The sequence below is a fragment of the Salvia splendens genome, chromosome 3, assembly GCF_004379255.2.
Source record: "Salvia splendens isolate huo1 chromosome 3, SspV2, whole genome shotgun sequence".
NCBI lineage: Eukaryota > Viridiplantae > Streptophyta > Magnoliopsida > Lamiales > Lamiaceae > Salvia > Salvia splendens.
Genome location: NC_056034.1, coordinates 42,351,030 through 42,491,955, shown reverse-complemented (window position 1 = coordinate 42,491,955; position 140,926 = coordinate 42,351,030). Strand labels below are relative to the sequence as shown.

At 37.1% G+C, this 140,926-nt stretch overlaps 17 protein-coding genes and 1 long non-coding RNA gene across 22 annotated transcripts; 11 read left to right on the top strand and 7 right to left on the bottom strand.

The window, feature by feature from the left end:
- Positions 1-2,967: 2,967 nt before the first annotated feature.
- LOC121794425 (ethylene-responsive transcription factor 1A-like) lies at positions 2,968-4,023 on the bottom strand. The gene has a single exon (XM_042192582.1). The coding sequence runs from the start codon at positions 3,981-3,983 to the stop codon at positions 3,405-3,407; it is 579 nt and encodes a 192-aa protein (XP_042048516.1). The 5' UTR covers positions 3,984-4,023; the 3' UTR covers positions 2,968-3,404.
- A 26,521-nt stretch (positions 4,024-30,544) lies between these two features.
- Positions 30,545-31,269, top strand: LOC121796154 (ethylene-responsive transcription factor 5-like). The gene has a single exon (XM_042194908.1). The coding sequence runs from the start codon at positions 30,628-30,630 to the stop codon at positions 31,150-31,152; it is 525 nt and encodes a 174-aa protein (XP_042050842.1). The 5' UTR covers positions 30,545-30,627; the 3' UTR covers positions 31,153-31,269.
- Positions 31,270-33,564: 2,295 nt separating this feature from the next.
- LOC121796148 (nudix hydrolase 8-like) lies at positions 33,565-36,183 on the top strand. The gene is made up of 8 exons (XM_042194901.1): positions 33,565-33,954; positions 34,431-34,693; positions 34,783-34,986; positions 35,120-35,197; positions 35,305-35,355; positions 35,449-35,483; positions 35,574-35,682; positions 35,776-36,183. Exons 1-8 carry the CDS (start codon positions 33,858-33,860, stop codon positions 35,980-35,982), a joined length of 1,044 nt encoding a protein of 347 aa, XP_042050835.1. The 5' UTR covers positions 33,565-33,857; the 3' UTR covers positions 35,983-36,183.
- Positions 36,184-36,781: 598 nt separating this feature from the next.
- LOC121796153 (deSI-like protein At4g17486) lies at positions 36,782-39,820 on the top strand. The gene is made up of 6 exons (XM_042194907.1): positions 36,782-36,873; positions 37,091-37,170; positions 37,659-37,874; positions 38,325-38,612; positions 38,888-38,974; positions 39,497-39,820. The coding sequence occupies exons 3-6, from the start codon at positions 37,712-37,714 to the stop codon at positions 39,634-39,636; spliced, it is 678 nt and encodes a 225-aa protein (XP_042050841.1). The 5' UTR covers positions 36,782-36,873; positions 37,091-37,170; positions 37,659-37,711; the 3' UTR covers positions 39,637-39,820.
- A 2,682-nt stretch (positions 39,821-42,502) lies between these two features.
- LOC121796150 (RING-H2 finger protein ATL22-like) lies at positions 42,503-44,195 on the top strand. Its single transcript, XM_042194903.1, has 2 exons — positions 42,503-43,251; positions 43,919-44,195. The coding sequence occupies exons 1-2, from the start codon at positions 42,654-42,656 to the stop codon at positions 44,059-44,061; spliced, it is 741 nt and encodes a 246-aa protein (XP_042050837.1). The 5' UTR covers positions 42,503-42,653; the 3' UTR covers positions 44,062-44,195.
- A 714-nt stretch (positions 44,196-44,909) lies between these two features.
- On the top strand, positions 44,910-47,878 carry LOC121796151 (palmitoyl-protein thioesterase 1-like). The gene is made up of 12 exons (XM_042194904.1): positions 44,910-45,154; positions 45,252-45,336; positions 45,677-45,728; positions 45,823-45,843; positions 45,932-45,985; positions 46,160-46,210; positions 46,340-46,402; positions 46,602-46,667; positions 46,738-46,776; positions 46,869-46,991; positions 47,090-47,182; positions 47,523-47,878. Exons 1-12 carry the CDS (start codon positions 45,070-45,072, stop codon positions 47,670-47,672), a joined length of 882 nt encoding a protein of 293 aa, XP_042050838.1. The 5' UTR covers positions 44,910-45,069; the 3' UTR covers positions 47,673-47,878.
- A 938-nt stretch (positions 47,879-48,816) lies between these two features.
- LOC121797056 lies at positions 48,817-49,905 on the top strand. Its single transcript, XM_042195791.1, has one exon. The coding sequence runs from the start codon at positions 48,817-48,819 to the stop codon at positions 49,903-49,905; it is 1,089 nt and encodes a 362-aa protein (XP_042051725.1).
- A 4,266-nt stretch (positions 49,906-54,171) lies between these two features.
- Positions 54,172-55,598, bottom strand: LOC121796152 (homeobox-leucine zipper protein HAT4-like). Its single transcript, XM_042194905.1, has 4 exons — positions 55,318-55,598; positions 54,890-55,179; positions 54,715-54,794; positions 54,172-54,632 (listed from the first exon to the last, which is right to left on the bottom strand). Exons 1-4 carry the CDS (start codon positions 55,493-55,495, stop codon positions 54,329-54,331), a joined length of 852 nt encoding a protein of 283 aa, XP_042050839.1. The 5' UTR covers positions 55,496-55,598; the 3' UTR covers positions 54,172-54,328.
- Positions 55,599-65,489: 9,891 nt separating this feature from the next.
- Positions 65,490-75,045, bottom strand: LOC121796147 (E3 ubiquitin-protein ligase HOS1-like). Of its 2 annotated transcripts, none has more exons than XM_042194899.1 (9): positions 74,669-75,045; positions 74,161-74,551; positions 73,393-73,527; positions 73,133-73,308; positions 72,311-72,718; positions 72,004-72,162; positions 69,877-70,359; positions 67,766-67,900; positions 65,490-65,906 (listed from the first exon to the last, which is right to left on the bottom strand). In XM_042194899.1, exons 1-9 carry the CDS (start codon positions 74,711-74,713, stop codon positions 65,703-65,705), a joined length of 2,136 nt encoding a protein of 711 aa, XP_042050833.1. In that variant the 5' UTR covers positions 74,714-75,045; the 3' UTR covers positions 65,490-65,702. The 2 variants fall into 2 exon arrangements, with proteins under 2 accessions (XP_042050833.1, XP_042050834.1); XM_042194900.1 differs by having other exon boundaries at positions 74,161-74,548.
- Positions 75,046-76,766: 1,721 nt separating this feature from the next.
- On the top strand, positions 76,767-77,458 carry LOC121796155. The gene is made up of 2 exons (XR_006049706.1): positions 76,767-76,880; positions 77,168-77,458. It is a non-coding gene; the product is annotated as an uncharacterized LOC121796155 (long non-coding RNA).
- Positions 77,459-78,831: 1,373 nt separating this feature from the next.
- On the bottom strand, positions 78,832-82,041 carry LOC121796149 (transcription factor KUA1-like). The gene is made up of 3 exons (XM_042194902.1): positions 81,476-82,041; positions 79,886-80,094; positions 78,832-79,558 (listed from the first exon to the last, which is right to left on the bottom strand). Exons 1-3 carry the CDS (start codon positions 81,789-81,791, stop codon positions 79,046-79,048), a joined length of 1,038 nt encoding a protein of 345 aa, XP_042050836.1. The 5' UTR covers positions 81,792-82,041; the 3' UTR covers positions 78,832-79,045.
- A 6,991-nt stretch (positions 82,042-89,032) lies between these two features.
- Positions 89,033-97,708, top strand: LOC121796146 (peroxisomal acyl-coenzyme A oxidase 1-like). Its single transcript, XM_042194897.1, has 14 exons — positions 89,033-89,341; positions 90,876-90,984; positions 91,081-91,142; positions 91,293-91,502; positions 91,706-91,793; positions 91,870-92,032; positions 93,227-93,425; positions 94,239-94,436; positions 94,626-94,757; positions 94,929-95,049; positions 95,355-95,465; positions 96,210-96,279; positions 97,010-97,193; positions 97,284-97,708. Exons 1-14 carry the CDS (start codon positions 89,204-89,206, stop codon positions 97,491-97,493), a joined length of 1,995 nt encoding a protein of 664 aa, XP_042050831.1. The 5' UTR covers positions 89,033-89,203; the 3' UTR covers positions 97,494-97,708.
- Positions 97,709-99,610: 1,902 nt separating this feature from the next.
- Positions 99,611-100,427, top strand: LOC121796145 (ethylene-responsive transcription factor ERF039-like). The gene has a single exon (XM_042194896.1). It carries the CDS (start codon positions 99,669-99,671, stop codon positions 100,290-100,292), a length of 624 nt encoding a protein of 207 aa, XP_042050830.1. The 5' UTR covers positions 99,611-99,668; the 3' UTR covers positions 100,293-100,427.
- A 4,928-nt stretch (positions 100,428-105,355) lies between these two features.
- On the bottom strand, positions 105,356-109,865 carry LOC121796144 (probable trehalase). The gene is made up of 10 exons (XM_042194895.1): positions 109,085-109,865; positions 107,673-107,792; positions 107,491-107,606; positions 107,318-107,418; positions 107,134-107,243; positions 106,907-106,979; positions 106,556-106,808; positions 106,107-106,206; positions 105,810-106,023; positions 105,356-105,558 (listed from the first exon to the last, which is right to left on the bottom strand). The coding sequence occupies exons 1-10, from the start codon at positions 109,675-109,677 to the stop codon at positions 105,472-105,474; spliced, it is 1,767 nt and encodes a 588-aa protein (XP_042050829.1). The 5' UTR covers positions 109,678-109,865; the 3' UTR covers positions 105,356-105,471.
- A 3,575-nt stretch (positions 109,866-113,440) lies between these two features.
- LOC121793358 lies at positions 113,441-116,230 on the bottom strand. The gene is made up of 5 exons (XM_042191357.1): positions 115,983-116,230; positions 115,795-115,898; positions 114,081-114,724; positions 113,738-113,849; positions 113,441-113,624 (listed from the first exon to the last, which is right to left on the bottom strand). The coding sequence occupies exons 1-5, from the start codon at positions 116,055-116,057 to the stop codon at positions 113,573-113,575; spliced, it is 987 nt and encodes a 328-aa protein (XP_042047291.1). The 5' UTR covers positions 116,058-116,230; the 3' UTR covers positions 113,441-113,572.
- Positions 116,231-119,075: 2,845 nt separating this feature from the next.
- Positions 119,076-122,135, top strand: LOC121796142 (probable inactive shikimate kinase like 2, chloroplastic). Its single transcript, XM_042194894.1, is given in 9 exon segments — positions 119,076-119,314; positions 119,636-119,823; positions 119,903-120,097; positions 120,308-120,369; positions 121,203-121,269; positions 121,383-121,501; positions 121,734-121,760; positions 121,763-121,888; positions 121,998-122,135. Coding segments are annotated over 9 exon segments (1,068 nt in total). The 5' UTR covers positions 119,076-119,119; the 3' UTR covers positions 122,087-122,135.
- A 27-nt stretch (positions 122,136-122,162) lies between these two features.
- Positions 122,163-130,421, bottom strand: LOC121796141 (inactive poly [ADP-ribose] polymerase RCD1-like). Of its 3 annotated transcripts, XM_042194892.1 has the most exons (8): positions 130,270-130,418; positions 130,063-130,141; positions 128,157-129,505; positions 127,043-127,284; positions 126,466-126,539; positions 122,731-122,865; positions 122,555-122,650; positions 122,163-122,393 (listed from the first exon to the last, which is right to left on the bottom strand). In XM_042194892.1, the coding sequence occupies exons 3-8, from the start codon at positions 129,287-129,289 to the stop codon at positions 122,355-122,357; spliced, it is 1,719 nt and encodes a 572-aa protein (XP_042050826.1). In that variant the 5' UTR covers positions 129,290-129,505; positions 130,063-130,141; positions 130,270-130,418; the 3' UTR covers positions 122,163-122,354. The 3 variants fall into 3 exon arrangements, 2 of the variants coding, with proteins under 2 accessions (XP_042050826.1, XP_042050827.1); XM_042194893.1 differs by lacking the exon at positions 130,063-130,141 and having other exon boundaries at positions 130,270-130,420; XR_006049705.1 differs by lacking the exons at positions 122,163-122,393; positions 122,555-122,650 and adding an exon at positions 124,563-124,918 and having other exon boundaries at positions 122,733-122,865; positions 130,270-130,421.
- A 1,324-nt stretch (positions 130,422-131,745) lies between these two features.
- Positions 131,746-136,107, top strand: LOC121796140 (syntaxin-22-like). 2 transcript variants are annotated; one of them, XM_042194891.1, is made up of 8 exons: positions 131,746-132,179; positions 133,550-133,643; positions 133,894-134,033; positions 134,375-134,449; positions 135,273-135,430; positions 135,502-135,602; positions 135,687-135,779; positions 135,901-136,107. In XM_042194891.1, exons 1-7 carry the CDS (start codon positions 131,995-131,997, stop codon positions 135,750-135,752), a joined length of 819 nt encoding a protein of 272 aa, XP_042050825.1. In that variant the 5' UTR covers positions 131,746-131,994; the 3' UTR covers positions 135,753-135,779; positions 135,901-136,107. The 2 variants fall into 2 exon arrangements, with proteins under 2 accessions (XP_042050825.1, XP_042050824.1); XM_042194890.1 differs by lacking the exon at positions 135,901-136,107 and having other exon boundaries at positions 135,687-135,899.
- Positions 136,108-140,926: the final 4,819 nt, after the last annotated feature.

The window sequence follows — 140,926 nt, the reverse complement described above, 5'->3', positions numbered from 1 at the left end:
TTTGTAACTAGTATAGTTATAGATGAACAATTTATTTTTAAATGAGTAATGGCTTAGGATGCTAAAATAAATGACACAACTCTCATTTCAAATAAAGTCTCGTGAAGCATGTATATACAAGTTGGCTGCGTATGTTCCCATTATCACAAGTTGAGGAAATAAGAAGAGAAGTTAATAAAGAAAAAAAACAAATTAAATACAACATTAATACCCATTATTTATGTAAACCGGCTTCAATTCTTCCCTTTTCACTCCGCCACCACAACCCGCGAAGATCCAGTGTCGGAAGACGACGTCGAAGACCGATCAGACGAAGCCGTCGATGAAAACCTCAGCGGGCGCAGTTACACTCAACGGCGTTTAATATAGAGTCAATTTCAAACAATCTGCATGATTACAACGTCAGCACTTGTCTCTTTGAATTCAACCTCCCCGCACGTATTAATGAAATTTTAGCTGGTAGTAGTATTTTTTTTATTAAGTTACATTCAAATGCATTTTTTTCTTACATTTTTTTTATTGTATATTAGGAACAATTGACTAGTAGTACTGTATATTTTAATAATGTTCATATTCTTTGACGATTTTTTTTGTTTAATATTTTTCATTTGTTTTGCCTACTTTAGAAAACAGTAGAAGGTGACTACTCGCCAATAAATGCCAATTATAACTACCCAATTATTGCAATTGAGTGAAAAATTAAATTAATAGTATAGGAGTTAATACATTATTCTTCTATCAACTAATAATAGTTTTGATAGAATAGTTTACCGAGTTTAATTACAACATAAAGATTTTAAAAAATAATTGTTGAAGTATTATTAATGGTAAATTAAGGCTCACCTCGAACTAGGTACAGAAATTTTTTATCAATAATATAAGGTGATTAATTTTCATCAGAAACCCAAAATTAAAAATTGACAATTGATTGTGAATGATTGAGCATATGTTTTTTAGAACTTGCGGAACGAGATGAGAGTTGATCGTATGCCTCATGATTCGGAAACGAAGATACTATTTGTATATATTTTCTTTTTCATTTCTCATGGCACTCAAGGAGGAAATGAATTTTTCAAGCATGCTTACCTTACTCATAATTTGTTGCATATTGTATTGGTGTAATACTTTTCTCATACAACTTTAACTGTAAAATCCCGTAAAATGTGTCGACAAGTTTATTACGCAGGTCCCAATTTCCACTTACATTTTAAATCATAAGGCCATCCACAACGCTGTCTCTATACCGTCTCTTAAACCGTCTCTTAACTACTATTTGAGCACTATTTGAGGGCCCCACTGTCCTTTTTTCCTCCATCTCTTAACTAAGAGACGGAGGCTGCAACGCTCCGTCTCTTAACCGTCTCTATACCGTCTCTTAATTACTATTCATTCAATTTAATTTATAATTTTTTTTAAAACCCAATTCAATTTAAACAAACACACTTTATTAAAATTAAAACAAAATTAAAAAACACACAAAATAAAAAAACACACAAATAAAAAAACACACAAAATAAAAAAACACACAAAATAAAAAAACACACAAAATAAAAAAAAATTAATCGGAAGGGCTAATCATCCTCCGGAGGCGGTCGAGGTTGAGGGGGAGTCGGAAGGCCAAGTTGTGCTGCCATATGCACAATTCCGTTCCACCAGGCCGCGTATTGGGAGTGCGAGAAGCGGGAAGTGTCCGCCATTGTGGCGGTCATGTACGCCACCATAAGTGTGTCCGAGCCTCCTCGCGAGCCCGATCCTGAGGCCGGCTGGCTTGATTCGCCTCGGCCCTTCCTTGCTCTAGCCGCTTTCGCCGCCTTCGTCCCTTGCGGCCGACGGCGCCTACTCGCTGATCCTCCTGCATCGCCGACCGTACCCGCAAACTCCTGGGATTCAGCATCATGTTGGCTGATGCCTTCAGCAGTGTCACCACCAGACGCACCAGAACTAGACGAGTATTGGCCACTCGCCGTATGCTTCGTGCGCTTCGAGTTTGAGCCCGAGCTGGAGCGGAAACCGCCAGCCCATCGTTCCTCGTCTTTGACGGCGCGCCAAACATCAACAAATCTGAATTGATGTCCCTCGTCCTGGTAGTAGGCGCGCAAAGCGGACGTCAAAATGTCGGTGGCCGTGGCGCCGCTTTGGTAGCGCGCCTCTTCCGCCGAGTAGATGCCGCAGAATTTTTTGACCTGTCGGTCGACTCGGTCAAAGTGACAGCGGATCATTTTAACTGTGCGCTTGCGGGAGCGGTTCGGCTTTATTTGGTGGTAGACCTCGACAACCTTTTCCCAGAAACACTTCCGGGTTTGTTGATTCCCGACGATGGGATCGTACGAGACCGTGATCCAGGCGTTGTACACCGCCATCGTTTCGAGGTTGTTGTACGGATGTCGGCCAAGATCCTCTTCCTCTTCCTCTTCTTCCTCCTCGTCCTCGCCCGTCTGGGGTTGTACACTACCTCGGCCACCTCCACCGCCTCGGCCACCTCCACCGCCTCGGCCTACTCCCGGCGTGGGATCAAATGGAAAATCCTCCCGGATCTGGGATAATCCCTGCGAAAACCGCGGGACGTTGGGACGAACATATGCATCAAGGTCAAAATTGGGTGGTTGGTACCCCCCCGGCGTCGCCGAACCCTGGGTCCCCGGCGTTGACGAACCTCCACCGCCCAATGTGTTGATCATGTTCTCCCAATCGCCGAATGAGTTGAGATCCCACCCGCCGGAGCCGGAGCCGCCATAGTTGCCCTCGCCGTCGCCGGACATCTTGAGTTGGGTTATGAAAATTTCAGCGAAAATTTGAGAGAAAATTTAGATGATATGAAGAATAGATGTGTAGTTGTGTGTAAATGAGGATGGGTTTAGGAGTATTTATAGAGTAAAAAATTTAATAAAAAACAAAAAAATATAAAAAAAAAACAAAAAAACGGTAATAATACCGTTACAAAAAAATTTTTTTATTTAAATTCGAATTTTTTTTAAAAAAAAATATTTATTGCGTCAGCACGTGACGACGCCCACTCGCGGGCCGGCGAGTGGGCGTCACGCACGACGCCGGGCTGCGCCACGTCGCCGAGGCGCGTGGCGAGCCAGCTCGTCTCCTGGCTCGGCGAGTCGAGTCGCGCGACGAGACGCGCGACGAGACGGGACGAGATGGAGGCTGCAACGCGTCTCGCCGGGGTCTCGTCTCGCTGAGACGAGACGCGAGACGCCGGCGAGTCCCGTTGTGGATGGTCTAAATCATCAATCTCGTAAGCATGAAGCATCTATACAAGTTGGTTGCGTTTTCATATCACAAAGTGTTCACCATGTTTCTACAAGAATAATACTTTTCATTAACACAAGCAAGTTGAAGAAATACGACAACAAAAGTAGTAAAGAAAAATAAACAAATAGACCACATTCCCGCCGTTATTGTAAACCGGCTTCAACTCGCCCCTTTTTCACACCACCACCCGCCGCCGTCTTCCGCTTCCGCGAAGATCCAGTGTCGGAAGACGACTTCGAAGACCGATCAGGCGAAGCAGCCGATCTCTTCGACACAATCCTCACCGGCGCCGGCTCCCCGGAGTTAATCCTCAGCGGGAAGTTGAGCAGCGCCCTCGATCCCCGCATCGAGTACGCGGCTTGATCGTACGCCAACGCCGCATCCTCGGCCGTCTCGTACGTCCCGAGCCACACGCGGGCCCCATTCTTGGACGGGTCTCTTATCTCCGCTGCGAACTTCCCCCACGGCCGCTGCCGCACCCCTCTGTATTGGCTCCCCCTCGCCGCCACTCTCTCCGTTTGCTGCGCCGTTACTTCCGGGATAGGCTCGGTTTTCACAACAACTGCTGGAACGGCGCCGGTTAACATTAGCAAGTCATGGAGGCCGCCGTCGTCGGCGGCGGTGAACATTAGAGGGTTCTGAAATTCATCGAGCAAATGCTTGCTGATTGAATCAAGAAATTCCATGTCATCCATGTAATTGTAGTAGTTTCCGTACGACATTTTGGGGGGAAAATTGTTAGGGTTTATCTGATTTTTTGAAGTTTTGATTTGGTGATTGAAATTTGGAATATGGGGTAATATATAGGTTTTCAAGTACATGCATCTTAAATCAACTGGAGGTATTTTATTTAAATATTCAAACACGGGCGCTTTCAACGAAGTTGCATCAAAGGCAAAGTATTGAATTTTGTGATTTACAATTTCATTTATCTGATTGGATACACAATATTATGTGGACAGGGAGCCGTCGAAAAGTTGTCGTATGCGAAATTGATTTACTTTAAACTTATATTTTACATATTTATTCATTTCAAAATGAAGCTTTTCTGTCAAGTGGTAATACAAAAGTATACACATTTTATATAAAGGAAATATTTAGCCACCTTACTAAAAAGGAAGTGTTTAGCCACACCAGAATTCAGTTAGCTAGGCCAAAGGTTTGTTTCGTGGAGGGCACATTAAGATGGGCGGAATATAATACTATATCGGAGAGTTAAAGAAGAAAAAAAAAATGAAAACGATAACACGAATAAATATACATTAATTTTCTTAGAGCATCCACAACCGTGGACTAGCGATCGGCGAGCCGCTCGTCCGTCGCGCTAGTCCACTACTGCGACCGGCTAGCGAGTGACGGACGAGTCCGACGGACAACCTTTTGTCCATCGGATAACGCGCTAGTCCGTGCGCTAGTTCGCTATTTTAGGCTCCCGACGGACGAGCGGACCGACTAGCGGTTTTTTTTTATTTTTTTATTATGTATGTTTTTTTTAATTTATATAAAATGGTTGTATTTTCCCCGTATTTGTGTCGAAATTTTAGTTTCGTATTTGTGATTTTGTTTGTTGGGCTGTCCTAGTGCTTGTCCACTATTGTACAGTGGGATGTCCTAATGATATGGCAGTGCAGTGGCTAATCCTAGTGACGTGACAGGAGATGTTTTTGGCTAGTCCTAATGCTAATCCATCGGGATATCCTCCCTATCGTGGATGCTTATTTCACAAACTCATTTTCACTAAATTTACTTTTTCAATTTATGATTGTACAGAAATTTCAGAGAAAAAGGCTTGAGTCAACATGCGGCAAGCGGAGATCCGAAACAAGCTATCAAAAGCAAAACAGCAAAAGTAAAAAACTGGAAAAAAATAAATAAATCCCAACCAAATAACAAAAGACAAATCACTTTACCAATCTTCATTTCAATATTGCACCGCTGGGTGGAGTTGGACACTCGCTCACTTTATTCCACAACGTAAGTTGCCAAACAAGCCTTCTCTTTTCCGACTCCCAGTTCAGACTCTACTTAGCACCTCTGAGTTTGGTGGTTTGGGCGTTGACACTGTCGCAGTAAGACATCTCTAATGGTATATTAAAACCTAAAATGAGATAGATAATTAGTTCAAATGGTACTCAAAAACCAATTCCATTTTTTATTTTTGAGTAAAAATACCTATCTTTAGGTTTGCAATAAACCAAAACCAAAATCTTTTTCAAATTTTATGAGTAAAAATGGCATAATATTGAGAATATTATTTTAAATTTGAATTTAGTGTAAATAGTTGGAGTAAAATTATATTTGATGTGACATTTACACGAAATGAGTTTGAGTTTAGTGTAGATGGTTGGAGATGCTCTAAGGAGCAAAGCTTAATAACATTGAGCTCAATGTATTTCTAGAGTTAAATAAAAAACATAATCTCTCTATCCTGAAAATTTATCATTTATTTCCATTTTCTTTCATCCCTAAAAATTTGTCACCTTTTACTTTTACCATTCAGCAACGGATAAGTTCCATATTGATTTCATACAAATTATCATTAAAGCAAAGACACGCAACAAATATTTAAAGCAAATAAGTTTGAGAGAAGATAAAGAAATGGATTTGTATGAGGAAATAGAGAGGAAGAACAAAAGAGAGATGCGTTGGTCAATCGTGTCTGTGGTGTGATTGAGACTAGAATAAAGAGAATTTAAGCAATTGACATTACATGCCCCACCCAATGGATGGCATAAATTGAACAGTGATGGTGATGTGAAGTACATGCCGGACGGACCTTGCGAGTTGCAGTGAAACCCGGTTGGGGAAGGCGACACGGGGCAAGTGGGACGGACAATGCTCGCTCGGTGGTGCTATGACCACCTAAAGCTATGGCCGAATGAGCCCGGTGTAAGAATTGAGTTTGAACCTTAGGGCATTGAGGAGTGTAAATTGAATTGCATGAATATGAATATTTTGCAACTCCTATACTATATAGTAGAAGAATATTTTTAAATATTGAGTAATGGCATAGAGGGTGCTAAACTAAAGTGACACATCTAAAGATGTTTATGCCAAAAAAAATAGTAAGTATTTCACAGCTGACACAACAATGAGTGTTAAAATGCCAAAATATCAGATGAAATATCAACGCCCAGAAATGACGCCCAATATTAATTACTTGGGCTCCTATTTATTACTCAGCCTTGAGCTGAAGGCCCAATGAAGTATACTTCATTTTTCAATGTACATTCAGTTAATATGGCCCACAAGTTATAATACTAAAACTGATATATTTTTCTAAATATTCGTATAGTATAAGCTATGTAATTATCATCCATATTTGGTCTATGCTACAATTAGGTCAAGATTTAGGTTTTGGGCTTGGTATATATAAAGCCTAGCAATTTTTTTACGTTTAAGGGCAATTTGCAAAATAAACAAAATGTAAACTTTGTGATATTTAAGATTAATTTTAAAATTTGTGGGAAAATCCAAAATTTGGCCAAAGTTTATGGTTTAAAGGACCATTATCCTTTTAAAAAAATGTATTATAAATCCCTAAGTTTGTAATTTTACAATTATTTCATCAGTCTTGTTTCCCACGTAGTACACGAAGTTGTGACAATCGATTTTAAACAAGTGGAAATGTTAACGACTATATTAAGAATCTTAACTATCTTACATGTTTATGTGGTGGTGGCGTGTTCAAAATCAACTACTAGATCATCATGTATTTCGGCGAAAAAGAAGACAAATGAGATAAAATGCAAAAAACTGCAAAGTTTCATGATTTATAATTTAATTTTTGATAAATGTGAAACATACTAAAATTTGAACTATCTTTCGTTATGTATTTTTTAATTTCCCTTTAAATAAATGCGGACATAAACAATTGTTCTCATAGATATATAGTATGTGCATGGTTTTTAGATTAGAAAATGCTCGAGCAAAAAAGTAACGACCACTTAATTATATTCTCTCATTCCTAAAAGAGTATGCACTTTTAGTTGAGCACGAGTTTTAATGTACAGTTGATAAAGTAAGAAAAGTAGAAAGAAAAAACAATTAAAGTATTGGTAGGGTGTTCACAATAGTTAGCTCATGCCCATGCCCAAGCCAGAAAAACTTGTCCAGGGCCACAAAAAAACTTGTCCACTCTAATAGTGGACAAGACCAAGCCACAAATCTAATTATGTTTTTCAATTCTTGGTATATTTTAATTTAATTAGAATAAAAATTCTCCCTATGGATACTTTTAGAGGAAAATGGATCATACCTTATTAGAGAGAGAAAAGTTTCCAAAATTAAAAAATGCATATTTTTGTGTGATTAGTCTATAAAGAAAAGAGTATTATATAGCTACAAATCTAATTATTTCAGTAATTAGCTACAAATCTAATTATTTAATAAAATATAGTAGTATTATGTGCAGAAATTTAATTATTTTTTCAATTATTTAATTATTTCAGTAATATAATATAGTAGTATTATATAGCTACAAATCTAATTATTTTTTCAATTCTTGGTATATTTTAATTTAATTAGAATAAAAATTATCGGACTATAATAATTAGAAAAAAAATGCAAAATTTAATAAAAAAATTTAAAATCAAATCTTCGTTGCATTATAGATAGGGGAAAATTATACAACGAAAATTTTTTTAAATTTTTTTTGAAACCTGGCCAGGCGCTGCCGCCCTCGGCCAGGCCGACCGCTCGGCGCGCCCATGGTCCCCCCCCCTCCCCGGGGCTATGCTTGTCCTCCACTATAGGAGCCGCGGCCCGGCCAAGTCTCATGCCCGAGAGCCACGGCTCCCTATTGTGGATACTAGGAAAATGGATCACACCTCATTAGGGAGAGAAAAGTTTCCAAAATTAGAAAATGCATATTTTTGTGTGATTGACTATAAAGAAAAGAGTGCATACTTTTGCTCGACGGAGGGAGTAATATAATATAGTAGTATTGTATAAAAAATTCTAAACGGAAACCACAAAAATGATAAAATTGCAGTAATAGACAAAAAAAATATTATATGCATCTTGTTTAAAAAATAAAAAACAAATTTGAAATTTGTTCACGTGTCATGTAAACTATGTATATATGGAAAGAAACGCTTTGTTCAGTGTTTGTCGGTTTTGATTTTTCTACAATTATATGTGTAAACTATATCATGTGAATCTCGTTAATTAGAAATTTATCCAGCAACAGTTTCACATAAAAATCTTCACAGGAAGAATCGCTTAATTCATATAACTGATTGGGACTGCTGGAACTTTTTTACATGATTTCTCATTGTCTTTTTTCAAGTCAAAAGAAAAATGTCACCAACTAATTTGGTTACTTTATAATCAGTTGACTAGAAAACCAGCATTTCTCTTCATTTTTATGTGGTGGAGGTTCGTAGTTTGGTATAGGTATTTCCAATTTTAAGTCCTGATTTACATGTTTCGTTGAGCTTTCTATAATTTTAATTGATCCCCAGTTATTTCAATTTCGTCATCAAAAAATTTAAATTCAAAAAAAAATATTAGTATGGGGGGCCGCCCCTAGGTGTGCACAAGGGTCACGAACCGGCGGTTCCGGTTCAGGTTCAACAAACCGGCGGTTTTCGGCTTGAACCGCCGGTTCCTGTCCGGTTCGTCGACTTTTTTTTTTTTTTTTTTGCATTTTTCAACTATTCAATTTTTAATCAAATTACATTACACTTTCAAAGTTGTTTATGTATGAAATGCGAGTAAATAAAATTGAAAAAAATACAACTAAAGTTGTAATTTTATTGAAATTGCATGTTTACAAGTTACAACAATTACAAATCGAAAACATATGCCGGTCTTGAAGTCTTAAACAAAATTTAAATACAAATGAGACTACTAGTCAACAACTAATTACAAATGATAAGAACGACGTTGAAGTTCTTAAACGTATAAGTGTATTATATATATACTCTTAACCGGCGAAGAAGATCTTTCTACATAACTAAATTAAGGACACCTTTAGCAATTCAACTTTAAATGTTGAGTTTCGTCTAACAATCAACAATTATAGTAGAATTGTCAAAAGTTTCCCTCATTTAGCCGTATAGAGAAATATACTTCATCGACTAGAGTATATACAAATACAATTATGTAATTGTATTTGCATATTTTTAAAGTAGGAATTAATGGGGAAAAAAAGAAATAAAAGAAAAAGGACTTGAGCTCAACTTAAATTTAAAATTTAAGTTGAGGTGCCTACGTATCCCAATTGCTCATTTGCATTAGGGAATTAAAGTCCACGTAGTTCTCTTACCTTACTTACCTATTTGGCTTGGCCGGCGGCGGTTGACGGTTGGCCTAAGCTTCATCTCCGGTGAATTCATCTTGTGATTCCTCTTGACGATCATCCCAATCATTTTCTTGTTCTCGGACGTCAGCTTTGGCTCAATCATCAAGTAACATCACGGCTTCCATATTTTTCGTCGAGAGCTTACTTCTTGATTCATCCAACACGCGCGAGCCAATACTAAAAGCGGACTCGACGACTACGGTGGAAGCCGGAACAGAAAAAATCTCCTTGGCCATTGAAGCAAGGATGGGAAAATCTTTCTCGTGGGTTCCCCACCAATCGAGGTCATCGATTTGGGCGGGAGGAGTAGGACCTTCATCACCAAAGGAAAAGAGTGAATCAAAATATAAATCTAATTCACTGACCATACCTGAGGACCTTCCGCCGGTGCTGTAGTTGTATAGGTCGGCTAGTTGGGATTGCGCATCGGGGTCATCATAATCGGCTTGAAATGCAAAGCCATAGTTATGTTGTGGAGGAGGGGGTCTTCTGACTTGGTGAGTGGTGTTATACTTGGTTTCATATTCGGCGTAGAGAGAGCGCAAGTTAAACTCGAGGTTTTGTTGCACAACTGACCGGTCCGGGAGGTTTATTTGAAAGGTTTCTGAGAGGTCGACTCCAAATTCGTCACTGGTATCGGATTGGATTGCTTGAAGGGGACCAAGATCAATTGAACTCAAATTGTTATAATAAAAATCTAAAATTCTAGAGGTACCTGCTAATTTCCATTTTGGATCCAATACCTTTGCAATCAAAAACACGTTAGGAATCTCACTGAAATACTTGAGCCATTTTTCAATCATATAATACAAAACGCACATTAACTCAGGAGAAGATGAAGCATTTTTCATTGCAGTTTTAAAACCAAGGGATATGTACATGCAATGCTCCAAAACACGAACAACAGTGCAATAATAAACACCCGACAATTCAACAGTAGCATTTTTAAAATATTTGAACAATTTAAATAAAGCCAAACTGTTATCCCAACAACTATGCGAAAGATATAAATCACGGTAGGGATTAGTTCTATAAAAATCACATAAAGCATCTTTATGTGTCAAAGTAGAATTCAGACAATCATATGTCGAATTCCATCTATGAGACACATCCATAGTAAAATTCGTGTACCTGACATTCTTTTGATGGCAATATTTCTTCCATGCTTTGCCAATAGGTGGCTTTTGATGGATTAATCTAACTGCATTTCTAATAGGAGAAACATGCTTTTGTCATAATTCAAGCGCATCCTGTACACATAAATTTAAAATATGGCAAATGCATCTTTGATGAAAATACTTACCTCCAATTACCGGTGTACAAGCCGCAATCAAATCGGCGATACTTGCGGTGTTGGCAGTTGCATTATCAAAACCAATAGAAAATATCTTGTTGCATAACTGAAACTCATTCAACACTTGTATAATCAAAGAAGCAATTTCGGGTGCATTGTGTGGAGTTTCAAATTCTCTAAAACCAATTAAACGCTTGTTCAAAGTCCAACTATTGTCCACAAAGTGAACCGTAATACCCATGTATGAATGACGGTTAAAACAATCCGTCCAAACATCTGAGCAAATGTTCACCCTGTGGCCCAAGTTAACTAAATAACGTGATAATTCTACCTTTTTCTCCAAGAATTGCCGAACGGTAGATCGTTGCACGGTCATTCTACCTATTCTTTTGATTGCTACATTCAAACCACTTTGCATAGTAACCTCAAAACTTTTGTCATCAAAAACATTAAAGGGAAAATGCTTCATAGCCGCCCATCTAGTCATTGTATCATCAAAATTCTTTTTCTCATATTTAAATAGAGGCGTACCTGACGAACCCGAGCCGGCGGGTTGGAAGTTTAGTTGGCTTTGGGTAGAGGTAGTGCCGCATTCTACCGGATGCTTTGTCACCAAATGGCGACGGAGGGTGCCATATCCACCACCGGCGGACCATTTGTACACTTTATCGCAATAGTTGCAGTAAACATGAAACTCCGAAGTCTCTTCTTGAGAGTTCGGATCGTGGGGATTTGGAATCACCACCGGGATCCTCTTGTAGTGTTTGACAAAAATGTCTGATTTCAAAGCTTTTGCCGGGTTAGTAGCAGGTGGAGGAGGGGGAGGCATCTCCTCATTTCCGCCGGTGCTAGAAGGAATACGAGAATGCGATCTATCATCGTTGTTGTCCGAGTCCGGCGATATAGTAACGTCGAACTCCTCATCTTGTTGGTAACGACCTCCCCTACCCCCACCTTGTTGCATTTCAGCAAGTAGCATGGCGGTCCTATGATCTTCTTCCATTTACAAATATTATGTACGTAGAAGTTAAAAGTATGAACGCAAAAAAAAAAATTAATGAAATTTTAAAATATGAATTGGAAAACAAATTTTTCATTACTTACTTGCATGCGTTCGGCTGCCAATCGGGAAACCTCTTCCATAACATCTCGACGACTAGGTCGTTGAGATTTTGAGGGACGCGTAGTACTTTGATCTTGGGCTATTCCCTTGCCCCGATCACCACGTCCCGATCCACCACGAGAAGAAGACATATTGATAAATGAAAGTAGTATGGACTTGGAATGAAATATGTATGAAGTATAAAAGAAGTGGTAAATTATGAGCACAACAACAAATATAGTAGATTAGTAGTGAGTAGAAACCGGCTCTGGAAAAGTCACTGGAACCGGCGGAAACCGGCTGCCAAACCTGCGGTTTCTGACCGAAAACCGGCGGTTTCTGACGAAAACCGCCGGTTCCCACCGAAAACCGCCGGTTTACCTAAACCCTACCTGAACCCCTACGAACCCCTAGCCTACTTTACACTGTGCGACCCTTTGAACCGGCGGTTCGAACCGCCGAACCGCCGGTTTTGAACCGCCGGTTTACGGTTCAAGATATTGCCGAACCTGAACCGGCCCTTACGACCCGCCGACCTTTCTGCCGGTTCAACCCGCCGGTTCCGGTTCATGAACCGGCGGTTCCGAACCGCCGGTTAACCGGACGGCCGGGCCCGTTTGTGCCCGGGCTACACATATCCTGATTTTTAGCTTTCTTTAAGTTCTATTGGTCCCAGTATTATTTTATGTTGAATTCAATCGTAATTCAGATAAATTAGTATAGCCACTCATGTCCTGAGACATGTGTTGATGAGATTTCTTTGAGTTGTCCCCTCTATTATTGCGTATAGGTTGAATTTCATTTATAATTGAACAAAAAAAAAATAATAAATATTTGTAAGGGGTCAATCAAGTGGATAGATAAATAAATAAATAAATAAAATCATGAAGACGACAAAAAGTCAAAATGTAATGATTAATGTGATTTTTAGATGTTGGGTTCATCAAGATTATCAGGTATAAATCTAGGTTCAAACCGTTTAAGGGCAAAAATTTACAATATTTTTAAGTATGGTAAGTCCACAATGAATACATTTGTATAATAAGTATTTTGACTAGGCTGGGTAAAAATACCGAATTATCGAAATACCGCACTTACCATATCAAAAAAATACTGAAAATACCGGATTTTCGGTATACCACAATTTTCGGTAAGGTATCATACCTTACCGATTTATTTCGGTACGGTAACGGTATCAATTTTCATATACGGAGGTATACCGGGGTATACCGAAAATACGGTATATACCCTAATTTTAGGTATATACCGAAAATATGGTATATACCATAATTTTCGGTATATACTGATATCAATATATGCCAAATTATATCAAGCAAATTCATACTTTTACCAAACAAATAAATATTTACATGTAGAAATCAAAGCTTGTCTCAATATAGTTGTTGGGTAATCATGTAAATATAAAATCAAATAAACTCAATTAGGAAAACTTGATATTGTTGAATCAATTAGTTTCAAACAAATATAAGATTTTAGTTAAATTAGTTCCAAACAAATATCGTTGAACGTTATGTGATTGCGTGGAGTTTAATTGTTGCCGTTTTTTTATTGAATATGTTTGAGTTTGATTAAATTTCATGTTTTCTAAGTATTTTTGAAATTTTATTTTCATTTGTGTTTGTATTTAGAATTATTTACAAAATAATGATATTTTGGTATGTCGTATTATAGTCCGATATACCGTAAAACTCTGGTATACCGCAAAAGTACGGTATACCGAATTTAGATATGACATACTGAAAATAAGGTATGGTATCGATATTGAAATTTGTCATACCGAAAATTTTGGTAAGGTAAAGGTATGATTTTTTTCTCATATCGAATTTTTGGTAAGATATACGGTATGATAGTTTCGGTAAGATATACCGTACTCACTCCTAATTTTAACCATCTTATACATAAATGAGTACTAACTACTAACTAACTAATATGGGAATCGATGGTGTTTAATTAGTTCGCCATTCTTAGCTAGCAAATGTTTATTTATTCAATTTTTAAAAATTTCTTGAAAATCAAATTTCTTGTAAAAAGGAGTAGAATATTATTGTATTTTTAAGTTGATTATCATATTTATTCATTGTAGCACTGACTGCGCAATATTTTTCTCGTGATATTGTCATGTGCAAAAGTTTGTTGGGGATAGATCCCCTACTGTGCCAAAAAACACAGCACAAGATGCTATGCATAATACGCAAGATTTTGTGAACAAAACGCAGCCATCTCTTTTTCTCTCTTCTTTCAATATTTTCATTCTTTCACTACTTTTAGTATTTTCATTCATTCTTTATTTTTATATTAGAAAATACTAAAAATTATTGTAAATTTTAAAATACCCAAGATTTTGTGTAGAATACGCAGCCATCTTTTTCTCTCTTTTTGTGATATTTTCATTCTTTGTTTTTCTATATACTGAGGAGTACTTGCTCCGTCCATATTTAGAAAAAGTTACCTCTGAAAATAATATAAATATTATATTTTTTCTCTTTCCCCTAACGCACAAAATAAAACATTCTAAAATCTTGTGCCATTCCACAAGTGTGACATTTTTTGTGGGGCGGAGGGAGTATATAATACTCAAAAATATTATAAAATCTGAGAGTATTAATTACAGTTACCATGAAATAGAATAATTAGCTCAAAATATGTAGCCGTTAATTATTTTATACGTCTGATGATTTGAAGAGTTGGTGTCATTTAAAATCCTTATACAATAGTTTTTAGTATTTTATATATAAACATAGAAAGAGATTTGAAGAGTTGGTGTCATTTAAAATCCTTATACAATAGTTTTTAGTATTTTATATATAAACATAGAAAGAATGAATGAAAATACTAAAAGCAGTGAAAGAAAGAGAATATTGAAAGAAGAGAGAGAAAGAGATGGCTGTGTTTTGTTTACACAATCTTGTGTATTATGCATGGCATCTTGTGCTATGTTTTTTGGCACAGTAGGGGATCCATCCCCAAGTTTGTATATGAATTTATGCTCATACTTAATTAAATTATGTATCCATTAATTCTTATATTGATTTATTTAATAACATAAAGAATCAGTCACCTATACATTCATGGGCGCTCCAATGTGAATTGATCCTTCGGCGCCGAGATCCGAATATTAATATGTTTATTATAATGTAAAAATAACTTTTTTAAGAGTATGAAATTTTATGTTAAGGTACTAGTGATACAAAGTAAAAGATCAAACTTTTATTGCAGAATCTAAACCAATATTTATATATGAGACGTGGTGGAAGAGCTCGTCCATCCTGACTAGAAGTCTCAATACTGAGTTTTTAAAAATGTAAAAAAATATTCTCTCTGTCTATAATACAATAATTCATTTTGCTATTTTAAAATGTCTACAATTTAACTACTTATTTTTTTCATTTTATATAAATAGGCCCAAGACTCCGCTTAATTATTATATTCACATAAAGAGATAGAGAAAATATAAAGGAATTAATGTAAATGGATCATGGGATCCACATTATTAATAAATAATACTGTAGTATTTATTTATATAGTGTTAGTGAATAGTGAGATCCATAAAATATTAAATTATTTATTAATAGTATAAGGTGTAAAAAAATGATATATATGGATAATTTGTTGTTTAAAATTCTCTTCCCCTTCCCAAAGTACGAGTAACTTGCTCATAAAAATCAGAATTAGGAAACTAATTTGATTTGTTAAAGTCCAAATCCTCACATCTTAGGATATTTTACTTAGAGTTGTATGATCTATTACTATGGTAAGACTTTCAAGTTTCAACCAACTTCTTCTTATAGGCCTCTCCTTCTATAAAACTTCTAAACTCAAGTACTATTTTATCAATCACCTATTCCCTCTATGGTTTCTTGGTTGTGTAGAAATCAAGAAAAGATTGGGGAAGAGATTCATGAGGCTATTATCCAAAATTCACTTATCAAGCCAAAACTTTGTACATGTTCCATTGTCCACTTTTATTTGGATTTCTTTCTATGCAACTTTCGAAACGTTCTTTGCTAAAATTAGACAAGTGTGTGATCTGACTTCAAATGTGAAGAATTCCTCTCATTCATTTTCGGATGTCGTCAATGCGATTAATGTTATGGTTGAAGCTTTTGAAATTTTCTCATAAAAGTTGGTCTTTATCTGTGAATTTTCACCACTATTTGAGTAGTAATGAATTAGCCTCCAACCCCGTGAACCCCCCTTGGTCAACCAATTTCTAGATAACTTCCACAAAATAAAGCTACCTCCCCTTTGATCCAAATTTTTAATCCTAAAATTATACTCTCTCCGTTCATTATAATATACTCATTTCATTCCATAAAAATATATGCATTTGAAAAAACATGATAACTAATGTGCAACTGGTAAAATAGAAAAGGGAAAAAAAGGGTAGTTAGAGACATCGGCAGTGGGCGGACTATAGCTCGGGCTAAAGCATAGTCCGGACTATGGTTCGCCATTACAGATGGCCGCCCTAAGCCTCGCCCATACACCCGCCCTATGTATGTATAGTCCGCCCGCTGCGGGCACCCAGACTATAGTCCGGACTATGGTTTTCTATTTTTTTTTATCATATTTCCCACTTTATAAATACACGACATTTTATCTTCATTTCTCACGTCTTCCAATCTCTTTCTCCAACTCACTTCCCATCGAAGAAATTTGGTCACGTAACCATTGAAATTTTAGTTTTTTTAGTATTTTGCATTGTACTTTTCTGGCTTTTCAATAAAACGAAGATATTCATATTGTGGTCTTAAAATTTATGTATATTTCATTATTTTATTATATTAAAGAAAATTAAAAAATTAAAAATAAATAAATAAATAATGGTTGTTAAAAGATAGAGCAGGTTATAGGGCTAGTCCGCCCAGTGCAGATGAAGAGGTAGGACTATAAAAAGGTTGACGTGGAGGACTATAAATTGGTATAGAGCGGGTTATGGGGCGGACATTGTGGATGCTCTTAAACTAGTGTTAGTGGACTCATATTATTATTAGTGTTTAATGAATTGTAATGGTCGGCCATAGTAGTATAAGTTGTAAATAAAGTAATGTATTTGGATAATGAGTTAGTGACAACTTTCTATAAATGGTAATGTTCATATTTATATGGTACAAACGAAAATGCAAAGTGCACTTATTTTATTATGACAGATGGAGTCTCACCTCATAGAAAAAGAAGTTTCCTAAAATGAATAATTTCTATTTTAAAAAATGGACCAAATGAAAATAGTTTCTATTTTAGGAAATTAATATACTCTCTCTGTCCCATAATAATTGTCACTCTTTTCCATTTCGGTCCGTCTCACAATAATTGTCACAATTCATTTTTACCATAAATGGTAACTAGGTCTCACATTCCACTAACTCACTTCACTCACATTTTATTATAAAATCAATATAAAAAGTGGATCTCACATTCCACTAACTTTTGCAACCAACTTTTCTTTAAATTTCTTAAAACTCGTGCCCATAATAAGAGCAACAATTATTGTGGGACTGGGGGAGTAGTACTTATTTTTCTGTAGTTTAAAAAGAATTGAGAAATAACGAGGACTGCTTTCTTTTATTAGGATAAACCTCTCTAATTTGGATAATAGTTTTGGTTAACCATAAAATAATTTAAGGGTTACTTTTCAAATTTTGTCCCATTGGTGACTTTCCAATTTGTATTTTGATGGATCCGCGAATTTCTGATGTGAGTAAATGCTGGTAGAGAATAAAGACTACGACACAGAGAATTTACGTGGTTCGATTTACTGAAGTAAATCTACGTCCACGGGAAGAAGGGAGGGCAAGATTGTATTGCTTGATCTGGGATTACAGCTTACAACACAGACTTGCTATATGATTTTATCTCTAGAGAGCTTAACCCTTTTCTATCTGATCTAAGTTCTATTTATACATTGAACTAAGGTCGTGGTTTGCAGCCCCACTAACAAGATCGTGGGTGAGCAATAACTGCTCAATAACTGCTTCGTACCACTAAATAGATCGTGGGTATAGCGGAGGTCGTGGAGGCCTTTCATGAGTCCACTAACTCCTAGTTCGGTCGAATGCTGAGACCGAACTGCTGGACTTTACCGATCAGCTCTTGCCGATCTGAGAGGAGAGCTTGACTGGTCGGCTTTTACCGAGCTGTAGGCTGAGTCCGAACTCTTTGGTCGTGCCGAACTCTTTGGTGCCGAACAGATACTCTTTCTTGGGCTCTGGGCTGATGGGCCGTCACTGTTATTGGGCTTGCCATTAGGGTTTAGTTCGTACCCCATCACTACCCCCCCCCGAAAAGCGAAGTGAATCACTTCGGCGAGGTGAGTCACTTCGGCATTCTGGATAATGGTAAGGGGGAGGCTGACGTCAGGGGACGTGCCTTGCGCGTGCCTGCATTAAATGCGACAGTAAAATCCGGCCGTTGAATCCTGAAAAGGTGGGATTCGAAACGGCGCAACGATTTCGAAATCTTTCCCGAATCTGATAAATATGCTCTTTCTTCCTCATTTGAACACTTTTGCTGTTGCGTCTTCTATACTCTCTCTTTCTCGAGAAATTTTCTTCCGCTTTCAAGAGCTTCTTCAGACTTTCTTCACCTTCAAAAAGTAAGAAAAATGGCTTCTATTTCTTCTTCGGAGTCGGGTAGCGGTAGGAAAGGGGGCAAGGGGTCTTCTAGCCGGAAAGAGTCCGGGGAGAAGACCGTAGAGTATTTCCATAGTATTTTGAGTAAGGATACTGTGATATCCCTACCCGAAAAATACTTTTTTCCTGGGGGGAGGGCGGTGGTACCTGACGGTGATCATAGAGCTGACTCCCCGCCGGAGGGTTACGCCACCGTGTACGAGGCCTGCTTAGAATGCGGGCTTCGTTTCCCCCTCCCTTCTGCCTTTATAGATTTACTAGATTTTTTTCAGCTTCCTTTAGGCCAGGTGACTCCGAACTCTTGGAGGCACTTGTCGGCCTTCGCTGCCGAACTCCGTAGGTTAGGAAGGGATTTGTCTTTGAAGGCGATCCTTAAATTCTTTCAATTTAAGAGGAAGGGGTCTTGGTTTTACTTGATCCCCGTACAGCCCTTTAGGGCCTTTTGTAAAACGAAGTGGCCGAAGTGGCAAAACCGCTTCTTCTATTATGATAGGACCGCGGCTCCTAGTTTTCCCTGGAGAGGGCCGAAGTCCGTTATCCGTCATCCTCGGCCTGAACCGTTGGACGAGCTCGATGGCGAGCTCAACAAGATTCCCATAGTTAGGAAACAATACACGGAGTCTGAGCTCGTCAAGGGCGACGTCGTGTTCGACATCTCGTCTTCGGACGAAGAGGCCGAGGGTGAGGATTTCTCTTTATCTTTATGCTCTACTGCTTTAACGAAGAAAACTAACCTTGCTTTCTTGCTTTTTGGCAGTGTACATGCTGAACAAGGCTAGCCGCAAATCTTCGGAGTCCAAGGAGCCGGAGAGGCCGAAAACCACCAGCTCGGCGTCTGATGCCGAGAGGACTCCGAAAAGGCAAAAAACCTCTTCGGATCCGAAGAAGCCGGAGTCGACTTCGGCAAAGGGGAAGGGGAAGGCCCAGAAGCCCCCGAGAGCGCCAGAGAAAGACGTGGTCTTGGCGCCTCCTTCGGAACATATCTGTGAGCCGTTTTTATGGCCCACGGACTTCGCCGAGGTGAATTCTCTTCTTGATTTTCTGGCCTTGCTTTTTTCTTGTATTTTTTGTGGCCCCTTTGTTGACTTTTTTCTTTATTCATTTTCAGAGGAACGATATGCTCTCCAAGCTTGTCGCCGTCGAACTCTCCAAAGCGTCCAATGACTATGCTGAGATGCAGAGGAAGTTGGCGGCTGCTTGTCATCGGGCCGAACAGGCTGAGGCTAACTTTGAGAAGGCCAGAGCTGCTAGGATTTCGGCCTAGGATGAAGCTCAGTTTGCCAAAAACCAGCTCGTCATCCAGCGGGAGCAGACGAAACGGAGGGATGCTGCTGCCGTGGTTGCCCAAGGGGAGGCTCTCCGTGTTTACACGGAGAAACTCTTTTTGAGCAGCCAGTTCTCGGCCTTTGTCGGTAGTCTGGTAAGGCTAATTGCCGATAAGGGCGAGCAGGGGGCCGACGTCGTGCTGCCTCTGTACAGCCGAGAGATAGCAGCTCGGCTTCAGAATCTGCCGCTCCTTGAGGAGCTCGCTTCATCCTCGGTCCTGCTTTCTGCAGACCGAGTCCGGAGTTGTCGAGCTGATCGGGACGAGAACCTGGAGGCTATCTTTGCCTCCGTGGGACCCGTTTCACCCGCTTCGACTTACAACGGAGAGGGTGAGGCCGAGCCGCTGGAGCTGGAGGCCGAAGTCGAGCGGGCCGGGCATCCGGAGAAGGAAGCCGATCAGGAGGCGGAGGCGAGGCCGGCAGGATGCGAGGCCGAGGCTGAGGTAGCTCAGGAGAAAGAAGCTGAACCAGACCAAGGAGCCGGAGACGAAGCTGGTGGAGTATGATTTCGTCTCCCTTCTCTTAGTCTAGTTTCTTCCTTGTAAAATGGCCTTGAAGCCCTCCTAGTGTAAAAAATTTTCCTTGTGAATGAAAAATTCTCTACACTTGTCTTCGTATAGCTTTTCGTACTCGCCTTTATTCCTGTTGTATTTTACTATCTGCTCGGTACAGCTGCCGAACTAATATAGCTGCTTTGTACTCAAGGAGATGGAGATACTTCACTGGAAACGGCTGTACTCTTCGGCTTTAGACGAAGCTGAGAAAAGAGCTATAGCCGATCAGACGAAGAATGACGAGCTTCTGGCTCGTTTAGTGAAGCTGGAGGCCGATAATAAGGACTTAGAGTCCGATAAGAAGGATCTGGAGGCCGAGCTGAATACGACCATTGCTGAGAGGACTGCGTACGAGGATTACATCCGTGTGCGCGGGGGAGTGACCATATCAGATGTTCAGAGTCGAGTTGACGAACTGTGGGAGGAATATCATGTACTCCGGAGGAACAATGCGCTGGAGAGCTCGGCTTGCCAACAAGTTGTGAAATCATTGCGGCGCTGGGCTTCTCGGTACAACATTGTTCTTTCTCGGCGCCCCTCCATAGAAAGATTCCTTCGGCATATCGTGCCAACAGAGGCTCGCACTCCAGATCAAACCTCTGGTTCCCTTGTTCAAAATCCTACTCCCAGTCAACAACGAACTCCGGAACAGCCGGAAACGTCAAGACGAGAACGGGCTCAGGAGCAACCGGAATCGTCAAGACAGGGACGGACTGAAATTCGCCGAGGAGTTGTGACTATGAGCGAGCAAGATCAGCAGATGCTTATTGCAGAGACTCTTCATCGCCGAGGTGTTAGGACTTCTCGGGCTCGGGGAAGAGGCGTTGGGTCGAGGATAGCATCTCGTCGACCTGCTTATTCTTCATCTGCTCGGAACAACCGAACTCGGCTTCCAGAGGATTTTGCAGATAGGTGGCTTAACTTCAGCAACCCTGGACAGTAGAATAGTCCTTTGTAATAGCGTAACGCCATTTTGTAGGGTAGCGGAGTTGTATGCCGAACAAGATTTGAAAAATGAAATTTTGTTTTCGCTTCTAACACTGTATTTACAGCTTAGCGAAAAAATTTCATCGTACTTGTCCTTGGTCTTATGAAGTAAACTTCTTTGACCGGACTTGGTCCTTGGTCTTATGAAGTAAACTTCTTTGACCGGACTCGTCTTTGGTCTGATGAAATAAACATCTTTGACCGGACTCGTCTTTGGTCTGATGAAATAAACATCTTTGACCGGACTCGTCTTTGGTCTGATGAAATAAACATCTTTGACCGAACTCGTCTTTGGTCTGATGAAATAAACATCTTTGACCGGACTCGTCTTTGGTCTGATGAAATAAACATCTTTGACCGGACTCGTCTTTGGTCTGATGAAATAAACATCTTTGACCGGACTTGGTTTGTGTTCTAATTTGGCAATTTTTGTCGCCGGGATCGAACTTTCCCTTGTCCTAATTCGGCGAGTTTTATCGCGTGGATCGGACTTTCCCAGTTAACCGAAGTGGTCTTATGCAGTAAACCTCTTTGACTAGACATGGTCGTCCCCGGTCTTATGAGGTAAACTTCTTTGACCGAACTTGGTCGTCCTAATTCGGCGAGGTTTATCGCGTGGATCGGACTTTCCCAGTTAACCGAAGTGGTCTTATGCAGTAAACCTCTTTGACTAGACATGGTCGTCCCCGGTCTTATGAGGTAAACTTCTTTGACCGAACTTGGTCGTCCTAATTCGGCGAGGTTTATCGCGTGGATCGGACTTTCCCTTATTGCAGTTCGTTTCAGACGAAGTGCTTATTTCTTAAGCCGAATTGTGGTCTTGTATCTTCCTGAGAAGCTTGGACTCACAATCGTTGGCTTATTGCAGTTCGTTTCAGACGGACTGCTTGTTAAGCTGAATTGTGGTCTTGTATCCTCCTTGGAAGCTTGGACTCACAATAGTCTTTAATAATCGATCTAAAAAGGGGATCAGTCTTTAAAGAACGATATACCTTGGTACCATTTGTAAGAGACGACAAGCACATAGAGACAAAACACATAGAGAAAAAATGAAAAAGATGAAAGAAAAAAACTTTAAACCTTTTATAAAACGACAAGTAAAAGGTACAAGTAAAAAACAAACAAATAAAAACATGTACCCCTATGACCGAACTAGACACAAGACAGACTGACCGGACCTTGTCTCTTACAAGTGGAACTTCTTGAGGTTGGAGACGTGCCATGTTCGGGGTACTTGTTCTCCTGACATGTGAGTCAATTTATAAGACCCTTTGCCGAGGACTTCTGACACCCGATACGGACCCTCCCATGTGGGCTCGAGTTTGCCCAGCTTTTCTGCTCGGCTTACTTCGTTGTTTCTCAAGACGAGATCTCCCACTTGAAATTGAAGCTTTTTCACCCTTTGGTTATAATACCGGGCTACTTGCTCCTTATACTTGGCTGCTTTTATGCACGCCAATTCTCTTCTTTCTTCGGCGAGATCTAGTTCTGCTCTCAGTCCGTCGTCATTCATTTCTGAGGAGAAATTTAGAGTTCGGGGACTGGGTACGCCGATCTCCACCGGAATTACGGCTTCAGTGCCGTACACCAGACTATACGGAGTTTCACCGTTGGAGGTTTTGGGCGTAGTTCGGTAGGACCATAGGACTTGAGGGAGATTTTCTACCCATTGTCCTTTGGCTTGTTCTAACCGAGCTTTTAACCCTTTCACCAGAATCCGGTTCGTTACTTCCGTTTGTCCGTTTGCTTGGGGATGGGAGACCGAAGTGAACCGCTGTTGAATGTTCAGCTCTTGGCACCAATTCTTGAACGTCTTGTCGGTGAACTGAGTCCCATTATCCGAGATGAGGATGTGGGGTATGCCAAATCGGCACACTATGTTCTTCCAGACGAAGTCCAATGCCTTTGAGCTCGTTATCGTAGCTAATGGTTCAGCCTCCACCCACTTCGTGAAGTAGTCCACGGCAACGATAAGGAATTTCATTTGCCGAGGAGCTTGAGGAAGTGGTCCCACTATGTCTATGCCCCATTGCATGAAAGGCCAAGGGCTTTGCATAGTGTATAGATCGGTCTGCGGCATCCTTGGGACATTTGCATGAATTTGGCACTTCGTACACTTCTTGACGAGCTGCACTGCCTCTTGTACCATGGTTGGCCAATAATATCCCCATCTCAGAACTTTTTTAGCTAAAGCTCTGGCTCCGATGTAGCTACCGCACGATCCTTCATGAACTTCTCTGAGGATGTAGTCCGTCTCTTCTGGTCCTACGCACCGCAATAACGGCTGGAGGTAAGACTTTCTAAAGAGGACTCCTTCATGAAGTTCGTACCGAAGTGCTCGGCACGTGATCTTCCGAGCTTCTCTCTTATCCTCGGGCAATTGTCCTTGATCCAGATACTGCAAGATCGGCGTCATCCAGTTCGGCGAGCTAGATACTGAATGTACCTCGGCTTCATCAATGCTTCGATGCATTAATTCTTCCGCCTTTGAGCTCGGATCTGAGGCCAACTTACTTAAGGTATCTGCTCGGCTATTTTCCGCTCTGGGAATGCGGATTATCCGAAAATAGGAGAAACTTCGGCTGATGCTTTGCGCTTTGTCCAAATACTTCTTCATTCTCTCGTCACGAGCTTCACTTGTACCCAACATGTGATTTACTATGACTTGTGAATCACAATGGACTTTGAGAGATTTGACGAGCAGACTTTGCGCTAACTGGAGTCCGGCCAGGAGGGCTTCGTACTCGGCTTCATTATTAGTAGTGGGGAATAGGAACCGAAGTGAGTAGGTTACCTCGTGTCCGTCGGGAGCGACAAGTAAAATACCAGCTCCACTTCCCATCTTGTTTGAAGCTCCATCTACGAATCCGCTCCAGCAGTCCGGCGGCTCTACTTCGGATTCCAAGGGCTGTGCTAGTTCGGCATTGGCAGAATTCTTCTGTTCGGCAATAACAGGAATTGCTTGATCGAACTTTGCTTCTGCAAGAAAATCTGCCAAGGCTTGTCCCTTGATGGCTTTCCGAGGTAGATATTCAATTGTGTGCTCTCCCAACTCTATAGCCCACTTGGCGATTCTGCCTGATGCTTCTGGTTTGGTCAACACTTGCCGAAGTGGCAGATCAGTTAAGACGCATACCTTGTGAGCATAGAAGTATGGCCGCAGTCTCCTTGCTGCATTTACTAATGCCAGAGCAATTTTTTCCAGAGGTTGATACCTTGTTTCTGGACCTCTTAATGCTCGGCTTGTAAAGTAGATGGGAAGCTGCTTTAGGCCTTCTTCTCGTACAAGCACCGCGCTGATGGTTTGATCCGATGCCGCTAAGTATAAGAATATTACTTCGGCTTCGGTTGGAGCAGAGAGAATAGGAAGCTCGGCTAGATAACTTTTGAGTTCGTCAAAGGCCTTTTTCTGCTCGGCTCCCCACTCGAACTTTGGTGCCTTTTTCAACACCTTGAAGAACGGCAGTTGCTTTTCGGCTGCTTGGGAAAGGAATCGATTCAGTGCGGCTAGACATCCGGTTAGCCTTTGCACGTCATGTATGGACTTCGGCATTGCCATGTTCTGAACGACTTGAACTTTTGAGGGGTTTGCCTTGAGTCCGTCCTTTGAAACCCAACAACCCAGAAACTTTCCCGAATCTACCAAAAAGGTACACTTTTGGGGATTAAGTTTGAGGTTGGCTTTCTTGAGCACGTCGAGAGTGGACTTGAGGTTGTGCTCGTACTCCGAAGTGCTTTTGCTTTTGACGACTATATCGTCAACATACACTTCGACCTCCTTTCCAATCAGGTGCCGAAAAAGCTTGTCTACCATCCTTTGATAAGTGGCTCCGGCATTCTTTAAACCGAATGGCATCTTTTTATAAGCGAAAATGCCGAAATCAGTAATGAAGGCCGTTTTTGAAGCGTCAATCTCATCCATTAAAACTTGATGGTATCCTTTGTACAGATCAAGAAAACAAAAAATTTCAAAGCCTATCAAAGCTTCTACTTTTTTATCTATGTTCGGAAGGGGATAGCAATCTTTGGGACAGTGCTTATTTAGATCGGTGAAATCTATGCACATCCGCCATCCTCCTTCCTTTTTCTTGATCATGACAGGATTGGCCACCCACGAAGGATACTTCACTTCGAATAACACATCCGCCTTCAATAATTGACGGACTTCGTCATGGATGACTTGACTTCGTTCTGCCGCAAAGAGTCTTTGCTTCTGTTTTATCGGCCGGACTGAAGGATCAATATTTAACCGATGAGTGATTACCTCGGGGGGCACTCCGGTCATGTCCAACGGAGACCATGCAAAGACGTCTTTATACTCCTTGAGGAGCTGGATGGTTTTTTCCCGAAGTAGGGGCGTTCCCGCGAAGCCGATCTTAACCGTTCTGGATGGATCGTCTTCGTACAGCTGAACTGTCATCGAGTTCGGCTCCGGTATGACTTCGGTCATCGCCTCTGACTCCGGCTGCTGTGATTGCTATGCTTGGTGGTGCCGATCTGACTGCTCGGCACTTCTAAGCGCAATTTGCAGACATTCCTTTGCTCTCTTTTGGTCACCTCGGATGACCGCTATCCCTCCTTTAGTAGGGATCTTGATGGTGAGGTGATAGGTGGAGCAAACGGCCCGAACTGTGTTGAGCCAGTCTCTTCCCAGGATGACGTTGTACGGGGACCGAGCTTTCACCACGAAAAACTCAATCATCGTACTGGAGCTAGTAGGCGCTTTCCCCACCGTGATCGGAAGGCTGATAATACCTTCAGGGCGGGTGTCCTCCTGGGTGAAGCTCTTCAGGGGAAGCGGAGCCGGACTGAGCCGAGCTGGGTCCACTTCTAGTTTGTCGAAGCACTCTTTAAAAAGAATGCTAACCGACGCTCCTGTATCCACAAACACCCTGTGGATCAGTTTGTTTGCCACTCCGGCTTGGATGACAATGGCGTCTTGGTGAGGAGAGATGGCCGGGACGGGATCAGCAGCCGAGAACGTAATCACTTCGTCCTGCTTCAGCCTTTTATGCGTTGGCTCCTCTCGATTGGAGCCTCTGCGTTCTGACTTTAGGGACGACTTGGTCTTCCCGGCAGGGAGCGCGTCAATAGTCTGGATTACTCCATCATATTGCGGCTCGTCATCGTCTTCGGGATCCGGCTGCCTTTTCGGATCCTGAGGAGCGCAGTTCGCACCACTCTGCTTTTTATTCTTCTTTGGCTGCTTGCTTCGGTATTTTTTCAATGTCCCTGCCTTCACAAGAACATCGATACCTGCAGCCAAGTTTCTGCACTCCTCAGTATCGTGACCGTGGTCTTGATGGTAGGAGCAGTAGCTATCCTGTGGTCGGCGCGCGGCTGATTTCGTCATCCGCTTTGGCTTTTCGAATAGGTCAGAGTGCAGTTCGAAAATTTCCGCTCTCGGCTTGTTCAGCGGTACGAACTGAGCGGGCGACTTCTCGGGATTGAGACGAGGTCCCAATCTGTCTTGCACCGGAGCCCTTTGAATTCTTTCAAATGGAGTCCGGCGAGGATGCCCCTGATCGCTATGATCGGGCTTCCTTCTGTCTCCTCGGGACGATGAGCTGTCTAACGACCGTTTGCGACGGTCTGCCTCATCGGCCCGGGAGTACTGGTCCGCAATGTCCCACATTTCCTGAGCTGTCTGCGGACCGCACTCAACGAGCTTCCTGTAGAGAGCTCCGGGCAGGATTCCATTTTGGAATGCCGAGATGACAAGCAGATCGTTGAGATCGTCTACTTGCAGGCATTCCTTGTGGAATCTTGTCATAAAGTCGCTGATTTTTTCGTCGCGACCTTGACGAATGGAAAGCAGCTGAGCCGAAGTGATTCGGGCTTCCGCTTTCTGAAAGAACCTCCTGTGGAAGGCATCCATTAGATCTCGGTAAGATCTGATGCTGCCCTGGGGGAGGCTATCGAACCACCTTCTCGCGTTCCCGATGAGCAGCTCGGGAAACAGCTTGCACATGTGGACCTCGTTGAGACCCTGGTTCGCCATGTTATATTGATAGCGCCCCAAGAAATCGTGAGGGTCCACGAGCCCGTCGTAAGTCATCGACGGAGTTCGGTAGTTCTGTGGTAGGGGAGTTCGGGTGATGTCGTCCGAGAACGGAGTCTTCAGTGCTCCGTACACGGCGAATCCGATATCTCGTCGGTATGGAGGAGATTGAGTTCTCCTGTGATTCCGGTACCGAGGAGGAACTGGAACATGTTGGGGACGGGGATTCTTTCTCCTGGGAGATGCGACACTACTGCGGTAGTGACTTTCTTGTGCGGAGGGAGAAGGAGAATCCGTCGTTTTCGTCTCCGGCTGCTTTTGGCTTTTTCGCAGGAAGGTTAAGAATTCCTCCTGCTTCGCCGCCAAAAACTGCTTGACAGCCTCATTCAAATCGGGCTGCTGGGAAGACTCAGTGGGACGATTTTTGGAGCGGCTTGTTCCTTCGCCATGAGAACTGGTGGTGGATTTATCCCTAGGCTGTTTTCCAGACCTATGGGATGGATTGGCTTCCTCCTGGTTCTCACGGGCAGGAATACGGGTACTCTGCGATCTGGTATGCATTTTTTGGGTGGAAAAAATGGATCAAAAATTCGCTTTATCACAAATTTTGTTCTCTGCTTCCCACAGACGGCGCCAGTGATGGATCCGCGAATTTCTGATGTGAGTAAATGCTGGTAGAGAATAAAGACTACGACACAGAGAATTTACGTGGTTCGATTTACTGAAGTAAATCTACGTCCACGGGAAGAAGGGAGGGCAAGATTGTATTGCTTGATCTGGGATTACAGCTTACAACACAGACTTGCTATATGATTTTATCTCTAGAGAGCTTAACCCTTTTCTATCTGATCTAAGTTCTATTTATACATTGAACTAAGGTCGTGGTTTGCAGCCCCACTAACAAGATCGTGGGTGAGCAATAACTGCTCAATAACTGCTTCGTACCACTAAATAGATCGTGGGTATAGCGGAGGTCGTGGAGGCCTTTCATGAGTCCACTAACTCCTAGTTCGGTCGAATGCTGAGACCGAACTGCTGGACTTTACCGATCAGCTCTTGCCGATCTGAGAGGAGAGCTTGACTGGTCGGCTTTTACCGAGCTGTAGGCTGAGTCCGAACTCTTTGGTCGTGCCGAACTCTTTGGTGCCGAACAGATACTCTTTCTTGGGCTCTGGGCTGATGGGCCGTCACTGTTATTGGGCTTGCCATTAGGGTTTAGTTCGTACCCCATCATATTTATAAACATGTAGTATCATGTATGTACCTTTGTCTTCATTTTATAGTCCAAGTTAAAAATTTTGACAAAATGATGCAAATAAAATGTCTACGTTTTGTCGTTTCTTATTCAAGAATTATTCAAACATTATTATATTTAAAACGTCAAATAAACTTTTTTAAGCAGTATGCATCAACCTCAATTGTGTGATAATTTCACCCAAACAATAAATGAACAATACAACATGTATATTTGTAATTATTGTAAATTCAAACCAAAATGTTATCATAAAACTACATTTGAATTAAGAACAACCCATACACTAATATTAGTAATTAAATTAAATATTGTACTAGATAACTACCGCTAACTTTATTAGGTTGATATGTTCCACGCATTTAGACCGTGGAAATAGTCAAAACCATTATAGCAACGTTGGAAGACTTCAATCTTTCTTATTTATTGCTATATTGTTACATATTTGTTCGTGTCCCTATTTTCTTACTGTCCCGTGAAGCTCTTTTGTTGTTTATTTCTGAAATCTATTTGAAATCGGATAAATTTAGCCTCTAAAGGTCAATATTATAATAATATATACAACATTTCATGTTTGTAAGTGTTTTATCTTTACTATCAAAGTGTGTTTACATTCGATTATGTCAATTTCAACCAACATAAAGTTCAATGGACCCCAAAAATGTGAACTAAAAAACAAGGTAAAAGTATATTTTGGAGGAACTTAGGGGACGGCCACGATTAACAATTAAAGGACAATTTAATATTATTAATTATGGAATATTGGGGTTCATTAATATACATCTATGATAGTTTATTAATTTTAATTAAATACGGTAGAGTAAATATATCATACATCTTGATACACAATAGTGAATAAAGGGAGTTTACTTTTATTAAAATGATAGATTAATATGTTACATTTGGATGATAAGATGTCCAATATATTAAAATTACATATTTTTGAGTTTAGTTCATTTGTTGAGAACGAATTCTTGTTCTAGAAGATATATACATGACATCTAATTGGCTATCAACCTTGACCTCTTTAAAGAAAATGTCCAAGTTCTATTACTCTAATTTTATCTTCTTTATAAAAGTATGCAATGTCAACTTGTGCTTTAGAAAAAAGAAAGAAAAATCATATAAAAAACAAAAAATTAAAACGGAAACATCGAACAAGCAAAAACTGTACTCCTTCCGTTCCACAGTAATATAGACATTTCATTTTCTGCACTCGTTTTGAAAAAATGATATTAAATAGTTAAAGTGGAGAAAGTGGGTAAAGTAAGAGAGAGAATAATGTAGAAAATAGTCTTATCTACAATATTTTCTCTTATTTTACTTTTTCTCCACTTTAATTATTTATAATTATTTTTTCAAAATGAGTGCGCAAAATGAAATGTCTCCACGTGAATTTATTAAGATATTGAATGCCTCCACACTACGTGAATTTATATTAACTATTTCAATCAAATTACATTTAAACTGCAAATTTCTTCTTAAATAGTGAATTGTATTAATATAATTCCCCTCACAAATTTAAAACTCGTAAAATCACGTATTCGAATATATTGAAATGAAATATTCCTTCAGCATATAAATATAAAAATATAGTACTAATATATGATGACATGACCTGTCAACTCACATCTACCGTCTATCAGTCACCGGGTCAACAAAATAATCTGAATCAACGGCTGAGATCTCTTCATGACTAGCTCAAAATTTTCGCGAAGAATTGACTAGTCAGAAATAGATTCCTTTCGCTTACTATATAAATGCACACAACTCCACACTCTCTCCACACTCAAAATTCAATAATCATACTATATCTCATCTCTCTCTCTCTCTCACTAAAAAACACTTAAATTAAACTAACTAATCTTGATTTGATACATAATATTTCGTTTCCATGGAGATGGAGTTTGCCGATGAATTTTCCGCAATCGAAAGAATCAGAATGCATCTCTTAGGAGAATTCGAGAGTGATCGCACACCGTCGGTTTCCGCCTCGGAATCGTCGTGCGATTCAGAGCTGTCCTTCTTTGATTTTGATCGGCCGCCGGTGATCGACCTCTCGCTGCCGGAATCGCGGCCGGCGGCGAAGAAGCTGGAGTGGATCGTGTTCGGGGGTGGTGATGATGATGATGATGATGATCATGAGCGGGTGGTGGAGGAGGAGCAGCACTACAGAGGGGTGAGGCGGCGGCCGTGGGGGAAGTATGCGGCGGAGATACGTGACCCGAAGCGGCGGGGGTCGAGGGTGTGGCTGGGGACGTTCGAGACGGCGGCGGAGGCGGCTTGGGCTTATGATAGGGCGGCCTTCAGGATGAGGGGTAGGAAGGCGATCCTCAACTTCCCGCTCGAGATTCAGCGGGAAGCGGCGGAGAGAGGAGGTGGAGCCAGAGAGAGGAAGACGGTGAAGTGTGAGAAATGAACACTTGCTGCTCCACCGTAAAATGTTCTGCTATGATCTCACTTTTCTAGCTAATGTTTGAATGTTAATTGAGTTTTTTTTTTCAAGAATTTATTTTCATTTTCAACTTCCTTTTAACCTTCCCTTTTCAAAATATGAACTGCATAGTCTGCATTCCATTAATTATTCAAAGAAAGAGTAATTCAAATCTGGTCTACATTGACTCTAAATGAATGATAAATTTTCAAATAAAAAACGCTAATTAAGACATTGAGATAGTAGTAAGTATAACGAGCACTTTTGGGGGAAAAAAGAATAAAACTTCTTGTAGTAAAAGAAACATCACCGATATATCAACACAAAAAAAGTAGAGACACAAAACACCAATTCAAAAAAAAGTTATTCCGCGTCTAATTTATTCAAATCAAAATATTTCTTTTTTTTTTTTTATCATGAGATTTTATTTTGTATTGTGTAATGCGTTAAATACAGAAATAATAACATAAGAGAGAATAGTATTACTCTATCCTCCATTTTCAATTTTCATCAATCGATCTTGAGCTTCAATTAGAGTCTACTTAGAGGTGTAGTGGAGAATTTTATTAATAAGGCAACAACAATGCATGTTCTTGCACATTTTATTCGTATTACATTATTTTTGCTTTCATTTGGTGGTTGGAAATAATGCAATCATCAGGTTTGATTGGGATTGTGTATTAAAATATTACTCCATGTTTTTAGATAGTAGTAAATGGGAGAAACGAGCATATATACCTGCCATCAAACCTGATTGAGTTATAATGAATACATAGATAGTTAGTTTTATCGGGCCATGAGACTATTTTCAAGGCTACCAAACAATAGATGCAAAATGCTACTTCAGCCTATTTCAGAGGTCCTCCTCTAAGAGTATTAGTATTATTTAATTTCCTTTATATAGTCCAAAATAAAATAACATAACTAATACAAATGGATATGTAGACATATCTTTTAATATCTTTGGACGGGGGATAATTGCTCTGAGGTGTGGCGCTTAAGCCAATTATTAAATTAGAATTGTAGTAGATTTTTATAATATAGTACTACTGTATTTGTTTAGGAGTTAAGCGGTGAGTGTACAAGAATTTTGGACTTGTTTTACTGAGTTTCACATCGTCAAATGTGTATGGTGTGTATATATCTAGTAGAAGTAGTGATTAATTATCCATCAAGTTTTGAATACTTTTATAAACAGAATAATAACAATCTTATTCTTATTGTGGTAGTTATATTAGTATAATTTAACCTCAGATAATAAATACATTACTTTTCTAGGCTAAGTCTCCCAGAAGGCCAAAACTGAGTGATTTTATCTAAATCGTTGTGTCGCTTTTATGCTTTTTGTATATATTTATCAGAACCTTCTTACCGACACATACGGACATACCATACTTTGCAATAGGCGTCTCACCACATGTTCCACGAATTAGCCAATTCTTTTAATAGAATATAAGTATATCTGTAGATATTAACATTATGTATAATTTCCAATTATTTATTAGAATATATATCTGTTGAGATATTTATATGGAGTAGTATAATTTGTATATATATATACTCCTTATTAGCTATTTCTATTAACAATTCGGTTTTAAATATAACATTACTAGTAGAATTTTGGTTTGTTACCCTTCACATATTAGGAACAATGCTATGTTTCAGTGAATGAGATCTTTTGGCATAACAGACGCATTAAAATACTAACTCATCAACGTAGTGTATTAAAAATGTCAACACAATCATATTAAAATATAAACATAAATAGCACGATCACATTAAAATGTCAACACAAATATGTGTTGACATTTTAATAAACTGTGCTGACATCTAAATATCAATGTCAATACAATATATTAAAATATTAACCCAAGTTTATGTTAACATTTCAGAATCATCGTGTTGACATTTTTAATACAATGCGTTGATGAATTAGCAAGTTAGCAACTTAAGAAAAGTTAACAACGGATCACAACCCACATGCACTTTAATAGATTTCAATAAATAAGACCATCTCTAGATTTATAAAATCCAACAATACCATGGTTAAACATGTTTATTATGTGAAAATAATCAACCCATATTATAATATTTGCATCTGCCCCACAATACATCACTTGGCAATTACAATATTTCCATTGATCATGTACACCAATCAAAACATTATTCGGTTCGGTGCAATTATCCACTTATCGAATCAAATTAAAGTTTAACAAATCAAACAAGGAGAATTTGCTGAGTCATATCCACAATTTCAGACACATTTCCCTTATCCAATGTGGACTCCACTGCAACTCCTCGTTGTCCGTACCCTTTCCCTCACTTTCATAATCCACCTCATTTTCCACATGCTAACTCAGATATTTTTACCTTCTTTATTGGAAATCAGATTATATACACACACCTGGCCCCAACATCTCTCTCACACTACTTGGATTGATTGCACTAATATCTGCTCTCATTTCTGGTAGAGCATCCACTAAATCATGTTCATATCCTAATTATCTACCACATTTCTTAGTTATTCCCGAAAGGTGAAGAATCCCAAGAAGATTTCTTGTTTTCAAGCAAGTCCCGAGGGATTCTCTGAATATTTCTAAATATGATAGGATAAAGCCTTCCATTATTTATTCTGCACACCTGTCTCCATACATTTGTTGTCTTGAAAAAGGTTTTTGTAGTGATCAACAATGGAGTTGGCTCTGTTGGGTTCCAAGTCATTTTCCTCAACTTCAGAGATGATGCTTTCACGCCCTTGTTTTGTTCCCCAGCTCTCTTCTTGCAGAGGTATGCAATGTCTGTTCAAGAAAACCATAGGTGGTATTTCTGAGTAATTTATGGTTTTTTGTCTTTGTTTTCTTTTTGGGGATTTTGTCTGTTTTAAGGAGGTTCCTGTCTGTAGTAATTTCTCAACATTTTGTTGTAAAATTAGGGATCTTTTGGTCTGTGGTAGTTATTCTTGATTCTGGCAGCTTCTCTTTTGAGGTTTTGAGCTTGAAATTTGATTTATTTGGATTATTTGTGAGTTTAGACTTGAAGTACGTAAAAATAAAAAATGAGTCAAGGGTTTAATTTTGATGATATCAGTACTTAATGTGGTTGAATTGTTGCATTTGGGGGAAATCTATGGTGTTATTAACTACAAATATGAGATGGGAGTGATGAATCTGGTTTTGTTGGATGAAGTTAGTTGCAATAGGCAGGGTGGGATTTCATTTTGGACAAGGAAATGTTTGATGGTTCACAGTTTGTGGTGTTTGTAGGTTTTTCACTGAGGGGCTCCTACTCGAGCACTTCGCCTAATGAGACCACTTCGGCTAGCCCACACCGCGTTCTAGACTCTTATTCGCGAAGAATCAACGGAACAAGCGCGCCAATTAGTAGCCTATTCCTCAAGAAAGACAGAGTTCTTGATGCTTTTGATGATGAGTATGAGGGAGTTGTAGTAAATCCGGAGCTACTCCCATCCAATCCTCATGTATTCGCCTCTGCACTGCGTTCGTCTTTACACCATTGGAAACTAAAGGTAGTTTGCTTTCACTATAAACAGTCTTGATCATGCTTGTTTGCATTTTCTGGCAAAGAGGTGATTGTTTTCTGGTTGAGTATCTTCAGGGGAAGAAGGGAGTTTGGCTTAAACTACCAGTCGAAAGGTCTGAACTCGTGCCTCTAGCCGTGCAGGAAGGATTCGAGTACCATCATGCTGAGAAAGGCTATCTGATGATGACATACTGGATTCCTGAGGGGCCTTGCTTGCTTCCTTCTAATGCTACTCATCATGTTGGAGTTGGTTCCTTTGTTATCAATGACAAAGATGAGGTAAATAATACATTGGCCTAATGTTTGACACTACATAACTCAAATATTATTTGTCACGCTCCAAGAATGATCAGTCCCCTATTATTTAGTAACTTGTGCTTATTTTCATCTTAATCCAAAATTGACCAAACAGGTGCTAGTGGTACAAGAAAAGCATTCTACTCTAGACCTTCTTAATCTATGGAAAATACCCACTGGTTTTATTCTTGAGGTACATTTTTTTAAAATTCTATAATCTTGATCATGCTAAATGCCTGTATATTGTTTGAACATGTATAGTAATATATGTATCTTACATTGTACTAATATTTTGATCAGTCCGAAGAGATCTACACAGGAGCTGTAAGAGAAGTAAAGGAGGAAACAGGGGTAAGATACTTGATTAATGTTGTCAAACTCAAGATTTCTGTTACTATTGTATTTGAATTCTTGATGATGAAATTCTTGTTTTCCGTTTTCCAGATCGACACTGAGTTTGTCGAAGTTGTAGCTTTCAGGTACGAGGATATCGTCCGTGTACCATCTTAATTAAAGAGGACTTAATCTACATTGAATTTTAATTTAGACTACTTGTGCACTTCATGCAGGCATGCCCAAAAAGTTTCTTTTGAGAAATCAGACCTATTTTTCGTGTGCATGTTAAAACCGACGTCGACAGAAATCGTTGTTGATGATCTTGAAATTCAAGCAGCCAAGGTAAGCAAGATTTGATATGAATATGAAAATTAGAAGCTGATATTAGAAGTATAATTTTAATTTTCTCTTTATTTGCTATATATGTGGACACAGTGGATGCCTTTGGAGGAATTTGTGGCGCAACCATTGATACGAAGCGACAGTATGTTCAAGAAAATAATAAATATTTGCATTGCGCGACATGGGATGCGTTACTGTGGATTATCTGTGCATCAATTGGTGTCTAGGTTTGATGGCAAAGAGTCCTCATTGTATTTCAACATGGTTGAAGATGATGACTCCGACTGCAGAGTTGAATGAACCACAAGATCAATAATGATTTCTCATCTATCTTTTGATACTGACGATCCGAACTCATGACCTATTATTGGGACGTGAATAGTCTTACCAATATCTACGTTGTATCATGTAATTATATGGACTTGCTAGTATAGTGACATACATATGTTTGTACATAAGAGTATTGACCGTTCTCTTATATGCATTTCAACTTTTGGAAAATCTCAAACTATACTCCAATTTACCATTTTTACTTTTAAGTTCAAACTTGTAAACTCCAAGCTCAAATTTTCATTATGTTAGTGGGTTATTTGAATTTTTGCCCTTTGTATCTTTATCATGGTATTACTATAGTTAGTTTTTTCATTGCCTTCGCTGCCACGACCATCACTACTACCAGTCTACCATGCCGTCGTCATCAAGTCATATCTCATTCACAGTATTATTGAATCATTTTGCGTCGTTATCATCCGGTTGTTGTGTCGGATTTGGCTCACTATTGTGTCATTATTGTATCGTGTCGAACTTATGTTGTTATTATATTGTTATCGTGTCACATCAACATGAATATAATTGTGTCAGTAGTAGTTTCGTGCCATATGTAGGTTGTGTTCGAGTGAAGGTAGCAGGTCGGGTTCGTGCTTCAGTCAAAAGACAATATAAGAATCATGCATAAAATTAGGTTATAACATAAAATAAATAAATTATTTATAGGTTAAAAAATAAAATAAAAATAAAATAAGATTTTTAGGTTGCTAATGAAATTTACCATTACAAATGGTGATGCGTTTAACGTTCCCCATGTAAAATCATCTCATTTCCCTATCAACTCACCTCGCCGATTCCACCCGGTCGCCGCCGTGACCTTCCGCTACGCTAGGACTGTTGCTGCGGCCTTTTATTCTCTCCACGGTTAGCATCATATTCCATCTCTTAAGGCTTCTGACATGATGCTATTCTACATAATGTAATGCGCTGGTTGGTTGTTTCATCAATCTGAATTGATCATTATTTGATGAATAATCTTCTCTATTTGTTTAATTCAATTGCCGCTGTGATCGTCTCCCCACATTGTGTTTCCCACGTCCTCTGTTTTTCAATAATGCGCTTCATATTTATTTGATTAAAGGTTCGGACGATTACACATTACAGAGAAAAAGATTTTCTAGGTTCGAGAGGGTTCCTCACTTCAATGCTGGTGCGCTAAAAGTATGTTCTTTTTTCTCTATTTCTTAGTATTTTTCATCATCCTTATTATTTGTGTATATCTGTTAATGGAGTGCATTTAATCTCCAACTACACTGGTTTTGTATCCTATAGAAAGGTTTGAGGATCTCCTTCAATTATGAGAAAGACTAGAATATTCGTATAGAGGTTCACGACATACTTATCTAGATAATTCTGTAATTCTTCATGTTTAGGTCCTTTATTCATTTGCTTCCTCCTCTAAAGAAATCTTGAAAAGATGTGTTTGGAATTCCCGCCTGGTTTTCATGTCTTTCACAATGGCGTTATCCTATTTGATTACACTTTTTCTGATCAATCTCCGCGTATAATCACTTTTTCCTTACTAGATCATGCTTGGATGGATACAATACTAATGGGTATTATATGGGCTAATTGGGGATTTTTTTTCTATTTTTCGCTCAATATCGAGAAAGTCTAAGAAGAATTTATGAACTTTCTTTTTTCCTCAGTTTTGGGGGGGTTTTCAGGTTGTTTTGTGCTGGATGAGCTGAAGATACAGGAAATGCGATTGTTTCCATTTTCTTCCTGCTTAGATGAATCATGTGCAGGAAAGACTGATGTAGAGAAAAATCAAGTGATGCTGTTCCTAAATGTATATGACCTCACTCCTGCTAACAAATATCTTTATTGGTTTGGACTTGGATTCTACCACTCGGGTATAGAAGGTACAATTTGCTGACTTAGTGAACCTTCTTTGTTGAGCTAAGACTCTCAATAGTCATTGCTGGCCTCCATAACCAGTAGGTTCTACTTTTGTGTAATTTGGCCTAACCATTCTTCTTTATTGGAAAATTTTGTAGTTAAAATGCTGTCTGTGTCTGAGATTGAAAATGCATTTGAGGTATAACTAGGATATACTGGTTGATATAACAGTTCTGTGAAATGTAAATTGCTGTTGGCAATACTCTTCTTGACAATTATTCAAGGCATTGTTATGTAGTACATAATAGAATGGTTACTTGTATTATTTTGTGGTTTAAGAATGCAGCCTTTCTTTCTGACTGTGTTGTGTGGGATTGTTGGTTTTTTGGTATATCTGTGATGATATTTAGTTTAGATGTGCTTGTTTAATATTTATATATATGGTTGTTAAACTTGTAATTTTTTTGAAATAGTACACGACTTGGAGTATGCCTATGGAGCTGATGTGGAACCAACAAGTGGAGTGTTCGAGGTTGAACCAAAACATTGCCCTGAGTATGTCTTTAGGCGCTCAATTCTTCTGGGCAGTACTGATATGTCCCGTTCAGAAATTTGCTCCTTCATGGAACTTATAGCAGACCAATATCAAGGGAATACATACAATTTAATATATAAGAATTGCAACCATTTCACTGATGAAGTTTCTCATTGTCTAACTGGAAATCGTATACCTGGTTGGGTCAACAGATTGGCTCGAATAGGTAACGGAAATCTTTTTTTTGTTATATATGTTTGGATGATGCATGTCCCGGAAAAGTTATTATTTGTAAGAATCTAATTCTTGCATTTTATAAGCATGTGCCGAATAAGTTATTATTTGTACGCATATGATTTTTGCATTTTTTTAAAGTATTGTGCTTATTCAAGACATTTTTTGTACTTCCGATCCATCCTCTTTCTTTATTTGTCAATGTCATTGAGTTGTGTAATGGTATAAATTATGACCAATATTTCCCTCTCTCATCTGTAAATTCAGGTAGTGTTTTTGAGTCCGTGCTTCCTGAAAGTGCCCAGACCACACCGTTGAGACAATTAACTGAAAGCCAAAGCCAAACCTACTCAGGCAAGTAATCAATTGAGTTTTTTTCAATGTTGATGTGTGATTCTAAAGTTTACAATTCTTACCGTGTTTGGCTCTTGATAATGTCTATCATTTTGCTAGTGTTAACTAATAAGCTAGAACCTTTTAGGGTGTTTTTTCTTTTATTTATTGGTTTGTTCCTTTTAGCATCTTGATTTTTTCTTGGATGACTATAAACAACAGAGCCAAAAACTGTGTTTTGATGTAACCAGCAATGTTATTCAGTGTCACACAGTTTATCAGAAGATATGCAACATGGATCTGGTAATGTTATGACATTAATGAGTTGATCACAGATAATAATTTTGCAAACACTTGAGTTTGATTAACTTATCAAGAAACAAAACGGAGAAGTTTCCTTGCATCATATTAAAGTGGTCATTCATAACTGTAATATTTATTTGTGTTTAGCATAGTAACAGTAAGATATCATCCTACATTTTACTCCATATTCATACAGAGACTCACTTAGCTTATTAAACTTTTCATTTTCACCAAAAATAGATTGGAGTGATTCGGATGCATCATATACAACAGATGAGAGTGAGACGGAGGATGTTGATCATCATGTGCTTATCACAGCACATGGTAATGTGGGACTTTCAGATCGACCGCCACTGTGGCAAACAAAAAATCGTCTTTAATTGTATGCATGTTGTTTGTTTTTTATCTTTGTACAAGTAATATGTAGATCTCTGATGTAACCAGTAGGCATATATAGTATATACATCTGAAAGTTGTTTAGCGCCGTCATTTTTGTTAGTCAAATACAGTGTTACCATTCTTGTATATTCTCAGCCATGGTTCCATAGAGGCCATTGTTCTAAAGTTTATGAATCAGTTTAGTTGTTCATGGCATCTCATTCTCAACGAGTTCGTAGTGAGTTTCTTTGATTCAGTATGCAGAAATCTTACGTCCGCCTTCTGTAAACCGTATGAAAATTGGTTTCCTGTCGTATCTTGGCTCTGGTATATGTCTTAATTTTCTACAGCAGCAGGGTTGTTTTGGTTAATGAGAGCAGCTGTGGATGTGAAAGTTTGGCTCATACAATTTATAGTATGTAGATATAAGGCCTTAACTGTTGTAAATAGGAGTTGAATATCATCTGATTATATTGTTAAACAGTGCTTTTATTGAACTTATTTATTTTATGAAAGAATGAGTCCACTAACTTCTGTTTTAGGATTTATTTTGAGTCTTAATATTTATGAAGTGTTCTTTTTAGTTAAGAAACTAAACTTCAATGACTCATTCCAAGACTTTACATTTTTTTTAACCCAGTTTGACATCTATTCAAGGTAAAAATTTGGTGATGTCAATTGTTAAATTTAAGCTCGACTCATTTGTCTGAGTCCATATCTGAATAATTTGACAGAGTATATATGTTTATTTACAACACTAAGTCTTTTTCACTGTTGGTTTTGGAGAGTAAAGTTAATAATTAAATACTCCTTAGTGAATTAGTTCAACCCCCAATCTGCCGGCGGCCTCTTAATCTTATCATGTAAGAAATGAATCTTTGGTAAACTCTAACTTCCAAAAAAGGGACCTCATTGCAAATATGTCACAATCTAAGTATATGACAATTCAACTTTTCATGTCAATAAATCAATGCTTTTCTAAATACTACTATAATTCTTTACTTCGAAGAAACTTCCTCACTAATAATGGAATAGCCTCCCTCTATCTTTACTTTTGGTTCACCATTATTTAATTGAGTATAACTTTCATCAAAGCACTTGGCAAGGACAAGTAACCCAACTCCAATTATTGCATCCAGTGTTACACTAAACTAAAGTAAGGAACGGATAATATTATCAGAAATATTTTATTTATATTTTAACCATCACATGCATATTAAACGATAAATATTCAAATAGTGAATTATGACAAACTGCTGAAAAAGAGAGAGAATAAAGTTTTGAAATATAGTTTTTATGGAGATAATTTATACCAATAAAACATACACAGATGACAGCTACACATAATTCAATCTGTTGTCAATATTATTTAAATAATTACAATTTAATGTGTATATATTAACAGAATTCACAAAATGTTGTTTTAATAAAATGACAAAAAAATATTTAAGCTTGACACTTGGTTCAAACCAATAGAGTTAGAAATACTTTAAGTTAGATATTCATTCATCCAAACCACTATTATAAATACGTTCGGTAGACTATGTATGTTTTCAGCTGGTTATGGCATTAATAACTCTGTTATAGTATATCATAGTTTAGGTTAATTATCTAATTAATGTGTTTGGTAATTTAGTTAAAAATTTATTTCATGTTTAATTCATACTTCAGTATAAATAATTCTCAAATTTTATAGTATGAACTAAAATATATACTACATTAAAAAATACCTCAACAATATATTTGCACAATAGAAAATAAGAAAGGTTAAGATAGTAAGTTAATTTGTAGACCAAAAGATGGATTTTAAAATAGGTAGGCTTCACCGAACCATAAAATAAGTCGGATCATTCACCAAAACTAACATGCCTCCTATCACACAGACGAATAAGGTCAGCTGAAAAACTTTGTTTCAACATTTATAAAGAGCCTAAGAGGACGGTTCTGCCGCGGGACGCGTTGCAACGTTCGTCCCGTCCCGTAGCCCGTCCCCAGCCCGTCCCGTAGCCAGTGTTCGCGAGACAAGGGATGCGCCGTCCCGACACACGCCCGGGCGAGGTGTCGCGCCCCCGATGCATGCGTGACGCCCTCTCGCTGGCCAGCGAGTGGGCGTCGTCACGGATGACGCAATAATTCATTTTTTTAAAATTCGAATTTTAATAAAAAAAAATTTATTTTTCAAACTGTAATGTTACCGTTAATTTTTTATTTTCTTTTTTATTTTTTTTATTTATTTACTCTATAAATAATCATATTTCATACGCATTTCACACACAAACACACATCTATTCCTCTCAAATCCTCTCTATAACCACTCCAATTTCATCTTAAATCAACTCAAACAAATGGATCCTTTTGAGCAAATGCGTCAACTAATGGAACAATCACTTGAAGAAGATCGACGCCGAGAGGCGGAGGAAGCCGCGCCGCCTCCACGACGCTCCCGGACATACATCCATCGCAACAGGGAGGAAGCCGCTGCAAGGTTAGTACGTGATTATATTTTTATTTTTTTAGGATTTTAATTATGTCCATTTTCTTTTTTTTTTGAATTTTAATGTTGTTTTAATTTTAATAAAGTGTGTTTGTTTTAATTGAATTGAGTTGGAAAAAAAATAAAAAATGAAATTTAATGAATAGTAATTTAAGAGACGGAATAAGGGACGGAGCGTTGCAGGTTCCGTCCCTTAGTTAAGGGATGGAGAAATAAAGTACAGTGGAGCTCTCAAATAGTAGTTTAAGGGACGGTGGGGGAACAGTGAGGGACAGCGTTGTGGATGCTCTAATCAAAAAACTGTATAGATCGAACCTATCCAATTTTTAGAATACGATGACTGACTGTTCATGTCCTTTTCCGAGGTCAATGGTCACTAATACATCCAACCCCCATAAACTAAGCTTTTCGTCTTTGGGAAAGAAACAACTACACAAACCTCCCAAAGTCGTTAACAAATTGCAAATTTCCCAGTCAGCAGTTACGTTACCACTTCTCTTTCATTCTCTCCTCTCTCTCTCATCAATGGATGGTTTGATCTTGCACAAACTCTTTATCTTCTTCTTCTTCTTGTTCACCACAGCTTCAAACGCCAGCACCTGCAAATCAGCGAAATGCAGCCCTCTCTCTCCACAAATCCAACCCCCATTTCGAATCCATCCGCAACAATGCGGCCTCTCCCAATTCACTCTCTTCTGCGACCATCACAACCAGACCACCATCCGCTTCAACGCCACAAGAGATTTGATCGTCAAATCCATCTCATACGACGCCCGCCGTCTCAGCCTCATCGACCCCCAACGCTGCGTTCATGGAGTTTTCTTGAATTTGAACCTCTCTCACACCCCTTTCAGTTACTACCACACTCTCCGCCGCTATAAGTATCTGAATTGCTCCTCCGAAGTGGCGGGGATGGAGGCGGTTCCCTGCCTCAGCGGCGAGGCGCATCGTGTCTATGTTGTGGAGCCGTCGCTTCCGCCGCCGATTTCTTGTTGGACCGTGAAAACCGCCTCGATACCGTTTTCTTACAGCCGTTATTTGTCTTCTGACGGCAGTTTTGGACTTGGGCTGACGTGGACTCCCGCTCCAGTGGAGGAAACAGAGTATAATTACACCTACAAAGGTATGTTATGTATGAGTCACGGTTTGAAACATTTAATATTGATTTAGTAAATTTAGACAGGGGCGGAACCAGGAATTAATTTTGGAAGAAAAGACGTCACGGACGTCTTTGGGGGCGATGGAGGCAAGAGACTCGAATTAGCGTCTTGCGACTCTTCCCTATGAGATGCAAATCATGTTTACGTCTTCACTTGAACAGTGAAGACGTATTTCAGATTTGCATCATACTCATTTCCAATTTCTAAGATAAAGTTTCTTATTTTGGTTATCTTTATCTTAGAATAACTTTTTGAGAAAAAAAAGACATTCATTTAGGTGGGTGCTTAGTACTTCCCTAAACATCTCTCGTATGTTATTGGTTTAGGGTGCAATTTCTCTTTGATTGCAAATTTATTGTGAGAAGATAATAGTTAAAAAATAGAAATTTTTATCACATTTCAATGGTCTCTATTTAATTTCTTTTTAAGGTAGAGAAAAAGGGAAAATATCACTAGAATTATATTGTCCAGAATTGGAATTAAAAAAGAGTACAAATGAGGTAGAATGCTGAACCTTTTTTTCACTTAATATCCAGGATAAATTGTCCACCCTCTAAACATGTGAGAAAATGAGCAAAATATTTGTGTTTGAGCTGTTTTGAATAAAATATTAATCCTTGTGTGTTGCAGTGATTATTGCAGTATTAAGCATGATGGTTGTGGTGTTGATGGCTGGGAAGGTGTTGTATGCAAAATATGGCAGTAAAGAAAATGAAGAGAGGCATGTGGAGAATGTCAATTTACTGGGAGAATATCATGTGTTAACCTTGTGAATTTACAACTTTTTCTCTATTTAATTGTTTGTTTTTTTTTCACTAGGTTTGAAATAGGCATGAGGTGTATGTTTCTTTATACTGGAATTGACAGTTTGGTGTGTGTTCAATCTAGTAAGGGTTGTTACTTGTTAGGATGAGTGGCAGATCCGAGATAAAATTGCAATTTTGCAAAATATATTTTAAAAAAATCTCAAAACGACGTTTTCTTCTCCTGCCAAATATATTCATTTTGATAGGCATAAAATAAGAGGCAATATGGATCACCAAAATTAAGTATTTTAAGATAAATAAAATATATATAAAAAACTTTTAACTAAAAAGACAAAATAAATAAAGTTTAGATCTTATAAGGATTTATTTTAGTAAGTATGTAATAAGGTACTAATATGGATTAGTAAGAAAAAGAAAGAATGACATAAGATGTAATAGAATTAATTAGAAAAAGAAAGGAAAGAATATTATTGTTATTTTATAAAACTCAGATCCTATACAACCCCTCTCTCAATATAAAGAAAGAAAATTACTACTTATGTGATGTGATAGGATGTAATATACATTAATTTTAGTAAGCATGAGATAAGATGGAAATGGATTAATAAAAGAGGTGTCAAATATAGGACCGTATATATGAATTAAAAATGGAGGAAAAGGAAAAAAAACTTGGTATCTTGTTAAGTAGCAACTTAATTTTTAAATTTATTAAATTTGAAAACTCTTTTATATATGGAATATAATTTGTATACTGGAGTAGTAGAATACTACATGGGGAATTTTACAATTAAAGAATTTATAAAAGTAATTATTAGAGTATGGGAATCGCAGATACTGAACAGAATAAACAAGTAAGCACAATTAATATGTCATTAATTATGGACAACTCCGATTGGCTTGCGGCAACAAATCTCAACTACAAACTGGCTCAGGAATCCAATATCCCAACTGTATTTCCCGCAAAAGATCTTGGAAAAGGAGGGCTGCAAAATTTATCTTAATCCATTCAAGAAAATGAGGTCTTCTGGCTTGATCCTCTGTTTCTTTGCCTCCTCTCTCATCCATGTCTCTGTTTCTCTTCCTTTCATCCTACTCCATGGTAAAATAATTTGTTTGTCTCCCTTTATTCTTTTCATCATTAATGGTGTACTAATATTTATGGGTTTTTGTTTTTGTTGTTGTTGTTGGTGAGGTAGGTATTGCAGATCAGTGTGCCAACAAAGGAGTGAAGAACATAACAGACCAGCTAACCGAGCTGTCGAAGTCTAAAGGATTCTGCTTGTAAGGATTTCACATGTTGTTCCTTTATCCTTTTGCTTGGTTCATGTCTCATAATAGTAGGATTGAAAAGAAATTCTTGTAACAAAGATAAAAATACTCAATCATGTATGTTATGAGTCGTGAAAAGTAAGCATCGTTAAGGGGGCGTTTACTTTGAGTGATAGGATCGAGTATTTGAAGGATAAGATGATTAAACAAGCTTAGAATTAATCAATCCATCTAGAGTGGAATCGAGCGCTAAATTTAGATAGATGAACTCAACCATGTACACCTTAGATGTGTATAGCTTGGTTATCATATTGAAGTTTGTAAAATGACTTATATATCCTTTTTTCTGTAGAGAAATTGGAGATGGAACATGGGATTCTTGGTTTAAGACACTTAATGAACAGGTAAAGGAGAAGACAGTGCAATCTTGTGTTTTGTCCATGTTTCTTATTTGTGGTCTAATTTTGATTCAAAGTTGTTCTTCTATTTGACTTGCAGACAGAAATTGCATGTAATAAGGTTGGTAACAAAGCTCTTTTGCATTCTCAATTGCTAATATAGTAGTGAGTGGTGAGCTCAGTGATGATGACTCTGAACTAAACTTCAGGTCAAGCAAATGAAGGAACTGAAAGACGGTTACAACATCGTTGGTCTCTCCCAGGTGACTTCCTATGACGGTTATATACTAATATGTCTGATACATGTGATGATTAAGATACTTAAGATGGTCCATCAACTCCACTACACCCTAAAGTAGGATGATTTGTCATGATATAGTTGAAGTCCCTACGATTTAAACGACATAGACTGATAACTGTCTTGGTTGTGCATACAGGGTAACTTGATCGGGCGAGGTATTGTGCAGCTTTGTGATGGAGGACCACCAGTAAGAGCCGAACCAAAATCATGTTTTTAATATCTACATCATTTTGCACAAGTTTAAGGATATTCTTGTTATCTTTTATTACTTGCAGGCTGTATTTTTAGGATCTATAAGTCTGATTTTGTGTGACAGGTAAAGAATTTTATCTCCCTTGGAGGGCCTCATGCCGGTACTGCTTCAGTTCCTCTCTGCGGCGTAAGTCTTAAACTTCTTTTGCTAACTGTGATGATGCTAAGTCAGAGTGAATCTCCTTGACATAGATTTGTCAAATGTTCATGATCATCCCTAAAATCTCGAAACTGGTTGTGTACATGTCTTTCATTTAGGGATGTTCTTTGCCTATGGCCTTATATATCAGTTTGATATCTGTTCTCACACTGCTTTGTTTTCCCAGAACGGCACATTTTGCATCATCGCGGACAACATAATCAAATCGGGGATCTACACTGACTACGTCCAAGTATACTTTCCCACTTTGGTTTTCCTTCCTTTTCGTGCCAAATATAGTGTGATAGTATGTGAATTTGCAGGCACACTTGGCTCCTAGTGGCTATCTTAAGCTGCCAAATGTGAGTTTCTTTGCATTCATATTCAAGGAAAGCAGAGAAAACAATCTTAATTATGTATGCATTATTAACTGGTTATCTTCTTATTTTCTCAGAATATTCCTGCCTACTTAGACAAATGTAGTTTTCTCCCAAAGCTCAACAATGAGATCCCTGAAGCGAGAAATGCCACTTACAAACAACGTTTTACGAGCCTGCAAAACCTTGTCCTGATCATGGTATCTTAAACCTTTGCACATTTTAAATCTAGACGGTTTTGACTTGTCGCGCTATATCTGATAGACTGATACCCTTCGCTCTGCCCCTGTGCGAGCAGTTTGAGCAAGAGACTGTTTTAATACCGAAGGAGACCTCTTGGTTCGGATACTATCCAGATGGGACTTTCAATCCGGTTTTGTCGCCACAGAAGGTAACTTTTTGAGAAACTTTGTTTCTTATGGATTCTTTGTTTTGTGCTACATATGATTTCAAAGTAAATGTAATATTTTGATGATTCAAAAATCTTGTTTAGTAATTTATGTTTAAAAGGTTGATGGCTTATGTAGGAAAACCAATAATGTTGAAAACCACCAAGGTAAAGTTTGTAAGAATATTGCCAAACTTCTATGAATTCATTTGCAAAAATCCTGAATTCTCCATTCTTGAAATCTTCAATCTCAGCCCTTTATCTTGTTATATTTGTCTCAATCTTTTGAGTTCTACATCATGCACATTAAACTTGAACTTTTTTCTTGGATTTCACTGCACAGACTAAGCTTTATTTGGAGGATTGGATTGGTTTGAAAACGCTAGACGAGGCTGGAAGGGTTAAGTTCATCAAGGTGCCCGGAAATCACCTTGGAATCTCCACAGCCGACATGAAGAAGCACGTCGTCCCTTATTTACAGGATGCAGCCTAGGACATTCGAGCAAAAGATTTGATCAATCACAGTTTATTGATGTTGAAAGAAATCATTAAATATAAGAAGTTGCACACTGCATACTTCTCAATTCTTAGCATGCCTGAGTTTTCTGCTGGCTTGTTTTGTGTGTGAACTTGTATTCTTTGAATGCATGTTGTTAAGATTAAAAGGAATAAAAATTCAGCGTTGCAGTTGTACTGATATGAGTTTTTGTTTACATATAGATTCAAAATTGTTATCCTAATAGGTTTCTTATTTAAGGACTGTTTTTAAAAACCGTTGAGAATTTGTTACAAAATACTACTCCATTAACCATTTTAATTACAAACTATTATCCAATACTATTATGGTCAAGTAGACAAAAATTTCTTGATGGGATCACTTAAATTTGGTCCTTGTCAAATTTGCATACACACACATTTTGAGGGCATCTTTGTGTCAAACTCAAAAATTGAGGAATGTGGCTTTTGAGGGCATCTTAAATTTGTATGAAACTCAAAAATAGAGGAATGTGGTGAAGAAGAAGAAGAAGAAAAGGATAACTCAAGTGGGACAAAAGTGACTATAGACTATTCAGCATTTTTAATCCCAAAATCAAAAGCTAGCGTACGCAGTCCAAAAGAAGAATCCACGCAACCTACCCTATTCATTTCTCCCATTTCCACTAATGCCCTTTCTTCATTTTTTTGTCTTAATCTAAAAACAACTTTTTATACACAAAATGCTTTTAGTGGATCTGCTTCACACTTGGTCTGAGAAATGGTAAGAATGGTCCACAACACCACCCTAAGATCACACAAAACTCAAATTGTATCATCAAATAAAGATGAACATTGAACACTGAGTCAATAGAGAGTGCAATTAATGGTTTTGAATTGAAACCAACCCATTAATTAAAAGGAATTATAAGATTCTCAGCCTCCCAGAAACAAGGAGGGTGTGGGGGCAAAAGTGTGAAATCATCAAAATGGCAAAAAAAAAAAAGGTAAAGCATAGCTTGAAACAATCTCTCACCCCAAAAACTTTTCCTCGTCACTCCTTCCACTTTCCCACACTTTTCCTTAGTGCCTAAGACTTCCTGTCTATCACCTTCTCCTTTATCTTCAATCTGCAAAACCTAGACTTGTTCACCAAATCATCCATGGCAGATGCAGCTCCCAAAACCCAAACCAAAACACCCTCTGATCATGAAAAACAAAGTAAGTTTTTTCTATACAAGGCTGCCCTTGTCACACTTCTCCTAGTTTTGGTCCCACTTTTCCCTTCCCTGGCTCCTGATTTCTTCAACCAAACCTTCCACTCAACAAGCTGGGAGCTTCTGCAGCTCATTTTTGTGGGCATCGCCGTTTCGTACGGACTGTTCAGCAAGAAAAACGATATTGAGCCTCACAAAGACAACCACAAGATTGATAATGCACAGCTATATTTGTCCAAGCTGCTGCAGGTTTCATCTGTTTTCGACGATGAATCCGAATCCGAATCCGTGATCGAGGAGAACAAGTTTCACGCATTGAACTCTCAGTATCATAGAGGCGAGCCGGTAGTTGTAGTTGAGGAGCAAAACGACGCCGTTTCACAGATCAGCCGGAAGCCTCTCCTTCTTCCCGTTAGAAGCTTGAACCACCCCCTTCCCAGCCCTAATTCCAGAGCTGGAGAGGCGGAGGAGGAGAAGGAGGTGCTCCGATCGCCTATTCCATGGCGATCGAGGTCGGGAAGGAACGGTGATGGCGAAATCACCTCTCCTTCATTGAATTTGAAGAGGAGTGATCAGTCTAGATCATTTAGGGGAAACCCTAATTCATCGTCGCCGTCGCTATCATCGTCGTCATCACCTCTCTTACATGAATCTGAATCAAAGAGGGGCGAAGATGCGGTGAGGAAGAGGAGCTTCGTCCCTCCCCCGCCGGCTCCACCGCCTCCGCCTTCGCCGGCGTTCCTGAGGAAATCGGTGCTGATGAAATCGAATTCGAGCATCGGCAACACCAAAAAGGCGTTGGAGCGGAGCGCGAGGAGCGTTCCGAGTGAGGAATTGAGTGAAACCGAGATGATGAGATCTGATGAAGGAATCTCGACGAGCGATGGGGGAGAGGAGAGTGGGTGTGGGCCCGACGTGGACAAGAAGGCCGACGAGTTCATAGCGAAATTCCGGGAGCAGATACGGCGGCAGAGGATTGAGACGATCAGAAGATCGGCGGCGCAGCGTGCGGGGAAGAATACTACTGCTACGTAAAAATGGTGGCTTCATACTTAATTTGTGTTGCTATTTAATTAAGCATACGACTCTAGTGTTTGATTAACCAAATATTTTTATATATACTTAAGCAATTTATCATCTTCAATACAAATCTCTTGGAAATGCGTGGCTACGAGGATGAGCAACAAACATCCGGATTTCGTATGGGATTTTTAGTGACGTAAATTAAATACAAACTCTAAATAGAGTATAAACTTTAAATTATGATATATACCGTTAGAAAATGTTAATAAAATAATAATAACAAAAAATGCAAACTCTAAATATTGTACAAACTTTAAACTATGATCTGGACCGTTAGAAAATGTCAACAGATGACAAAATAATAGCAACAAAAAACGGTTGATGTTGTGTTGACATTGTGTTAAAACTGTGTTGACATTTTTTGTTGCTATTATTTTATCATCTGTTGACATTTTCTAAGGGTCCATATCATAGTTTCAAGTTTGTACAATATTTATAGTTTGCATTTATCACTACGTACGCATCTAAAAGTTTTACGAGTGATTTAGGATCGAACCAAAAAAATTGAAAACCAAGAATAAAAGTAAAACTCCATGCATAGTACATGTAAAAAATATTTAAATAAAATATTGTTCGAGTAAGAATTCAAATAAAATTTTATGGAGTATGTATTAAATATTTAAATATAGTTCTAGTTATAAATTCCAATCCAAACTTAACTGAAAATCTTAATTTGGAAGAAAAAGAGATAATAATCCGATTCGAAAGTCAAAAAATTGAACCAAAATATGTGAAGTCTGCTTTTAAACTCGCTATTATTTTCTAGAAAAAAAAACCTTGTCCTTAATTTTAAACAATTTGTGCAAACATACAATGCAGTTTCAGGTAGTTTAACGATAAGACCTCAATTCTGTCACACTAACTTAACGTTAATGCAAATGAGGAAGTTAAATTAGATGGTATGACAAAAGCATCAAAGCAGGCAGTAAAGCACCTGTAGGATTTTTATGAAACAACTCAAACTCCTACTACAATGGTGTTCGATTTCTTAGACAAGAGTATAGAGTGGCAAAATCAAATTAGTCGAGGCTAAAGAGATAAAGTTTATTGACCCAATGGTATTGAGTGGAGACATTACTCAGCTGTTTCGATGGTAACGGGCGTGTCATTGTTTTGTATATCATACTGATAGACATGTTGAGTGTGATCAACTGTGGACCAGGATGATGCTCTCTTCTCCATTTCCATGACTTTCACTTCCATTTTTCATCATTTGTGTTGTGCAATTCCTTAAGAAAAGTGTGTGGGCTTGCTTTGTCATCGCGGGCCCACCTTTAACTTGTATGGGTGGCAACTAGGGGTGGGAAATTATACCGAAATACCGTAATACCGGACTTACCGTACCGGAAAAATACCGAAAATACCGATTTTTCGGTATACCGCAGTTTCCGGTACGGTATGATACCGTACCGCAGTGTTTCGGTACGGTAACGGTATCAATTTTTCTATGCCGCGGTATACCGCGGTATACCGAATCCACGGTATACCGAAACTTCGGTATATACCGTGGTATACCGATATACCAATAGATTATTATTATATATATATATTAATATTAAATATGTTGTAATATATATATTACATTTATATATATATTATATTAAAAAAAATTTAATACATCAATTAACACAATAAAATTAAACATTCAAATGATGATTTATTCAAACAAATTCGAAATTAACCGGAATTATTTTTTTATCAACTCATCCTATTAAATATAATAAACACAATAGCACATAACACCGAAAGAAGATTGGAAATACGATATCGGGAATATGTTTCAACAGAGCACATTTGAAAGAATTTGTATTAACTCACACCATTTAGTACATGATTCTTTGTGTAATGTCATATTCCAAATATACAAAGTAATTAAAAATTTTGTTTTATTCTTCGTCCCACTTCATAAAATGTCAATTAAAAATATGTGTAGCTGAAAATGAATCAAATCGTTTAATTAGTGTTTAATTCATTGTATGTTATCTTATTTTATATACTACTTAAATTGAAGGATGAATAAATAGGATACTAATCAGTCATTCTTAATTCTTAAAGAGAAATAAATGTTCAATTTAAATTACTAACTAGTGTCACGCCTGTGCGATGCACGGGTCATTTTAATTTCTTCATATTTATTTCATTTTGCGAAATAAAAGTTGTGAAATGATAAACAAAAGAATATTCAAAATGAGCCAAATTTTGATATATGTTGAATTTTAGTATTTTCACATTAAAAAAAATATTATTTGCTAGTAAATGAACAAATCAAGAAATCAATTATTTTTCGGTATACCGTTACCATACCGTTAGTACGGTATACCGTACCGTGTTTCGATATACCGTTTTTTAACAGTATACCGAAACACGCTACGGTATACCGTAATAACGGTATGGTAACGGTATCAAAAAATATCATACCGAATTTCCGGTATACCTGAATTTCGGTATGGTATCGGTATTGAATTTTGTCATACCGTACTTTCCGGTACGGTATGCGGTATGGCACGGTCGGTACGGTATACCGTACCGACCCACCCCTAGTGGCAACAACTTTTTTATCTCCCATCTTATGACTAGCATTTCTATTTTGGGATAAACATACCAAATAACATTATCAATTTTTTTTAAATTAATGCATGCATGTTAAAGTAACACAGTTACAAATGTCCAGAGCCTTTGTCCTAGCGGCAAGGAGCTTAGACATTATTGCATGAGGTGTCGAGTTCGAATCCTCTTAACATCAGTTGTAAGTGTCGAGTTCGAGTCCTCTTGACATCGGTTGTAATTTCCTCCCTTATATAAGAGTTAATTTAAAAAAAAGACTCCATATTTGTTAAAAAACAAAAAGTAACACAGTTACAAATGTGCTTATTTCTTAACGTACGGTACAACTTCGTTATTTAATCCAAGCATGTTATATTTGTGATTATTAGTTTCTGAAAAGGGTATATGCATTTAGCATAGCATATATTGGATTTATATACTTGTGTTGTGTCCAATCATATCATAGTTACACAGTTCATTTTAGGGTTTAGGGCATAGTTTGCATAAGGGCACGATTAATTCATTTTAGGGTCAGTGAAACATGGTAATGCATACAACATGCATAAGGTTGGTTCTTAATAAGCGCGAGACCGTGTCCAATTTTGCCCATTGTTCGTGTCGCATTCACGTAATTGAAGTTTTTCCGTTTTAAACTATTTTGAATTTTTTTTATTTGTATAGATGGGTTAATGATACGTAAAAACTATCATTAGGAGATATTCACGATTCAGTAGAAAGTAGTCATGGATGTCATGATATATTTTTCTACACGATGAGCAAAACAAGCAACCGTTTAAGAATAAAGGTTTTATTAAAGTATACTGCGTTGTTTGGCATTGAGAATGAATAAAACTTTATTCTGAAAAACAAGAAACATCGTAATAGAGGAGATGATATGGCGATATCGACAGGTTCTATCAGATGCTCCCGTCACGTTTGCATTTATTGAGAGAGTTTAATCTCATATGGCATAACTTAGACGGCTCGTAATGGCAAATTCATGTATTTTTTTTTTCTTGCTCTTGAACGCAGTATGCATGTCATCGTGCATTATTTGCAACTTGTAATTGTATTGGCACCCATGTGAAAGAAAGAAACAAAGAAATAATTTTTCTAGTTAACTTTCAAGAGAATTGATGACAGACATAATTTTAGGTTTGTTACATTACATTAAGTATGAATAACTTGCAAAATCGAAGTTGTCAACTTTGAAATGATATAAGTCATATGAGGACAATTGATTAGACAATGAAATAATAACAAAAGCAATCGATTATCATCATTTAAGGCATGTTCTATCACCAACAGTTTGACCAGCAGTCTCTATTATGTAACAAGAGTAATTCCATCATCATTTCACACCATTTCTTTATACAGAATGCCATAAATTACTTTCACATCTAATATTAATAAAAATCAGTGGAGTAATTTTGTCTTGAGATTTGGTTTCCCTGATTTTGCAGGTGGAGTTCTCAGCAATTGATGAACAACTTCTCAAAACTCTTCTTTTTTTTCTTCTCTGCATCTTCATGTCACAAAAATACAAAAGTTGATATAAAAGAATATACATGTATTTTGCAGGAGAACTGAAGATCCACTTGGCTCAGGCAGAACTAGAACAACTAATCATACTGTTCCCATTGTATTGTAGTTGGTTCAAAACTGAAAACTTTCTTAATTCTCAACTCTATTCCACTAAAATTTAGTCATCTGAAGCCAATTTACATCCATAGATTAATAATCTCAAGAAAAAAAGAAGAACAAGCAAAATCAGTACTAAAAAGATGAATCTACTAAACTCCAAAAAAATATATGAATAAACGTGATCAAATCACGATCTAGATTGCATAGCATCGAAAGGCCTGCAGCGAGGGGCAGCCGGCCACGGATTGAACGGGATCGGCCGCGGCTGAGCGGCGGCGATGGGATCGGCGGCGGAGGGCAGCGCCACTCTCTCGCAAGAAGGGCACATTGTGAGAGTTGTTGGTGGCGTCATTTGCATGTAGAGCTGCGGAGATAGCTTCAGCGCTCGCAGCTCTTGCACCTCCTTCTGCAGCCTCCTGTTTTCCTCTGTCAAATTCTCGCAGCATCTCTTTAGAAATTCGCAATCCACCTCTGTTTGCTTCAATTTCGTCCTGCATATTCAACTATCAGATCTCAATGCCTTTGAATTTAATGTTGCAGTTGAGAAAAAGGACCAAATTGATAGGAACTGACCTTGCTCTTCTGTTTTGAAACCAGACTTCGACCTGCCTCGGCCTGAGCCCTAATCTCTTCGCCAGAGTCATTTTTTGCTTCTGCGGATGCAAGCAATCGTCGATATGTCAGCTTAATTCATCAATTAGGTCAAAAAGGGGGGGAAAATTGATGGATGGTGGATATTTGAACTTACTGGATTGAGTGTGCTGTGCTCTTTGAAGCTTTCCTCGAGAACGGCGGACTGATCCTTGGAGAGGCGGAGCTTCTTCCTGGCGTTCTCGGCGTCCTCTTCGTCGCTGATTCCGCGGGAGAAACCGTCGTGATCTTCGCGCTCGCTGCGCTTGCCGCTGAGGCTGGAGATGGTGCTGTTTGGGGAGGAGACTCCGCCTTCCTCCTCCGCCGCCGCCGCCTCCTCCGCCGTCTCCGGCAGGCAGTTCACGTCGATTCCCTTTAAAAACGATCTCGTCTCCTCACCTCTCCGATCTGCATGTATCAGTAATCGGATCTGAGTTTTTGAAAATATGAAGGAAAAAAATTGCAGTGCTCTCTTTTTTGACTCTTTTCCTATTTTACCCTTTTCAGGATAAAGCTGAAAAAGCAAAAGCTGGAGATGAAACAAACCTGAAGAGGTGAAGGCTTGAGTCCAGGAATTGGTGTTGATGGTGAAAGGAGAGGGAGAAGATGAAGATGGCATGAGATTGAGGTGGAGTGGAGTTGCAGTTGAAACAACTGCCCTCTTTTGTGCAGGGTAACTGAGACTCAAACTCAATCCCAACTCATGATCTTTCTGAACCATCATTTTCTGAATCGCAGCTGAGGAATCTTGATCGGGTGAATTGGGAAGGGAAAAAGCAAGTGCTTTGTTTACAAAGAATGGCTTTGGTGAGATGCAACGGGGAAAGTGGTGTTATATATAGAAAGAAAGAGGTGTGGATTCTACAATTATTTATGTTTGAGCTTGCGCGTGCGTGCGTGTGCGTGCGTGTCTGTGTGTGTGTGTGTGTGTGAGAGAGAGAGATAAAGCAGAGATAGAGAGTTATGATTGGTGGAGACCGACCACATTGACCGGGGACTGAAGTGGGACGCCCTCGTTATCTCATCAATCATGGGTTTTTTCTTTACCCAAATTGCCGAAAATAATCATAAATTTTGTTTAAACTATAGAACTGTAGTACAATAAAATTTTGAAATTTAGATTTGTACTTAATTATTTAATACTGAAATTTTATGGTAAAAGTTGGTAATATTATAGGTGAATGTCACCGGCAATTAATTAAACAATGTTATCTATTCATAAAGAAAATAGTATTGTTTGGAAAATTGGAAATTTGAAATGAAATCGACTATGAACCTAAGAGATATTTTAATTTTGATAGAAAAATCGATTCTTTTTCTGGCAGTAATTATTTATGTTTGTACGAGAAACTATATGGGCAAAAATTCAGAGTACTTGCTTAGAGGATTGTGTTTCAAGAAATAATTTTCTAAAATCAAAACAATCTCTTCAAGATACACTGAAAGAGAGATTAATAGAAACATACTCTCTCTGTCTCATGTTACTTGCACTATTCTATTTCGGCCCGTCACAAACTATTTACACTATTTTTAATTTAAGTTAGAATTAATGTATTTAATTAATATGTTAATTTAAGTTAAGAGCTCCTTTATTAAGTGATGTCTCATTACACTTAAAATTCTAATTTAATTACACTAAAAAATCAATCCCAAATTTAAGGTCTAAAATGAAAAGTGCGAGTAACATGGGATGGAGGGAGTACACGTCATATCTTTATATTAAAGATTGATTATGACCCCCAAACTAACAATAATTTCTGTTTATCACAGCATATGTTTTGTTTGCATATATAATTGTGATCGTATATTTCCATTTTATAGTGCAACATATGTCCTACATGAAATGAAATTGTTAGTAGGTGTCGATGGCATCTACGGGAAAACACAAATTAATGCATAATGGCATTTTGGTCGACTTTACTTATCAAAATTAGAGTATTCATCTACTCGATTTATAACTAATTAATGGAGTTGGAATCATTCAAATTATGAAATTTCTTTTTGGGTTTGGGAAGTACTCCATATGATAAAATGGTCATTTTCTATGTTTGGTTTTATTCTCATCCATTATTGAAAGATTGTTTTTTTGTTGGATGTATTTAGTTAAGGGGAAATTTGAAATGGCAATAGTATATTTTTGGATGGGTTGGTATTATAATACTAAAAATTTTAGACACATTTTCAACTACAAATGCTACTCAATCGGTAAAGTATTCCCAATGTTGATGTCTTAATAATGGAGGTATTTTTCTTTTGCTTTTAAGACAACTTGTTAGAGTTGATTTGTGATAGTTGTCAATAAGATGGTGTTAAGTGTTATGGAAGATTTTAAATCTACATATTTCTACTACAAAATCTACTATTCTACTACAGAATATCTTCACTTTTTAAAAATCAGATTTACTTTTGCATGCCAACTTCCAGATTTATCATATCATATTTGATTTGAATCCATTACTAATGTGATGTGAAGATGCATGTTGGCATTCACAAAATCCACCTGCAATTATTTGAATGGAACTAGCATGGCCATTGTGTTATTTTGTTACTAATTGGAAGTGTATTAAAGAGTTTTATTTGGCCATGAGATGTTAACCGCCAGAGATCTTTCCCGTTGTTGTGACACAATTTGTACATGTCATGTTATTATCGTGTCAACTCAGACATAATAAAACCATGATTTACAGAAATGGTATGATTGCATTTGTATTGGTACGAGACATGTCGACATACCACTTTAAATTCAAGTCCTAATTAGGAAATAAATTTTTTTATATAATGATAATAAATATATATATATATATATAAACATATTATAATATACAGACACAAATTGCACATCAAATTATCGTGTGATATGAAAACGAAACGAACCTAATATGCGACACGAGATTATCTTGTCCTTAATCATATACACAAGTAGGTTCCTCGTTAGCTAAAACAAGTCATATTTGATCTCTTAAGCTTTCTTCCAACATGATATCTTCATGTAGGTTTATTCTGAAATCTGACAAACAAAAAGCTTCCCAAGATATGAGTTACATTAGCATGAATCATCATATTTCAGGTGAGTTTTCGGATCCAAATCAAAATATTTATAAATTTTTCAACAATTTATCCCTTCGTTATGATGCTACAATCTAATAGTATGAAATTAAGGTATTATATGTAAATGAAATTGAAGAACCACAAACAAAGAAAACATTATAATTGCAAGACTTAAATTAAATGATTAATCAATTATTTTTTTAACTGTTTCTGTTTTCTTACTTAGAAGTAAAGATCTTTGTGGTTTAAATTTTTATTTTTTTATGGGACTTTGATTGGCTATATATATATATGGTGGGGGCGTGTTAACAATATCAAAGGATTATGATTTGCCAACTCGGCCCTACTAATTTCGTGATTATAGGGGCATTATTCCTTGTTCCGATCCATTATTGTCACTACTGTTGTAATTTTAATGTAGATGTCGATTTTTTATTTTCATTTTCATTAATACGTACATATGCATTAAATAGTTTGAATATAGAGTTACTACGTGCATGAATAAGTTAGTAAATCTTCATTCCACAAGTGTGGGGTTTTTGTGGAACGAGGGAGTACTAACTTAAATCTTTTAGTATTTTATTTGTTATTTTATCCGTCTCATAAGAATATGTATTTTTTTTTAATTCGTTTCACAAAAACATACACTTTTTAATTTTAAAATTTGTTCTCTTTTTATTGAGGTAGAACTCATTCTCTCTAACTATACTTTAATTAATTTTTTTCATTTTATCACTTTTACATTATCAATTATGCATTGAAATGCATGCTGAATTAAATGTATATATTTTTATGGAACAGATTTATTATTTTATTTTTAAATTTTGCATACTTGTCTAAACAAAAAATGTAAATTCCGGAAAGTTAGGATGATTGGTGATGAAGAAAATGATTGTGGAATGGATGCCCCAATAATATGTCCCCATAATAATAATAATAATAATAATAATAATAATAATAATAACACAAGTGGTCCGACAAGATGTTGGGTGATGATTGAGTGTGGGCGCGTGCTAGCTGTCCCACGTGTTCCCCAATTATGCATCCACATTCCGTATCCGACAACTACCCGCTTGGATGCTGTACGAGGCTCCCCCCACGTGATCTGCGTGTGAACCTGGCCCCACTCCCACCTCATCCTCTCTCTATTCATCAATATCTTCATTTTTGGAGTTCTAATCTTCCTTTCAATTTTTCAATTAAACCCACTCTATTTACACTGCATGCTTTTGCTATAATTTTGTTTTAATGTGTTAATTGATAGAGACTAAAATAGAAGGGAAAAAAATTATTAAAATATTTAAGAAGTTTTTGTATAAAATTTTCGGACCATTTTTTACTACTACTAATATCTATGAAAATTTCAATCATTATTATTATTATTATTATTATTATTATTATTATTATTATTATTATTATTATTATTATTATTATTATTATTATTATTATTATTATTATTATTATTATAACGTATCCACCCCGAATTCCTTTGATTTGATTGCTCATCAAAATCCACATCTTAATAAGTGCATCCCTACCATCTTCACATGCCCTTCTCTTTCGTCCTTATTCTATAATTAATTCCTCCTTCAAATAAAATGAAGTGATGGATATGTAAGATGAGTTTTCTTTTTCATCATGTTCAACTCTATTTAATCCCACCACCATCTTTCTATCTATTCACATTTATTAGGGTTGTTATTTGATAATTCATTATTATAGTTACCTAATTATATAGAATGGATACTATATATGTGTCATGATTGTTGAAATTTAATATTTGTGGGTGAATGTTTTTTACCAAATCAAGTTAGTTATAAGTATATGTCCTAAGACCTCTCCGTTTTTTCTCAAAAACTATCTGCCAACATTTAAATGGTTACATTAGTAATGAAATCGATATATGCATGTTAGTATTGAATAGTACTACTAGCTAGAATAATTTTTAATTAAGTAAGTAACTAGTTTACGTAGCTAGGTCGTCACATTATGGTGTAGAGCATTATAATATGGTCCTATATATTAAATTAAGATTTATTCAAATTAACAAAAGAATATATGTATCGATGTTGCCTAAGCTGGAAAGATCAATATCATCAGATTCTTTCTAACATCCCAAAATATTATTTGGTATAATAGCGATGAGACCTCTAGCTAGCCGCAACATTATTGACAATAATAAAATACTCATCAATTCTTTCATAATTTATTTTTCTTGTTTGAAAGTTATTCATCCACTCATTACTTTCTATCTGTTGATTGAATGATAAAGCTTAAATAATTGACAACTAAGAAGATAAAGAATTTCTTCAAAAAAAAAGAAGATAAAGAAGTTAATTGCAGAGAACAAAAGTATCAATCGTTGTCAACAATAATTCACTATGTACATATATGACTTTTCTTTTCTTTTATTTTCATTCTTTTCAATTCATTCCGACACTTTATTATTGGTTATCAGAACAACATCACTATGGCCATGGAAAGTTGATACATGAAGTGGGGTCATAGTCATACTCATTTTTATTTTGTTATGTATATAAAGATGGTAAATTCAGTTCTAGAATAAATTTATATGATGGTTCACCACTTATATATACCCATGATTGGGACAACAATATAACAAAGGGCTTATTTATTTTCGATTAATAGTCATATCAAAATAATAACAACAATTATATGAGAACCACAACATGTGATAACCCAATTAAACGCAGCATTTCAACCCTCTTTAATAGGTAAGAGACAAGGATATCGTCTTTGAAGTACTATTATATCATAAAATGGCTTACTAAATATAACTTGAGATAAAGAAAGATGGCATTGAATTGTAACTAATATTCAATGAATAAATCATTCTTTTTTGTTCGAGGGTATCTATCAACTTTTCATTCTTGGATGATAGAGTATATATTTGCAATTGCAAGTCCTCTTTAATAAAGAATAATAATAAAATTTAATAGTACTATTAAGAAATTGGTGGGAAACCCACATGTTAGTAAAATAACTCAAATAATAAAATAAGAGAAGAAGAGATACTATATATTAGTGGGTGAATATATATAAATATATCAGAATATATGTAGTATGGAAATACTAATAGAATTTGACAACCACTACAAGCTTTCATATATTTTACTTTAAACAATGCTTCATGTCAATAATCATTGCAACCCTATTATTTTATTACATGTTGCTTAGGGCATCCACAGTGGGGCGCCCTAAAGCCCACCCTATGCACCGCTACGTCAACATTTTATCTTCCTGCCCTTCCACCTGCAGGAGCGCCCTATAGGTTTTACTATTGTTTTGTTAATTAATTTAAATGTTTTTACATATATAAATGTAAATTAATTAAAAAGCAGAACGATTAAATAGAACGATTGACAATGGTTATAAATAAAAAAAATTATTGACTATTCTACAAAAGCCCCAACTTCCGGCGCAATTCATCGATCAACCCCTGGAGGTATTAGGCTCTGGTCAGATCCGTACACTTCATAAGGGCGTTGTGCGTGTCCAACAACGTCCGCGCCATCGAGGCCGTTGCCAAATCCGAGTAGGCAATTGTCGCCGGGGTCGGGGTAGGGGTCGAGGTCGGGGTCGGGGTCGGGATCGGCGATGGGGGGGGCGGCAGAGGAGGATGTCGCATTCGCCTTCCCCTTGTTCTTCGCAGCCTTGACTCCTATGGTACGCCGCCGGGAGGACATCGGTGTGCCGGAACTCTCTTCCTCCGTGCACGTCCGGTTGAGGTCCACCGGACGAGTTCCGCTTTCGCTAGTCGTGTAACCACCAGTGTCGGTGGTCTTGAAAAGTTGATAATGAAATCTGAGGATGGGGCATTCGGCCACCGTGCGTCATCTCCAAATATCGGGCTACCAGGACTTGAGTATCCACCGGAATCCATTTTATAGCGTAACTTGAGAGTTGAAAAGTGAATCGAAAAGTTACAAATGAAATATGAGGATGCGGTATTTATATAAACAAAATTTTCGAATTAAAAAAAAAATTAAAACGCTTTGCATCGTCCGCGCCATCGTCCGCGTCGCCCACAATGGGCGGACGATGGCGCGGTCGATGCCCTATCGTCCGCGCTTCGTCCGCGGACGACGCATCGTCCGTCGTCCGCACACCCACAGTGGCGGACGATAGCGCGCCCGATGCATCGGGCGCGCTATCTTCCGCCCCATTGTGGATGCTCTTAGGTTTCAATTATATATATTGAGCATGCATCATCGGGCGCGCTATCATCCGCCCCATTGTGGATGCTCTTAGGTATCAATTATATATATTGAGCATGCATCATTATAATACTTATGTAGGCTTCCCAAAGGCACAACATGCACCATTTTTAAAACTTAAATTCCTTAAAAACAGTAATCTAACTGATTTTAAGAACTAGACAGAAAACCTAGTCACATGCGTTTAAGGTCAATTTCGTCATTTTACTACGACTGATTACCTCATTACGTCAAATCATTAAGATAAAAATTAACCCAAGCTTTGTAATTTAGTTTGTTAATCCAATTTTTGAGGTGTTTAAAAGACCAATTTGTATTAATATCTCGATCTTTTACTACGATTTAGGAAGTCGGTCAAGAATTAAATATTTTTATATTGTAATTTTATGTTTTACTTTTAAAATGAATTAGGGTTGTGATATATTAGCAATATTAACTTACTATGTCCAAAGTAAGTCCGATTATTATTTGCTCTTTACAAATTATTAAGAACAACTTATGCTACATAACATCTTATAAGGCTAGATTTAAACAAGAGATATTGACTAAAAAGAAATCTAAACCATACAAATAAATTACTATAAAATATATGTGCATTTTTAAAATTGATTGAGAAAGCGTGTCTAATGATGGGTACTGTTAATTATAGTGGTTTAGGCATAAACTAATACATATATATGCACCTGAGGTTGTAGTTGTTACGTTTAATCACCATTAGTAAATAACGCAATTATTTATGAAGAAGTGTGAAGATTCCATAAATCGATTCTCAAGTACAGTTCGTTCATACAATATTTATTTAAATAATGAGATTAATTAAATTGAGAAACAATAATGGCTAATCATATGCAGTTAGGGGTAGTTAATCTCAATTTAATTAAGAATAACAAGTTGGAAACAACATTATTAAGAGTCATGTGCATCCTAGGTGGGTTCCACCAGCAACAGCCCAACTACAGCATGGCACACGTGTAGCATACGTGTACCCACACGTGCGTCAAACCCACATTCCTCATATCATGAACCGGTCAATGCTCCAAATCTCATTATTCATTTCCTATTTTGCCCTTCACGCTTAAAAGAAATCACATTGAATCTAAATAATGTTCACCACTCAATAGAGTTGGGATGAAAATAATTTGAATAGACTTTAATTTTTTATGAATTATTTACGATTCTCTATAATCGGAAAAGTTAGACGTTGGTCCTAATTAAATTGCAACTAAGTAGGGTATAAATTTGCAACTTTTAAAAAAGGATAACGTAAAGTGATCTAAATTACATTATGATGTTGCAGCTGCATCATATAATTAATTGCACGAGATGTAATTATTAGAATAAATTGTTCTTGTGTTTCAATGATTCCAAGATGTTTGAATATGAAAACAGAAGCGAAGAGAGAATGAAAACTGAACCAAATAAATCTTAATTAGTTTACTAAATAAGAAAAAAAAATAAAACAAATCAAGGCTAATTTGTTGAAAATTTATAGTCAAAGACATACAATGATGCTCAAAAGTATGATACAGATGCACTTTTTAACTTTTGAGCATTATATACCTAACTTTTGTTCCTTTTGATTGACTATATAGAGTATTTTTTAACGACTTTAACAATTGTATATTTAAACGACTGAATTAAGTGTTGGTATCATATCAGTTTTGACATGGTAAATTCAAAGAGTATATCAAAATGATCAAGATTTAGTTCTAGTATATGAGTTAACTGCCAATTAGCTTTACAATTGTAGAAACTATATACTCCTTCCGTATCTTGTTAATAGAGGCATTTCTTTTCGGCACGGAGTTTAAGAATAGTGTGTTAAATGGATGGTGGAAAAAGTAAGAGAGAATAAAGTAAGAGAGATGAAGAAAGAATAAAGTAAAAGTGAGAATTACTTTTTGCTAAAAATATAAATGACTCAATTAACTTGGAACTTCCCAAAATAAAAAAATGACTTAATTAACATGGAACGGATGAAGTATAATTACTCTAACTCATTTTGTAAGTTAGAAATCTTATGGACAAATAACTTCGTAGTAGTTCGAATCTTCTCATGTTTAGCAAAGTCATTCAAAAGTAAATCATAGTATTATTATATAACTAGTTGGTACTTAACAAAACAAATAATCGATGTGGATGTGGTAGTATAATTTAAATGGCAGTGCTAAAACTTAAAACATTACATGAATATCCTTTCATCTCATATTTTTAGGACATAAAATAAACTTTATCACACCAAAACGTCTCATAATATTGATATCGCACAAACTCAATTATTTATTTTTCAAAACAAGATATTTTTTCACCATTTTCAATCAAATATATATATGTATGATTAGTCTAATTATTTACAAGAAAATGCGACCAGTCAACGAGGCACACGTGGGTGTAGCATGTGGAGGGTATCACCAGGAAAGAAGGATTCGGATTTTGAGTGGGCCAGCTTTTGTTCCACATTCGTGTGTAATTCGGGCCGGGCCTACAGATATTTGGGCCATGTGCAGTGCCTAGCTGGCCCATGTGATTTTATTATTGACAACCTAACTACACAATCTTTACTTCAAATCCCACCTTTAATTACTTCATTAATCATTTCTTCACAACTTTAGGTTGCTTACCACGTGCAATGTTCCCAACTCTTTTTCTGGACTATTTTGCCCTTATATAATCCAACTAGTATTATTTGTCTATATTATTATTATACTTGACTTAAAATATTCCGATTCTCCTTTCAGATCCATGAAAATATGTGTAATGTTATATATGCAATTTAAAGTAGTATATAATATATGGATTATATTATAGGTATGATTGTGGGAATGATTAACATGAGTATATTGGAGCATATTAATTTAATAAGTGGGTCATTATCGTTTTTATGAGAATATTATGATTGCTTTGAACTACCTAATGATTTCCTTGTCCAAATGATGAGAGGCTATCCACCTTTAATATTTTTTCTGTACTTTCCTTGATTCTTTCTTATTTTTTATGATGATTTAGAATGAATTTTGTGCTGTTATTTTTCTTTCCTGAAATAATTATATAGTTTCATGGAAGTTACTGATTTTATTATTTAAAATTGTAGAGAATCTATAGCTTATCTTGAAACGATTTATTATTTTGAGTTCGTTATATAGCTTCATGAAAGTTATACTACTTGTGTATTGTGTGTGATGTATGAAGGAATCATGTACCTATCTGAATTTATTTCTAAACTCGAATATTAAATTGCACAAGTGTTAAGTGACATGCTCGATTACATTTTTATGACTTATATTACTTTGTGGTCTAAGAAGTGGTATTAAAGTAATGGGCCAAATACTATTATTATTAACTCTTGAAATTCGATTTTTGGGTCTTACAATATTTGGGCCACTTAACCAAATGTCTACAATATGGTAGTGTATTGAGAGTTGCAGACACAAATAAAAAAGAGAGAAAATATAGTAACATCAGAAATGTTAAGTGTTGCAGACATGATTAACAACTTCAAATCTCGACTGTCTTACAAAATGTTAAATCTCATACAAAACTGCAGTCCGAGTGTCGGCATGGTTTCTTCGCGAAAGTCTCGGTAACAAGAGTAAAGAATACTAGAGGAATTTGCATACCTGTATTAGACAAAGTTTGCAATTCTGATTAAGGCTGATGATGTACAAAGCCATTGGTCTCCCATTGCTGGGGAAGTTTAAACAACAAATTGCCTAAGATTGGTTCCTGCACTGTTGGAGGTTTCGGTTTTGGTGGAATATTCTGGTCGCCGTTACACACCCCAGCTTCAGGCAACTTTCCATCTTTTAGTTGCTGCTGGAGGACATCCGGCAACAAATCAACACTTTGGTCCTGCAACGGGAAAGCAAAAAATGGTTTCATTGAGAATCGGAAAACAATAATACAACCACTGAGTCCAGGGGGACAACTTTCCAGTTCCACCTGTGTAAGCTATTGGACAAGCGCAAGACCAAAGGAGCGAAGCATATGATAAGAGGTGAACGAGTATGAAACAGGAAAAAATGCTGCTCCATCGGAATAGACAATAGCTATTGTGAGAATTAATAAAAATAATAAAATGAAACAGACTTGAGCGTTGAATCCACCTATCCTACCCAGCAAATATTGTTAGCCTAACTAAGATATATGTTCTGAGATCCAAATATGAGATGGATGGACATCTCATAGTTTGCTGAATCTCGGTAAGTATGTATAGATTATGAATTCTCGGAAATGGTTCACTAGTAACTGTTTTTAGAGCAGTGTTGTTAGGGTCGCGGGGGGCATCGGGTCGATGAGGTAAAAATTTGGGTCGCGGGTCGACAAGTCGACTGGGTCGAGAGACCCACAAATCTAGGCTAATTGTTTTGCCTTTTAATATTTAATAAAATAAATATATTGCTCTAATGTTTATAATATATCAAATAATATAAATGTAGACGCAATTCATGTTAATAGAGATAAAGTGGAAAATAGAAATGATCAAAATATCAAAACAATTCATAAGTCATAACACAATAAAAAATTAATACCATTGTCTAAAAATATCAAAACAAAGGAATATATGAAGGGTGGCAGCAAAAGATCTTTGAATTGTTTATTTGTTTAGGAGTGAAGAGGCTGAATTCTAAAGTGTAGAAAGTAGGTTTGAAAAGTTTGATGTGGTGCATGCATATATATAGAGAATTGTGATTCAGAGAGTCAGAAAACATGTGAGAGATTTGAGAAAATCAGAGATAGCATATGTTTAGGGCGACCCAGGCGACCCAACGGCGACCCTGTATCTCGATCAAGCCACCCATGTTGGGGCGGTGATGGTCTCGACCCGAGCGACCCGAACGACATTTTGACAACACTGTTTTAGAGATCACATTTTTTAATTTCATGTAAGCATTTTAACCTAAAACAGTGCTTCTAATATTTTTGTAATGCGGCTCTTTTCATCATTTTGTCCAGCAGAAGCATAGGTTTAAGTAAGTAATAATCCCGGTCAAAATAAGCAGATATAATCAAACCACATCTAGAAATCGAAAGATTATGCAAATCAATTTTAGGAATGCCCCCAGTGTTTCCTGAGAAGGCAAGGCCGTACTTAACAATGTTTATGCCGCATCTAAACCTGACTACGCCCCTATCAGGCACTAAGTCTACCATGCTACCTACATAGTACCTACCAGTACCCACCTTTTACAATATTTAGTAATTTAATAATCCCTCCGTCCCATTCAAAATGTCCACCTTTCCTTTTTAGTTTGTCCCACACAAGATGTCCACTTTTTATATTTAGAAACAAATCCCTCTCTCCTCTCTCCTCATTTAAATATTCAACTACTTTTTCTCTCTAATTATTTCACCTAATAACTCCTAAAATCCGGTGCCACTCAAGAATGTGGACATCTTTAATGGGACGGAGGGAGTATTTATAAATAATTGTGAAAGGTTCTTGGTGATTATTAACCTCTACATCAATCAGTAGTAGCAAATTAACTATTTGGCATATCATAACCAAAACACAGATAACAAAAGGTTCTAGAAAACCTTCAGTTATCAATCAAATAACAGTTCTAGCTGATTATTTGTTTCCAAATAAATTCCATGACATGTGATGGAGTAATAGAGCATTTCTGTTCAAGTAAAACAATTGCAGTTTTTTCTGCTACAACAGATATCATTTTATACTATCAAAGGAGTTATATAATATAAGAACTTACAACCAATGTCTTCCTCCAATGATTCAATAATTTTACTTTGTAAGCCATTTCTTCATTCTGATGCTTTGAGATGAAATCTTCCTCCAAAGTCTGAAGTTTAGAGTGCACTTGGTATGCTTCAACATATCGATATCTCTGCAACACGTAATAATGAAACTCATGCGTGATTGTTAATTAATCCATGAAAAGACTTCATAATGGCAGGAAAAGATCGGAAATAGACCCAATATTGAGTCTTCGACACTCAAGATCTAATGACTGAATAAACTAATTAACACAAACCAATGAACATAATTCTTTGGAAAATAAACCATGCAATCAATGTTTCTAAATGCAGGCTAGGGGAGAGCGTGGGGTCTAGCTGCCCTTCCTGGCAGACAAAGCACCACCTAGACAGCGCAGGGGTAGCGCCTGGATCTTCCTTTATTTTCTTAAGCAAAAATAATGATGAAAACAACTCTATTTTGGCCTTCATCTTTTAACATTTTCCTAAACTCTCTTTAAGTTGAGAATCAATCCCTTGTTTTAATCTTTAACCTCCAAAAGAAGACTATCATAGTTAAAACATCGAACATGGCTTGAGAATAGATTATTAAAGATATAAGCATTCAACCCATGAAATACAGTAAGTCAGACTTATCTTAATTGATATAGGAAACTTATATTTTATTAAAAAAAAGAACTAAAAGCCTTATCCCTTATAGCATAACTCAATACATTACTTGTTCAAATCAGGCAAGGGAAATGCAACTGCACTATATTTGACTACTAACTTCAAATCTAGAAATCAACACGATTCAACATGATTTAGTTTGATTTTGCTTCAGCCTTCAGTTACGCCATTTTGGAATGTTTCAACTAGCCTATCAGTGACAAATAAACCATACTTTCTCCTCATGTAAGCTCAGCTTGCAGGTTGGCAAAGCATCATGGCAATCAGAATTCCAATCCAAACTTAAAACAGATTGTGTTTTTTTAAAAAAAATCTGAATACCAGATGAGTCTGTTGTAAAACATTTAATATTATACAGTATTTAAGAAAAAAAGAGCATAAAGAAGCAACTGTTTGATTGGAAGGTAACCGGAGCACTGCATTTAAGGTATGAACTTAACAGACATGTAGAGGGAATAGAGGTAGAAGCATTCTCCAGGAGGTTGGATAAAGCCATTGGAGTATTATTTTCAATCCCTTCAAACAGGGAGTAGCAAGAGAATTTTAAATTTTAAATCAGGAGTGCCACCCCTTTCTTTTGAATATTTTGCCATGCCAAATAAAGAAAATACACCACCTTTATTCAGATGCAAAACAAGACTGGTGGTTAGAAGGAAAAGACTAAATCATTTTTCTTCCCGTTCTCTATCAGTACCAGACATTGGTCTAAAACACATTCTAAGGGTGGGTCATCTAGGTGCATATAAAGTACTATCAAACTCTTCTTTCATCATCGGGATTTTCTAGGTAAATTGCTTTAAGCCTTAATTTATTATCTTATGCACCAATTACTCTCGAGAACATTACAAAGTTAGCTAATGAGCGAAATGAACATCAGCTAAAGGAAAGTGAAAATATTTTAGGTAGAAGATAAGACTCTTATGAAAATCATTTTTGAATGATTTTAGATTGCCCCACAGCTCCACAGAGATGTGTGCAGGTCTGGGACGGGAGAAACCATGCCAAATACCTGACGACTTAACTGCTTTAAACTCTCATATCAAACTTTTCTATGAGGAAAGTGTCAAACAAAGAAATAACTAATTGATGGATAGGCCGTGACTCATGTACTAAGAAATTAAAATACAGACTTTGTAAACATAAGCTTTTTTAGAATAAATTGTTCAAGTACTGAAACCAAGGAGGACTCCTCATATAATGAGTTGAGCATAGATTTTATGGATATTCAGTAAGAACTACTGGTGTTATCAATCATAAGAGTAAGGATAGGAATAATGAACGATAGAATGCAAAGATCAAAACGATGGAAGTTTTGATTCTGTAGAAACTACTCTGTGGTCTTTTAATGGTGACTGCTACAGAAATAATTACCAAGATAAGCTAACAGAGACTAATAGAAACTGCAACTACAAAGTCAAAGATAAACAAGCACAAGTACCTGTAGATGGAAAACCACAAGAAGGCTTCCCATGGTTGATGTAGGGTCATTTTGTGCTACATCAAACATGCATTTATGAAGATATTTCTCCTCGTCGGCATTCCAAGGCAACTCAATCATTCGATCCACTAAGTTCCTTTTAATGCAAAGGCAGCAAATCTCAGAGACCAAAATCTCCAACCAGGTTAGCCAATTGCTAAGCTGTTCATTTGCTTCATCATAAGCATCTTTCAGTTTCTTATCCTTGACTTTTGTACAAATCATCCTCTGGTACATGAATGCCTCAGTCAGAAGTCCACACTCTACCCGGACCCGAACAGCAGTGACAGCTTCGCCAACTGAAACTAATGTTGCTCCCCCATCTCGCCCTGACCACCTCAGTACCATTAGAGCTGCATCAGGATTCTGTCTCTCTAACAGTGCCTGTGCAACCTTAGGATGGATATGTGGGCCTGCAATTTCAGGAAGGAGACGGCATGCTTCCTAGAAATACAAGTTGTGAAAATAATTAGTATAACGTGCATATCAAAGTAGCAAAAGACACAAACATGAAACGCAGTGATTGTGAAAATATTAGCCACAGAAATCTACTTCAACTAGGCACTTCATCATTTAGAATCCAAAGGATAGGTTAGGAATCAATCTAGAACTTGAAAGATGAAAACTAAGAGTTTAAGCCCCCAGCTGTTGAAACTGTCAGTCTAAGACTATCATGTACTTTTGACAAAAATACTATGATAATGTGTTCTTTGATAAATTAAATAGATAGATAATTAAGCATTACCATTGCAAATTAACATAGAATATATGGTCTTTTGAGTCTGTAACTGACGGGTTTGAACTTCAGTTTCTAAATTTATACTCCCTCCGTCCCTCTGTAGTAGAGGCATTTCTTTTCGGCACGAAATTTAAGAAAAATTATTTTTAAATGAGTTAAGTAAAAGGAGAATAAAGTAGAAAGGAAAAAGGAAAAAGGTAGAGAGATGAAGAGAGAGTAAAGTGTTTTTTGCCAAAAAAGGAAATGACTCGGCTACAGTGGGACAACCCAAAAAGGAATATGACTAGGCTACAGAGGGACGGAGGGAGTACTACTTTTTATCATTTAGGTTAGCTACTTTTGGACCTTGAATTGATAAAGCTCTTACACTAAAAATTGTTTTGCTTGCAAATTTTTATGTAACTTAAGAGCATCCGCAGCGGACGTCCCGACGGACGTCGGACCGGCGTGCCGGACGTCCGCCATTAGGCGAGCGCGAGGCGGACGCGGACGTCGCTTGCGGACACCGGAGTTCCGCGGATTTCCGACGACGTCCGTCGGGACGTCCGTCGTGACGTCCGCCATTGCGGGTTCCCGACAGACGTCCCTATTTTTAAATTTTTTTATAATTATTGTGGATGTCCGCCGGGATGTCCGCCATTGTGCAGTGGGATGTCCTTATGACGCGGCAGTGCAGTGGGATGTCCTTATGACGTGGCAGGAGGTGTTTTTGGGAAGTCCGTCGGGACATCCGTCCCACTGTGGATGCTCTAATGTTTGGCCTAGGAAATGCTTTAGTATTTCGATTTTCGAGGGGCAACAGAACTGTTTTAATGATAATACTAGCCAATGCTTCTTGCATTTCACAAATAACATGCTTTCTAGCAACAACGATTGACATCAAAGGTCTTATCATATTTATATCTTTTCTTCACTGTTCTTTCTTTTCAAACAAGGCACATATAAAAACAAATTATTTCTATGATGAGCTTAGTAAATGTAGTACTGTGGTACATGCTAAAAAAGTGATAATCAGGTAAGTAAAAGCCGTAGGGTCACTGTTATACAATGGTCATTCTAAACATGAGAACCAAAGCAAATATTCTAACAACTAGCTGATAATTGCTTGAAGGACAACAAGCATATAGTCAAAAACAACGAATGAGAGAACCAGAAAAGAACATAGTAGAAATAGCAGACATGCATTCAAACATATTCAGCACAAACCACAAAAAATAGCACATTCATCCACAATATTTCCTCAACTGTTCTGATGGTGAAACATCATCAGGTCTTCCTACATACTCCATTTCGGTAGCTGACTAGAGAAAATAATAAAACCAAAAGAGACTTTTAAGATAACTGTCTACCTCTAAAGCTTCATCAGTGTGGTCATCCAAAAGATAGAAGACAAAAGATTCCAGCAAAGAGTGCCTGGTTATACAAAATGTGATGGCAAAATCATCAACAATGTCCCTCCACTTATCTTCAGGGATTGTCCAGTGCCGATCAAAGAGAAAATATAAGAACTGCAAAACAGGTTAAGGAATGGTACAAGTGTACTTATGTGCAATAAAGAGAAATCTAATGAAGTTGTCTTCAATTTTTCACTTCGTGCAAAAATAATTTATAACTGAGGAATGAGTTAAACAAGCTGGATTGAATTTAATAGGATACAATAGCTTGCTTGGCAACCACCAAATTAGAATTTCCTTTTAGAAAGAGCAAGTCGACAGCAACTCGAAGACTTTCAAAAGGGTAGCATCCTGCCAATCCCTGTAACTTGGATAGAAAAAATGAATTTCCCACACTAGCCAGCAATGATGAAATTGCTAATTCCCCTTCATCTTGGTGACCGGATCCTTCATCCATTTCAAGGTTTGAAAGTGCATCTTCAATAAAGAGGCTAGATGTACTTTGTTCACCAGACCCCAAGATACCAGCAACTGAATCAGGCCATGCTCGGTAAATTGCTGCAGATTTCCTTTCACGAACAGATGAACTCCATGATGCAAAATCAGAAAATCTAAATCTCACATTTTCCAAAAATTGATGTCTAATGCACCAAGCCATGATCTCCAAGTGCTGTAAATTGATCAAGGCAATTATTGTTAAAATCTCAGTTAGGAAGACTGGAAGACATGATTCAGCAAGACCAGCATTCAAAATTAAAATCTTAAATTACACAGAATCATGCATCTGGTTAGGTTTATTCAGAAAATAATTTGTTAAAGAAATTTAGCTGTGTGGCACAACTGCACAAGTATAAAAGCAAACATAAACAGCCTTGGCATTACAAACCATTGTGAAAATTTAGGTATACAATGAACAAAATGGAAAAGAAACCAGACAAGATGCAACAGAAATATCTATGCCCGTGACTTTCTATACTGCATTGACTCTAATACACATAAAATCTTCTAAACAGATTCTAATGGATACATAAAACAATAACTAGAAAATATAGAGCTGACAAATCAGGAAACTTTGAACTTTTACCTGTTTTGTCTTCAATATACTCTCTTGAAGATGATTAAGGTCCTGAAGCATGACTGAAATAGAGCCTCTGAATGAAGACTCCAACACTTCAAGAACATTGGACATGCCAGCTAGCTTTGAAGAAATTTTCAGGAGAGAACTTAAATGACTTTTCATCTCTGATGCTGTTTGACTATCTATTATGAATGTCAAGGTTCACAAGTACTTGTAGCATCTGTCACAATTTGTAAATACTACTAAATAGATAAACTTTAGGATACATATTGCATTGAGTTCCTTCAAAATACTTTCGAAAGTCCGCCTGCACCAGTCTTTGACAACCTTCTCGTCAAGCAAAAGTGCAGTGACAGGATCACTTGATACAGCACTTTCATCCATGCATACATCTGTAATATCTGTATGCTTCTATTAAGGAGAACATGGAACAGAAAAAAAACTAAGGCACAGATAAAAGATAATCATCAAACCACTTTTCTTCAACTGTCAAATACTTCATTCATCCCAAAAAACTATAGCACGATTAATATATTTGGTGTCCCTCAAAAGTATAGAGCTTTCCTTTTTAGAACATGTCCCCACACTCTTCTTTATATTTCAACCTTCTAAACACATCGTATTTACCAAAAAAAAAATCACACTTCATCTACCAACAATTTTCTTAAGCCTTGTGTCCATCCAATGTGATATAGTGCCATGGCTTTGGGGAATGGGGACAGGGAGTAACAAAGAATAATTCAAAACACCTCAACTACTTAGAAATCCTAAATTGTTTGTATCCATGATAAAATGAACATGGAAAACTTTTGTCTGCAAAGCCCTTAAAGATAATACTTCCAGAAAAATTATGCTACAACGTGAACAGAAGCGAGTAGAAGCACACCCTGAAGGAAATCTAGGGAAAAAGTTAGCTTCAGTGATATTGATGGGAGGAGGCAGAAATGAAGCCCTTGCACAAAAGAGGATACACGTTCCGTGAATCCTTACTCCAACAATGAAAAAAAAAACACATATATAGCACTGAAGGATACAATGGCAAATCAAGGAAACTAGGTTGTTCTCCAAGGTGACATCGAAGAGCGAATACAAGCGTTGAACATCAGCAACAAGTTGATTCGCAGTATCCTCTTTATCTCTCAATCTATCATCATGCCTCTTAGAAATAAGACCTGCCTCAATACATTCGTAATAAAGGCGAAGGGGAAGCTCATTTCCCCCCTTTGGCAGGGACATTCGACAAATGGGGCAAACCTCACATCTTTGACTACATTCGTCGCACAAAGCAGCATGGCCGCAGGGGATAAGAACCCTTTGTACATTGCGGCCGCAGCTTCTCAAATCCCTAGTTGCCCTACACCGCTCTACTTTAGCTTCAGTGCACAACTCGATTGGATCAATCGACGCCAAACGAACTAACGCCTTCTAAAATCAAAGCAAATAGCTCTAGTATCAAAGCAACCTCCAACAAGGGTAAAATAACAAAAAAAACGACATAATTCGCAAGCAAATTCAGAAGCAGAATGAAATGAATAGGGATACCTGGGTGCGAGATGAGGTGGGTTCGTCGAACTTCCGACCAACCATTACTTGAGAGGGTTTGAAAGCAGCAAGAAATTGAAGGAGGTAAATGATAAATTAGCACAGGCAATAGGAATTCTCCCACAGTCTACTGCAACTGGGGCTGAAGTAACAAAAGAGAGAGAACCCAGTGGCAGTGGCAGTGGCAGTGGCAGTGGCTGGGTTTTAAATTATCAGGACCTCAATTTTAGGCCCTAACCTTAGAGTGTCCACAGTGGGGGAGCCGCGGCTCGTGGCTCGGGTGCGCGGCCCCCACTGCAGAGAGCCACGATTCGCAGCTGAGGGCAGAGAGCCACGAGGGAGCCGCGGCCCTCCACTGCAGCGGGACACAAAACGCGGCTGGGCTGTGAAATTTTTTTAATTATTATTTTCGAAAATTCTTTTATAAATACTACCATTTTCATTTCCATTTTTTCCACTCAATTTTATACTTCAACACCACAAAATCCTAATTAAAATCCTACCAAAGATGCAAGGTGGAGATGGTGATTCCCCGGGGTATGGAGACTCGGGATACGGCAACTTCCCAAATTTTTAGGCTAATTAAATTTGTTGTAGTTAAATTAAAAATATAATTAAAAAAAAGTAAACAAATTAATTTTTTTTGAAGAGGGCCACATTTCGTGGCCCTAGTTGTTTTTGTTTATTTACCATTGCGGAGGGCCATGGAGAGTCACATTTCATGGTCGGGCCAACTTTGGTGGCCTTCAAGGGCCACCATTGTAGACACTCTTATGCTGATTTTTTATACATTTATATATATAAACTTGTGATTTTTCTGTCTTAAAAAATTATTCTATTCAATTTATACCAAATTTTCTTAAATCATAGACATAATTTTCCCAAAATTTAGATCAATAAAAAATTAGAAAGTAGTACTATAAAAATTATACAAATAATATACCAAGAACAAGGATCGATCTATGACCATACTTTCATAGTTTTCTTTACAAATTACCCTCCATGAGGCGTGTATTTTGTAAAGCTAGTAAATACAAATATGATTTATTTTAATGCTATTTATTTTACTAATGGAAGAAATATACAGTATCACTTAGTTTTATTATATAAAGTGATTATAAATAAATATATGTAAAAGAAATTAAAAAAATATGTATATTGCTATGGAACGAACAAAATAAATAGAAATGTTTTTTATATTTTTGTTTAAGATAGGCGATTTTATGTTATAAAACAATGTTATACTGAAATGCTTATTTGAGACACCCACCACCCCGTACTAGAGAGATGAGATAGGCATCTAAATCTTACAATCCAATGATTATCTCCATTTTCAGTATCTCTATAGTACATCTTAAGCTCATAAAATTATCATATTTATTATTTTTCCTTAATATTATTTACAATTCTGATTAATTATGACATGCCAAATATTTATAAATAAAAACTCAAATTAAGACACAAAAATTACATATATAAAAAAATGGGTAATTGAAGCTAGACAAGACCGTCTACGGTTATGGCATGATAATACAAAGTTAGCAAGCCACCACTATTGGTACTTTGGTAGTATTTGAAGAGGAATCTTGAGAAGCACTTTTCGATCTCTTTCCTCATTTATAATTTTGATTTTGCTCGTCTTCTTTGATAATTTTGATTTCATCATTTTCTTCTTGGAAGATGTTTTGTGCATCTTGAAGTATAAGTATTTGTTTGGCTCTACTCGTTCCTGCATTTGGCTTCAATATTATTGTACTAGTTAGTATAGAACTTCACCCTGTCGAAGTGGGCTTGAAACATACAGCTGTTACGCTTGGGGCGTTTGAATATGTGTATAAGTAAACTATGGATATGGGCCCTTTTCACTTTTCCCACCCTCATATTGTCATATTGGTTTCAACCTTTGTAGTTAAAGGATGTTTGGTACCAAATTGGGTGTCTCTAGTCCAACTAGAAAAGCAAAGCGTGCCCTAAAAAAATGGCCAACCTTTTTTATAGAATGACAAAAATGTCCTTCATTAAAATAAGAATTTTCATTTATGTCCTACATCTAACCCTACTTGAGATTACGGATATAAATAAAATCTTTCTCGCTCTCCCACTCTCCCGTTCCTGCCATTGTAGGCGCTCCTAAAAGAACATAAAAACAAAGCAAATTTTTAACCTGGAGTGCACTTGCTTGGTGTTGAGATCAGCATCCCTATAATGAAAGGTTGGTCTTCAAATGTGTTGTATGTTGTAAGCATTTTTGTATTAACGTCTCTCTCGTGTATGCATCTCTCATTTGGCTTGTGTTGCTAGTACCTGCCTCCTAACAATTGTTGTGCCATTGCTGCGTTTTTTTGCAAGCCATGTCAGATTGTTTACAATTATTGTTGGAACGATGTAATTTTTCACCCTATGACATTATTCAAATCAATGCACAATGTAAATAATTTGTTCCTGATAATGCAACTCTTGACAACAACCTTGAATTTTACAAATATTTACAAATGACAGGAAGAAACATTGGACGGTCTAGCGGACCAAAGGGTGACAGGAAACGTAGGAGTTGGTCAGATAAGGAGGAAGAAACTCTTATCATGTCCATGAAAGAACTTGTTGCTAATGGATGGAAATCGGATAATGGTTTTCGTAATGGATACATGAAAAGGATCGAAGAAGACTTGCGTCGGCAAAACCCGAAAACTGATCTGTAAACTCCAATTTCTTAAAAATACTTTTAGACATCAGCAACCATAACACACCTCACCATTTTAATTCAATATGTGATTTTTATTTTCTTCTTAACTTTTTGTCGTAAACTCATTGCACTAATCTCTTAAACAAATCCAATATAGACATAGGCAGCGAGATTAGACAAAATTCTCCTAATTTATCAACATGAAATTTGTGTCGAACTAAGTAATAAGATTACACATTTGTTAGATCAGTTACTAGGTGAGAAACACAATCTATTAAAAACTACCTTTACTTGCAACTTTCATCTTTAACCCAATTTGACCCATTTTATAATTTACAAATTGAATTAGTAGAGCAAAAAGGTATTTCACAAACCAAAGTAAGCTATTAAATGAGGCGATTACACCCAAAATTTATAGAAATAAATGCCCACAAGTGACATCGAATTGTATGGATTCGACATGGAATAACGAAATTGGGGCTGAATAACAGACTACCATGTCCAGCAATAACAAATTGGATTCAATTGAGAATGAGCTGCACAAATTAGACGGTAAAAATTGGAACAAAATTACTCACATAATCACAATTAGAACCCCGACGGACTAGTTAGCCGAAGGGGGATGATAATGGGGGTTACCTGCTTTCGCCGGGCATCTTCGGCGTGCATCGCTTGTGGAAGTCGAATAATCGGCGTGGTGAACGAGCTATACACTGCCAACTGGAAATTGTGTGGATGAAATGAGAGGAAGAGAGCTAAACGACGGAAGGATATGGGTAAAATCGTCTCCAAAATTTCAATCTAGGTTGTTGCATCGGGGAAGAGTGCCTTATCGCAATTGAAAAGAGGTATTCAGTTTCTCATTGAACTGTGATACCAATCTCAAAATCTTTCGGGGTCAGCGTGTTTATACCGGGTTGTGTGTAAAAATCGATTTTGTAACCAAACAGAAAAATAAACATGGATAAGGGCCCATATCCACCCTTTTCTAGTTATTCAAACGCCCCTGGGATAGGATAGGATAGGAGATTGAGTGGATCCTTATTAATGTGCCTATTGTTTTCTTCACAATTTGGAGTTAAGCAAACATATCGTAACCTATTTGGAGTAGCGTTCGTTTCTTCTATGTTCTCTTGTTCTTCTCAATCATCATTAGTATTACTCTATTAATTAGTATGCTCTATCAGATTATATGACCGCGACTACACAATATGAAAATCAAATTAAATGAAACTATAAATAGGTGGGATTTGGATTACCTCAAATTAAATTTAACCTCATCCAAACGCAATGAATTAGTCAACTTTTATTATCAAACCCGCACCATCACGCCTTTCCAAAGCCTCTTTTGACTATTATCTTTCTTCACAAAGCTACATTTTTCTCCATTATTTGTAAATAAACTCAAATCTTTACATCACACATATATGGTGCATAAATATAATTATACACATTTCCAAGCTCAAAAGACAATCGGAAGTTGTGAAAGATTCAATAATTTGAAAAACAAGTCTTCTGGTGTCTACAAAGTTGAGGCTGAGTTAATCCCTTCCTAAAACACACTTATTATGACTACCTAACAAATAAAATTATAACTTAACCAACCCACTCTAAACACTATCATCTTCTTCTATTAACAAAGAGACCTTCAAAGTGATCCCATATCACAATCAACATGTTCCTTTTTCACCATTCTAGAGGGCATGGATTGGATTGTGACTATTAGAGTTCATGCCTGAAGTGCCAGAAGCTGGATTTGCCTGAAACGCGGACGGCCTCGTTGAGCCTTCCACGAGTTTAAGAGAGAGGGCTGACGGCCCACCGTCGCCGATGGATTCGCCTAAGCTCAGACTGGACATGCCGACAAGCTCGTCAACGTTGATGGGGCTCTTCGAATGGACAGCAGTTGGCTTCACCACTTCATGGGTTTCGGCTTTGACAGGCTCGGTAGTGTATCCTGGCCAAAACTGGATGGGCGCCGGGAAGAGTGGAGCGACATAAGCAGGATACATGACGGGGTAAGGATATTGGGAGCCCTCCAGGTTTGTCAGAGCAGTGTCCCCGTCGTTGGAGTTTGCAGATTCCATGGACTCACATTCTTCATCCATAGCAGTAGGTGCTGCTGCTAGAGTGCTGCTTTGTGCCTCAGCTTGAGAAGGGTTCACGGGGAGAAAATCTCTTGACACCAGAGTATTATCGGTTGCTTCCTAATTGAAAGATATGTTGCAACAAGTTTATAAGTTGCCCAAAACTTTATAAACCTTAACAGCATAATTCAACCACAAAACTAGCCCTACTATGTGTATTTGTCCAAGCACATTTCATTGAGAAATATTTATCCACAATCATTGATGGCTTTTTGCAGAGCTCGAAATGGTCTATCTAATCAGATCGATAATTTTTTCCATATGAAGTGGATAAGTGGTGCCATCAGTTCCATAGGCACACATCTTGTTTTGCATATAGCTAAATATCAATGAGGACTTACTAAATTTGTAAATATACACATAGAGCTAAGAAAGAATGAGGCTTACTTCATCGACAACAATATCAAATAGGCTTGAGCGTCTTTTCCTCCTAGACATATTACTTTGTCTGATGAAGTACTTTTGGGCATGGCTAGCAACCTGAGTAGGAGTTCTAGACATCACATAGTTCCGTGCAATGCCACGCCAATCACCTTTGCCGAGCTTTTGCAAGCCAAGCAGAAATAACTTATGTTCGTCTTCTGTCCAAGGCACTCCTGGAAAATAAAAATACAATTACTTTGAAGTAAATTCACAAGCAATAATGTCAACTGAAATGCGAAAGGCAAAGGAAAAGGAAAAGAACATTTACAAAAGCAACGAGCAAAAGCATAATGGTGGAATTTTTAAATGGAACAAACTTCTTGAATGGCAATAACTAGTGTTGAAAACTTCTAAACTGAAATTTGATCATGGACAAAAGATACAAGGCACCTATAGGAGTACAATATGACATAGCCCGAATTCAGTATCTCTTTGAAATCCCAACCCTAAAAACCTCACCTGCATTGCCCAGTTGCCATCTCTTTTGAGAGTGTAAGCATCAAAACTTGCAACTTCTAATCATGTGACTCGACCGTTGTTTTTACAGAGATTTTGACAACCTTAGTTCTGCACATAATCATTTTCAGCATCTATGTTTTTTCCTTATCTGAAGCAGCCATTATGGACACTCAAAATAGACACGGATTTGCAGGAATGGTTAAGATTAAGACAGTGAAATTTAACGAATAACGAATATGTCGTACCACGCTTACCAGATAAACCAGAGTGTTATCCCCACCAATAATCACACTTACCAAGCCTAACAATGTCATATATACCACTGAAAATCGCACAACTCATCATCTCATTCAATTCTCTATAGAAATGTAAGAAAAAGAACATGAAAAAACTAGTCATTATTATATTTTCTCCGCCTTCATTCAACGCCTATTTTTGTCTTTTTCAAGCACTTCGCAAGTTTCCACGTAATCCAAACCCACACAGATACCATACATATACACGAGAGCGCAATTAGTTCCTAAATGTAAGCAAAAATCACATTAGATGACGACAAAAAACAGCCACTTTAGTTCAGATTCCTAAACCATTCTTCCCAGGACGCAACCAAACAGTTGAATTCAGAAACCTAAATAGCCTAATAATAGCACAGCAGATGCACACAATCAGATTGATTAACAGACATGTTATACGAAAGCACATGCAACTGAAACTCCCAAAATTGTATACAAAAATCAGCAAATTAACATGGATAGATGCAAATTAGGTACCCCCAAGCATCCTTTTCCGTTTTCCTCAAATATACCAACAAAAAGGAAATTCAGTCTTACACCAACCAACCCTTATCCAAACTCTCCAACACCCTACACTAAAACCATACGCTTACAAAAACATTCAAAACGATCGATTACAACAACACATCATCCATTTCTGGCAGTAACCTCGATTCAATTTTATCCAAAATCAATAGTAAATCCCCAAATCAGTCAGATCCACACACAAATTATAACAGCAAAATCACCAAACCGAATAGAATCAAACTTCTATAACTAAATAAACACAAAAAAGAATCAAAATCAAAATTAAAAATACTACCTTTCTTCCTCTCGCGGCTGGAGGAAGACCCAGCAACGAAGTCTTCAGACGCGTAGCCCTCGGCGGCGGCGGAGCCAGCAGAGGGGTGGTCGGGGGTTTCCGCCGGAGAGTCAAGAGCAGCGCCGCTTAGCGGCGTGGCGCTTCCACTTCCACTTCCGCCGCCGCCGCCGCCCATGTAATGGGTCAAGTTGCCCATACTCGCGCTCTTCCGAATCGAGCCATCGATCAATCGGACTCCGAACAGCTTCACCCCTCGATTCGGACACGTGCGGGAATTGTGGCCGTTGTGGCTGCAATGCGAGCACCTCCTCGTCATTGCCGAAGCAGCGATGGAAACGGGAGGAGCTCGATTTGGTACAAACCGGATCGTTGATTTAATTTTTTTAAATTTTCTAAGATCCGATAGAAAATGCGATTTGTTGGCTATGTGACTACACCGAGCTCTGGTGTGTGTGGATACAGATATAGATATATAGAGAGAGAGGGTCTGATCCAAAGAGGGAGACTCAGGAGTGAAAAGGAGAGAGAAGTTTGTGGGTGATTTGCGTGTAATAGTTTTATGGGTAAGATTTGTCTGTAGATGTAAATGTATATATATTCTGTACCTCACTCGAATGTATAGACCAAGTGGATAAAATCGAGACATCAAATCCTTATCGATTATCCTAATTAATTGATTGTGCTCATTCAATTTTAAATTATTGCAGCATGATCCTTATTTTTAAAATAATAGTAGTACCATATTTAATATTTCCTGCATTTTTCTTTTTGACATTTTCATTTGGTGATTTAAAGTGTGGTGGAGTGTTATTTTATGACATAATAATGAGCATTTTGTACTGTGAAAAAGAATTAAGATGAAATGGATTAGTAATGTGGAATAGGTTTGTTAATATTTTAGATTCGATGTTGTTTCGTTTAGAAGGGAAAAAAAATCGTTTCCTTGTCACATGTTTTGTACTACATGTGCTGCCATGCCATGAGAGATTTTTTTTTAAACAATATTATCCTTCTAATCTAATATACCTTATTCTGAAATGAATGGAATAGTTTTTTTATCAGATCCTTTTGGCATCAAACCAAATGGAGCAATACAATATTGCAACAGGAGTTATTCACCCTCCCAAAATTCATCAGAGTCAACATTGCATAACAATTCACGAAGTTAGATTTAAAAATAACTAACTAAAATTATATAGATATACGTGGTAATAATTGTTTAAAAGATGCAAGGTGTATTTTTTTAATTATCATCAACATATAAATATTAGTATAATTTTGTATGACTTTATAATTAAAAAAGTTGTACAGAACTTTATATGTTAAATTTGAACTTTAAAAAATATTAATAAATTTAGGCTAATTATATCTTCAAGGGTTTATGGATCAAATGGGAAAAGAAATAGTTGATAATAACCGGAAATGTGATCAATAATTGTATAAAAACATGGTGTACTATGATAATATTCTTTCGAATAGCCTAATAACGATGCAAGCCCATTTACAAAAATTGAACCCAAAAAGTTACAGGGGAGGGGAGTGATCAACTGCTAACTCATCATTTAATTACTAACTATTATTAATTTAAGATCATAAGATTTTAGAAATCTTGTAGTATAAAATTTACCGCGTGCAAATTTTGTTTTCATTAATTAAATCGAAAGAGATAAAAAAAACTACCAAATTAGGATTTTGGATGAAAATGTCAATATAGCGTTTCGAAAATATCAATACAATGCTTTGAGAATGTTAACACATCGCTTATATTGACATATTTTATATATTATGTTGACATTTGTTGCTGTACGAAAAAATTAAAAAATTTTGAATTTTTTTCAAATTTTGACATCGGAACATATGGAAGTGAGATCTCGTTAGAATCCTTATGAAATTATCTTTAATTTGATATATGTTGTGCGAAAAAATAATTTAAATCAAGAAAGTTACATGCATTTTCATGTTATGGGATATTTTTCAAAAGTTAGTTATAACTAATTTGTTGTAAATTGACATTAATACCCTTATTGACGTTTTTTGTTAATCGTATTGATATTTCGGGGCTGATGGTCTAGACACTTGATTTGAATATCTAATGGCTATTATTTAATTATAGTTAGCAATATAACACTTCCCATAAGTTACAATACAAAGATATACTTTAAACTTTATTAGTATGATTCTATATCATCTCTTAACAATGTATCTTAAATTGACCATCACAATCGAAACAGAAGACTCAATGGACCTAAGGCTAATTATAATGTAAAATTGGGGTTGATTAGTTATAGGAATTAAACAAAAAAAATGAAATTATATAGTAAAAGATGTGCAACTAAATACTCCTCTCGTTCCTGAAAGTTTGTCACACTTATTTTCTGCACTCATTTTGTAAAAATAATACTCCGTAATAAATAGTTAAAGTGAAGAGAGTGTAAAGTAAGTAAGAGAATTATTTAGTTAAAACTTTTATCTTTATTATTCTCTCTCTTACTTTACTCTCCCTCACTTTAACTATTTATTATTATTTTTATAAAATGAGTGTAGAAAATAAGTGTAATAAACTTTCAGGGATGGAGTATATATAACTAGAATTGAGAATTTTGACCGTATCATTTGATCCAAATGGACAATAGGCTTACTTTATCAACCACAGTTTTTAAATATGGGCAAAAAAGTGCCTATATATTTTATGTGTAGGTAAACATCCATTTCTTATACCTTACCAACTTGTTATTAATAATACCCTACATAGAGGATCAGATGAGATCGTAATTTCATACTAGAGGAAGTGCTATTGATGGTTTCCTTTCTACATAACTTAATATTCAGTCGGTAACTGAAATGGTTAGAGTTTTCTTTTACAATTAATATAATTATTTTTGCTTTTATATGACTAGAAAATGTTGCTTTGATAGTCTCTTCACCCTTGTATGTAATAGTCCGTACTTTATTATGAAAACGTTAGTGTTAATGTTTAGATGAACCCCTTCAAAAATACATTTGAATATTTGATATGAAATCTAAAAGTTTTAGAGTTTACATTTGATTACATTTATCTAATAAAAATATATGGACCTACTCTTCACTCTAACTATTTTTATAATTTTCTTAAAATACTTAAAAGTAAATGTTGGAAGAAAAATGTACCATCCATGCTACTATGGGACTATGGGAAAGAGTGAGTAATAAATTAGTAGTAAAAAAACTCAAAGGCAAGAAATATAAGAGTGTGGTTCCGTCCAATTTTCTACGTAAGTATTCATAGTCCATAGATGTGGTTGAATTGTGTCCAATTGTACAACCATTATTCGGTCTAATTTATATAAAATCCGCAATCTAAAATTCAAGCAATCAATTACTTCATTAAATTGATGGTCCACGCCAATATATATGGCTCCATCTCTCATTTGAACAAATTCTAAATCCCAAATTTTTTTTATAACCCTGACCCTGTAAACAATAATTTTATAGTACTACAATTCTTTCTCTAGCTTATAAGCTGAACTATATAAACACTTTCACAATTTAATAACCTCTTAGTACATTACATTTATAAGCCATTGAAACAAAAACATGTCATGATAAAACATACTTAAGACATAGTTTGTATTAAAAAAGAAAGTCCACCTCGTTTGTATTAATTCTCAAACTCTCTTTCCATTCCGTTCTCAAATAGCATGCAAAAATAACATTTATTTGAAACAATATAACGCTAAATTAGACTTTAAGAAAAATAAATTAAATTAAAACAATGCATGTATCCAGAGTGATCTTTCTTAGGAAATTCTGAAATATTCCGTGACTTTAGAATGTCGTCTTCATCCTGCGATTGATTCTTTTGACGGCCGCCCGAGCTTCCTATCTTCATCGGCCCAACACGAATAATAACAGCCGAAAACCTTTTCTCCTTTATTATTATTATGAAAAGCGCAAACTTTAAATTAGCTGGTCCAATAGTAATTCCTTGTTTAATAAAAAGCCCAAAATCAGAGAAGAGAAACTCTCAATTTAATCCAAACGGTCGACTCATTTCTCAGTACTACAACCAAACCAGGCTCTTCAATTTCTCAGGGCAGGAATCACTTCTCTCTCTTCCCGAGCTCACCTTCATTTCGGCCGGCGCATCTCTTTCTCTTCTCCCTCTTTCCGCCTCTCTTAGCTTTTCTCACGCCCAAAGCAGAGAATCACCCAAAATCGATTCATGTAGATGATTTGGGCTCTTTACGAGAGGCTCTTTCAACACTAATAAGAATTGGGCTTCGAAAAGAGGAAATGTTAAACTATTATACCACTTTTATGAAAAATTGCATAATCTAAATATGGATTACCAATATATTTTCAGCTCATATATATATATATATATTTCATATTTATATATACACATACTATAATAATAATATCTCATATGTACCGCAATAAAAAATATAATCCTACAACCTTTTGTTAGTAGTATTATTTACATAAATAAATGTGTTTGTATATAACTAAAATTTTTACTACATAATTTTTAAAAAAAACGTATGACTATAATGTAATTTTTCTATGTGAATATAAACGATTATATATTCACTGAAATAGATTAATATGCAAATAAATTTAAATTATTGTCATGCTTTATATATATATATATAATGTATATATCATATTTATTGATATACATAATCAGTAAGGATCATCTTAGTAACATTTTATTTTTTATCAACTGTATATATAAGTTATTATTATTATATTATGTGTAATATATAAATACATATTTATTTATGTGTATAAAAGTAAGAAAAAGAAAATCATACACATAAAATAATATTAACAAAATGATGTAGGATTACATTTTTTATTGCTGTACATGTTGGATATTACTATTATTGTAAGTGCAAATATAAATATGAAATATATATAGAAGCTGAAAATATATTGAATGTCGATATTTATATTATGCGATTTTCCATAAAAGTGGTACAATGAATGCCTTCTAAGACCATCCACAATAGGCGTCCAGCGACCGCCCAGCCGAGCGCCGGCGCTGGGCGGTCTATTGCAGCCGCCCAGCGGCTGAGTGGAGAGAGAAACCGCGCAGCGCTGGGCGCAGGGACAGAGCCAGGAAATTATACTAGGAGGGGCAAAAATATTAACATACAAATAAATAATATATACATTAAAATAAATAAATAAATAAATAAATACATTAAAATATTAACATATAAATAAATAAATATAAAAATCATATATATACATTAAAATAACATAGTATATTATTTTAGAGGATGATAAGCCTAAGCGTATGTCAGGAGAGAGGCAAGTAAAAATTATTTTTTTCTCAATTAGGAGGGCAAATTAGGTGAATATCTATATGTTTAGGTTTTATAATATATATATTTACATGGTTATAGAAAAATGAGGTGGGGCATTTGCCCCTTCTCACCCTATTATAGATCCGTCCCTGGCTGGGCGGTTATGTGGCGCTGGGCGGTCGGCTGGGCGGTCCGTTCGGCGCTATTGCAGCGCCCGGATCGCCCAGCGCACCGCCTAGCGCGAAAATTAAATTTTTTTTTCCGAAACACTATATATACGCGCTTTGCTCGTCATTTTCATTCGCACCACTTGTTTTAACGAGTACTCTCTCTATCTTAATTTCTGTTCAAGATCAACAACGGGAAATGGATCTCAACAACGAGCCTAGTTCCGGGAGTAGCGGGTCACAAACTCCGACGATCACTGTGGGAAGTGGATGGGGTCAGGTGCCCGGGTACTACAACATGTACCCGTGGCAGCAGATGATGCCCGGGGCCCCAATGGGGGGGAGTCCGCCGGGGGGTTTCCGCCGATACCGGGGTGGGTACCCGGGATGCAGATGATGCCCGGGGGAGCACCGGCGACACAGTGGACTCCGGGGGTCGTACCGGCTACACAGGGGACTCCGGGGGTCGTACCGGCTACACAGGGGACTCCTGGGGGGGTCCCCGGCGACGGCGGGGGATGTCTATCGCCCCAGTTTTGATTTTTCGACTGGGTCTTCGCACACATCGACCCAAACACCCTTGGGGTTTGATAGTTTCTCCTTAGATGAGTTGGGGTTTGATACTCTCGGAGCTCCAGAGACTCTAGTTCAAGGGGGGGGGGGGCAGTGCCGGGGCGTGGCGCCCCAAAGACGAAGGGCAAGAAGAAGGTCGGCGAGTCGTCGCAGCCGGGTGAGGAGGAGGTACGGAGGAGGTGGACGGACGACGAGAACGTCGCGCTCAGCAAGGCGTGGGTGAGTGTTTGCGACGATCCTCTCGTTTCGAACGAGCAAAGGATCGTCAACATGTGGGGCAAGATAGCAGCAGCCTACCAGAGATTTTGCCCGGAGGGGAGGCCCCGCAACGGGGAGGATTGCCGGAAGGGCTGGAACCGAATCAGGGCGGCGGTCTCCCGATTTTCGGGTTTGTACACCAACGCACTCCGCATGATGAGCAGTGGCCAAACGGAGGATGACTGCAGGAGAATAGCGGAGAAAGCCTTCCCACTGAAGGGTTTATACAAGGACTTCACCTACTGGAACTGCTATCTTGTACTGAGCGAGTCCGAGAAGTTCCGAGTAGGTGTCGACTCTGGCTGGCCGAAGAAGCAACGACTGAACTACACCGGCGATTACAGCGGCAGCAGCGGAGGTTCCCACGACCTCCCCGAGACGACGCAGGAGTTCCCCACGCCGCGTTCGGTCGGTGGCCGACCTCGCCCGATTGGGCGCAAGCGCGCTCAGCAGGCGGCGAGAGGGAACGCCGGGGCTTCCCAGGAGGTCCAGTCGGCATCCCCCCTTGGCCAATCCACCCAGGAGCTCAAATTCTTCGCTCGCGCCCAAACGCGCGCTCAGTTGATCAAAACGATGGCCGAATGGCGGGTGGCGACGGATCCCGTGGAGAAGAGCGTGCTTCTAACCTTGCTCATGAGCCTGCAGGACTAGTTGGAGGCTATACGGAGGGAGACCGGTGGCGGCAGCAGCGGCGTAGGCGGCGGAGGCGACGGCGATGGTGGCGGCGGTGATGGTGGCGACGGAGGCGACGACGACGGAGACGAGGAGTGAATTGTCACTCTTTTTTATTAATGTATTTTTTTTAAAATTAATGTACTTTTTTTAAATTATTGTACTTTTTTAAATTTTAATAGTATTATTAAACTTTTCCCGTATATGTCTCGTAAATTAAATTCCGTATATTGTGTGATTGTTAATTATGTCATTTTATATAATTGTTATTAGTGATGTGGCTATTGATGTGGCTGGGCTATTTATGATGTGGCTAGGCTATGGCTGAGCTATTTATGATGTGGCAGGAGGATTTTTAGTGCTGATGATGTGGCAGTGGCTAGGCTATGGCTGGGCTATTGCTGGGCTATTCCTATTGTGGATGGCCTAAATAATTACATGTCTAGTTGGATATTTGTCATTCCTATTTGTAAATAAATACTATTTGGTTGGACACACAGCTCGTGGTGGTGCAGACTACTGAATAGTATTTTATTGGTGTTGACAGTTAAATCCAAAAAGTAGGAAAAAATACACATGTTTTTTCCATTTATTCTATAAAACACCACTCCTATAAATGCCGACATTGGGAATTACGACTGCCAAATCCTCACCTCTCTTCTTATCACCAAAATATTGATACAAACACCGATTTCTCAGAAGATTTGATCTATTTTGTTTGTTAATTTGAGAGCCATATCACTAATTCGCTGCTGATCTGAACGAAAATGGCCGGAGTGGACTATCTAGCTGATGAGAGGAACAAGGCAGAGTTCGATGTGGATTCCATGAAAATTGTGTGGGCTGGTTCTCGTCACACTTTCGAAGTTGCCGATCGAATTTCCAAGCTTGTGGCGAATGATCCGGTATACTCTCTCTCTCTCTCTCTGGCTGATTTGGTCGGTAACTGAATCTGGGGTTGTGAGAAGAACTGGTTGGAGTTTAAGTATTGGTTGTTGATGTGATCCTAATGATTTTGTTTTGCTGTACGGATTTCGATGAGTGAATGCTTGCTGCGCATAACTTTATTTTGCAGTTGCCTTTTAGTTTGGGGAAAAGAGAGAGTTGGACTGAATATGATTATTCGGAGCGAGAGTTAGGGCACCCGCAACGCGTCTCGTTGCGGGCTCTATCTCATCTCGGAGAGACGAGACCGCATCGAGACAGCGTTGCGGGCTCCGTCTCGTCCCCAGCCCGTCCCTTATCTCGCCGCGGAGGGAAGTCTCGCGAGACAACTCGCCACGCGCGTTGGCGACGTGGCGAGCTCCGGTTCGTCCGTGATGCCCACTCGCCGGTCGGCGAGCGGGGGTCGTTTTTATCGGAAAAAAATGTTTTTTTATTTTTTTAAAAATTCAGAAAAAATTCGAAAATTAAAAAAAAAAACCCAAAAAATATACTAGCCGTTTATAGCCGTTTTTTGCAAATTTTTATTTATTATTTATTTTTTTAGCCTCCAATCACTTCTATAAATATTAAATCATTCCCACAAATTAATCCACCATAAAAAAAACTCTCTATTCTCACTCAAACACTCTACATTCTTCATCTCAAAACATTATTCTTCTCCCAAATTTAATCCATTCATGGATCCATTTGAGCAAATGCGTCGACTAAAAAAATCAAACACCCTGAATTTTCAAGTATCGTTGGAATACACAGACTAAAAGTTTGTCGGAGCTCTCTCCCAAATTCGAAATAAAATCCTTCACCTCCCCAAGTCTATCGCTGCAAATTTTATTAATGTGGTTTTTTAATTTTTTAGAATTTTAAGTTGTAATTTTATTTTATTTAATGAAGTGTGTTTTTATTAATTGGATTTGTTGGAAATAAAAATAAAAATTGAAATTGAATGAATAGTTAAGGGATGTGATGGTTAAGAGATGGTTAAGAGATGGAGGGATGCAGATGTTGTCTCTTAGTTAAGAGATGGGGTGAAAAGTATAGTGGGGCCATGAATAGTGAAGAGATGAGACGGTTAAAAGACGGATAAGAGACAGCGTTGCGGATGGTATTAATCTTATATATGAGCTTTTCATTCACTGCAAATAGAAGTGCCTTTCCATGGAAAGGTATTCACAGAAATAAAGATAAATTAACTTTGGAGGGGAATTTTTGCTTAACTGTAAATGTATAAGAGTGAAAAATACAAAGTGACAAGCTAATTCTATGGTTATTTATGATTTCCATGATTCCTCCACAAAGAAACTTAAAAAACATTTCATGTATATACCTATTCCGGAAAGTGAAAGTGCAAAATTTAATTTGTAAATTATTTGATGAGGTGGATGGAACTTTTTTAGAATGAGAATGGATTAAAGGTCATTCTTACACATTGACAATTTTTGTCGTGCTTCTTTGACTGGATGAAAGTTAATCAAGTTATATCGTGGTTGGTTTTAGGCATTTCGAAAGGACGACAGGCCTATGCTGGCAAGAAAGGAATTGTTTAAAAATACACTTAGGAAGGCAGCTTATGCATGGAAGCTTATTACTGAACTTCGCCTATCAGGTTGCTTTTTTCTCTTACCAAAGTTGTTTTAACTGATTTTTGTTTCCCATTAGGAGTAGATAAATAATCATGCCATTCTGGTATTTGTTGTTGCAGAAGAAGAGGCATCTAAGCTAAGGTTTTTCGTGGATGAACCAGCTTATACTGATCTTCATTGGGTAGCTTCCTAATTCTTATTTTCATTTCTGTTGGATATTATTATCTTTTGATATTTTAAATTTTTTTATAAGCTTTTTGATAAATCTCAAGCAACACCTAATACATGCAAAATAATCAGTTATTGTCATTTGCTCTGTTATTATCTTCAGGGAATGTTTGTACCAGCTTTAAAAGGGCAATGCACTGATGAACAGCAGAGCAAGTGGCTGCCATTGGCTTATAAGATGCAAATAATTGGCTGCTATGCCCAAACTGAACTTGGTCATGGCTCCAATGTGCAAGGCCTTGAAACTACTGCTACGTTTGATCCTCAAACTGATGAATTTGTGATCCATAGTCCTACATTGACTTCAAGTAAAGTGAGTTACATGAAAGGGATCTGTGTATCTTTTTACTGAATAAAGAGACATGTGGTTTTGTTTCTGTGAACTTGCAGTGTTATCACACAGTGGAAGTTCTATGCACAGTCACTCTCAGTTTCTTTGTTGATCTCTTCTATATTGTCCTTCATTTGAAACAGACCTCCAATCTAGATCCTAATGTCTGATTGTTTCATAAACAGTGGTGGCCTGGAGGGCTGGGCAAAGTATCCACACATGCTGTAGTATATGCTCGTCTCATTACAGATGGTAAAGATCACGGTGTTCACGGTATGTACTAGTTATCTCTTGTGTTGGTTCATAATGATGTAAAAGTATCACCAATGACAGCATGATGTACATTTAGGTTTTATTGTCCAACTACGGAGCATGGAAGATCATAAACCACTTCCAGGAATCACCGTTGGTGATATTGGAATGAAATTTGGAAATGGAGCTTACAATACCATGGACAATGGTGTGCTGACATTCGATCATGTTCGTATTCCAAGAGATCAGATGATGATGAGGTATAATTTCATCCAAACTTACTCTGCTGTTTCTCATTGACTATCTAGTTCATAATTATTAAAATTAACTCAAACTCACATTCTGTTGCCGATCATCTAGTTAGTGCTGCTAATCATGCAATATACAAAGGCCATTTTGTTTTATCTGTGTGATTAAAGAATCCATCCCTATTTCTAAAATGAAAGTAAGCAATTTAGGATTATCCAAGCAAACTCCGGGAGTCCTAACTGTCTTTACAGTTACAGTTCATTGCATAGACAGTTAAATTGGTAGAAATTAGCTTGGGGTGGAGCAACTCCACTTTGTAGTTGTCGAGGAGTGGTAACAAGTAAACAGGATGAGAGTAAGTATTAAGTAAAACAAGAAAAGAAAAAAAAGAAAAAGATAAACTGGCGAAGATCATGCATTTTATTCTACTTGGGAACTAAGTCACACGGATAGGTTGAATTGCCTTGTCAATATTTAGCTTTTTCCTTTCTGTTCCTTTACCTTGTTCCTTCTGTTCTTCCTCTATTTTATTTCCTATTCTCCTCCGTTTGTTTTCTACGATGAAAAAAATGTCTCCTTTTTATCCTCATTTTAGAAAGTTTTTTCTATTGCAATATTGTAGCATACCCCTGGTGTTCTTATGTAACAAAATAGAAGATTAAGTTTGAACATTGTAAATTTATCAGTTTACTTTAAATCAAGACATGATATGCTCTCATTTGTTTCAGTTAGCAATTTGGCATGAAGATTTGTAAGGGAGTTAAAATATGCACTTTATGGATCTTACAGTTAGTTCTAGAAATAGCTCAAAATTATGCTAACTTTTTAATTTCCGGAAACAAACCTATTTTACTAAATGAAATTTTCATTTGGGACACATGAAGAGTAATTTTGTGACTTGAGAAAGTTGAACCTACCAAAATAGCCTTAACTTCTGTACTTGGTGATCAATAAAGACAAGAAAATCTGAGAACCATAATTTTGTTTTTATTTATTTTTTGGGGGGGGGGGGGCATTTATTAATATGCTTTTGTGATGAACTGAAAATAGCTACAACACAAAGTACAAGGGCATGTTTTCCAGTTACCTTCCTTGTTTGCGTTGTAAAATAACCGTATATTATTTTGTTAATTTTTAAGCTGTCAGTCACAAAATCAAGAAGTATGATTTTTGGCAATCTCATTAGAAGTTCCTTTGGATCTCAGGGTATCACAGGTGACTAGAGAAGGAAAATATAAGCAATCCGATGTACCACGGCAGTTAGTTTATGGGACTATGGTATATGTTCGCCAGCAGATTGTGGCAGATGCTTCTTGTGCTTTATCAAAAGCTGTTTGTATTGCTACTAGGTATAGTGCGGTCCGTAGACAGTTTGGATCACAGAATGGTGGTCCCGAGACTCAGGTAAACTATAGTTGTTTTCCACAGTGTAGTCTAGTTCATATTTGGATGCCATACACTTTCTTCTGTTCTAAAATAAAATTATAGTAGAACTATCATTTTGATTGTTGTCGCTAAAAATGAAGCAACCGGTGGAGGGGAGGGGTGTGTGGAAAGGTAAGCTTTTTTCCTTCCTCAAAGTGCCGCTCTTGTTGGTCTCCATTTTTGTCCTAAACCTCTATTCTTATTTGAATACTTCTACAGAATTGGTCTGTTGATTCTCAAACCCTTTGGCTTGTTTATTGGTCATATATCCCAATACAAGCCCACTTTAATAAGCTTGTTGGTTGTTACCTTCTGATAATAGAAATCAGTCTTTCATCGTATTAAGATTTAAGAAGCGAGAAATTAACATCAGAAAATACTTAACTGAAATTTTAAACCAAGAGAGAGTGTAAAAGTTCCAGAAATTCCTGCCCACCAATTTTCCACTCTTTAGCCCATCTAAGAACTTTCATGATATTTGAATAATACTCCACGTGACTAGCTCACCCTCAAATATATAAAAGAGGCAACTTGGTTAAAGTTGAATAGAAACCTCACTATTAAAAGGACTCACCCAATCAGCCGTCAGCTGTGTTTACATGCTGATTCCTATGAGGTAGCTTTATGCTTGTTGCTGAATTCCTTTTGCTGATTAGGTTATCCACAAAAGATGTAATTGCCTGGTCCTTTATCAGATCTTGATGAATTGTTGCAACTTTTTTTCAGCACATATAATCTTATCCTTATGCTTTAAGTGCACATTATACGAAGTCTTACACCGGCTTGATACAGGTGATTGACTACAAAACTCAGCAAAACAGACTATTTCCTCTCCTGGCTTCTGCTTATGCCTTTAGATTTGTTGGTGAATGGCTCAAATGGCTGTACACGGATGTCACTCAAAGACTTGCAGTCAATGATTTTTCAACATTGCCTGAGGCTCATGCATGCACTGCAGGATTGAAGTCCTTGACTACTACTGCCACTGCTGTAAGTATGAACTAAAATATGGTTTCCATCATGCTAAGTCTTCCGTTATGTATTTATGCTTGTACGTAATTGTATGACTTGGTTTATAAATGTTTCAGTAATAAAAACAATGACCTAGTTGCAGCTGATTCAATAACATTTTCCATTCCCTTGTTAATCCTCTTTAAAGATTCTTCTAATCTCTCTCAGGATGGAATTGAAGAATGTCGGAAGTTATGTGGAGGCCATGGTTACCTCTGTACCAGTGGGCTTCCCGAGTTATTTGCAGTTTATGTTCCAGCTTGTACATATGAAGGAGACAATATTGTTTTACTTCTACAGGTAGTCCCCGATTTGTAAGCTAGACTTGTCAAGCTGTTTAGTGATACAACATTTACATATACTAAGTTTGGATTCCAAAGTCACATTTAATATTAAGTACTCTGTTGAGTATATAGGTTGCCTATATGATAAATTTCAACTTATTAAACTGTAATCTTATATCTGCTGTAGGTTGCTAGGTTTCTCATGAAGACTGTATCCCAAATTGGAAGTGGCAAACAGCCAGTTGGGACTATTGCTTATATGGGAAGGGTTGAACATCTATTAAAATCCCGCTGCAGTGTCCAAAGAGGTATCTGGTTTACTTCCTCCACCCTCTTTCTTTATTTCTTTTTCCGAGTTTCTTTTCTGGGGAAAAGATTTGTACAATGAATTATGGAATATCACTAACATTCCATCAGGTTAAACTTTGATCTAGTTCAACAAGATTTCATCTAAGTGTGTATTATTTCTAAAATGAATGTTTTTCATTCCTCAACTTTGCTATTGGAAGTTACTTATGGGCATATGGCTCAAACTTGTCACTATTACCAGTATGATCTTTGTGTCTTGGGAAGATTCAGTTTATTGATTTGGTCTTCCATGTCTGCTGTGAAGCTGAGGATTGGTTAAATCCTAGTCAAGTGTTGGAAGCTTTTGAGGCAAGAGCTGCTAGAATGTCTATCTCCTGCGCTCAAAACCTAAGCAAGTTTTCCAATCCTGAAGAAGGTACTGAATTTCAATTTTAACTTGAGTCATTTAATGTTTACTTGTTCAGTAGGGTAAGCTGTGAATGAGTGCCAGATAGAGTGAAGGGATTGAGATAAACAATGAGCACGAGAGCTGAATCAAATAAATTGAAATCAGTACCGAACAAGGAAAAAACAGAGAGTGACCCTTCTCTTGCGATGCCTACATCAGAAGCCGTCCAGACTCCAGAACAATACTACAACGATAATCCTGAGCCTAACTCACTAATAGTAATAACTATTTAAAGAGCTACATAAACCTGAGGCCCAAGGAATAGCTTGAAGCCCACAGAAAAGCCTAAACCATTACTATTCAAGAAATGTGTGTAACATTAGGAAGATATTATGATTGACTGTAATGGCTGTACAATTCTTGGGTGTAATTGGACCGTTAATGTGTCATTTTCAGATTTTCGTCCTCACTCATGTTGTGGTACTACTTAACAAGTTAAGGTCTGTTTAACCTTTTACCGCAGCAGGTTGATGTGGACTTGAACAGAATGATATTAGGTTGACATAATAATGATTCCAGCTTTAGTAATTTATTGATGTCTTGAGCCCTAGTAATCGTTAGTAGGTTAGGCACATGGCTTAACTGGTCTTATTTTACCTCCTAATTAGTCTACAGTTGAATATAATCTCTCTTTTTTCTTCATGTGTAAACTCTCCTTAAAGCTATTAGTGTAAGATGGGTTTGACAAGTTACTTTTTCTTTTGATTTTAGGGTTTGCTGAGCTATCAGCTGATTTAGTTGAGGCAGCAGTGGCTCACTGCCAATTAATTGTTGTCTCCAAGTAAGCCTTTTTCTTTTGTTTTTTATACTTTACTAGATTTTTCGCTGATGAAGCCCAGTGCTCGAGTTTGATAAATTCTTGCAATTTGCTTAAGTTTTCTTGTAGTAGTCATCTAGTCACAGTTTGATTTCTGAAGACAGGATTGTTTTGGCCACTGGCTAACTACTGTGTCTATTTCAGTTTTGTCTCTCTAGCAACTAAAGTTCTCAAATGTCTTGAGTAATAAGTGGTAGATTCTTTCAATAATGTTTTCCACCTTCAACCAAGTATTATAGTTTTTACAGGAAACAAAGTCTCATCTTACCACTGCAAAAAGACACCTTCCAGTTATAACAGTTCCTGCATACCCCTCTTCTTTGTCCCATTTCATGCCATGGCCTTATTATTAGCACTCACAGACCTTATGCTCTGCAGCACCCTGCATAGGACACACACATGCTTGCTTCAGAAATGTAATACCAGTGCTTGTTATAAAAAGAAATTGAAAACAGAATCTTGTAGCCCTTCAGTTGATGGTGTCTTTTTACTGATAATTTCCAGTAGATTTCATTTTCACCCCTAATTTATTGGTTCTTTCACAGACTCTTAAATCCGTGCTCATATTTTAGCTCTCTCTTTTCTTATTATTGGGATCTCGGTTAGTTGAAATGTTGTGCATGTTCAAGTGTCTCAGCAGCTTCAATGGCTTCTTTTGGTAACTTCATGGGAAAACTTATCCCCTTTCTTGTAGGTTTCTTGACAAACTGCAACAAGATATCCCTGGTAAGGGGGTGAAGCAACTATTACAAGCCGTATGCGGCATATACTACCTCTCCCTGCTCCACAAGCACCAAGGCGAATTCCTCGCCACCAGCTACATCACCCCTAAGCAGGCGGCCCTTGCTAGTGATCAGCTCAGGGCATTGTATTCCAAGGTTTGTGATCTTCAATCGTCCTTTTTCTTACATATCTTACACCAGAAAACTGATTCATCCCAATCTGTTCGACTTCCTGATTTTGTGTAGGTTCGTCCAAACGCCATTGCTCTGGTTGATGCATTCAATTACACAGACCACTTCCTAGGTTCTATTCTGGGCTGCTACGATGGAAATGTTTATCCTAAACTGTACGAAGCTGCAAAGAAGGATCCTTTGAATGATACAGTTGTACCGGATGGCTACCATGAGTACTTGAAGCCATTGCTCAAGCAACAACTCCATAGCGCTAAGCTGTAGAAAATCTATGGTCGATACATTTGGAATAAGATCGTTGAACAACGGCCACCAATAATATAACTGTGTTTTATTAGTCTATGATTTGCATATGTATTATTGTTAGCCCGATTGTGTATGAGAGACTCTTCTCTAGTTATTGTGCAACTGAGCAGAAATACTTTCTTGGTGAAGTGTATTATCGTTTGTCTTAATTGTTGAAGTTTAACCTTTTGGAATTTGGCCGCTTATTTTAGGTGATGGGTTATGTTTATACTAATTGAGAATAATAAAGATTAAAGAGCAAAGAATTAAAATAGGAGTTTGTTGGTAAATGACTCAATAAAAACTACTTTACTCTTCCAATCTTGGGAAAACACACAATTTCTCTCTTTTTTTCAGTTTCGTAAAAACATCAACATTTTTTTAACATTATCACAATTATTTACAATCACTTTCCACAACAATAGTCCGGCCCGTAATGTCTTGATGTGTCGACTGCGTCTTTCTGTTCCCGATGGGAGTCTGAGGGAAGTTAAAAGGTGTATATAATTCATGTTCAACCCCAATTTATGACATTTTGGGAGTGACCCAAAAATAAATCGGTGCAGAAGGAAATAACTGAAGAAGTTAGTGGTTTGTTTATCCCATTTTTATATATTAATTTTTTATTATAATTTTAATGTAATGAGTTAGTGGAATATAAGCTCTCTTTATTAGAAATGGAAAAAAGTACAATGCATTTTTTATTGGTGAACGTCGTGAAATGGCAAAACACGTTTTTTCAGACGGAGGTAGTAATATAAACAACATTAAAACAAGATTCTCCCTCAATTCACAAGATGATTATACGAATAGTGCTCAAATATTTCTTCATAATTTTATGGGAGAAAGTGAGTAATTTTTAGGAGAACTATATATTTGGGATATCCAAATAAAAACAAGTCTATGTAACTGGAATGAAGGGAGAATAATTTTGTGTTTTCCGATGTAGGAGAATAATTTTTTTGATTAAAACGAAGAGTAGAATGTGATAAGCTACAAAAAATGGCATTTAGAATATCTGGCTTTTAGAAAACTGTCGTCAATTCCTTCCATGATACGTATAAGTTGATTCTTTAATTAAAGAAGAAATAAAAGAAAAAAATATGTTGGTTCTTTTACCCTTTTTTTGTTTCTCTTTCTCTTTTTCTTTTTTCGGTTTTGTTCTTTTAATTAGTCAAATTAAAGTGACATTATCCGGCAATTCCTCTTATCTTTTTCTCTCAAGAATTGATCACTCTATATAGTTTTTAATTTAGTTTCTGCTAACTGCATCTGTATGTTGCACGTTAGGGAACCACCGTTTTAATGTTGAATTTCGTTCTTGTAATTTTCACAATGACTTTCACTCCACGCTTCAACGTTTTCACTTTAGAGGGGAATTATTTAATAAAAAGAATAGTTAGAGATGTAAAGAATTAAAGAACTATTAAAAAATCATTTCCTTAATCTCACATGACATGATCCCTTAATACGTTATGCTATACACATACAAACCTATCAATTTGATTTATCAATTGTATCTAGGGGTGTTCGGTTGACAAGATTAAATCTCATGATTAAATATATATCATGTTTGGTTCATAAGATTGAACTCTTCAACTTAATCCTAGATGGATAGTCTCATGATAATTAGTCATAGCCTCCCCCTCCAACTAAAATAATATCACAACTTAATCCTAGATGGATAGTCTCATGATATTAGTAATGGCAACCGAACGCCACCTAATTATATATTTTAAATTTAAGGCAATAATAGTAATATGCAACATCTCCCAATAGTCTATTCAAACTTGTGTCCTCCATCTCACACCACATTAATTGTGGATGTTGAGAATGTAAAATAGAACCATTTTTTTTAATTGTAATAAAATATACTACTAGTATTTATTTAATTATATTTGACATCTTATTGCCTTTTAGTTACATTTATATGATATCATATGTATAGATGATCTATAGTAATTTATATATGTAAAATAAGTATCGTAATATTTGAGAATCTTGAATCATACGACATGTCACGAACTTTATCTATATAAAATAGATAACTTGATACAAATTGAGAAAACAATAGATAATGTTAAATGAATAAACACTAGGGCATGACTCAAATTAGTGCTATATAAAACCACAAATCCAAACACTCCTTCAACAATGGATCAACAACTCATCATCTTCCACTATATGCATCAATCCACCCCCACCGCCGCCGCCGCCGCCGCCGCCGCCTCTTCTTCCACAAATTCATCTTCAACACCGGCAACATCAATCCACAGATCAAGCAAGAAATACCGCGGAGTCCGGCGCCGGAGCTGGGGAAAATGGGTGTCGGAAATTCGAGAGCCAAGAAAGAAATCAAGAATATGGCTCGGGACCTTCGCCACCGCCGAAATGGCGGCGCGGGCCCACGACGCGGCGGCCCTTGCCATCAAAGGCCGCTCCGCCGTCCTCAACTTCCCGGAGCAGGCCGAGAAGTTGCCCCGCGCCGCCTCCAAGTCCGCGAAAGACGTCCAGGCTGCAGCCGCGAAAGCGGCAGAGATGGCGGCTGAGCACGGCGGCGCTACGGATCAACTCTCGCCCGTGTCTTCTTCTGTTTCTTCTTCGTCTTCTTCTTTAGATGAGGATGATGCGTTTAATGGCTTGCCGGATCTTTTTATGGGCATCGACGGCCACCATCATCGTGATCGGTGGCTCTACACGGCTGTGGCGGCGCCGTGGGTGGAGGCGGCCGGTACTGAATTATTGCATGAAGGCATTTTCTCGTGGGACTTCACTTGAATTTTTAATTTAATAATTAGTGTAAACCAAAACAAAAATTAAATAAATGTGTTTACTTTTGTAGTAGTATATCTCATTTTCTTTAGCAGTCATTTTCATTTAATTTAGATATTTTTAGCTCAAGATTGAGTTTCATAGTTTATTACTACCAATTGACATTTTGTGAAAGTATTAATTTTACTAGGAGTACTATTTTAAAAATTATTATGAACATAACACATACTATGATTTACTTAATGAATTCTAAGTAACATTTGTCACTAAAAAATATATACACCAACTTTGGATTTATCGGCCGCAGCAGTTAATTACTATTATTTCAAAAATTAGAAAAATTATGTATGTTAAAAATAATTAGTATTATAATGTTAGTAGCACGTGGGGTAGTCCTGGTCCAAGAACATTGCATCATTGCATGGAAAATATGATGAAACGCTCTGCAAATAGATTCTGAGATAGGGTAGGGACAAAAACAAAGCAATCTCCTTTTAGCTTTATCTAATGTAGTACTCCATCATTGAATACCTTTCGTCCAAAAATTAATTTATGATTTTTGTTCTTTTTAGGGCATCAGTACGGGGCGCCTTAAGGGGCGCGCCACGTCATCAGTTTTATCCTCCTACCTCTCCACCTGCAGTGTGACGCCCTATGACGCGCCACATCATCATTTTTTTTAATATTTACAAAATCCATACGAATTTAAAAAACTTAATAAATTAAAATACGAATTTCAAAAACTTCATTTCATTTAATAAAAATTAATACATTACAATGCGAATTAAAAAAAACGTAAACTCAGCGACGGCGGTTACGAGCCCACACTTCTTCAATCATGTCGCTCATGAACTGCGCATGATCCTGTTGGTTGCGCATTTAGGCCTGTCTAGATAGAACCTCATTGAAACCTAATGGTAACCCTCTATCGGGTGTCTCGGTCGACGTGACGGACGAGCTAGATGCACGGTCATCTTCATTCCAATCGGTGATGCTTCCGCCTTCATTCTCGACTATCATGTTGTGCATGATTATGCACGCATATATGACATCGGCGATGACTTCCTTGTACCAGGAACGAGCCGGCCCTTTCACAATTGCCCACCGTGATTGGAGCACACCAAATGCCCGCTCGACATCCTTCCGCACCGACTTCTGCTTTTGCGCAAATAAAACCCTCTTCTCACCAATTGGGCAGTTGATCGTCTTTAGGAAAACTGGCCACCGTGGGTAGATGCCATCGGCCAAGTAGTACCCCATATGGTATTGGCTTCTGTTGGCAGTGAACTCGATGGTCGGGCCGTTGCCGTTACATTGCTCGGTGAAGAGGGTGGACGAGTTGAGGACGTTAATGTTGTTGTTCGACCCGGCTACGCCGAAGTAAGAATGCCAGATCCAGAGTCGATGGTCAGCGACGGCTTTGAGGATCATCGTCGGGTGGCTGCCCTTGTATCCACTTGTGAATTGGCCTCTCCACGCCGATGGACAATTCTTCCACTGCCAGTGCATAAAGTCGATGCTCCCGAGCATCCCAGGAAACCCGTGCGCCGTCTCGTGCATCTGCATCAGACCCTGGCAATCAGTGGCAGTCGGCTTGCGCAAATATGTGTCGCCATAGGCCTCTACTATCCCCCGACAAAAGCGCTTCAGACACTCGCGGCCTGTAGAATCCCCGCAGTGGAGGTACTCGTCAAAAAGGTCCGCCGTGGTGCCGTATGCCAACTGACGAATAGCAGTTGTGCACTTTTGCAATGGTTTAAGGCCGGGTTTGCCGTCCTCCCGAAACGTGAAGTATTCATCACTGAAGACAATGTCTGAACAATGCTGAGAAAAAGGTACCGCGACATTCTAAACCGGCGGCGGAAAACAGTCGGGCCCATCGTGGTTGATCGGTAAAATAGTCTTCAACCAGACGTCTGTGAGCTTCCGGGTGGTCGCGTTGGACATACGTCCTATGTCGAATAGGCCTATGGACTTGCTCAGCCGCCGCTGTCGCCTCCTCCTCCTCGTGCTGCATTGCCGCATAGCATGCCGCCATGGCCTCTTCAACGGCTGCATCTAATGCTTCTGACGTCGAACTACCGGACTCAGACAAACTAGAACTATTGGTGTCGTCGTCGAGATTCATTTTGGTTGGATGTTGAGAGAGAATATGTAAAGAGATAGTCGATATGTTCGTATGTACAAATGAATGAGAAACGAGATTTAAATAGAAAATAAAAAACGCGTGCCATCGTCCGCGACCATCGTCCGCGTAGCCCACAGTTAGGCGGACGATGGCGCGGCCGATGGCCTATCGTCCGCGTAGGCCGCAATGGGGCGGACGATGGACATCGTCCGCGCTATACTCCGCGCCCTTAGTATAGGGCGCGACGATCGTCCGCGGCCTATGTCACGCACCCGCAATAGGGCGGACGATGGCGGGCGCGGACGATGCGCGCCATCGTCCGCCCCATTGCGGATGGCCTTAGTTTGTGTAACGTGATATATATAGTAAGTATACTAGTAGTAGTTTCCAGAATTTTAAAGCTATCAATTTTCTAGAACAATACAGAGATGAGTTATTTTGGTAGTGCCTGCATTTCGAATCCTTTTCAATTAGGATTTATTTTAGATTTGATTAAAATTGTTTTAAAGTTCCAATCAATTTATTCGTGTTAAGCATGGAGTGAGAAACTTTTCTACTTTTACCAATAATAAAGCATTATATAGGATTAGACAACACTAAAAACCAATTGTAAGTTCTTAACTCCTAAGAAACGACAACAAAACAAACCAAGAGAGGCATGTGGGAAACGACAACAAAAGAGGCAAGGGAACCATGGTCAATATGGTCGATTACATATAACTGAGTTTTATGAATATTATTCATAATGTCGATTAGGGCAATGTGAGACTTACTATTTAAATTCTAAAAAATTTCCAATTATTATTGCAGTTTATGGTTATGGTTTACCTTCGTCGATTTTCTTATGGTATGTGTTATAATGTTTGTGTACGCCGCATTCAATTTAGGTAGAACTTAGTTTTGCCTTCGTTAGATTTTTTTCTTCTACTTGTGGTCATCGGATCACAAATTGAGCTGATTGTATTGTTTGTTGTACTAGTATTAGAAATGGGCCACTCACCTATATAGAAGAGATAGGATCATCACCAAGTCGATGGGGAGAGTTATCCACGCTTATATAGAAGAGATAGGATCACCAAGTCGATGGGAGGGTTATCCACAATTATATAGAAGAGATATAGGATCATCACCAAGTCGATGGGGAGGGTTATCCACACTTATATAGAAGAATTAGGATCACCAAGTCGATGGGGAGGGTTATCCACACTTATATAGAAGAGATAGGATCATCACCAAGTCGAGGGTTATCCACACTTATATAGAAGAGATAGGATCATCACCAAGTCGATGGGGAGGGTCACGTGTGGGCCGGAATGAAACATCGGGAGGGTCACGTGTGGGCCGGAATGAAACATCGGACTTCCATCACGTGGGAAGGAAAGAGAAGAGATAAAGAAATAAAATCCATCATCGACTTGGGCCCGCTCTGATACCATATTAGAAATGGGTCACTCACCTCTTAAAAGGCCTCATAAGGGGGAGGGTTATCCACACTTATATAGAAGAGATAGAATCATCACCAAGCCGACATGAGACAAGATATTAGAATTTTAACAACGAGCGTCATTTGAATTTGTTTGCGCTTCTGCCATCTTAAATTAGCGAGTCAATTCGCATCAGATATGACAATATCTCAATATTAGGCATTGACCAGGTAAATTGGTTAAAGAGTGTGTTTTTGTTGGGTAGGTGGCGTCCAATTCTATCATCCACAATATTATGTTTGGGTAGGGGTACCCAATTTAGAAATATGGTTTTGCTTTGTTTTGTTTTCCTTCATGGGTTATCTATTTTCTTGTTACTTGTGATAATTAGATACTGTTCGAGGAGTTTGTATGTGGGCATCCTTGAATTTGTTGTATGTTGCAAAATCGATACATCTATCTGTTTGATATTATAGGGTCATGAATCATGATGCTGTCTGTATTTGTGTTTTTGTCATCTGTTATCTTCTCTATCGTGAGTGTATTTTTAATATTATTTTGATTTTGCTACTATTTATATCGTCGTTGCATGTTGTGAATTCTAGCCAACTCTTGGCTTTGAGCATTAAAAAACAATATTGTTCGGTTCGATGAATTTACCCTAGTACTTGGGTCTCAAAACAATCAGTCATGAATATGTGTCTTTTAATCTCAAGACAAATCAAACTCGGATTATCTTGTGTAAATTTGGTCTCGAATAACCAAGCAACCCTAACTATTCTTGTGTCATACTGTCATGCATACATAAGTGATAAGTATGATGCTACTAATCAATTTTAACTTAAAGAATTATCCGGTACTTAATGATAGTTTTACCCTTAATTTGATCATTTTATTTTGAGAGCAAATGAAAAATGAACGGTTGGCAAAAAGTAAAGAAAAGGAAAAGGTGGTTTACCAAAAGGCATGAAATAGAAGAATATGATTAAATTAAGAGTATCCAAAGATTGACATCATGTTTTATGGTCAGTCTTTCGAGTTGGCACACCATTTAGTTTATCTTTTTGGATGATTATATATTTCACTGTTTTTGCCTTTTGCAATCAAATTTTACTTTTATGATCTTTACGTTTTAATTTGGTTATGAGTAACCAGTGACATAATAGAGAATGAAAAAAATAGGACTATATTAATGTTCAATGATGAAAGCTCTTTCCTTTTGACATTATAGTAATTTGACAATTTCTTTGTCACCTCAAATAGGAACGCATGATTAATGATGGAATAAACAAAAAACAATTATTGAGGCATACACTTTCAAGAGTATCTAGTTGTGACCTATAGTCACCTAGGCAATTTTATTGCTAGTTACATTAGATCATAATTGATCCAAAAGTTCTTATCGATAAATTAAATTTTCCATTGATTAAAACTTAATAAATAAGAACAACATGAAAATTATATAGGAATATGAGAATATTAGTAATTAGAAATATGATATGCAACATATATAGGAATTATAAACTGAATTGGACAATTTATATTTCCATAATCCACGTTTATCATGAAATATCATTATTTTAATACAGAAAGTCTCTACATAGTCAAATAGAAATGTCAATGCTCTCTCTGTTTAAGTGCAGTCAAGTTTTAGGTCTTGTGGCCATCCAAATGTCTCCAAGAACGCCAATACGACACCGTTCGACCAGCCAAATCCTGTCTGCTCAACAATCAACACCACATTAATATATTAAGCTCAGAAATAAGAATGACTAAATCATGCTCTTAATTTCACAATAAAAAAAGTGCAGGTTGTGTGACAAAGTCATGTGCATATAATGTAGTAGAAGTTTACAAATTTGATTGAATTTTGTTTCCTTATAAAGAATTTTTTTTTTCTGATAAACAATAAGTAGTACTCCGGATTTCATCTTTCAAACAACAAATATTGAGGAAAATGAAATAACTTACTTGGGGCTTATATTCACCGCCGCCTCCGGTGGATCCACATTCTCGTACATCGTATTTTTCGTGCATTGCTCCCGTCTCCTTAAAAGCGACATAGTTGGTCTTGGTCCACTTGATGGCGATGTCTCGAGCAATCTGTGTAGCCCTTTCAGTCCCAGAATTCAAAAGTCCTTCAGCAATCATGTGCTGAGTAGGTGCCCAACCATTTGGAAAATCCCTATATATATGAAGTCATGTAATTAAACTAACCATACTAAACCAAAAATCTTCATTTATAGGATAAAATTTAAATCTACTCACCATTGTTGCCCTGATTCTATCAGAGAAGTTGCAATTCCAGCAGCACAAATCAGACCACTGTTTTCAAGACTTGAGACTACTTCATCCACCAACTTAACATCTTCAATCACATTTGCAAAGATTAAGTTATTTGGTAAGCATAAAAATTTGTTGAATGGGTCATGATGAAACGACGTAAACGTTTGATTAACGTCGCGTTTGACATAATCTATGTCAAACGTGGCGATGGAACAATGAGTCAGCTTATCGGATTCTTAAGTACATAATGGATTAACACACGAAAATCCACTTCGTTACAACAACATACATCAAACTTTTCACGAATTTCAGAATTTTTTTAAGAAAAAACATATTTTTAGACAACGGTAAAAGTTTGGGATAGATTAACCATATCAGTATTAGACAGATCTTACAAAAAATTTTATGGTAAAAAGATTGAGCGGGCGAACCTGAACTAAAAGGCTCGATCCACAGGGGAGCGAAGTTGGATGCATATAGTTTCTTATTCTGGTTCGAAGCGTTCCATTTGTGGATCTCGGATGAGTCAGGATCGGTTAACCAGTAATCGAGCCATTGGTGCTTCTCCGCATTCCAAAGGATAGAATCGATGGCCTTTTTTCGAGCATGAGAAGCATCTTTGAAACGCTCTGCTGTCACAGAATCTCCAATTGCATTTGCCAATATGCTTATATCAATTTCCATCTAATTAATAGTATCACACAACTAGTTAATTAGTCATATGTGATCCATGATTTCCACAATTTATTTACTAAAAATATTAACATGAAGCCAATTCTTGCCTTGAGAATAAAAGCATTCAAGTCCACAGGTAAAATTGAGGTGGTTGCTAGTGTTGTGAGATCAGATTCATCCCTGAACCAATACAATACAATAATTAATTTATTTACATAGAGAAAGGTTAGATTGGATCGTCCACCAAAATTAGTCTCTTTCGATTTTTGATAATATGACCCGTTGTGTTTCTCGTTCTCTATCAAGACTATTAGTGGTGGACGAAATACGGTACCTCATCCACCTAGTGCTGAAATCCATTCCAGATTCTGCAGCAGAAGCCATTTCCCTATATAGTTTTTCTTTAGCACATTTGCTTGGCAGTTTAGAAGCTGTTTCTGTGTCCTGCAAACACAAATTTCTAGTTTAAAAATAATTTTATTATAAAGTTAGATACATAATATTAAAAAAAATCATACAATAATGAAGGACTCTGGTCTTGGCTGATTCCATCTTGCATAGTATCGACTTAAACTGTGATTCAAGCCTTGAGAATCTTGAATCGACACCTTATGAACCCCTTCAATCACAAAGTGAGTAATTTTGAGTTTTTATTTAACCATGTAGTAATTTTGATTTGACCGTTTTGTACCCGAGTTCCAAAAGTGGTGCTCCTTGAGCAATGCAGGAAGAGATTTTGTGAGTAAAGTCTCATCATTAGTTGTATTGTATATTTGTACGACCATTGAGCTCAGAAGAGGAGGTTGGCTGCACAATAACCAATCACGTTCTATTAAAACAGTAAATAGAGACTATCTCGTATCAATTTTGTACCTCCGGTTAGTGTAATAGGCCCGTGCACCGTTGAGAGGATAACCGAATTCATGCACGAGTGAGATGAGATTATAGACCATCCCTTTAGCCGTCTCATACATTTTACTAGCTAACAAACCCCTGCATGCATCACAACACATTCTTCATAAATCACAACTTATGATTAGGGGTGAGCTAAAAAATCGGAAACCGAATATCCGAACCGAACCAAACCGATATTTTGAAATTCACTTCGGTTATTTCGGTTTTTCGGTTCGGTTTTGAAAATACAAAAATTTCAGTTTTTCGGTTCGGTTCGGGCGAAGAAAAAAACCGAAAAATCGAATTTATTTAATTATTTATATTATATATATATATATATATTACTATTATTTAATTATAACTAAAAGTAAAACCCTAATTGGAAACTCAATCACTCAATGACTCTTAAAACAGAGCCCAAATTAATTATTTTCAGTGGCCCAATTCAATTTTAAAAAAATGGCCCAATCTCCTACTATACTCCCATCCGTCGGCCTACTCCCTCCCTACTACTCCAAAAATCCCCAAATCATCTCAAACTCTAGATCGCCTACATCTCTCCCATCCCTCTCGTCGACGCCGCAGGGCAGCCGCCCTTCCTGCGCCTCGCGGCGGCGTCCCGCAACCTCCGACACTGCCTTCTCCCCACCTCCCTCCGTCTACTTCACCCCTCCTTCATTTCTCCCTCACAAATCAAAATCTCGGTTGAAATGAATGACCCTAACTTCTCTCTCTTCCTCTCAACGAGTCGATCCAATGACCGTCGTTTCGGAGATACCGTCGTCGAGCTTGGCTTGGAGCTAGCCGATCTCCGCCAACGCCTCAGTCGCCGCTTGCTCATCCCACGACCGCCATTGCGCGTCGAGAATCGCCTGCAGCCTCGACTCTCCACCGCACGTGATGCTCCGCCGTCGGGTCGCCACTGTCTCGCACGTCGATTTTTCTGTTTTTATATAATTTCGGTTTTTCGGTTTAATTCGGATTTTAAAGTTATATTTTCGGTTTTCGATTTCGGTTCGGTTTTAATTTTAGGCGAAATTCGGTTTTTTAATGTAACAATGTTGATTGTATACCTCATCCGTTCTATTAAAAATTGTCTGTTATCTTTTGAGTTTGTTCCATGTGCTGTGTTACTAGTACTAGCTAAGATCCATTGGATTTTTAATAAGATGAAGATGGTTCCATATATATGAAGCCAGTCAAAGTCATAACTATATTTGTTGTTCTTATCTCGTGAACCTTGTTTAATAGTACTACACGTCTCTAGTTAGATAGAGATTACAAGACAAATATATACGGTTACATGTCATTATATTTGTCTCTATCTATTTATTTATAATCAACCACTAATAAAAAGCAATAACCAAAACAGACAAAAAAGAAAAACTGACCTTATGATCCAATATGAATCCCAATAATAAACCTCCCTGAACCGGGAACCGGGTATGATAACCGGGTTCTCCAAAGGCAGCAAAGTATGAAACTCGGGCTTCTCAAGAACCCGGCCCGAAACCTTCCTACACAAATTCTTCCAAAGACTATGCACTTCCAAGGCCCAAGCCCGCACCTCCGGGCTCTCCACCTTCGGCAAGAAGACTTCGGGCTCCGCCACGTAGTCAACCGGGCTGACAACCACCAAATCCTCCTCGGCCGCGGCCAGATACTCCTCCATGAACCGGTTCAGTTCCTTAGCCGGAACTGAACCGGACTCATTTTTCGGTAGCTTTTCGAAGGCCTCGACCGTGATCGAGAGGTTTCGCTTGAGCGAGAGGTCTACGTAGAGCTTCGGGTCGAAGTCCTTCGGCCCGAAAGCCCGAAATGCGGTTTCTTGGAGGGTTACAAGAAATTTGACGAGCGGAGTTGTGGGGACGATCGGGCCCGGGTTTTTCGGGCCGCATGCATCGGATGTAACGGTGATGGTCATGATTGAGAGGATGAAGAAGAAGAAGAAGATGATCGGGCTCAGTGATTTGTGTTTGTCCATGGGAACGGCATGTTTGTCTTTGTGTGTGAATGTGTGTGTTTATTTGAGAGGAGAATATGTATCTATCTGTATGTATTTTTGTATGAATGAGACGAGAATATGGATTCGATGAGGGAATCAATTGCAGACAGCAAATTACAAAGCCGGCCCTAGGAACACTCGCAGGTTGAATTTATCAATCAATTTTTAGTCCAACTTTGATTCCATATATATGTATGAATATTGAAATTGAAGAATAAATGCATTAAATACAGACTTTTGGATTGGCTTTAATTTATTTGTGCTTGAGTTGAGTTTCAATTTCATGTGGGAATAGGATGGTGATATGTACATTAATTAGGGATTAATACATAAAAGAAAAATTATTATAGAGATAAGTCATAAATGAGAATAATAAAAAATATACTGTATTTTATTATTTTTCCATTTTTAAATTAAAATTAAAATTAAAATTAAAATTGAAGACTTCACACTTATTTTAAATTATTAAATATATGAAACTGGAAGAAATATGAAAATAATCTTTTTTTGAATATTAACTTTTAAATTTAGTTTAATTATAAGAAAATATAAATGCACTATAAAGACCAAAAGCCTTTTGGGTAGAACTGTGTGACATATAGCTCGTTTAATCTGATTCGTATCACTAAAAAGTTTAAATTGGCATTGTCTATGAAATATGGGAAACGATCAAAAGAAGCGACGGCTACAACTAGAATGTAGACCGAAAAGTTTAAGGGAAAGAACGATTTTGGTTTACGGTGGATGAAGATGAAAGTGATCTTGTTACGGCAGGGTTTGGCCGAAACATTGAATGTGGATCCAAAGGCAAAAGAAACCGTGACTATGACAAAGTTGATATGGGTGTCATTTGATTTTTTTTGGGGTCCTATTTACTAATTTCATTGGATGAGAAGTTCAAACAATCTTATTCAAACATTACTAACTAAAAGAAGAAATGGCAATTATCAAGAATTACCATTAGATGGTCCAGCTTGTTTGTTGGTTTGCTTTGAAAAGATGAATCCCATAGTTGTCCATTTTTTTTAAAATTACCCAATTTTCAATTTTCGGACATGGACGGCTTAGAGCATCTACAATGGCTTTCGCCCAGCCATAGCTCAGCCACAAACTCCTCCTGTCACATCATCATTACTAAAAATCCTCTTGTCACATCATCAGGACAAACAAATAGCCCAGCAATAGCCTAGTCACATCACTCATAATTATATAAAACAAATAATTGACAATCACACAAAATACGGAATTAAATTTACGACACAGATACGGGAAAATTCAATAATATTATTTAAATTAAAAAAAACATTAAAAAATACATTAGTTTAAAAAAAGTACATTAAAAAAATACATTAATTTAAAAAAAATTACATTAGTTAAAAAAAACGACCTCCGCCACACTCCTCGTCTCTGTCGCCCCCGTCGCTGCCGCTGGTACCCCTCGTGCCCTCCAGTCTTCAAATCGTCACGCATGCTCACGAGCAATGCGTGAAGAAAGCTCTTCTCCTCGGGGTCCTCTGCCGCCTTCCAATCGGCTAAGATCTTGACTATCTGAGCACGCGTTTGTTGACGCGTGAAGAATTTGAGATCCTCTGTCGACTGGCCAAGGGGGGATGCCGACTGGACCTCCTGAGACCCCCCTCCCGTTGCGCCCGCCTTTGACCAACCGGGCGAGTTCGGCGAGCGAACGATGGAGGGGACGGGAGCTCCTGAGCACCCTCGGGGAGGTCGTGGGAACCACCGCTGCTGCCGCTGTAATCACCGGTATAGTTCAGTCATTGCTTCTTCGGCCAGCCAGCGTCGAAACCTGCCCGGAACTTCTCGGAGTCATTCAGCACCTCATAGCAGTTCCAGTAGGTGAACTCCTTATACAACCCGGGCTGGGGGAAGGCTTTCTCCGATATCCTCCTGCAGTCATCCTCCGTTTGGCCACTGCTCTGCATGCGGAGGGCGTTGGCGTACAAGCCCGAAAATCGGGAGACCCCAGCCCTGATTCGGTCCCACGCCTTCCGGCACTCCTCCCCGTTGCGCGGCCTCCCCTCCGGGCAAAATGCCTTGTAGGCTGCTGCTATTTTGGCCCACATGTTGACGATCCTCTGATTGTTCGAAGTGAGGGGATCATCGCAAACACTCACCCACGCCTTGGACAGCGCGACGTTCTCGGCATCCGTCCACCTCCTCCGCACCGAGCAGTCGTCCTCAACCGGCTGCGATGACTCGCCGACCCTCTTGCCCTTCCCCTTGCCCTTCTTCTTTGGGGGGCCCCGACCCCGCCCTAATCCCCCCGTTTGAACGGGAGTTTCCTCAGCACCGAGAAGATCAAACCCCAACTCCTCTAAGGATAAAGTCTCATATTGCGTGAACTGCGCCTCCGCTGAGGTCGATGTGTGCGAAGAAGCAGTCGAAAAATCAAAACTGGGGCGATAGACGTTTCCCCCCCGGCGTCCCATGCGTCGCCGGTACCCTTCCCGGCATCATCTGCATCCCGGGTGCCCACCCCTGCATCATCTGCATACCGGGTGCCCACCCCGGCATCGCCGATAACCCCCCGGCTGCCATCCCGGGCATCATCTGCTGCCACGGGTACATGTTGTAGTACCCGGGCATCGGACCCCATCCACCTCCCACGGGTACCGGGGGAGTTTGAGACCCGCTCGTCATTGGAGTACCTTCGTTGTTGTTCTCCAATTCACGTTGTTGATCTTGTACAGAAATTAAGATATATAGAGTACTCGTTAAAACAAGTGGTGCGAATGAAAACGACGTGCAAAGGGCGTATACATAGTGTTTCGAAATTTTTTTTAAAAAAATCGCTCGCCGGTCCGGAGCTTGCAATGGTGGCGAGCAGACCGGCGAGCGCATCACCCAGCGCTCGCGAATAGGCATGCGCTCGCTGATTTTTTCGCCGAAATGGCGCTCGCCGGTTACAATGGTTCGGCGAGCGAACCGGCGAGCGCCGGAAATCGGCTAGCCGGTCCGCTCGCCGTCATTGTGGATGCTCTTACTGTTATTGGATCATTTGTAACTAACAAAATACTTTTATGGCGCATCTTTGAAAAGCATGGATTATCTCTACAATAATCCATGCTTAAGATTCACGCAGCACTTATAATTAACTAATGCAATTTTTTATTTGTTTCCTACATTGGATTCTTTTTTTCAGTTTTGTAGAAGTCATTTCAGGGTAATTGTTCGTATTTTAAGTTTCGATTATTCAAATTATATTTTGTTATTTACCATGTAGGCTTGGAAAATCTGATTGAATATTATTATGATGAGATAATCTTATCTATCTTCTTCCTTGATGTTTTACATTTTGTATTATATAGTACTTCATCCGTCCCAATGAAGATTATCTCTTTTCTCCTTGTGTGGCACGGGATTTTATGTATCTTTATTTTATGTGTTAAGTGGAGAGAGGAAAGTAAGAGACAGTGAATAAATAGAGATAAAATGTTACCAATTCTAGTAATAAATCATTTTGGCTGAGACAAAACTAAAAAGATAAGTGAATCGTCTTTAGTAGGACAGAGGAAGTAGTATTTTTTTAATTTATTAGTGCATTATTTTATCTAAATGAATTTTATAATTTCAAAATCCTGATGTTTTTAAATACATGAATCATATTTTCCAAGAATTAAATTCTTAAGAAGAATTTTTCAAAGAATAATTTTCGTATATTACAGAGTCTTACTTTACCAATTTTATAGTATAAAAATATATGTCACCCACCATCAAGACTACATTTTGTGGACATAGTGATATATTGAGGTCCTCCCAACAAGTATAGAATAAAACAGTTGCAACAGTTGTATAAATATGTAGGTTGTCAAAATGACATGATTCTCTTGCTTGCATTACATCATAGACTCAAACCTCAAATGCCTCGACCTTGTTTACTTCCCTCCGAAGACTGCTCAGAAAGATACCTAGATCACACAGAAGACAATATCAAATGAAGACAGATCAATTGAAATCTCAAAACCCACATGATGAGCATTGAAAGAACTTATCAAACAGTAATGTTTTCGCATATCCTTACTTTCCAGTATAAAGTCCTGCAGTGTACCAAGCCCTCAGAACCACATCAAGATCTGTTGTAGACTTGCTTTCGGGAGATTGCCCAGTTTCGACACCCAGCTCTTTATATGTCCCTGAAATTCACCATAAGGAATAGAGTGTAGAATTCATCAAATTCTTAAATTGACGATACAAAAAAACTCTACTCTGTATTTTCTAATTTTTTTTGTCAGTTCACTTCTTGGAAGTATGGGAAAGTAAGTTTCAGGAGTAATATTTCCACAAACAAAATTTTAATTAATCATCCCAAGCATATAAACAATGCACAAAACATGTATGGATTAAAACAATTGAAAACATCTCACCTCCATTTGCTTCCTTTGTTAATGAAAGTGCTTTTTCAGCAGCGGCCATTGCCATATTAACAAAATCAGGATCCTTTTTAGGCTCAGAATTGGCATTCGGAGAACCTTTTGCAAGACAAGTTGTATGAATATAGTTACCGCCAGAACAAGCAGCAGGTGATGAGTTACATGGAACAACCCAATTTTGACAGCCATATGGGCAGCTACAAGCTACAGTTTCATAGGGTTGAGGAACAGATGCTTGATACTCTTCAGTCATGGATGTACTGGAAAAGGGATATTGATTATTCCAATTATTGTATTGGTTAAGTTGCTGGAGAATATGCTGCCTCTGATTCTCAATCTCATAATATTTGTTCAACAACTTGGTATACTCTTCAGAACCATCCGAATGGCATGATGCCTCATTTTGATGTTTTATATCCGTTGAGACTGTATATTGGCATTGGGAAACTGATGTAGTAGCAGAAATGTCATTGGTGGGTGGAACAGGGCACTCGTGAATATTGGAAAAACCTACACATTTTGCAGAAGAATCTAACTCCAAAGGAGAATCTTCTGTGCTTACTAAAGTCTCTGCAGTCTCCACGACATGTGTTGTGGTTTCCAGCCCATTTAAAAGGCTGTCATCATTCTGGACAAATCTTCATCAAATAACAAGAAAGTTTAGCAGCAAATATGTTATAGATGAATATAGCTCTCAGTCTCAGATGATTTGCAATTAAAGTTATAAAAGCACTATGCTCGTACTAAAGAAGAGAACTTTCCAGTTAACGGATCTGAAAGAGAAACAATTGGGCATATACATGTAAGTTTGAAGTTCAAAAGTCAAACAACAGCACCAGAATTTGATAAAGTTAAGGCGGTTCTCAAGAATTCCGTCACAGCTATAGATGTTCAATAATTTATTATCCATATGATGGAAACAATAACCGCAAAAACCACTATTTATATCTGGACTGAACTGAATCAACATGCCCAAGCAAAATCCTTTCAGTACTTAATAAACAAAATAGCATGTAACGAAATAATAACTGAAAGGTAAATAAAGCAAGCCTAAACAGGCTTCCCTGACATCTAATTGCGTCGCGAATACACCTCCAAAGATGCACTCGTAGCACTGCTATAGAATTCTGTTACGAGAACATCTACTCAAAGAGTGTTGCACTTGATTAACGGAAACCCATTCCCAAAAAAAACAATGACATCCCTGTGGAATCTTTGACAAAGCTCTTTGGCGGATTTTAAACTCCAATCGAACAAAGAGAAAGCCTTCAGGATTACATGAACAAGTATATATGGTTCTTTAACAAGTCCATAACAATCTATTTTCGTGCAGGTGCGATACGGCCTACAATAGTTCAATAGTTCTACAGTTTGTCTATAGGGGGGCAAAGCTTGTCTAACATGCAGTAAAAAGTTAATAATGCTAAGATCAGCCATAAAAGGTTGAGCTAAATTGCCATATTCCTTTCCTCAATATGTAACTGATACTACTGGTAACTGGTGGAAACAATTAATCTTTTCTAAAATTCGCAGTTCTGATTTTTCTCCATACATCAAATTGATGCCCTAGTTTACACTAAACCGTAAAACAAGATTTAATTAGCATATTTTGTTTCCTACTTTCATTAACATCATCATAATCTCATAGCCATATAAAAATTGCAACAAATAAATCACACAAAGTACATATTAGTGCAAGCACACTCACTCAGTGTTGGAGCCACACTCAATGCTTCCATTATCAGCTCCAGCGCCTGGTGAATTTTCCTCGGCATTAATAATGGCCTTCTCTCCACTTTTTACATTCATCGCCTGCATTGGAAAACGAAAATGATTAACAAAAGCAATAACAAACAAATTTTCAGCCGGTGCTTAGAATATAGCATGGAGATTTGCCTTGTATTTGGTAACGGCGTGGTCGAAGGCTTTAATTAGGGCAGAGTCGTCCCAAATCTCTCCCTCTTTCCCCATGACTTGTGTTCTGTTCCAAAATCTCTGCAAAAGTGATGAGAAAAAAAGATGGATTTGAAGCGGAGAGAGGAATCGGCAAAGCTAGGAGAGGCGGCGGATGAACTCTCAAGGCGACACTGATTCGTCGTTTTAAATTCAACTAGTATCACACACCCTACTATGCACAGACTATGATATTTCCAAACATTGATTTAAGATTATAAATTAATTAACATGATCTAATTAATAAAAAATTAATATTTGAATGTAAGATAGTAAAAATGGAAAGGTATAAAATATATACATTCGGGATGTCAATCGGGCTGGCCCATCAGGTTTCGGGCCAACCTACTCGGGTTGCGGGTCAATCGGGTGTGGGCTAATCGGGTTATGATTTCTTTCGGGTTATAAAAGCTCAGCCCTAACCCTAAAAGCTCGGGTTTCGGGCTAGCCTAGCGGGTTAATCGGGTTGCTATCGATAATATTAACATGCGATCAATCCAATAAATAATGATTAAAATTACTAATATTCATACAATATAAAACATTTAATTATGATATATTTAAGGTATATGCTTAAATTCAATCATAAACATGATCAAATACTAATATTTGAGATATTTCGTAGAATTTTAATGTGTGTTTTAAAAATTTAAATATTTTTTTTGTGAATTTGAAGTTTTTAATTTATTTATCAATTATTATATTAATAAAAATTCAATATATAATTTGTAAATTTAATATAACATTGCAGTTATTTTTTTAGTTCAAATTAATCAATGAAATGTCGAATTAGGAGTAAAAATAGAATAATAGAAATTTTATCGGGTTTTCGGGTCAGCCCGTCGGGTTTTCGGGTCTGGCCCTAATGGGTTGCGGGTTAATCGGGTTTTGATTTTATCGGGCTAGAAATTTTCAAACCTAACCCTATAAATTTGGCGGGCTATTCGGGCCAGCCCACGGGCTACGTGTTACATTGACATCACTACATTCGATACATTTTTTTTAGTTTGTAATAAATAAATAAAGTATTCATCCACATATAATGCTAGTACATGTGTCAATAAACCAATAGTATCTTTTTAGTGCCCCTAAAAACATTTATGGAGAGCTAAAACCCATAAACCAAATATATTTTCGACGTGGCCTCTTTTGCTCATCTCCAAAGGCACCGTCTTCTCTTATCACATATCCATTCTCCCAATATCTCAAGTTTTCCATGTTCGATAACTGTATGATGTCCTATTTCTACATTCAAAAAGGTTGTCTATTGACTCGACTGTCGTGTTAAAACAAAAGCACAACCTACTTTCTATTTATAAGCCAAAAAATATTTATGATCATATATTCATATTACAAAACATTTCACTTCCTCTATTTTAAAGTCTTTTCCCTTTTTTAACTTTATTATCCATCTTTATATGCTCCTTCCGTCCCATAGAAATAGATTCAACTCCCGCCAAACATTAAATCCTTACACGTGTACATCATTTACTATTAAACATGTATATCAAAGGCCAATTTCATACATTATTTACCGTATGAAATCCAAAACACATATAAAAAATAAAATTCAATGCATGTTGTGGTACTATACCCTAGCCCCATGGATTGCTAAACCCTAGGAGAATGATTCAAACTCCCTACCCTTAGTGATATTTTCATTTTATGAGTGAGTACTAAAACCTAACCCCATGAATTGCTAAACACAAATGGTATGAATTCAACTACCACCAAACATTAAATCCTTACACAGGTACATCATTTAGTAGGACGCATGTACATTAAAGGCTAATTTTCGTATGTACTGTATGAAATCTAAAACACACAAAACGAAATTCAATACATGTGGAGGTACTACTACCCTAACCCCATGGATTGCTAAACTATAGGGGAACGATTAATAAATCACAATTATCTTCGAAATGACGCCGGCGGTCGAGGGATGGGTGAACATGGTTGTTTCCGGCTGCCGCTGCTCACTTAAGATTTTTGCCATTAATCTTTTTTGTTTATGTACTTGTGCTTATTCTTGGGTGTTCTCCATTTCAATGGTGCATCCATTTATTTATATAGAACCAACTCAGTTTTGATGGGCCATGGGTGCAAATGAAAAGTTTTAGCTCTAATTCCTCAAACAATAATGCATATGTTTTCACTTTCAATTGGAGCCTTTTGGCTTTCTATATTCATGTAACTATTGGCCTTCTATATTCTTATTCAATTGGAGCCTTTTAGCTCTAATACGTGAAATAATAATGAGTTTTACATTTATGTTGAATTGGAGCCTTTTAGCTCTGAGCTAAAATAATAATGCATACGTTTAATGCATCAATCGAAGCCTTTTGGTCTTTTACATTCTTAGTACTAATATTATCTTAACTTAATACAGCTTAATAATCAAAAGTTATTATATGTATTTAAATATAATTACCATGGCATTCTTGTTAATTTTATAGATGTCCATTTTTAAAAATTTATCTCAATTAAATTGTTATTCATTTTATTGTCCGTCACATTTTTTCCTATTTTATTATATTACACAATTGCACTTAAAATCAAAAGCCATTTAAGAGGCTCATCAATGTATTTATTAAAAGTTTGTATTATTTTATAATAAAAAATCAACATGTGATATATTGTTGATATTTTCAATAAAACAATGTCTATTGTCTATTAATTTAATTCATTGGAGATGATATCCACTTACGATTTTTCCTACCATTGTATCAAATATAATTTCATGTCGTAGTATATTTACAAACAAATCTAAATTACATAATTTTTATAAATTAACTATTAAAATTACGTATATCTATTTAATCAAAATTTATGAGTTTTTCAATAACGCTATTTTAACAATAACTGAAGGCTGGAGCTTAGAATAAGAACGTAGAAGTACTAGTATTTTTTTCAATCGATTTTTTTATCAAATTTTGACGAATTAATTATTCGAAAATCAATATAGTTAAATCATCTGCAAATTACTGTAGAATTTAGTTGTCGTTTTTTTTTGGTGAAATGAAATGAAATGAAACGAGAGAAGCGTAAGATGGAAAAAAGCATTCCATTTTATCTTGAAAATGGCCACAACACTGAGCTTCCTCTCTCCCACTCTATCTCTCCCTACACAAAACCCCTCGTCATTTCGAACACAATGTTTCCCCTTTTCATGTATTTCATTTCCCTCAATCTCATCCGCTGCTTGGCAAAATCATGGCCGCATACTCCCCTGCAGCATCAACCCCACTTTCTCCACAAATGCAACTCAATATGAGGTAATTCATCTATTTATATTTCCTGTTGCTGGGAAAGTTGGGCAATTTTAAGTTTCTTCGTATTACCAGATATTGAGTAATTGTAGCAGAGCTTACAAATCTTGAAGTAGAATCAAACAGAAAATGTATTTTTAATATTAACAATTAAATCATCATACCATATTTATTGATCATTTTGAGTTTGCTGTTATTGCTTTCCAGTGACTTGGAACTGATTTTAAATTTCCAGCATTGTTTCCATTATTTAAGTGGCAAGCAAGTCCAATTCTAAATGAAGTAGTATTTGATTGCTATGAATATATGGGTGATGCTTGAATGCAGTTTAGTGATGATTCGTCTGAGGTAGAGTTGAGACTGGAACTCGGGGAAGAAAACATAAGTCCAGGGGAAGTTTATGTGGATGCAACTGAGAAATCTTTGGTAATAAGAGTGCAGTCTTCTGGATACACAAAAACTCTCTTGGACACTCATGATCTATATGGAATGATAAAGCCTTCTGAGATGATATGGTAGTATTTGGCATTTGCTATTGCTAACTCAACCCTCCCCCCAATGGCTACAACTATATCATATTATCTTCTTCAACAGGTATATAGATGACACCCAGCTTGTAGTTAACTTGAAAAAGCAAGATCCCGAACTAAAATGGCATGACATCGTGGAATCTTGGGAGTCATTAACTACTGGAGTCGCCCAACTGCTGAAAGGAACATCAATCTTTTTAGTTGGAGAATCAACAGAAATTAACAACAGTGTTGCTCGAGAATTAGCAGTCGGGCTTGGGTATGTGCCCCTTTTGTTTTAAGTCTAGAAAATATTACTGTAAAATTGGCTGGCTCTAATGTGAACAGTCAACCTTAATCTTTCTCCTTGCTTCATTGCATCTCGTCTTCTAGTGTTTAGCACGTTTAAAACTATTATTGCTAGGCGCTAGCTGGTGGCTTGGCCTGCTCTCTTTATCTTTACAGAGAGTTTCATGTTTCTTTGTGATAGATACTCTCTGCTTTGCACAAAGGAGCTTCTTGAAGCGTATTCCAAGCAAACTATCGATTCATGTATGTGATCCTCTCTCTCTCTCTCTCTCGCTCTCTATCTATCTATCTATCTATCTGAAATGCTACTCAAAAGTTCATGAAATGTGAGTAGAAGATGGAAAATTTAATGGCATTATAGGAAATTCATTATTGTTGTGTGAGCATGGTGGAAAATGGCGATTAACTGAACCATGTCAAAGTGCCTTTCACTAGTTCAAGTCCTTCCTGTGACCATAAACTGTTGACAAGATCCACTATAAACAAGTCTTCTAATCATACTTCGTTGATGCTGCTTATGATTTGTTTGTATAGTTGATGGGGCATGGTATTCTGATCTAAATATGTATTAGTCATCTGCAAGAATTCAGAATAACAACAGCTATCAGTGAAATATTTGGATGGTCTCTTTATCTGCTTACTTTTGCTTTAGATATACAGGCACTTGTTTTTGGAGTAATATGTGGTAATGTTTGCTTGTCATTTGTAAATCATGCTTTTGATGTACCCTCTGGAAAGGGACGACTCGCAACGAGCTGAATGGAAGTGTCATTTCCCTGTCATCCATCCCCTTTAGTATCTTAATCTAGCACTGGATTTGTCATTTCATCACATAAAATATTTGGTTTGTTCGTCTACCCCAGTATTTTGTTCTGATGTTCTTTTCCCAGGTTCTCAATAGTTAATTCCTTGCCTATTCTCAAATTTCAAAATTTCCTAGCTGCTTCACATCTTATAAATGATTGTCTAGATACTGAACTGTGGTACTTAATAATTCTAGGATGCATTGTTTCATCTATAGTAAGAATCTTGTGCAATAGCAAATATTCTCCTATAATTTGGTCGAGTTATTCCAGGGAAGGACGAGGAAGGATCTGATTCTGTCGCAGAAGGGGAAGCTGCAATATTAGATAGTCTTAGTAGGTAAGATTCTTACACGCATTCATATTTAGACTTATTGGTTGAGCAATGCCATCTTCTACAATAACTTATTGGATGTTGAGATGTTGCAAAGCCTAACTGTATCGTAAATCCAGTCAAGCAAGAGTAGTTGTCGCAACATTAGGAGGGAAGCATGGCGCTGCCAGGAGACCTGGAAAATGGCGGCATCTCTTTGCAGGATTTACAATTTGGCTGTCCCAGTCTGAAGCAACAGGTGATTAATCATTCCCACTCTTGTTGTAATATTATCTTATTAAAGGGCATGCCTTCTTACTAGAGTTAGAATGTCTGAAAAGTATAATGGTAGCTCTTTCATAGATCTCCAAATATATCTCAAATATGAATGGCATGTGCTGATGCACCACCAGTTTCTTTGTGCCTTCACTCTGAGACATCATTTCAAAAATGGCGTTTAGTCACTCTGATATCCTGCCATCTAATACCAGATGAAGAGTCAGCAAAAGAAGAGGTCTCCGAGGCTACACCAATGCTGAAGTAGTAGTAAAGCTCCAAGGTTGGGATGCCACCTACACCAAATCCGTGGCCCAGGCATCACTCAGTGCTCTTAAACAATTGGTTTTGTCCGATAAAAACATAACAGGTACCTGTTTTCTTTTACCTCATGTTCTCCAGAGTGTATCTCATCAAAGAGAACGTACCTATAGTCGTTTGTAGAGTCCATTTCTCATCATCTGTTTTTGATCTTCCAGGTAAAAAAAGTCTTTATGTCCGACTTGGATGCCGAGGTGATTGGCCGGATATTAAACCTCCTGCTTGGGATCCGGCAACTACTTCATGACACCAAAACTGCTTCTTGTGTTATTCATTCAGCTTCATAAATGTTGACAAATTCCCATGTTCAATTTATGAAAATATAAAGAAAAGATTTGTTTATCTTCATCAAAACAAACCAATCCGAGTTATTTTGCATCTAGTTTACAAACAAGTCCATACACGAAAACAACACTTCTAGAGCTTTCAAACTACACCAAATGTCGTGAAGCAAATTGACTTATTGACATTACATGCACATTTATACGATAATTCGACTTCCTGGTCACTCACGCTTAGCTGCACACCGTTTCACCATTGGAGTTTGTCGACACCTGTAGAAAGCCAAAACTACATCTCATTAACAAGAAATATTTAGACAAACAATTACATCTCATTAACCATCCACCTTAACTTTTTTAAGGTAAAGCATGCGAGGTATGCAGGCATGCCGATTGAACAGGACATCACACACCAAGATTTACATACACCATACCTTGCACTGAAGACTTGTTATTGCTGACTTCAGTAAATCATCACCAACAATGGTCCTCAATTTCTTCACAAATGTATCCCGGTTTATCTTTTTATGCTGTCGAAAAGAAAAATACTATTAGTATAGCAGAAAACTGTTTCAGTTAATATAATACTCTGATGTGTCAAGCTGCATACTCTGAACAGCGCATAGTTGTTCTTCACAAGGTCCATGTGCTGAGAAGGGACTTTGCTTGAAATGGCAGCAAGCAGCATGGGAAATGGCATCCAAGGGCTCTTAGGGGTCCTAACTTGAAATGGTTTTCCTGCAATCTGGCAGTAGCAATATACCCTTTTATGATTATTGAAACTGAACATTTTATCACTCATTACCCAAAATCATTCCATGTTAAATTATAGCTTGCCTAACAAAGTTCCTCAGACCAATAAAATAAGTTGCAAGAGCATATCACTGAATGGAAGTGCATGAGACTGAAAAGAACCCAATAAATAGTAGAAATGTGGGATGCTTAACTAAGGCACTATAAACAAAAGTAAAAAACAAACGAAATGACGTACTTTCATAAGAAAATAGAGGATACGCATCCTATTGATCTCTCCAAGATAAACAAAAAAAGAATTTATAGTGTAACAAGACCATCTCATTTCTTCCTCAGCTGCTGTGATTTGCAGGTTGGGCACTTAAGTCTACCCATCATAGTAATTTCAAGAATTCACTAACATTTTATGCACCTCCTGGCATAATGTATAACCAAACAACCTCACCGAGACAGAGAGGGTGTCAGTAATAAAGCCATAGTCCAACATATTATCTAAGCCGGGTAATTATCTAACAAGATTCTTCCAGAGTCAAACAGAATTATGCTATGTTTATCACAAAATAGCAGAGATTCTTGGTAACGTTTGTTATAAAGAACTGAAAGGTGACAAGGGATTATGTTCATGGACTCACCAAAATTGATAGAATTTGTGTCTATCAATTGATGTGGATGAGGAATATTTTTGTTCATTTTTGTCTCTTAGTCTGATGTCAGTTCTAAACACAAGTGAGGCTGAAGTTAGGAGTTAGGATGTCGTCACTTGATAGTTGTTTCAGCATAGTAGCTTTGTAGCTTTGATCGTGACTGTAACTAATCCTGGTAGTGTTTTCCAATTTCACAAATGGAAATATTATTCCCAGTTTTTTTCTCTCTACCACAAATTGAGACGTGTTAAGGGCCTTCAACTCTATCAATTGTTCTGACCCTTCTGCTAATTCCAATAGTACTTCACAAGAGTTTTCACAACAATCACACAATTGGACCTCTTGTCTACTCGAACCCATGAAAAGACCATTTGTAGCAATCCCGGGACAAAGTTAAGTTGCTAAAGGAGGTGGACTAAAGTTATAAGAAACAAACTTACGGTGTCCACTTGGATAGGACTGACCTCCGAACAAGTCAAGAATCAACATTTGATATCTTTTGTCTAATGCCTACTCGTGATGTTGCATTTCGGGCAGTATTATTGATACCTTAATTCTGAACCTAGTCAGATGGCTTTTAGTTTTCAGTTGATTAGGCTACAGTTGGATTGGTTTATTTTATTTCTGCTTACGACCATGTGATGCTGTCATCTATTATACTTTCAAGCTAGTTTTAACGACTAGTAAATCCTTTAGTGCAACAAAATAAGTCTAAAGTAAGAATTAGGGACGGGATCCCTTTAAATTGTTGTTTCGACAAATTTGCAGGACTGGAGCAAGGTTCCTGACAAGAGTTCTTCCCAATTCTGTTTTCCAATTTCATTTGACATATAAACCCTTTTTTCTGGGTTTTCTCTTCTATTCTACAAATAAACCCTTTTTTCTGGGTTTTCTCTTCTATTCTACAACTTGCAGCAATGGCTTTACTTTATAAAAAAATAATGTGATTAAAAAAGTGATGTGAGCCTCAGTAAGGTACGAGGTTCACAGCCCAGGATATGTGATGATGAGTCTAAATTTTCAGAAAAATAAAACTAAGTGTTACCCGGAAAATCAACAAACAGTTGGAGTGCGGCACTTGGTCGAACTCTGTTTGGTCTTGATGCCTCAGCCGTTTCACTCCTCACAGCAACAAATTCGCACGGTGGTGGATAGACATGCAGAATTTGATGTGGAAAGTCAACTTAACAAGTACATGTGGACCGGAAGGAAGGGTCGAACAAAATCTCTGGATTTCCACAACCAAATGAACTATCAAGAGTTAAGCCTGCTGGTGTCCGAATTGTAGACGGCCTGAATCCCTTAGTTTTGATTCGGATGAACATTCAAGGTAGTTGGATGAATGTGATGGACGACGGCATGATCAGCAGCTGGTCAGAACTACGTCGGACTGGCGGAATGCTTTGCAAGCAGAAACAAGCAGCAAATCAATTCGACAATTTGCTGAACACCAAGTGTGTGTATTCTAAGAATTGACATAAACCGCACAGAATAATTGGAGGCAAAACGTCGAGCGGCTGGTGTGTACTCGGGCCGCGAATACGGACAGTTCGGATCGTTGCAAAACTCAACCAAGCCTAACAGATGTGGGGAAGAAAGGCACTTTGAATGGTGTTGAAAGTGGAATGAGTGACTCCACATATAGATGCGGAATTCTATAGTATAAGTCGACAAATAGCTTTGAAAACAAGAATTTTTAGAATCAAACTGATTCTAAAATTCACGAATTCAATTGATAAAAATTTGGCTGCTTTTTTGAATTACATGATGGACAAATTACAGGCCTAAGTTTGGACTCTAGATAGACTCAAATAAAAAACAAAAACAAAACCAAAGTTCCAAGCATATTTGAAAATTGAAATCTAATAACAATAACAATATACCTAAGCTCAATCTCTTAAGGAGGTAACTGTATGAAGATAGACTTATCCTAAATTATCAAACAAAATCAATGACTCCAAAAATAAGAGAAAACTCTAACTTTTGTGCTTCATGTAAAAATCTACTTCTCACGTCAGTTTCCTCCTTGCCCAATTAACCCTACGTCCCAATGATGTTCTCTTCTTTGGGTTGTTCAATTATTGGCCCAGGCATTGTATAAAACGTTATTCCTCTGATTTCAGCCAACTCAAGAATTTTGAACCTCGTTTTGGGGTCGATACGAGGATCACATCAGACAGGCGCACCAAAATCTCATTTAATAGGTAAAGAATTTATACTAGAAGAACAATATTAGAGTCTTATCTTACTCTATCTTTCTTACTTTCTTAGCCCAAAGTTTACCATAGCACTTGAATGATAAATAACTGGATTCTGCTTATAATCAAAATAAATCATTTGCCTATGAATACTTCCACCAAGGCCCCAGAATGTGCAACAACAACATAAAATTCCAATAAGGACTAACACGTGAGACAATTAATGATGACGATTGTAACCACATAATTAGAAACAACACATGGAATTATTAAATTCATTGTTTTCGTATTTATAATAATTATCCGCAATGTATTTGGAAAATTAGAATAGCAGTTATGGGGTCAATGGTCATACTGGCAGGAAATATAAGCAGTTATACCATAACACGTGAGACAATTAATGATGATGATAATAACCACAAGATTAAAAACAACGCATGGAATTATTATATTCATTGTCGTGATTAAAATATGTATCCTCAATGCATTTGGAAAAATCAGAATAGCAGTTACGGGGTCATACTAGCAGGAAATATAATAGTTTTACTACTTATTGCATGAATCTCATTAGTACCTTCAGTTTCAGTCACAAGTGGAAAAGACAGCCTGAGTAAAGGTGTAAGAAAAAAAAGGAAAAAGGCAATCTAAAATATACAGCACAAAGAAATAAAAGGGAGAAACAGAGAGAGGCACAGAAAACCAAGGATGATCTTGAGCACACGTATCCAGGAGTAAACTGGTAAAGCATACCTGGTCGTGAGGTCCTTTATAACAAGTATTGAGGACAGGATGATCAACCATGCTCTCTTTCCCAAAAATAGGTTCTGTATAATAATAGAACAAATGCACTCAAACACTGAAAAGTTTAGTGCAAAATGAAAATCATAACAGCTAATTAAAGAACTGGCACAATTTCCTCCTTTAAACAGAATAGTAAGTCTAGACATGAGAAAATTCTGGTTATGAAAGGCTTCGTATTATACAGAAGCCCCTCACATTCTGAATCCTGAATGTTCAAGAGTTTGAAGGGTTCAAGCTAAGTAGAGCATAACTGATACATGGCTTTCAGTGAGTATATCCAAAACCTTGCTCAAGAAAATACTGATTATATCTATTGTTACGAAAGAGCATAAATTACTAATAAATAGCCAACTTAAAACATATCATTGTGAAGAACCTCCTGAACGGATTCAGAAAGAACATGACATCATGAAAATAACAGAGCCATGTTTAAGATGCTAAGATATGAAACACTATAACTAACTTCATATGAATATGTTTGAAGATACAACCAAATGAGGAAAAAAATGAAAGGCTAAACCATTACCTTCAACATCAGAAGTCATCTTGAAACTAATTGCACATTCTGGGTAGATGTGAGAAGTCATATTCATGTTCCATACAACATAACGACTTGGATTGGGAAGTGTGTCAACACCGCTATCAAATTCCTCACTACTGGGATGGAACTGACTTGATCCACAGCTAACAAGCTCCATATTCCCCATTATAACACGGCAGAATACCATATGCCGTACATCATTTTCGTCAACATCTAAACAATCGATACTGAAAAGAACAAAGGATATAGAACCATACGAAAAAGTAGTCCAGACCAAAGCATAGTAAAAGAATGTAATTCAACAGAAACTTCTGCGGTCAGCATCTGTGATATAAGACATAAGAAATGTGAACCAGAACGGAACACACAACATAATCTAGAACAACGACAAGTACTGTCAGGGGCGCAGGGAGGGGGGGGTGCACCCCACAAATCAGACACAAAAACAGCACATCCAGATGTGGGTTCTTCTTTTCATGAGATACTTAGGAAGAATTTGAGTTGAAGAATAAGAAATAATTAATTGGGAAGAGTAGCCCCTACGGGGGCGCACCCCACGAATTAGAACAAAAACCGCACATCTGGATGTGGGTTCTTTTCCTAAGATATTCAGGAAGAATTTGAGTTGAAGATAAATGAATAATTTATTAGGAGGAGGAAGAGGAGAACGTTCGATTCATTATTTTGGCGATTTGAATGGATTCTGATAATATTTGAAGGGAGAAGAGGTGATCAGATTTGAACGTTCATTGTATTTGAGTTATTTTAGGGAAAAAAGATTTGGTAAGATTGGAAGGGGGTTTAAGGGTCTAGGGATTGAAAGGCCCCAACTGCCCCAGCCGCCTTGGGGCTATTCCAGCATAGCCCCATGCGCCGCGTGCCCCAGGCGTGCTCTTTTGACAACCTTGACATCAGTATAAACAAAACTTCCCAGAGCATAGGTTTCATTGAAGAACAAAACAAAATAAAATGAAACGACAGAAATATAAGGACACAAATACTTAAGAAAAAACAGAACAGAACTTCATTATTTCTTGATATATTTATATCACGCACATAATTCTTTATTATAGGCAGATAAGATAGTAGTTAAACCAACCTGATTTGAGTACCATTTGCAGGGATCAGATGTATCCCCGTACTATTGAAGGGCTTCAATTTCAAGGGCGTGTAATGCCCTATCCCATACTTTAGTATAGTTGAAACAGATTCTTTCGAACAAGGAAGCAATGCATACAGGACATTTGCATCGCCGCGGTACTTTTTTGTTATTTCTACCTGTTTCTCAAATAGTTCCAACCGACTTTTCATCAAAATGCTCGTACAATGGTGTATCTCAACAACCTCTGCAGCAGCCGAGCTAATACTTTTTACGAACAGCTCCTTGACAGTGTCGCTTCCCAAGGACCTAGGTACAGGACCAACCACTTGAATCATGTTTCCATCAATTTGCTGACTATCCTCACATTTCACATCGACATCCCCATATGATGCCTTGGAGCAATTATCATTACTTTCATCATCACAAATTCTAGGAGCAGCACTCTCATGAGCATGTATCTTCTCGACAATCACATTGGATTCACCACTGGACTCATTATTTAATCCATGTATAGCAATCTCCAAATGCAAGTTTATATCAGTGGAACCAAAAGGCTCATTTCCCATATCTCTATCTCCTTCACCTTCAGCAAATTCATTGTCATAACCATTTGTTTCCTCATAACCACTAAATATTTCAGGGAAAAAACAGTTCCCAGAGACATCAATCCAAGCAATAGGCTGGTGCACGCCAGTAGTCAGGTCCAACTGCATCATATGCAAGAAATCTAGCAGAATCTTGGTTCCATTAAACACCACTTCAATTGCAGGCTTGTCGGCAAGAAGATCCTTGTTGACATGTGCAATGATGTCCATGGAAAAATCATTCCACTCATCGTTGTCATGATACATCAAGCGTTGCAAACTCCCACTCTTCTTAAAGTTGGAATAACATTTAAGCAGGCGCTTCCCAGATGGAAAGGTAAAACTGCTATACTTGTTTATGGATCCATTTAGTTTCCTCCGCTTGTTGATCTTCTTGATTGATGATATAGGTGGTGGGTATTGCAGAGTGAACGGCACATGAGTAGCTCCCTTTGAAGGGATGGTGCATTGTTCTGACCTCTTTCTCTTCAGATCAACAACAACACTTCTGCCACTATCCAATACCTTTTCGAACTTTGTGCTCATTTTTCCCAACTTGATCAATGCTTAGCAACAAATTCACAGCCAAAAGTACAATGAAAAGAGTTGCAAATGCCTTGGACTTGGTCTTGGGTTTTGATTCAGAGAAACAAAGCCATCAGAGCATATGGAGAAAGTCTGACCATCAGAGTTGGAACGAACCAATTGCAACAGTCAAACTAATTTGTTCACCAAAAACACGTGATTTCCACAACCAGCAGCCTGATAAAGAAGACGGTGCAAATAACAGTTGCATCAGCAGAAAATTAAATACTTGGACAGCAAAAAATGAAATCTCTGTTTGGCATTTTAGACTTATGTACAAAAAATGTTACTATTTGTGTTATTCAAATTCCATCAAGTTCAGCTTTTCAGCTGTTGCCTTATCCCAAATTTGAAACTAAAACATGTAAAAATGAGCAACAAGTAGGAAAACTGTTGCTGTCAAAATAATAAACAATAGTTTTCTTGTAAATTTAATCACTAGTTGCATTTAAATCCACTCACAATTAAAGATCTTCCCTATATGAAGCCTGAATTTACTAAGTACAAGCTTATTTGTATTTTTCCTTTAGTTGAGCACCATTCTTAAGATCTAGATTCTACTTTCAAAAAAAAACAAAATAACAAAACATCCCTCATATCTTAATATATCTACCAAATCTTTAGATTATACAATTATAATTTAAGAATTCCTCAAAGTAACACAAGTTTAACCTGACATAACCCTAAATCAAGCTCGCAGCTACAGCTAAAATTACAAAAAAAAAACACCATACCGCCACTAGATCGACCACGGCGCCCTCAAACCATGAAGAAGACGCTTCTCCGCCATTCAAACATCCAAATTATCACGAACTAAAGTAATATTTAAGGAAAAAGATGTCTTACAAAAGTTGCCCATAAAACATGCCTTTAATGACTGAAAGTCAAAACAGAAATCAAGAGAAATCAAACAGAAGAGCGAGAGAGAAGAAGATGTATACCTTCGGTGAGGAGAGAGGGAGGAAGGAGCGTCGGGAGTTGGACGATTGGAGTTGAACGAAAGTCAATACCAGGGATTCGGAATTCCTGCTGCTGTTCATAAAACGGCGCCGCTTTGACACATTTTCCTTTGTCTACTTTCTGCAATTTGATGCAAATTGCAAAAGTCATTCTTCGTGAAAAAATAATCTCATTTAGGACCACACTAATTTTAATAAAAACAAGAGATAATAAAAACAAGAGAATAATGAAGAAGAAAATAGGTAAAGCATAAGAAAACAGAAAAAGTAAGAGAAATTAAGAGATTGAGTAGAATATGAAAAAAAAGTTATTTTTAAAATGAGATTATTTTTCATGAACATCATAAAATGCTAAAATGAGATTATATTTTATGGACGGAGGGAGTATAATTTTAAAAATAACTACTAATACCCCTAAATCAAGAGTCTCATTTCTTCGCGACACAGATTTTAAGATATGAAATTAGTGGAATAAGGCTCTCATTTCTATATTAGTTTTAAATGTAACGAGTTAATGGAATATTGAGCATATTACCATTTATAGTAAAAATAAATAGAGATTCTTTTCTATGGATGAATCGAATGGAAAAGTGAGACTCCTAATCGCAGACTGAGGGAGTGTATCATAATTTTAATATTTTTTTAGTTGTTCCACAGTTTCATCTTTCCTTATTGTTCGTCTATTAAAATTAGTAATTATGCTAAAAGTAAAAAACTATTACTAATTTATTACTCACCTTATTATTTTTCTATTTTCTATTTTATTAACATTTTCTCTTTTTCTCTCCTTTTTTACTCACTTTATCTATTTCTTCCTCAAATTTCTGATTAAAACATGCCACATCCCTCAATATGATTATTTTTTGCTGAAGGGGCAAGTATTTAAGAGAAATTATGTATGAAATGGTAAACGAAAATATTACATGGACAAAACATTTGAAGACTTAAACAATGTCTTTTAATACACCTTGTCAATCACATCTTTCTTTTGTTGGCATAAAAAGTCCAATAACTAAACCATTGGACTACTAAATTTTATATTTTGTCATGTCATTAATTTTACACATACACACCACGTTAATAAATTCAGACATTTAGCATATGCCGAAAATTTTCAACAATCATCCGACAAAACCTCGTCCATAATAGACTATATACAATGTCATATTAACATTCAAAATTTTATCATAAAACATCCACAATTCAATCATAAATTTGAATCTAAGTCTCTATTACTATAACCCCACAATTAAAATTTTATCATTGTGATTACTATTCGTTAAATTATAACGGTTGGTAATAGGGTCTGTATTAATAATATTTAAAATTTAAAATTACTAATCATCATGATTTTATTTTGTAAAGCTTAGCTCCATGTGAGACGTGGAGGCTTCTAGTGATTAAAATGTGACCTTATTAAAGAGTAAATAGACGAGGAAAGGGAGTGCGCGAGCATCATCAACCGAAGCATTGATGCAATTATAATTGCATGAAAAAGGAATAATCTAATTTTTCCATCATATTAAATTATACTAATACTAATACTAATACTAATCTCTCTATAATTCCACTCCTCAATCTCAATATTCATTTCACCTCTTGCATCTGGAGTCTCTCTTTCCTGCGTGATCGCTGATTGAATTGTTTCAGTTTTGCGGTTTCGAGGCGTTTGATCTAGGTTTTGAGTACGATATTCTCACATCACATATGAGTTTTCAGGATATCGAAGCGGGTAAGGCAGCCGCCGGGCCTCGGAGGGGGCTTGGGCGGCAGGATTCCACGCAGGCGGTGGCGTCTGGGATTTTTCAGATCAACACAGCAGTGTCCACCTTCCAGCGCCTCGTTAACGCCATCGGCACCCCCAAGGACACGCCGGAGCTCCGTGAAAAACTGTTAGTTTTCTTTTTGATTAGTCGTTTTTGCCGATTTGTTTACATGTCATTTATCAAAGGCATTGGTTGGACTCTTGGACCGTTGGTCGTTTTAATTTGAGAGCTGAATTGGTAGATGCTTCATATTATGATTTGTGATATTAACTCATTTTTCATCATAATTAAGGAGCATAATTAAGTAGGAAGATATAATGGTAAATTGGCAATGAACTACTAGAGAGTGATGATTCACTACACATAATTAAGAAGCATGAATTCCTATCAATATCCTGTAAATGATCATATAAATATACTGACGTTAAGCTGCATTAACATTAACAACATTAGAGTCATATGGTATTTCATCACATTGTCGATACTATGTAACATTGTAAACTGATTTTTAAGTTGATTGAGAAAAGAAAGGGTTGTGATGGAATATAAAATACAACTTGTTCACATTAAGCAGTACCATTTGGAATTTGAACAATCTATTCCTTTCTTCATTTAGACCAGTGAACTTGATTAATCCGGGCTAGTTTCCATAAAATCTAGTAACACAGAGAGGTGTAATAGTGTATGCAACAATATGATTGAAGGGGCTATACTGTAGGCAACCAAAGCTGTTGCAGGCATTTGAACCTCTAAATTGATTTCAATCAGTGGTTTAAAGAAAACAACCTACTCAGTTTGTTTCGTTGTTAGTCGCGATGATTTTAGATTCTTTACCAAGACCGACTACCTTCTGGCCCAAAAACTAGATAAATCAAAAAATTATGCTTGAAAACTTTGGCATTATATTGAGGTGAACTATTCAATCAGTGTTTGGTGAGCGCTTGGATTTGCACACAATGGTATGCTCTTCTAGTGGGAATTTAACTATTGTTCACATGTTATGCGCTATGCGTGTGTTTGTTTGTTTTTTTATCTATGTATGGATTAGAAATTTGGTGGGACGAAGAAAGTTGTTATCTAGTTGATGTTTTTTTCATCATAATTATTGAAACTTTGATCATCCCCAAAATTTGACAGAGATCTCAGGTGTGTTAACTTTTGGTATCTAAAGAAAATGGATGATTGATGGAAAATGAATTTTGCAACCTCATTGTCTGCCCTTACATTCTAGAGAAATTTACTGATGCAAAGTTTTTGTTGGTTCCTCCCCGGAGAATTCATATAATTATCAATTGGAAAATATAATTTTGTTGTGGGTTTGTACGAGTACTTCTTCATAGGTTACGATTTGGTAGGATTTTATAAGTTCAGTTTTCAGAGCTAATGTATAATGCATGATCTTCCAGAAGTGATGTCATTTTTTACATGCAATTTAAGCTTGTTATGTGAAAGCAATAAATGTTTGAGATTCTTTTGCTGTCTTTTATCCACTGGAGTCATAAAACTCGGATGCACATTGGACAGCTGGTAAAAGATACTTCAGCTAAACTTAAGCAAGCTAGTGAAACCGATCATCGTGCTGATGTCAGTGTAAGTTTGTTTCCTTGTCTAAAAAACATTACTGCTAATTTTGGAATTTTGTTATTCATTTATTCATATATTAAGATTGCATGGAATACATGTTTTCGATTTTGAGAATTTTTTTTTTCCTCTTGAAAATTAAACAATGATTGTGGTCATAGTTTGTTGCTAATGCATGAAACAATTTACTTTTAAAGTCTTCATGTCACCATCCCTAAACCAGTTTTAGGTGATTATCAATCTATTTTGTTAACTGCAGCAAAGTAAGAAAATCACAGATGCTAAACTTGCGAAAGACTTTCAAGCCGTTCTAAAGGAGTTTCAGAAGGCTCAGCGGCTTTCAGCTGAGAGGGAGACATCATATACTCCTTTTGTTTCCCAAGCAGTGCTTCCTTCTAGGTAATCCCTTAGAGCAAATGTTGTGATGCTGCAGTTGATGTTAGGGTTGTCTTGGAATTTTCTATACTGATTCCATAAAATGGATGACTAGCTTCGCATTATACAAAATTAAAGTTAGCTTAAGTATTGAGCTTTTCTCCAACACATCATCTTTGTCAGATTTTGTGCTGGAAAGTTTCCTTTAACTAGTTCAGATGGATTAACTTTTTTTTTTCCTATCACTTTCCAAATTGACACCTCTTCAGCATCAAGTTTTTTTATCCTGTTTTTCTTTTAAAAAGGATAAAAAATACATCTTGTATAAGGAAGCATTTTACCCTCTTACATTAATGTTGCTGCAGCTATACCGCAAGCGAGATAGATGGAAGTGCAGACAAGACCCCAGAACAACGAGCTTTTCTTGTGGAATCTAGAAGGTATAGATGAACTGGCATTTATAACATTTATGATCTCTGTAAATAGCAAATGTTGTTTCCAATGGATCTCCAAATCATTCCTTTATTTGTTGGTTATAATTTTGGTTGTTTTTACCCTTTATAGTAATGGGCAGACCGTGATATTGATGAGCATTTGCATTATAGTATTTGGTATGTAATATAACCTGCCTACTCTTTCTCATTCTTTCCTATAATATGTACATAATGACATCCTCACATAGTCATGTACAGTTGACGACTTTGTCTTGTTGCTCCTGTAATCTTCAACTTTCTCACCTTCTGAATTCGTACATCACAGAATATGAACTTAATTTAGCATGTTCTTTAGATAACTATGAGCAGCATACTTGCTTGATCCATAGGTAGATGGCCTTAATTCTTTCATACATTAATTACACTAAGATTGTTGTTCATTCGGGCATTTCATGAATGTTACCTTCGGCCGATGAGCATCAGAAAAGAATTGCAATGTCTGTATTTCCATGAATTATTGTAACTTCCTTGAGAAGGAATAAAACAATAGTATTCAGGAGGTAGCAAAGAAAAGCAGTTGAGGGAAATTGCTGTGATCATTTTGGTATAGTTTCTTGTGGAGCTAAAAGGATATGCATATGCATGCCACAGTGTCATCAGCTGAGAATTTGAAGAAAAAAGTGCGTCGCGAAATTTTTGTGGCGTTCTTATCACAGATTATATGCACTCCTGCTCCACCATATCATGACCACCTAACAACATTTAACAAGAACTTCTGCCATTTGTTGGAAGTGTGTTATCCTTATTTTTTAATGTGCTCATGTTGCAGACAGGAGGTTGTGCTATTGGATAATGAGATTGCTTTTAATGAGGCCATTATAGAGGAGCGAGATCAGGGTATACAAGAAATACAGAATCAAATTGGTGAAGTAAATGAGATTTTCAAGGACCTTGCTGTACTTGTTCACGAACAAGGGACAATGATTGGTAAATGATTTTGCATTGCATTTGATGTTAATGCATCAAGGAGCCTGATATAGTTTTTTTCCCCTCCCCAGATGATATTGGCTCCAACATTGAGGGTTCACATGCTGCAACTGCTCAGGCCAAATCACAACTTATCAAAGCAGCTAAGACCCAACGGTCGAATTCATCACTGGTGAGTTATTGACATCAATTCACCTCCACTAAATAGCAATGCAGACTGTAGTTGGTTTCTCATATTTCCTTTTTTCCTCCACAGGCTTGCTTGTTGCTCGTGATTTTTGGAATCGTGCTTCTCATAGTAATTATAGTACTTGCTGTCTGATCAGAAGCTGAAAGACCAGAGAGCATGGTACGAGAATATAGAAGTATTATTTTCATTTAATTGTCATTTCAATTCAATTCACATAAATTACAGCTTTCAAAGTTTGTTATATTTCTTCTTGCAATAAAAATTATTCCGTTTTCAACAGAAAGTGAGGAAGGATGTGAGCTTCACATTTAATTAGCTTCCATCTTCTGATTTTGATGGTTTTATGGTGTGCTTCACTGTCATGAGATTCTCTGTATTACTCGTCTTACAAAGCTTCTTACTGTACTTAGCTGATATACATTTCAGCAACTACAATGAACACTAATAATAATTATTAATAATAATAATTCTATTATTATTATGTTCATAAGTTTCTACATGGTTTATTTTGTACACTTTTTAGTAATTATAGTATTTTTTAATATCGATAGATTAGTTTTTATTGTAATGTGTCACCGGGAAATGTGGAGTGTTCAACTAAAATAATGAAAATCTTCAAATTCAGCATGATATTTAATGTTTATTATTTGTATGAATAAGCAAAGCATGATAATCATATTACAAGTAAGATAGTCTCATAAACGTATGTTTTATTTCTATATATTAGAGAGAATAATAAAAATACTCTCATCTATACTAATATAAAAGGTGAGTTTTGGGCATAATTTTGAATATTTATGAGTTTTGGGTATAAATTTTAATATTTAAAACTTTGGGACAAATTTAGATATTTGTAGTAACTGGAATGAATATTTATGTGTAATAAATGTCATGAAAAAACTTAGTCTATAAATAGCATTTGCCTAATGAATTTAGATTATAAATAGTAATTACAAATATTTATGAGTTTTGAGTATTTGAGATGTGACGTTCAATCAATTAGCCAATATATATGTATTGCCTATATTCACAAATCATCAATTAGCCAATATATATGTGTTCCCTATATTAACAAATATATAGGTATTCCCTAGATATATTCGGACACCACATTTGCAACTCCAAATTATTAGTCTTATTAATCAAAATTATTAATTTACTCTATATCTGTCAAGTACTCCTAAATCATGTAACGGATTCCATGGCCACAATTGATGTAACCTCCAATAGTTGGAAAAATAATTAAATGGACTTAATTTGTAGACAATTGTTAATAAACGTGTAACAAACATTAATATAAATCATCAATTATGCATAAATAGTGAATCTTCAACTTTTTGTTATAAACTGAATTAATAATTCCAATTAACTCATTCAGTTAGAAAATCATTTAGTTTATTTTTATAACTAGATGTAATAATGATTAACTACTATACAACATTATTTGGTTTATTTTTATTGTAATCATGATTATTTTTATATAGAACGGTGCTAATTTCATGATGTCAATTTTATTTAATTACTAATTATTTTTATTTTCCTAATAATTGATTTGTTTTCGTTGCACCATTTAATATTAGTGCCGTTACAAATTGAGAATTAATGGATACAATTTAAATCGGCGGCTATAAATATATGTCATTTGCTGGCTTGTAACACATTCACTACTTTCTTCTATTGCATTATTGAATTATTGCTTTAAACACTTTTTTGTATGATTCTTATTATATTGTACTAATATTTGTTGTTTGTGTTTTTCCTGAAGAAAGAAAGTTCAAACCACGGAAATGGAATTCACCTTCCTCAATAATCTATAATATACCATCATGTCATCCATCAGTTGAAATCATGGAAGCATCAATCAGTTGAAATCATGGTAGCATTCACCTAGCAGAATTTGTTTCGAAATAGGTGAGTATTTTGTGAAATTTTATAGCCATGAACTCTTACGGATTGCGACTTTTAATAGTGCAAACGCAAAGTTATGTTTGCACCGTTACTGAAAGCAAACATTTCTCAGAATTGCAATATAGGGTCTATAGTTGATTTTTATTTGAAGTTCTTACCTACAGATGGGAACAAACTGTCCTGATGGAGGAAATGGCGTCGATACAGGATGATAAAAGTGTTGGAGACGATGAGCGGAGAAGATGATGGAGGCCGGTGGGCAGTGGGGCAGAGCTTCATGAGCATAGCGAGTTATGGTCTTATTTTGAAATTTTTATAAGCTATGAGATTAATTTCAATATTTATAAGACTATGTAAGAGTGAGTGAAATTATAAAATGTAACTGTAGTCATTCATTTAACTGGAGTCATTTTTTCTTCTTAGAGCTTAATTAGATGATGTTTCAAATGTTCCCATTCATGTATTGTGAATCAGAGGTCTCCAAATTTTTATAATTTGTTATTAATTATTTTAAATTTATGGTATGTTTTAGTTGTAAAATTTCATAGTTATTTTGTTTATAATTTTGACATAATGATATTGTTTCTAAATTTATTAATTAATTTACAAAAGGCAATCTCACTTTTCATCAATTACTCATGATTACCAGTTTTAAAAAGGCAATCCCACTTTAATACATTGTGCTGATTGAAAAAAAAATTCGCATAATATATATTTTATTATACATCCAATATTTGAATAACCTTGGAGATGGAATGAAATAAATCTTTCAATTGGGACGTAAATTTACCCCATTGACATCATATATTATTGAAAGTGGTAATTAATAGTACTATATCATAGTATGAGATTGTAGATTAGACTTTCTAAGCTAAATCCAATTACCATTTAATAATTTCATTAATTGAAAATCAATTAACAATAAAGTATTAATCAAGAAATAATAGATAAGAAAGCAAATAAAAAATTCAATAAATTCAATTATGCGAAATAATTCAATTATGCATAGAAAATATGCCATTTAAATTAAAAATATAATTTAATTAGAACTAAATCTATTAATGAATTTGTACATTTAAATGTCGTCAGTTTTCATATACATATTTAGTTCAAGTAACATTACAATACATTTGATGAGATTAAAAAAAATAATTTTTTCCATGCACTAAATTTTTAATCGGCAGTTTCATACTTGAATGCATTAATCAAGAAATGAGACTGTTCTCATTCTAACTGAAAGGTTAAAAACGCTATGTGAAAGGGATTTACGTGGAACACATAGTGTCATTTTTAATTATGACAATAGGAAGAGTTTGTATATTTGAATTCAAGAGACTCTTAATTATGAATGGAATGACAAGCGTCTTGCACATTTGAATCCAAGAGACACACATTCATATCACCATCCAACAATATATAAACGAGCCCATACATACACATTCTCAACCTAAAAATTGAAAAGGAACGGACGAACGGTGGTGGAGAATAAAGGGGAATAAAGGGGGATGAAGCAGCACCGCTGCAAAACTCATTTCTCTTGACGCTAGAATGAAATTCTATTTACTAGGTATGATTTGTACATTTCAATACTACTTATATATTTTTTCTTCTAATTTTCAAAAAACCTGACATTTAGAAAGCCTTTCACTAATAGAGATCCCAATCACGACATTAGCTATAGCCCTAACTATCAGTAAGGATTATCAAGTAGGCCGATCCAATATAAGATATCGAATACATATCTAAAACCCCCGAAATAGAATAAGTGATCAACAAAGTAAAATTGAACTTGGACGGAGGAAGAATTTTATTGATATTTGGCTCATTTGTTGGTCATGATGAGTATATTTTAAAGTTAAGGGTTTAGGATTTAGGTTTCAAGGTTTTAGTTTTTAGTGTATAGGGTCACTATATTGCAATGAAATGAATGTTTTGAAAGATGATTGAGGGTAGTTAAAAAAGTATAATGAATATTATAGTGGCAATAATCTAATTTTAAAGATTTATTTTAATACTATAAAATTATCTATTTGATAATCTCAGTGTGAAATAGATAATTAATTTAACTATAATTTATATTTTCTATCTTCTATCAATGAAAATTATTATATTCATAAACTCGCTTTTGTATGGCTGCGTGAATATTATTTAATACTAATAATTTATTTATTTTTAGTATAATTATAATCTTTCTAAAATTGATATGCACACTTTAATTTAATTTCAGGTTTATTATCACAAATAATTATGGTAAATAGTGTTTAATATGCACCATACATAAATATATTTTGAATTTTCTACATTCTCATTACTAATTAATTAATGAGATTAATTATGTTGTTTGAATGTTTCATTTTTATTTTTTCCACTTCTTGATTCTCAATAATTAAATAAATTTTCATTCACATTAACTATAATTAGTAGTTCATCATATTTATTTAAAAATTTATAAAGTTAATTTCACAGTTGTTTATAATTTAAACAAAATATTTCATAATTGGAAGAAAATAAAATGGACCGTGCATAGCACGGGTGTGATACTAGTTAATCATAAAGTAGAAGAAAGAATTAAATAGAAAATGAATAAAATAAAATAAAATGAAAAATAGAGTATCAATTTTTACTTAAAAAAATAATCCACTTATCTTGGAACGTTTTTAAAAAGAAAAAATAATCACTGCAAGGTAGTACTGTATGATGGAATAGTAGTAAATTTTCTCAACATTTCGACGAAAAAAATACAGCAAATTAGAAATTCCATGGCTTAAAATTGTACCAAAATAAGAAAGCTGGTACTACAAAAAAAGAGTTTAAACTGTAAATGAGGAGCATGCATGCCTAAAGATTTGTGTGAAATTACTAATAAACTTTGGAGATGCTTTTCGTAGTTTAAATTTTACTACATGTGTGTTAGAGCATCCGCAACGCGTGCCGTTGCGGTGCCTTATTTCGTTCCGGAGGAACGGAACCGCGGCGGCACGCGTTGCAGCCGCCCGTGTCGTCGCCATTCCGTGCCGGTGCCGTGCCGGGTGCCGTTCCCGCGAGACGCGGCACGACACGTTCCGCCACGCGCCGAGGCGACGTGGCGGCCTCCCATTCGACGCGTGACGCCCACTCGCTGCCCCGCGAGTGGGCGTCGTCACGGTGACGCAATAATTCGATTTTTTTTTAAAAAAATCGAAAAAAATCGAATTTAATAAAAAAAATATTTTTATTTATAAAAATTGTTTTTTATATTTAAAAACAATTTTTACAAATAAATGAATACTAGAAATTCGTATTAGCCCATATATATTTGATGGGCTTGCGAATTTATGAAACCCATTCTTGGTTGTCTCTCTTTTATAGAGAGATCCTTGAATGTTTTTTGTTCCACTTTCGATGTGGGACAAACTCAT

Excerpts from the sequence above, each read along its gene's own strand:
- LOC121793358 (XM_042191357.1), bottom strand. The coding sequence starts at position 116,057 with ATGGGGAAAGAGGGAGAGATTTGGGACGACTCTGCCCTAATTAAAGCC. Across the intron at positions 113,850-114,080 it reads AACAAAGGAAGCAAATGGAG|GGACATATAAAGAGCTGGGT; the intron begins GTGAGATGTTTT and ends GGTGAATTTCAG. Across the intron at positions 113,625-113,737 it reads GCAGGACTTTATACTGGAAA|GTATCTTTCTGAGCAGTCTT; the intron begins GTAAGGATATGC and ends TGTGTGATCTAG.
- LOC121796145 (XM_042194896.1), top strand. The coding sequence starts at position 99,669 with ATGGATCAACAACTCATCATCTTCCACTATATGCATCAATCCACCCCC.
- LOC121796140 (XM_042194891.1), top strand. The coding sequence starts at position 131,995 with ATGAGTTTTCAGGATATCGAAGCGGGTAAGGCAGCCGCCGGGCCTCGG. Across the intron at positions 134,034-134,374 it reads CAAGCAGTGCTTCCTTCTAG|CTATACCGCAAGCGAGATAG; the intron begins GTAATCCCTTAG and ends ATGTTGCTGCAG. Across the intron at positions 135,603-135,686 it reads AACGGTCGAATTCATCACTG|GCTTGCTTGTTGCTCGTGAT; the intron begins GTGAGTTATTGA and ends TTTCCTCCACAG.
- LOC121797056 (XM_042195791.1), top strand. The coding sequence starts at position 48,817 with ATGGCAGATGCAGCTCCCAAAACCCAAACCAAAACACCCTCTGATCAT.
- LOC121794425 (XM_042192582.1), bottom strand. The coding sequence starts at position 3,983 with ATGTCGTACGGAAACTACTACAATTACATGGATGACATGGAATTTCTT.
- LOC121796144 (XM_042194895.1), bottom strand. The coding sequence starts at position 109,677 with ATGGACAAACACAAATCACTGAGCCCGATCATCTTCTTCTTCTTCTTC. Across the intron at positions 107,793-109,084 it reads GATTCATATTGGATCATAAG|GGGTTTGTTAGCTAGTAAAA; the intron begins GTCAGTTTTTCT and ends TGATGCATGCAG. Across the intron at positions 107,607-107,672 it reads GCCTATTACACTAACCGGAG|CCAACCTCCTCTTCTGAGCT; the intron begins GTACAAAATTGA and ends GTTATTGTGCAG.
- LOC121796148 (XM_042194901.1), top strand. The coding sequence starts at position 33,858 with ATGGAGTTGGCTCTGTTGGGTTCCAAGTCATTTTCCTCAACTTCAGAG. Across the intron at positions 33,955-34,430 it reads CCAGCTCTCTTCTTGCAGAG|GTTTTTCACTGAGGGGCTCC; the intron begins GTATGCAATGTC and ends TGGTGTTTGTAG. Across the intron at positions 34,694-34,782 it reads TACACCATTGGAAACTAAAG|GGGAAGAAGGGAGTTTGGCT; the intron begins GTAGTTTGCTTT and ends GAGTATCTTCAG.
- LOC121796141 (XM_042194893.1), bottom strand. The coding sequence starts at position 129,289 with ATGAGCACAAAGTTCGAAAAGGTATTGGATAGTGGCAGAAGTGTTGTT. Across the intron at positions 126,540-127,042 it reads GATGACTTCTGATGTTGAAG|AACCTATTTTTGGGAAAGAG; the intron begins GTAATGGTTTAG and ends ATTATTATACAG. Across the intron at positions 122,866-126,465 it reads ATAAAGGACCTCACGACCAG|ATTGCAGGAAAACCATTTCA; the intron begins GTATGCTTTACC and ends TGCTACTGCCAG.
- LOC121796150 (XM_042194903.1), top strand. The coding sequence starts at position 42,654 with ATGGATGGTTTGATCTTGCACAAACTCTTTATCTTCTTCTTCTTCTTG. Across the intron at positions 43,252-43,918 it reads GTATAATTACACCTACAAAG|TGATTATTGCAGTATTAAGC; the intron begins GTATGTTATGTA and ends TGTGTGTTGCAG.
- LOC121796153 (XM_042194907.1), top strand. The coding sequence starts at position 37,712 with ATGCGATTGTTTCCATTTTCTTCCTGCTTAGATGAATCATGTGCAGGA. Across the intron at positions 37,875-38,324 it reads CTACCACTCGGGTATAGAAG|TACACGACTTGGAGTATGCC; the intron begins GTACAATTTGCT and ends TTTTTGAAATAG. Across the intron at positions 38,975-39,496 it reads CCAAAGCCAAACCTACTCAG|ATTGGAGTGATTCGGATGCA; the intron begins GCAAGTAATCAA and ends CACCAAAAATAG.
- LOC121796147 (XM_042194899.1), bottom strand. The coding sequence starts at position 74,713 with ATGGTTGGTCGGAAGTTCGACGAACCCACCTCATCTCGCACCCAG. Across the intron at positions 74,552-74,668 it reads CCACCTCATCTCGCACCCAG|AAGGCGTTAGTTCGTTTGGC; the intron begins GTATCCCTATTC and ends CTTTGATTTTAG. Across the intron at positions 65,907-67,765 it reads ATTGGAGGAAGACATTGGTT|GACCAAAGTGTTGATTTGTT; the intron begins GTAAGTTCTTAT and ends TTCCCGTTGCAG.
- LOC121796146 (XM_042194897.1), top strand. The coding sequence starts at position 89,204 with ATGGCCGGAGTGGACTATCTAGCTGATGAGAGGAACAAGGCAGAGTTC. Across the intron at positions 91,794-91,869 it reads TAAAGATCACGGTGTTCACG|GTTTTATTGTCCAACTACGG; the intron begins GTATGTACTAGT and ends ATGTACATTTAG. Across the intron at positions 94,437-94,625 it reads TGACTACTACTGCCACTGCT|GATGGAATTGAAGAATGTCG; the intron begins GTAAGTATGAAC and ends AATCTCTCTCAG.
- LOC121796154 (XM_042194908.1), top strand. The coding sequence starts at position 30,628 with ATGGAGATGGAGTTTGCCGATGAATTTTCCGCAATCGAAAGAATCAGA.
- LOC121796149 (XM_042194902.1), bottom strand. The coding sequence starts at position 81,791 with ATGACGAGGAGGTGCTCGCATTGCAGCCACAACGGCCACAATTCCCGC. Across the intron at positions 80,095-81,475 it reads CAGCCGCGAGAGGAAGAAAG|GAGTGCCTTGGACAGAAGAC; the intron begins GTAGTATTTTTA and ends TTTATTTTCCAG. Across the intron at positions 79,559-79,885 it reads TTGATATTGTTGTCGATGAA|GAAGCAACCGATAATACTCT; the intron begins GTAAGCCTCATT and ends TCTTTCAATTAG.
- LOC121796151 (XM_042194904.1), top strand. The coding sequence starts at position 45,070 with ATGAGGTCTTCTGGCTTGATCCTCTGTTTCTTTGCCTCCTCTCTCATC. Across the intron at positions 46,211-46,339 it reads TTTGTGATGGAGGACCACCA|GTAAAGAATTTTATCTCCCT; the intron begins GTAAGAGCCGAA and ends TTTGTGTGACAG. Across the intron at positions 47,183-47,522 it reads CGGTTTTGTCGCCACAGAAG|ACTAAGCTTTATTTGGAGGA; the intron begins GTAACTTTTTGA and ends TTCACTGCACAG.
- LOC121796152 (XM_042194905.1), bottom strand. The coding sequence starts at position 55,495 with ATGATGGTTCAGAAAGATCATGAGTTGGGATTGAGTTTGAGTCTCAGT. Across the intron at positions 55,180-55,317 it reads TCAAGCCTTCACCTCTTCAG|ATCGGAGAGGTGAGGAGACG; the intron begins GTTTGTTTCATC and ends TGATACATGCAG. Across the intron at positions 54,633-54,714 it reads TTTCAAAACAGAAGAGCAAG|GACGAAATTGAAGCAAACAG; the intron begins GTCAGTTCCTAT and ends TTGAATATGCAG.